The 142286-nt window shown below is 46.4% G+C and overlaps 1 protein-coding gene and 1 long non-coding RNA gene across 3 annotated transcripts; one reads left to right on the forward strand and one right to left on the reverse strand.

The window, feature by feature from the left end:
- Positions 1-32279: 32279 nt before the first annotated feature.
- On the reverse strand, positions 32280-102716 carry LOC146199947 (chitotriosidase-1-like). 2 transcript variants are annotated; one of them, XM_084595307.1, is made up of 8 exons: positions 102505-102716; positions 69232-69520; positions 68584-68695; positions 49944-50056; positions 47650-47779; positions 44503-44673; positions 34160-34279; positions 32280-32435 (listed from the first exon to the last, which is right to left on the reverse strand). In XM_084595307.1, exons 2-8 carry the CDS (start codon positions 69417-69419, stop codon positions 32307-32309), a joined length of 963 nt encoding a protein of 320 aa, XP_084451433.1. In that variant the 5' UTR covers positions 69420-69520; positions 102505-102716; the 3' UTR covers positions 32280-32306. The 2 variants fall into 2 exon arrangements, with proteins under 2 accessions (XP_084451433.1, XP_084451434.1); XM_084595308.1 differs by lacking the exon at positions 102505-102716 and having other exon boundaries at positions 69297-69430.
- Positions 52587-60250, forward strand: LOC146199948 (uncharacterized). The gene is made up of 3 exons (XR_014705146.1): positions 52587-53113; positions 54991-55140; positions 59965-60250. It is a non-coding gene; the product is annotated as an uncharacterized LOC146199948 (long non-coding RNA).
- Positions 102717-142286: the final 39570 nt, after the last annotated feature.

Here is a 142286-nt window from a genome sequence, read left to right on the forward strand (position 1 = left end):
TTGCCTCCCCACCCTAAACTCTCAGAAGCGTCGGTACTCCGCAGGGGTCCATCCTCTCTATTTCCTATTCAACACCACTCTCATTCCCCTCTCCCGGAAACTGTCCACGATGCCTCATCTATGACATACCCTTTATGCGGACGACATCACACTGTGGACCACACACGATAGCGATGGCGACAAGAGGGTACATTACAAAGCGCCCCATCACTCATACAAGAACACACCCGGAGCATTCGGACTCTCATGCTCCCCAGAGAAGTCTGAGCTACCTATACTTCGCCTCACGACCCGCGGATGCCCCACCGCACCCATTGCCATATGAAACTCGATGGCCGTTCCGTCCCAGAGGTGAATACGCTCCGGGTTCTGGGACTTCACATCTAGAACAATGGCAAGAGAACCTTAACTCTCAAGAAACTAAAGCAGGTGATAGGTGCGATATCGCACTTCATCCGTCGAGCTTCGGTCAGTCACAGAGGCATGAAGGAGAACGACATATGTCGTCTAATTCACGCCTTCGTCCTCAGCCGTTTCTTATACACAGTCCTCTATCTCCGACTCAACGGGCAGGAAACGGACGCCTTGGACGTCATGTTGCGCACGGCGTTCAAGACGGCCCTAAATCCTCCTATCAATACTTCCACAGAACGCCTTCTATAGCTTGGCCTCCACAACACAATTGGGGAGCTTGTGGAGGCCCATCGCCACGCCCAAGAATTGCATCTAACCAAGACCTCCACTGCTCGCCATATCCTGGAGATGTTAGGCATTCGCGTCTCAGCGAATGACTTTACCCTCTTTTCCGTACCTCACCTCCTCCACTGAGACCTTTTCATCAAGCCTCGCTCTCGCAACATGCACCCCCACTATCACGAGCAACGCCGCCGAGCCCAAGCAAAGGCGCTCCACGAATAATACTGCTCCGAAACGGACGTTGTATGGGTGCACGCCTTATGCACGAAGGAGGGAGCGGTATTGGCCATCACCAATTCTTTCCTGCAACCTCTTGCTACTGTCCCCCTCCCCTCGGTCACCTCCTCGGAGGGAGCCGAGGAAGCAGCCATCGCGCCATCTCCTATGCGCTTGCACACACGAAGCACACTACATAGTTTCTGACTCCGAAACTGCAATACTAAATTTTGCACGTGGTAGAGTTCACAGTTCTGCGTTCAGCATACTGAGCTCACCCGTCGCCAACCCGCCCTACTATGTGGAGCTGATATTGCTGCCTGCGCACTCCGGGTATCCCGGTAACGAGGGCGCCAATGCTTTTGCCCGAGGTTCTTTAAACCCGGTGCCAGCGGCCTCCGATTCGGGATTCACGCGTGATTGCATGCACTCCTTCAGGGAGCTAACGCAGGCCAATCGGGCCGAGCGACCTCTCAAACCCCCGCCTCACTCATGTCTAGATAACTACCACCAGACGCTCTGGCGATGACTCCAAGCGCGCGCCCTCCCGTCCCCTTATAGGTCGTCTCGCTACCACTACACTCTTATCGATTCCTCTTGCACCTTTGCAACAACCCCAACGCCACCCTCGCCCACATCCTGTTCCAATGCCTGGCGGATCCTCCCCTGCGGTGTTTATAGCACCTTACCACCTGGGAGGATTCGGAGACCCTGCTGCACTCTGAGGACCAGATTCGGCAGAAGATCGCCAGCCCCGCCGGGGTGGTGCAGTGGTAAGACGCCCGACTACTGTGCCGGAGTTCCCGGGATCGAATCCCGGCCTCGGCGGCTGCGTTTCGATGGAGGCGAAACGAAGTGGCGTCCGTGTGCTGTGCGATGTCAGCGCACGTTAAAGATCCCCAGGTGGTCGAAATTACTCCGTAGCCCTCCACTACGGCCCCCTTTCTCTCTATCCACTTTCACTCCCACCTTTATCCCTTCCCTTACGGCGCGGTTCAGGTGTCCACAGAGCAAGTGTGACAGATACTGCGCCTTTCCCTTCCCATGAACCAACCAACCAGAAGATCGCCACAGACTTGGCTGCATGCCGATGTCATGAACCATAGGAACATCAATGTTTGAGTGTAGTGGGGCCGTGCGGGTGCCCAGGGGCATGCATGCCCCAAACACCTCTGTTTTAATAAAGTTATTACTACTACTACTCGACAGAATAAATAAAGGTTCTGTATTTTTAAATATTTTCTCGCTCAGGCCTGTGTTTTCAACGAGAAATTGTGGAAGCTGCCCTAAACCGCCATACATCTGATGCTAGGTATGCTAGAAAAAATATTTTGCAAGGAATTATAAGCAATTCAATACATATCAGCAAAATCAAATTTTTTACCCTCCGCGCGGCCTCTTCAGTGTCATTTATTAGCATGGCCGCCAGTTACTTGTTTTTTTATACTTTCTATATTGTATATTGTTGCCTGAGATTTGGCCTACTTAACAGTGTGAAAACGGAGCAAAAATGGGGATTTGCGTAATTCAAACAATTGTTATCCATGTTCAAAACTTGCGTACGCTTTTATCATGGGCACGTGGGCTTAGTTATTTAAATAGTCTGAACGTCGACACAATATAGCGTGCAGAAAGAACGGCAAAATATATTAAATATATTTTCATCTCTTTAGAATGGTGAATATTTATCATATTCATGCTCATACTTCTTGCTAAAAATCCAACAATGTATTAAAGGTTTAAAATATTGTACAAAATACTGTTTTATTCACACGTTTCTCTTTTTATCTTCTGCGTGTTGGGTTATTTTTTTTTTCCATAGCGGTTACAAATTTATGTTACTCTAGTTACAGTGACATCACACCCGCCGCAAGATTTCAGGGACTACTAACGTATCTGCGGCTAGAAAACGCCGTTGCCGAAAACGTTTGCCATAACAGTGTTCCACATAGTACGAATGCAATATATGTGTCAGGATTCAACCTAAAACATGAAACATGTTGTCCCACGTATTTTAATATATGAGGATAACAGTTGAAAGTATACAGGAGGAACGTTTGCAATACTGCTTCTACTATTAAGTGCATTCGCAAGGTCAACCACACTAAGAATGTACGCCGCTTCAATCGCAGCTACGACAGGCATGCTTCGATACAAGTAAAAGGCAAGACATCCGTGTGCTGCATGATTCTATCTATGTACTCTAAAGGACCAGATGGTCTCATTTTATCTCAGGCACTCAACTAGCGCGCCTTTCAAAGCCCGCGTCGATTTCATGGTATCGTTTATAAATGATGAATTATCTGGCATTCTTTTCCTAAGTTTGTATACCCGAGAACCGTCCGGGTTCGTCCGAAAATACCTGCCTACTTTCGCTATCGCTTCTTCCAATTTGTACAACACTACTTAGTCACTATAGTACAAGTCGAAGCGCAGTAACAAACTTTGGTAGAGGGCATTACACCTGATGGCTTTAATGTTCTCATAAATTTTTGCTCTGCGTAACTGTATGCTGTGCGTCACTCTATTTAAAATAGGTCGGAACAGTGCATTCGCTCTTCTGGAGCTCATTACCCTGCGAGAAGTCCAGAAGGTACACTCAAAAGGCATAAGTATATAACGAAACTGTTGCGAAGCAATGCATATTTTAATAGGTTTTGCCGACAGATAAGACTACGGGCCTAAGCGTCGAACGCAGCTCACCTTCGTTTAAATTTTATAATATTTCACCGGTGTTCCTCCACTATTTTGCAAAAATACCAATACATTTCCACTTCTCTTCTAGGTTATCGACCAGCAGCCTTCTTTCATCGCAGACGAAGAGGCTTCAGGAAGAGGCATCTTTGTGCTGTGCGATGTCAGCTCACGTTAAAGATCCCCAAGTGGTGTTTGGCCAGAGGGGAGGATTTTTACTGCAACATTCTCCCAAGTGGGCCTATTTCCGGCCAGGTAACGTCATTGAAAAACCCTGTAACTAGCTTCCTGACCTTGAAAACGCAGCACACCTTCTTATCGGCGGAGATTTAAACGCACATCCCGCAGTCTGGAGCTCATCTCAGCCTGATCAACGTGGTAAACACCTATATGATGCCCTTGATCAAACTCTTCTTACCCTGTGCAACGAACCTAACACGCCAGCCCGTATCAGTCTCCATCCTCTCAAGCGGATACTACACTGGACCTTGCATTCTCATCACCACGTCTTCTTCGGCGCTGGGAAGCCCTTTCTAATTCTTGGGGTAGTGATCACTAGCCCATCTTGCTCACTCTCAATCGTAAATGTCTTCGCGTTCGGACAACACGTTCGTTTTTCAACTGGAGCAAGTTTCGTGCTAATACTACAATCCCCTTCTCGGACATTGACTCCCTGTCTGTAGTCCGAGAGGCCCGCACTCAAGCTCTCCAATATATCTTCTGTGACGATTCCACAGTTGGCATGGATGCTCACCTGGTTAACCTTTGGCGTCGCGCAGATCACTTCACGCAATGTTTTCGGACACGCGGAAAATTTTAAAAAGATCCCGTACTTCTTCGACGACAATTCAAGCATATCCGTGCATACTAGCTTCACCTGCAAAGTGAGGCTTGGCACTCTACATGCCACCGTCTTTGACAAGTACCGGGCCCACCGCAACTTGGGCGCATCTCTCGTGGCCTAAATGGCAAGGTACGCGGGCCCCACCTCTCGCCGCTCTCCTTCACAATGGCAATCCGGCTGATGCTGAAGATGAAGTTATGCGCACCTTTTTCCCATACGCCAGTATAACTCCTCCACCACCAGTTTCCATTGTCCCAGTCGGAAACCCTGATCCAGACCTGGACCGCCCATTCTCAAAGGGAGAACTGCAAGCAGCCCTCGGAAGAGGCCGAGCTCGGGCCACACCCGGGCATGACCGAGTCAGTTGGCAGGAGCTTCACAATCTCGACTCGGCAGCCCAGAATGCCCATCTCGACATCATTAATTCTTACTGGGAGACCGGAACGGTACCGGATGATCTCAAGCTTTCTCTTATTCTTCCTATTCCTAAATATGGCAAAAACCCTGGACTTCCTGGTAATTTGCGTCCAATCGCCCTGACTTCACATCTCTGTAAACTCATCGAGCGCCTGCTGCATACCCAAATTAGTTCCTACATTGAATACGTCAGTCCTGAATTTAATCCAGCTCAAGCCGACTTCCGCCCTAACCTCGGAGCGCATAACTACCTTTGGCTTTTGCGGAAAGTTCTGAATAGAGCTCATCGTAATGCGCTGCCTGACTATCTCCTGGCTGTCGATGTACACAAAGCCTTTGACAATGTTCGCATGAGGTTATCCTTGAGGAACTAGCCAAACGCTTTCCTAGTACTCGTGACCAAATCTCGATACGAAATGTTTTGGCATCTAGAACCATTCCGCTACATGGCAAAGCTCCGGGAAGGGTGCCCAAAACCTATTACTTGGATAGGGGTGTACTTCAGGGCGCCATTCTCGGACCCATATTGTTCAGCTTGGCCATGACACACGTCGCCGAGAATCTGGAACTCGGAACAAGCGCAAGATTCGCTATATATGCCGATCATATTACCATCTGGGTTACGTAGACAAATATTCTATGCAGACTGAACTTCAGGCGGCCCTTCTTTGCCTTGAAGATACACTAGCCAAAATTGGCCCCGAACTCGCACCACATAAAACAGAATTGATTAGTATCGACGAAAAACATAAAACCAAACCCAGTATGCAGATCTATCTACACATCGGAGGCAACGCCATCACCGCCTCAAATGGGCGAATCCGCATGCTTGGCTTCCCCATCTAAAGCTGCAACAGTCCCCAGAAATGGGTTCATCAGCTACAGCACCTTTGGCCAGCACTGCTACACACTATTCGTCGCCTGTCCAACCGGCACGGCGGTGCGCGGTAGCATGCCTGCCGTGCGATGTCTCGAGCAGCGGCGGTCGGAAAAATCCTCTATGGCACACCCGTCCTCCAACTGTCGAAGGCTGACTTCGCTAAGGTCGAACCCCTTCATCGCGCAAAACTACGCACTATTACCGGTCTACCGAAGCATACTCCTATAGCCGAACTTGAGCGTTTGGCCGCTCTTCCACCGCTCGCTACCATCTTTTCCGAGTCACAGACGCGCCATCGAATACGTCTAAAGAACACTGTTCAAGGGTGTCGCCTGCTGGTTTGGGATGAGCAGCGTAACGACAAACACCAGCCCTATTGCATCTCTTCCCCCTTGGGAGATGCCATTAGTCACAAACCTCCATCGCCGACCTATAAACCGTGATTTTGTCATTCCCCGGGAGCTCCTCGATGCCCATCACCGACAAGAGCGAATCCTTGATACGACTGACATATACACCGACGCATCGATTACAAGCGAATTTGCATCTATGGGCTGGGTATGCGATGACAACCCTTCCTTGCATGCTCTTATGCCTGCCAACTACCTCAAGGTACCCCTCTTCATGCTGAAACCTTCGGAATTTGGGCAGTCTTGACAGGAGTGCCTTGCACCGGAACTGGTTCAATAGGTATTTTTACTGATTCCTATGAAGCTTACAAGGAAATCGCTGCTCCGGGTTCACAAGATGCAAATACTACGGCCATACAGCGTCGCCTTAAATGCCACCAACTCGCAACCAGAACTGTCGTTATTCAGTGGACCCCGGGTCACTCGGGCGAATCAGGGGCAATGTGGCGGTACACGCCGCGGCTGCCTTGGCAGGTGGGAAGTCCACATTTACTTTCCCACCCCCCTTGCTTCATCCTTACTCGACTTTGGGCGGGCAACTCACCCCTTCTCTTGCCCTTATGCACCATACTCAGACCAGTCTTCGTAGCCTCAGTCAGCATCGCATGCAGGTCACCACACCAGACCCACCTTTTACGTGGAAAAACCCACCTCACCCGAAGTCAAGAAGTCTTTATGAATATGCTCATCGCCCATGTGGCTTACACACCACGTATTATGGCCTACTGGCGTCAGTATACAGAGGAAATGATTACGTGCCCCCACTGTACGACTCTAACTAGCGGCGGCATATCTCATCTACTCTGGGATTGTCCTGCTTTTTCTACTGGACGCTCCGAAATCAAACCCTACCGCCGGAACTACCGTTCCCTTCTAGCAACTGATGCTAACACACAGATGATAGTTCCCAAGTATGGCTCGCTTATTGGCCTGGTTAGAGCATTATGATCTGAGTGATGACCTAAACAATGATGATTCTGTCTACTCCCCTTTACCCCCCTCCATGGCCATGAGCCTTCCCATTCAATAAAGGGCATTCAATCAATCAATCCCCAGGTGGTCGAAATTACTCTGTAGCCCTCCACTACGGCTCCTCTTCCTCTCTTCCCACTTTAACTCTTACCTTGTTTCCTTCCCTCACGGCGCGGTTGAGGTGTCCACAGAAAAACAAATGAGACAGTTACCGCGCCTTTCCCTTCCTATAAATCAAACAGTTCATCGCAGACAGGACGTCCTTCCACCCCCAGCAAGAGTCGCTAAATCTATCAGTAATGACCGCTGGGTGGGCGGCCCCTGTCCGGCGCACATTAACAATGTCGCCGCCGGCGTGCTTTACCCTCCCGAAGATTTCGACAATAGCTAAGTCGTTTCCGTCGAGCCACCTGTGTGCGTTGACGACCATAAAATGAGTGCCATTGCTGACCACTAGCTGTTCGATTCAAGCGTGTGTTGTGTTTGGTTTATTGGCGCCTATGCAATTAAGGTTGTCATGTTCCAGACAAAAATTCGAAGGTGCGTTTGTTGTACTCAGTTGTTTCTGAAGAGAAAACTACACTACGCCAGGTTTTCGAGCCATCAGCATGGAATCAAAATTCACCTTAGGAAACGCCGTAAGCAAAGGGACAAATGTGGGATCCTTAACGTGCATTGGCATCACACAGTACACGGACGCCTCTTCGTTTCGCCTTCATCGAAGCTACGCCGAGTATATAATAATATTAGTAATAATAGCTCGTCACAAGAAAGGAAAGACGCAGTATGTCACACATCTGTGGACACCTGACCCAAGCTCTAAGAAAAGGGAAGAAGGTGACAATGAAAGCAGGGGCCGAATCCACGAAAGAGTTCGCTTTGGAACGCGTTCGCTTTGCCGTGACGTCACTTTGACGTAGGCATCGGGGGGAGAAGGGTGGGATGAACACTGGGGGCAGAGAACAGCCAATCGGCTTTGCTGGGCGGTCCCATCTCGGTTGCTCTGCCTTGGCGCGGGCCTTCTCCTCGGGCAGCATGATTCTCGCGCTGAAGCGAACGCCACTTACCGAGTTCCAAACACAGCGACCGAACGCGTTCGCTTTCATTTGATTGACATGTCTCGTGACGTCAACGAAATTCGTGGTCCCACCTTCGTGAAATGGCGTCACCGCCAGCGGTGGCGACACGCGACCAATGGAGCGAGGCGACGAGAGAGAAAGCGAACGCGTTCCAAAGCGAACTCTTTCGTGGATTCGAACCCAGAAGTAGAGGAAGGGCTGCCGTTGCGGAGGGCCCGAGCTAATTCTCCACCGGGTACTCAATGTGTATCCCATGGAACATCTGTGCTAGGCGCACCTTGTCTCCCAGCTAGGTTTGGTTCGTGGGGTTTAACGTCCCAAAGCGACTAAGGCTGTGAGAGGCGCCGCAGTGGAGGACTCCGGAAATTTCGACCACCTGGGGTTCTTTAACGTGCACTGACATCGTACAGCACACGGACGCCGCTCCGTTTTGCCTTCATTGGACCGCAGCCGCCGAAGCCGGGTTCGAACCCGGGTGCTCCGGCACAGTAGTTGGGCGTCTTACCACTAAACCACCCCGGCGGGGCTCTCCCAGCTAGGACGACTCACTCGCACGAACGCTGGAAGGGCCATCTTATACAGACTACACATGTACAAACAACGTCCTTACAGGAATTAGAAAACACAGTTACCTACACACATTAGGAACGCTCTATTCTTTACACCCTTAGCCAAAAATATGCACCCCGCTCACCACGAAGGTCGACGCATAGCGAAGGCTCGCGCACTACAAGCCATGTACGGCTGAAACGTCAATGCAGCATACGTGGACGCTGCGCAATATCAGCAAACCACGAGAGAAGCGTTGGCACTGGTCGCGGTGAATGAGAACGGTTCTCCGTTGACGGTAGCATCGATCGTAACCACCTATTCCGTGACGGCAGAGGAAGCGGCGATAGCCTTAGCTATGGCATACACGTTCGCTGATGTTATATTCAGTTTCTAAAACAGCACTTGCAATTTCGCATCACATTTACCTCCCTCCGCATTGTCCAAAAGAGCCCTGTTCCGAATAGAGAAAACGCACAAATCTGGGTCCCGGCAAACTCGTCTAATCCGGCGAACTAGGCAGCTCAGCGCAAGCCCGAGGTTTCGTCTACCGGGCCGTGAGCGCGCCCTCCGACCCGAATTTCACGAGGGACGGGTTCTTTTTTTTCATGATATCACCCACCCCTTCAGATTAGAAAGATGCGCGTATCACCCTCCCCACAAATCCTTACCGAAGGCGCAGGACGTTACCTGGCGCCGAATACAAACATGCTCCCTCCTAAATATGGTGGTGCTTGTCCTTATGTACCCATGGCAGTACAACCCAATCTGCAAAACATGCGGCGAAAGGGCGACTTACTACCACATTCTTTGGAACTGATAAAATGATCCGCCCGCGGCGAAATTAACAGAGCTCCCTTCTCCCAAGGAGTGGGAAGCCGTGCTGGGCATCTCGGACACGAAGAGCCAACTACGGGCCTTAGAGCTAGCTAATGAGGGCGCCGCCAGCCTTGGACTAGCGGCCATCTAGTACGTCTGCCTAGATCTGCTTGAGCGACAAAATAAAATTTTGCAATCCAATCAATTCTACCCCAATGCTAACATACACTGAAATACTTCAGCACGTAAGATTCTTTCCCCAGGTCTACCGTCCACCGGCTAAGAGCCTATAAAAAGGGTAGACGACTCGCAATTAACATTCTACGGGGAGGAGGAGGATCTGAACCATATGGTGCAATCCTGCCAACGAAATCAGATAATCGCTAATATATAACCAGCCAACGCAGGAGGGGTGGGAGGCAACTCTGACTTGCTCGGACGCAAGGAGTCAAAAAGAACTCGTCGAAAGAGCGCGAACAGAAGCCTACGCCAATAGGGTTCCGGACTGATGACTCCAACCACCGCTACAACCTACAAATATTTTCACCATCACCACCGGAGGAATATTGATCACCTGGAGATTTTTAAGTCCACTAACCGCACAGCATACAAACGCGTCTTCGTTTCGACGCAATTGAAAAGAGTATCGCGCATGGGTACTCCGGTACAGCAGTCTAGCATAACAGCCACTCCATCACCCCGGTGCGGCTCGGGTACTTAATTGGTTCAGAGGAAAGGGGAAGTTTTGTCACTATAGACACCTTATCGCGCGGTAAGGGAAAGAATAGAGAGGCGGGAGTGAAAGTGGAAAGAGAGAAGAGCCGTAGTGGAGGACAACACAGTAGTGTCGACCATCTGGGCATCTTTAACGTGTTCTGACATTGCGCAGTACCAGGACGCCTCTTCATTTTATCGCTATCAAAACGAAGCCGTCAGTTGTCGGGATTGAACTCGGGTACTCCGACACAGAAGCCAGAAATCTTAACTGCTCTACCCTGGCGAGCAACTACGTTTAATAAGTACGTAGCGAAAGCTAAGGCATAGCTTGGTTAGCCTTGGCTAACCTTTATATCGCGCCCAAGATAAATTGGTTGCATGGCTGTCTCTTCCGCTGGTTGCCTTCGAATGTTTTCATTCCAAAACCCAAGCCTGGCTTGTTTAAGCCTTTCTGACTCGCTCTGCATGGCTTCAAACCTTTCGGAACTGACGGACCAACAGCTTTAATACAGCGCCGCTACGCATGCCAGCTGCTATCTTCCCTCCAACCTCACTGGCTGAACGGCAAAGGCGCGGCGCACGGCTTCTCCTCTCGAGCATCTTCCCTGCACTCTTCGCCTCCTTACGCTCACCCCGCCGGGGTGGTGCAGTGGTAAGACGTCCGACTACTGGGCCGGAGTACCCGGGTTCGAACCCGACCTTGGCGGCTGCGTTTCGATGGAGGCGAAACGAAGAGGCGTCGTGTGCTGTGCGATGTCAGCGCACGTTAATCTCCAGGTGGTCGAAATTACTCCGCAGCCCTCCACTACAGCTCCTCTTTCTCTCGTTCCACTTTCACTCCCATCTTCCTCCCTTCCCTTACGGCGCGGTTGCGGTGTCCACAGAAAAACAAGTGAGACAGTTACCGCGCCTTTCTCTTCCTATAAATAAATCAGTTTAAAGCAATCTCCTTACGCTCATTCTTTCTTTGTTAGCTGCTTATATTCGCTCTGATGTCTTGTGCAGCGTACCTGTTGCTGCTCTTCGGTTTCCGCGTATGTGCACTAGTGCTATGATTTACATGCTGCGAATAATAACCGATTCACAGGAACACGCTGCGAAATCTGATTTATTTATATCTGATCTATTTATAGGAAGGGAAATGTGCGGTAACTGTCTCACTTGTTTTCCGTGGACACCTCAACCGCACCGTAAGGGAAGGAGAAAGGTGGGAGTGAAAGTAGAAAGAGGAGCCATAGTGGAGGGCTGCGGAGTAATTTCGGCCACCAGGGGATCTTTAACCTGCGCTGACATCGCACAGCACACGGACGCCTCTTCGTTTCGCCTCCATCGAAACGCAACCGCCGAGGTCGGGTTCGAACCCGGGTACTCCGGCACAGTAGTCGGGCATCTAACCACTACACCTCCCCGGCGGGGCACACGCTGCGAAATGATCTGGTTGTCTACACGGTAGAAAACGAGGAGGTGGTTGCTTGGCAACGGCAATGAGAGCGGTGCAGCCACGTTAAAAAATGGCGCCACGGCGAATTCTCTGCATCGCGGCCAAAGTAGCTCTCGCTTTAAAATTATTATACTGGGCTGCCATGCCATGGAGATGCAGTGGTTAAGGTGCCCGTCTACTGTGTCGTATTACGCAGGTCGGCATCTTAATCACTGATCCATTGCGGCGTAGCAGTCGAGTATAAAATAATTATTATTATGAAGCTCCGGTGCAACGCCGCGGTGACGCAGTGGTTCAGATACCCGAATACTGTATCGGAATACTGTGTTCGATACCCAGTAATAATAACAATAGCGTAAGGAAGAAGACGAGCTTGTGGTTTTCGCCTGTGTGCGTGCCTGGCTGGTCTAACTGATCTGTCACTGCTGCTTCAGTTCTTCCAGTTTGCCATAGTTCTATAAATCAGCCCCCACTTTACATTTGATGGAGCTTCCGGTTAAGTACCATCCTCTCGCCCTGGAACTCTGCAGCCTCAAGTCACCACCTCCTGTGATGCCTGATGACGCCAATTACCAAGCCATCGATGGGTCGGCCATGACTTGTCCTCACCTCATTATGCATCTCAAAGCCGTTTTCAGGCCATTTCGCTTTGCGTCGCGATGAATGCATCGGTATCGTGCAGCTCTTCACGTCTGTTTTCAACACTGACTGCGCCGAAGAATCACCTCCGTTCGACATGAACGCGCTCAGCCTACGTACACCTGCGCCGGCTACATTGTCGTTAGATCTCTTTCTTCGCTCTACCAGCCCCTCACTTCCTTCACCTCAGCGAAACCAGCTTCTTTCACTCCTTGCGGAAGACGAGGAGGATAAACATTTATTATTTGAGGAAGTCAGGCAGGCAGGAGCTTTCAATCTAGATGGCCAAGAGCCTTCGAGCTCTAGCGACCTGGGTTGCACGTTCTATGGATCGCAGTTGAATTAGCGGGTCCGAGCTGAGCATAGCGGTCCCCCATTTCTAGCAGGTGGAGAGCGGGTGATCCCGCGGAGAGGTATCTCGGGGGCATGCCCATAGTGTGTGGTGTAAGTTTTCCTTCTGGTGGCATATATTACATTGAGGGGTGTATAATGCAGGGTATGCATTGGCGTAGGTGACTGAATTTGGAAAGGTATGCGTCTGCAATTTTTGCCAGGTGCTCGCCTCTGCCTGTGTAAGAGATTTGTCTCCCGGAGGGTATATGGTACCTGTTTTATGCATGTGTAGCGTAATTTCTTGATATGAGGCCATACCGGTCCTCGCCGACCTCATGAGGGATTGTCTCGTCGCCCGGCGACGAGTCCTCGGCCGAAATTGTGGGCAGCCTCATTGCCAGGAAGGGAGGAATGTGTTGGTGTCCAAATTAGCTGTATTGAACAGTGAGTCGTTTCAGAGGCAAGCAGCAATTCGAGTGCTATAGGGGATATTCTACCTTTGCGGTAATTACTTATCGTGGTTTTTGAGTCTCTAACTATATGAAGGGCTTATGTTGTGCATATTGCGAGGGCGATGCATATTCTCCGCTTCCTCCGGGTCGTTGGAAATGCCCAAACAAGTCCTGAGGTGTTGACCAAGATAATTTACCGTCACAATTGTGAATGCATTACGGTCCGCGTATTCGGCTGCATCGACATAGACCACGTCTTGATTGGACTTGTATTGCTTGTGTAGGGCTTTGGGCTTACTGCTCGCCTCTCTAAATGAAAATCAGGGTGCATTTTTTACGGGAGAGGTGGGATTTTCAAGTAAATTCGCAGGCTCATTGGAATTACACTTTGTCCTGCTTTGTTGCGGGGTAACCGATTGAGAGAGCGTCAAGGATAAAGCGTGCGGTCGGTGTGTGGGTTAGCCGCTCGTATTGAGAGATGAGCTGGACCTCTGCCAGTTCGTTAAGAGTATTGTGAACTCCGAGGGCGCTGAAGCGCTCCGTGGAGGTATTTTTGGGGAGGCTAAGTGCGGTCTTAAAACTCCCGTCTGATCAGGCATTCAACACTTCGTGTTGCCGCTGCGTTATTTTGAGGTATGCAAGCGTGTAGGGAATTCTACAAATGACAAAAGCCTGGACCAGATGGACGAGATCAGGTTGCTTCATACCCGAATACCGGTTAGTGATTCGACGTTTGAGAAGCACTGTCTGAGAAACACTAGCCTCGATGCGATTGAGGGACTCTGTTTCGGAGGTTATTCTGGATGTCAATTCCAAGAACCCCTATGACGAACACCTCCGGTATAAGTTGTCCCTTAACGTGACCTGGATTTGGCCTGTGTCTAGTTTACCAGGCATGATCAGAAGTTCTGATTTTGTTAGGGAGGAAAAAAAACCAGTCCTCTCTATGTATTCGGTAACGGTGTCCACTCCTAGTTGTAGGGTTTTTTCTATTTCTGCATCATATCATGATGCAACCCACAGCATTATGTCATCGGCGTATAACGTATGGGACAGTTTTGGTATACAGTTGAGTTCTTCCGTGAGTGATAAGAGGGACAAGTTAAAGAGAAAGGGGGACATCATGAAACCCTGTAGGGTGCCGCGACTGCCCAGTGATATAGTGCAAGATTTGATGGTTCCAAAATTTTGTTTGGCTGTTTGGCCTGTGAGAAAGCTCTTACACGGTTTAGGGTCCTCGGACCGAAGTTTATTGCGTGGAGGATGTTACGTATATATGCATTTGTTACACTATTGCATGCCTTGGCTAAGTCTAGACCTTGTATATCTTTGGTGCCATAGCCAATGGGCGGTTGTGTTATGTGGCGATATATTTGCAGCATTCAATATTGTGCCGAAAGTAGTGAACAGAAGCCCATCATTGTAGGTTGTAGGAGATGGCGTTCCTCGACATAGGTGTGGAGGTAATTGAGGATAACATGCTCCATTAGTTTTCCTATACATGATGATAAAGTGATGGGCCTGTGGTTTTCAAGGGCTAGCTGCTTACCTGGCATAGGTATGAACATTACCTTCGCATGCTTCTATGCTGCAAGAATTTGGCCTTCCACCCAATATTCATTCGTGAAATTTGTAAGTGCTGTAATTGACACATCGTCCAAGTTTCGTAGAGATGTGTTGGTGACACCTTTGCACCGGGGGCAGGGTTTACGCGAAGCTGTGTTATGGAGAAGCATACTTCAAACATGGTGATGGTGGTGTCAAGTTCTGGATTAGCAGGCCCCGCATACGTTGGAAGGGTGGTCGAGGGATGGGAGCTTATTTTTCTAGGTCTCGGAGGATATCTCCGTCCGTTCCCGGCTGTTTGTGCATTAGCGTTGCCAGGCTGTCTAATCTGGTATATTTGGAGTTGGCTGCATCAATAAGTACCGCAGCGAGTTCCAAGGGCGGGTAAGACTGCACTGCCCTTGCATATTATCACATACCTGTCCCCATTGCTGGTGGGCTAGTTTTAGTGTGTACTCCTCAAAGCATTGATCAAGCTGTGCAATCAATTTCCCGGCTCGGTTGTTCTGCAACTTCCAACGTGCTTGCTTTCAACTTTGGTCCGGCCTAAGGTGCAGCAGGTGTTTGTCTGCTTCTGGTTTCTTAATTTCCTTTGGGGTCTCAGTGTGGCGGGTAATATCCTCTCCAATGGCGGCAACCCACTAGTTAAGATTCTCGATTGCGGATGGTGCTGTTTGGTCACTTAAGGTGCGGAATGTGTCCCAATCAGTGAGGAGAGTGTTATGCCATTTACTTCAGTATGATCCAGAGGTAAAGGTAGTAGATATAAGGTAATGATCTCTACCGAGATTTTCCCCTGTATTGTTCCACTGTTCTACATCTATATTTCGACAGAAAGTAAGGTCAGTGATTTTATCTACACAGGCACTATTATCCTGCCGGGTCAGGGTATGCTGGTCAAAAACGAGCGTGAAGCCAAGCTGTTGTAAACGTAACCATAAATTTGTTTCCTTGACGCTGTCCTTGCGATAGCCCTAGGCTGTGTTGGGTGCGTTAAAATCTCCTACTATAATCAACCCGTGGTGCTGTGCGAGCTTAAGAGTCTGTGAGAAGAGAGAGCCCAAATTGTGTCGTCGTTCTCGTGGAGAGCTATATATATTTAGGATGAGAATGCTTTGATGGCCCCGTTTTTGTGGTAAAAGCTCTATGAGAATATGGTCTATATCAACGGTCTCGGTTGTATGTTGGATCGCTGTATGGTTACGTTGGATTAGGAGGGTGGTGTTGAAAGTTGTGGCGCCCGGTGGTGCGTAAGCCTTGTATCCGGGAAGCTTCGTGGTACCATGCGTCTCCTGTAGGGCGAGTATATCTGGAGAAGCGGAAAATGTTTGAATGAGTTGTTGAAGATTCCCTCGTTTCCGACTGTATCCCCTGCCATTCCATTGCCTGATTTCATATGTTTTGCAGGTAGCCATAGTTTAATTTAGCAGGGTGGAGGAGGCGTTTCGCTGGAGCTGAGGCCGGCGGAGGTCATATATAGCTTCGTTCTATTCTCCATAGCGAGAGCGTATGCTGAACCTTGTTCGAGAGCAGTGATCTTATTTTCGAAATCACCTAGCAGCGATCATAGTTGCTGGATTTGCTGCGAAATCGGCTGTACTAGTTCATGCAAGTGCTGTGCTAGTTGTTGGGTTTGTAGCTGCGTTTCCTGGTGTATTTGCATCCGAAATTGCACTTGTTACCCGAGTTTCGCGTACGCGGTTTTTAGTGGTGCTATATTTGAGATTTAAGGCGTCATACTAGGGGTAATCCCTGCGATTTATTCCAGTTGTGGAGAGTCATTCAGTGATAGATCGTTTGGGGAGAAGAAGGAGGGTGTATTGGAGGTCATTGTCGAGGGAGTTTTGTTTTGGGACTTTAGGGTAGAAATTTTCTGTTGCTGTTGCTGTGTCAGTTGTTTAGGGCGGTTTATTTCTGACCGTAGGGCCTGCTGTTCTGCGCTGTGTGCCCTGTTATTGTCACTCTGCGTGTTGCGGGAAGCCGTGTAGGCCCAGCTCACCTGTTTTTCTGCTGGTGGAAGGCTGCGTGTCAAGTCTTGTCGGCTCCCCAGGGGTGGAAAAGACTGAGACCGGGAACAGTTGCGACACCCAGTTTTCTGGCATCCTCGGGAGACCAAGTGGCTTCCAGATCTGCTGCCAGAAGCGAGTCGCATCCAGGACAGCTCATGTGGTCGCCGGCACTGGCGTCTTGTGTAGCTTGTGCCTCCTGGCTTTGGCGCTGTTGGCGGGACGCAGGAGGCTTGAATCGATTCATGCATTTAGCAGATGCCATATTGTGCTTCTCGGAGCAAATGGCGCAGATGGGATCCCAATTGTGTTCTTGGGGCGGGTAGCCAAGACCACAAATCGAACCTTTGAGAACTTAGTAGTTGGGTTGACGTCAGCATGGTGGCCGCATTTACGGCAAATTGTGCATGCTTCTACTTTTCTCGTGAAAATTCGGCATTGGTGCATGGTGCCTCTGAAGCTAATCCAGTATGGGGATTTGATATATCAAAAGACAATACGTACAGTGTTGGTATGGTCCAGTCGGCGAGCTTCAACAATTCGTGGGGCGGTATTGTATTCCGTTAGGCTTCTGGAGATGCCTTCGGGGGTATTGTAATGTGGAATATTGTGGATTATCCCTTTAGTAGAATGGTCTGGTGCCGTGAGGTAGGCAGCAGCTAGATGTTGGATGTCTCCAAATTTGAGGGCTTGGATTGCTTCGTACTGTCAGCATGCTTCTCAGACGGGGTACTCACAATGATAGAGTTCTGGATGTAGTTTAACAATAACTGATCGGCCTCGGCAGCAGCAGGTGAAAGTCCAGCTTTCTTCTCCCGTGCGCCTGTGTTCTGTGCGGCACTCCAGGCGCGAAGGGTGTGTCCTCCACAAGGTCAGAACACAATTTTGTAGTCTTCGTCCGGCAGCGCTAGCTTTGGTGACGTCCGCCGACGTGGTTTCGGGAACGGGGTCGACTGCTAGCCTCCTGTTGGAATTCGCCTCGCCGCTTTCTGTTCAGCCGCTTGTAGTGGCTCGCAGGCATTATCAGCTGGTAGCCAACCGCCTTTGGTTAGTTCTTCCGAGGTACACTCCTCATATTCGACGGGAACTTCTATGAAGCCGACATGGCGCGCGACTGCCAAGCAACTAGCCGGTGCTGTTGGGCTTAGCGCGGTGGCTCAAAGGTTTGAGTGGAAAACTGCGTTTACAGGCAAGGGGGGACGCTCACCTGCTTTCTGCACAGCTCCAGATTATGCCTGGCTCCTTCAGGGGTGCGGGGAGACACAAATTCGGATGATCGGCAGTGAGAAAAAACTAACATCGAGGTAAGGGTCGGAGCGCATAGGAATGTGCGTACGCACCGTGCCTCCTTCGATTGCCACCGACCGGTTCTGGGACGCACGTAAACTGTCAAAGACCACACTGACACCGATGCTTACGCTCCTCTGCGTCAGCTTCCATACGCATTTCCGCCACCGAGCGCCACGGTATTGAGGAACAGGTGGACACAATGCTTCACAGTGAAGTTATTCAGCCCTCTAATAGCCCCTGGGAATCACCGGCAGTTCTTGTGAAGAAGGATGGCTCCGTCAGGTTTTTCCTTGTCAGATGGACGGAAGAATGCACTAGGTGCGTTTCTCCTGTGAGAGTAGAGACCGCAACCAGCGACCATCATCATCCTACCGCTGCGTCAGGCAAGGCCTCCCGCACCATAAGGTTTGGGCTTTTTGTTTTGGGGAGCGGGCTCTACTCAGCCAAAGGGTTCATGCAATCCGGCTTGTTCCCACTGGGGCGAGGTCGCAGTGCATATGAACCACGTCTGCACCACCCCGGTGGGTCGAAGCCTAACGCGAGCGAGTCTTCTAATATCTCACTTCTAGTTTTCCGTTTTCTTTCAAGATCACCATGGGGGTGTCCCCATTCTTCAAAAACTTCTTTCCCCCAAGTGGCGTCTCTCTCTCTCTCTCTAGGTGGAACCATAGTTCTTTTCTGATTTTGGCCTTCACTTCATGGAGGCTCGGAGTCTTGTTCGAGTAGGCCGTTTTGCAGCGGGCCAATGACACCTGGTAGTTGACCTCTGCCAGTGCCAAGACTAACTGCTTGCGCCCTTCCCTTGAAAGCGGGTTCAAGTAGCGCACGGAGGGGTATGCGATCCAGGGGAGGCCGAACATATCTCTCAGATGCTGTAAGAGTGCTGCCGGAATTGGCAGTCCAGAAAGATGTTCTCTGCGGTCTCCCGGGCCAAGCAGAAGGGACACGGGTCAATATTTCCCAGCGTCGCAAGGACGAAGGCGCACCGTCTGATCGGTAAGATGCCTCTTGCAAACCTCCACTTCTGGAAGGCTTGGCGTGCATTGAGGAAATGGGCGGTTATGTACTGCCAACTGGGTCTTTCTGCGCGTGGCATGTAGCTTGATAGGAGGGCAGGGAGCGGAGGGGTGATCACATTGATAATATATTTCAGGGACATGGTTCGTGGGTCAACGTCAGACGAGTTTTCCTTCAGGCACTCTAAGTCCGTGGCTGCGGTTTGGTAAAATGATAGGGGTGACCCTGCATGCGGGGTGTTGTAGTGTAGGGCATTCTCAGTGAATGTGCGCAGCCGTGTCGACATATAGTCCGAAGCCATCGTTTTTGTTAGCGGCATGTTGCATTCGACGGCTCTGAATGTCCATTTGATGTGCAGAGCCTTTGCGAGAATATCTAGATCGGGCAGTACCAGGCCACCTTTGAATCTGGACAGGCAGACAATGGCTCGCTTTACCTTATCGAGGGTTCCTTGGCACAAAAAGGGTATATATGTTTCCGGAGCCCTTTGTTTTGTCGGGGGGTATGTCAAGGATGCTGGCCACAAAGCTGAGGGTAGAAGTCAGCATTGTTTTGATGATGGTGGCCTGCGCAGTCAAGGGACATTTTAGAGCACCAAGATTGTGGATTTTGATGCTTAGTTGCTCATCAGCCCTATTCCAATTTCTGGGCGCTGGTCCTGCGGAATCAAAGAAATATCCGAGGATATTTGTGTCTCGCGAGTAACAGAGATCTATTGGATAGCGGTAGGGGAGGGGGTCGTGTTCAAGGACATAACAGTGGACTTCTTGTGATTGAGGTGAGCCCTACTCGCTTGGAAGTACTCCGTAGTTAGTTCAAGTATTCTCTCCAATGATGTGTCTGGCACCACCACAGAAGCTTCATCCGCATAGGGGAACACTGGAGTGCAGGGAGGGCCCACTGGCAATGGTGTTTTACGAATTCCGCCACCTGTAACAATCTTTTGCAGGAGGGGTTCAATCGCTATGACATAGAGCAATGGGGAGAGAGGGCAACCTTGTCGGACACCCCTTTGCACGGGGAAAGTCATTGAGATGCGCCCCTGTACAATGGCTGCTGCTTGTGGTGACGCATACTGAGCCTTGTGCATATTTATGTATTTTACGGGAATGCGCGCGAGCTTAAGTGTCCTAAACAGGTACTCGTGACTCAGGCGGTCGAATGCCTTCTCTCGGTCCAGGGAGAAAATAAAGCCATTGCGGCTGCGCGATTCCATCCATGTCAATAGGTCTCTCAAAGCCATGCCATGGAGGTCTACTGAGCGGCCTGGGACACAGCAAGCCTGGTGCTAGCCTACTGTTGACGACAGAGCAGGCGTCAGGCGCAAAGGGAGACATTTGGCAATTGCCTTGTAGGCCGTATTTAGAAGGGTTATTGAACTCCAAGCTTTAGGGTCGTTGCTCCTGGAGGTGTCCTTTGCACAGGAATGTGATGAGGCCTTCGTTCATACTTGGAGTTTGTTTCCCTCGCTCTAGGGTATCGTTCGCTAACTTGGTGAAAGTGGTCTTTAGCGACGGCCAAAACTTCACGTAAAAGGCTGGCGGGAGTCCGTCCATACCCGGGCTTCTGTTTGGCTTCATCTGTTTTAGGGCTGTGTGTAGCTCTTTAGACGACAGTCATGTGTCATCCAGGTTAGGTGCATCAATTGCTGCCTGCAGCTGGAACGATGTGGGGGTTGTTAGGTTTGGGTCGCGTGTGCCTGGGTATCGCACCGCTGCCAGCAGTTACTACGTGCGGCGCGCGGTCCCTCGGTAGCGCTGGCCTGGCGGCTCCGTGGACGGCGGACGGCATGAACGGTCCCAGCAAAGACGAGGCGTCTTCTAACGAAACAACCTTTACTGCAACATCATGAAGAAACGGGCAGTGAAGCTGACCCGGAGAGATTACAGACACTCTCACAAAGCTGGTGTCTAGCGTCGTGCCAACGGCGCGTCAAAGTAGTCTCTATCTCAGCGGAGTCTGCCGCTGCTTTTTATAGATTTTCCCGTTCACAGAGAAAGGGTAAACCCTCACAGGAAATGGAGCCCCCAACGTGTCTGGGCAAGATGGGATGACTCAATCGCAGGTGGTCCGAACGCATCTCCTCCACCTGCTGCAGACGGGCGAGGGCGGCGCACTCTCTCACGAGCTCCAGGCTTGGCCGGCGTTTGCACACACACGCACGTACACACATTTGGCGCGTGGTAGGATCACGTTGAGACAGGTCCGCGGGAGGAAGCGTTGCGCGGCCGATGAACGGCGCCGAAATGGCCGATCCGCTCGCGGTTCTGCCTGTTGCTATGCGGTGGCCGCGTCAGCTGTCCCACTTGTCGGTGGAGAAACGCAACAGACTGCCCCGCCGGGAAGGGAGATCCCAAAGGGCAGGGGACTGCATCCGCTGTCCGAAGGAATCGGGATGTTGCTGCTAGCCGGGGTCGTCCGACTCAGCTTCTCTTGAGCTCAAACAGCCTGAAGAAGTCCTTGGCAAGTCAGGTTTCCAAGGCACTCTGCAACTTGTCTTCAGGAGAGTTTGCTGACAACCTACAACGTCACAACCACGCTAAAAACTCAACCGGTCAGCCAGCAAGCACGGCACAATCTTCACTAAGTTATGCCAGACTATTTCCCTCTTATGCCCCCATCTATACTAAAGGGCAGCTCAGCAGCACTTTAGTATAGCTCAGCAACGCGTCCACAAATTTGAAAATTGCGCTTTCAAAAACATCACTTCAAACAAAAATAATGCAATACAATATGTTCAAAATCCTATGCCAGGGAGAAAAACACCAACTAGTGAATAAAGGCTTCTTCTCACGTTATAGGCTTCGACTTAAGCCATCGGCATTACTGTTGAGATCACCCTTTTCACTAAAGCTTCGGCTGTCCGTTTCCCGGAACAACCGTACCTTCCTGTTTCTGTACCAAGAAACAGACGAGCACTAGTCACTCGCTTTTCTAAACAACCTACCCCTCTCTTTACGCTTGGCGCACCAGTCACGCATTTTCTCGGCACGGACGCATTTGTGCCTTCGGGATAGTCGCTTTCTTTTTCGCGATAGCCTCAACTTCCTCCATTCTTTCTCGCGCCTGCCTTTCCGTTGTTTTTCTACGGCAGCACTGGAACACAGGCGTTTTGCTTTCTTTTCGCAATCGTTTGAGTGTCCTCTCCTTACGATGGCAGCATTCTTTATCGCGCCTGCCCTTTCGCGTTTTTCGTCGGCAGCACGGGAATACTAGCCTTCTGCTTTCTTTCTGCAATCGTTTGCTCTCCTTACGATGGCAGCATTCTTTCTCGCGCCTGCCTTTCCGGGTTTTTCGGTGGCAGCACTTGAATACTCTAGTCCTACTTTCTTTTGGCGCGAGCTCTGGCAAGCCAGCGGTCAACGTTCTAGCGGTAACCGGAGCTAGTAGGACACGGGTGTCGTCGAAGTGTGGCGCCGCGTCTGCATCGCGGCCAGCAGCGCAGGACTCACTTTCAGTCAAGTCCGAACGACAACAACGGCTGACTTCAGTCGTGCACTGGGGTTGCTTTCGCGAATACAACCTAGCGTGGTATCGGGGCACGAACTATTCTGACTCTGCTCTAGACGTTCGCTGTCGCCTTCGCAAGTCTTGCTCTCTACAGCATACGCGCACTCCTCATCGGTCTGCCCTGGCTGATCACAACTCGCGGGCTGCACAGTTTCCCTGATCGGCACTTCGTTTTTCTGCGTGCCCTGCTCTACGACACAGCTGATTTCGGAAACCGAAAGTTTCTCCTTTTCTAGCTGATTTCCATCTCCGCCACACTCTCCACAAGCTTCTGCTTCTGACTCGAGAGACGGTTCAGTTACTACCAGTTCCACCCTCTCATTTGATAGAACTGTATCTCCTACAACTACTTGGGTCGGCATGCAGTGCACCTCGCTTAACGGCGTCACTTCGGACTTCTCGCCGATTAAGCCTGTGCTAACCGTATCAGCTAGTGGCTCGACCAAGGTAACACGATGCTCTTCTGTTAGAGGCTCGGTCGGCTCGCTACTGCGGTCACGTTGCTCAGCCGTTTCCCCAAGCTGTGTCTCACACTCCGGTGCAAGTTCGATTTGCTCCGGAACTTCCGCACTGTCTAGCCATTCCTTTACAGCGGCTTTCAGCTGATAGGCCAAATCAAAGTATGCCGTGTTACAATGTTTCTCGCTCTCACATCTTTTCCGAAGATCCTGAGGCGTTATCTGATATCTTATCAGCAATTACTCTTTTAGTTCATCGTAATTTTTCAAGCGATCGTCAACCAATCGCTTGATTTCTTCCGACGCTTCAGCGGAGAGAAGAGCTACCAACTTCTGCGCCCAACTCTCTCGCTCGAAGCGTTTACTTCTACAGACCTTCTCAAAGTCTGCCAAATACTCGGCCACATCCTCGCCAATGAGGAACGGTGGCGGACCATCTCGCGGTATTGAACCGTTATACTGAATGGCCTTGCAAGCTTTAATCCTTTCCACGCTCATTCTATGTGCTGATATCTCCAGCTGCATCCGTTTCCTTACGCGGGCGACCTCTTTCTCGAAACGTTCCCTACGTTCACGCATCTCTTTCTCGTGACGTTCTCTACGTTCATGTTCACGTTCCTCTTTCTCGTGACGCTCTCTACGTTCACGTTCCTCTTCCTCGTGACGTTCGTCAATGATTTCAAGGCATTCCGAAAGCTCGTCATCTTCAGCTTCCAACGCAAGAATAGCCTTTAACACTTCTGGTTTTCTGAGTTTGTCTGACAAATCCAGACACAACTCCTTCGCAAGCGCCAGCAATTTCGGTTTGCGCAATGAATTCAAATCCAAATCCATGGCTGTTCCGAGTGCTGCCTTCTCTACTGCCCACTATTGCCTTGCTGCAATTAACCCAGCAACAACGACAACACAATTACCAGCTCTGTTCTCTACTTAACAAAAGCCTGGCAAAACTCAGTAGAAGAAAGTCCCGCACTCACCAAACCTCGCAGCCAAGAATCCAACGCAGTCGTTCCGCTGCAGGCAACCAGTCATCACACAGGGCTCGTTGCACTGCTCCCGACTTTCCGCTGAGCTGCTTTGATTCACGGGTCACGCCTGGGACATCTCCGTTCTTCCCACCAGATGTTGCACCTCGGTCAGGCCTGTCTCGTTTCACCGACCACGGTCACTGCTTGGTCGTCCTCGTCTCTCCGCTGTTCACCAGTTGATGGACGACGGTATCGCCTGGCTCGTCTGACTCGTCCCTCCGACCACGGTTACGGCTTAGTCGTCGTCGTCCCACCGCTGTTCACCAATTGTTAGGTTTGGGGCCGCGTGTGCCTGGGTATTGCACCGCTGCCAGCAGTTACTACGTGCGGCGCGCGGCCCCTCGGTAGCGTTGGCCTGGCGGCTCCGTGGACGGCGGACGGCATGAACGGTCCCAGCAAAGACGAGGCGTCTTCTAACGAAACAACCTTTACTGCAACATAATGAAGAAACGGGCAGTGAAGCTGACCCGGAGAGATTACAGACACTCTCACACAGCTGGTGTCTAGTGTCGTGCCAACGGCGCGTCAAAGTAGTCTCTATCTCAGCGGAGTCGGCCGCTGCTTTTTATAGGTTTTCCCGTTCACAGGGAAAGGGTAAACCCTAACAGGAAATGGAGCGCCCAACGTGTCTGTGCAAGATAGGATGACTCAATCGCAGGTGGTCCGAACGCATCTCCTCCACCTCCTGCAGACGGGCGAGGGCGGCGCACTCTCTCACGAGCTCCAGGCTTGGCCGGCGTTTACACACATTTGGCGCGTGGCAGGATCACGTTGAGACATGTCCGCGGGAGAAAGCGTTGCGCGGCCGATGAACGGCGCCGAAATGGCCGATCCGCTCGCGGTTCTGCCTGTTGCTATGCGGTGGCCGCGTCAGCTGTCCCAGTTGTCGGTGGAGAAACGTAACAGGGTGCAGGGCTCAGCAGCATAAAGTTCGATGTAGAAATCGCGTGCTAAACTCAATATCTGCTCAGGGTTGGTAACAATATGGCCGGTGAGTGGATCTTCGACTGCAGAGAGGATTTCGTTCTTTCTGGCATGGCGACGGCGTAGCAGATGACGGGAACACCATGCCTCGGTTTCCCATCGTTCAGCGCGTGCTGTTGCGCGAAGTCTGTCCCAGCGCCAATTTAGAAGAAGATGGATCTCCTTACGAAGGGTGGCCAACGCAGCAGAGATGTTCGGTCCCTGAGAAAATGGGCCGATAGCGCGATGATGGCATCTGAGACTATTCGGATTTCTTCTCTCTCTTCCCGTGCCATCTTCTTCCCCCACTCTTGGAGGCAAATCTTGATGGAGGTTTTCATATTATCCCAGCTTTCTGCATCCATGTTAGGGGAGACGTAACGCTTTATAACTCTGACGGCTTCCTGCTGGACACGCTCGTCATCCAGAAGTCTCGTGTTTAATTTCCAGCAAATCTTTTCTCGTGGAGTAATATTAGCCGCACACAAGCGCGTGATCAGCAGCCTGTGATCCCTTAGGGCATTAAGGAATACCCACACAGAGTGCAGGAACCGGCTATGCTAGCAGAGACATAGACGCGGTCAATACGGCTTTTGAGACCACGGCCAGACCAGGTCATGCCGGCGCGACAACGCATCGGTTAAGCCTAACTCCTCCACCAGATCACGCAAGGCCTGCGCGCCATCGTGGTCGCGTCCAAGCCGCCGCGGTGTACCCCTAAGAGAGCGGCGGTCTTCCTTTAAGAGGACACAGTTAAAATCGCCCAATAACACTGTTTTCGCTGGGCCAATAAATCGCTCTTCTAGCTCCTCAAAAAATTCTCGCTGTACAAAATGGCATGGGGCATATACATTAATGATGCGCATGCCACTTTTAAGGTCAATCGATAAAAAGCTTCCTTCGTTGTCCCGATCATGGCGTAGGACTGACAGGCCGGCGTCTTTTAGGAAGATGAGCACAACTCCCCCTGAACCCTTTTTTCCAAAACTTCAATAGGATTTTCTGCTGAGACGGAGGTCAAAATATTCAATTTGTTCTTGCCGATGAATATAAGTTTCTTGAAGTACGAGGATGTCTGTCAATCTTTTTGGCGCGAGCCATGTCTATTGTTTCAGCTTGTTTGGCGGCTTTAGTTAAGACGCGAATGTAACGGTTGTGAGAACGAAGGAAAAGGCCAGGATGTAGCTAAAGGAAGAAAGGGAGGGAATGCACGAACACCTCATGAGGAGGGAGCGGTGTCATGGGCAGTGGGAGAAGCGGAAGGTGACTCCGCTGTGGAATCGCCGTCGTAGATGTCCGAGATGTCCGAGTAGCAATCACAATTCGTTGTGTTGCAAATGCAACAGGGAGGTTGGCTCGGCATTTCTATTTAGGTGTCAGAGCTGCTCTCGCTTATTGGGGGAGGGTTTTCAGAAACAAACGCTTCGTCAACGGCGCGTCGGTGGAAAATTCCGATGATGCAGATGGCGCTGATTTCTTGTTTTTCTTCTTGGGACTGCGCTTGCGTTTGTGCCGCGCTGTGGTCGTATCCATGTCCCTCTCTTCATCTTCTTCAGTTTCAACCGAGCGGTCTTTTGTAACGGCAGCGACGCCGGCTGCACAATATTTTTCCTCTACCATGGCGGCCAAGAGGGCGCCTGGCATTGTCCAGTTTTAAGTTTTATTTTCGGGGTCTGTTCGAACGCTGTAGAGGGTGCGGCAATGTCCGCAACCGCCTTCCCGGCAGCCGACTTTGGGGGCACCTCGTGGTCTTCATTGACTACTTCTGCTCGCTTGTCCTCTAATTCTTCAGATGGCGCGGCCGCGGCAGTCGCCTCCTTGCTATCTTCCTCGGTGATGGCGTTTGTAGACGCGTCACCCTGCGTCTCGGTTTCTTTCGGGTTCTCAGTGGTTGCGAGCGCGAGTGCGGGTGCGGGCTGCTTCCAATAGTCAGCTGGCTGTTCATTCACATCTTGATTTCCTAACACAGACGCAAATGTCCTCTTCTCACATGCCTTTACAGTGTGGTCCTCACCACACCTAGGGAACACGACCTCACACATTTCATGCCCATACGCGCCGCAATGCTCGTACTGTGGCGTGTTGCAACTCGCGCCTATGTGGCCTTCGTATCTGCGCTTGCGACATACCCTCTTGACTCCTTCATACTCGCACTAAATGGTTGTATCAATCACATCCAGGAAGTTCGGAATCTCAGACTTCATCTCTATCTTGATCCGTCGGTTTCCTGTGGTGAGGAACGGGAAACCGGGGACGGTCTCGCGAGCTACGCTAACAATTTTTCCATAGGGCTGCAGTGCATTTGCCAACTCGATATCATGATGCTTCGATGAGTAGCCGAAGCCAGCGTCGTGCGCGTGCCCCGATACTCAAGCGTTACCGCAGTTACCTTAACATCTACGACGGGATCCTTCAGGAATCTTTCAACAGCAGCCCGAGTCTTCAGGAAAATCTCGAACTTCCCGCCTGTGAAATCTTGAACGCCACCAAGTTCCACTTTAGAAAAACGTTTCAATAGGATCTTCGTCAGTTCAAGTGTAGTGGTGCTATGCGGCACATGGTCAAAAAGCGTAAAAAGCTTCAGCCGCTTGGCTCCTGGAATTGCGAGAACGCGCCGGCGAGCGCCGGGCGCGCAAGTGTCCTCGCAGTGACGCAAGCCAAGAATGGCGGCGTGGACGCACAATAATCAAATCACAGGGCCAGCTGACCAACTCACCCCTTTAGGTAACGTTTTCGTGCTTGCGTAGCCTTCTTTATCACGGAACACGAGCGTTGCTGTCCTGGCACATCTGAGTCACAGAACTTCACAAAAAGGTCGCGAGGCCAGAGCCCATGCGGCGCACGTCCGCACAGCTCAGCATCTCAGAGAGCTCTACCGCCAAAAGAACCTCCAAGATGCTTGATTCAACCAGGGTTTGCGTTGATTACCGCTGTATTAACAAAATCACGAGAAAAGACTCCTACCATATGTCCCACATCTACGACAGTCTGGACTGCCTTCAAGGTGCAAAGCTATTTTCGTCACTTTAATTGCGCTCTGGTTATTGGCAGGTCCCGAAGACAGCTGAAGACCGAGCCAAAACCACATTTTATTACCCCAGATGGCCTATATGGTTTCACCGTCATGCCTTTTGGCCTATGCAACGTTCCGGCCACATTCGAGCGAATGATAGACACAGTTTTGCGTGGCCTAAGGTGGAGAAAGTTCCTGGGCTATTTGGACGATATCGTATTATTTTCGCCAGATTTCGAAACTCATATATGTCGCCAGAAGCACGAACGCAATTCAGCAGCTAAACTTTGAAAAATGCACATTTGCTGCCCGTGAACTCACGATTTTAGGTCATGTCGTTTCGACAGATGGTGTTCACCCTGATCCTGCCTAACTTCGTTCCGTGACAGCGATTACGACACCCACCAATGAGGAACTACGAAATTTCTTAAGGCTTTGCTCTTATTTTAGGTGCTTAATTCGCAATTGTGCATCAATTGCTGCCACCTTGACTGAGCTACTCGGCAGTGATACCACTTTGTCGACTTGCTCAGATGCGTGCGACAACGCTTACAGCGCCCTGCGTCGTCTTCTAACGCTGGGCCATTTCGACGCAGCGGCTCCGACGAAAGTCCACACTGACGTCAGTGGTACTGGTCTCTTTGCAGTGTTTCGTCAGTGCAAAGCTGGATTCGACGAATATGTCGCTGCGTATGCCAGCCGCACACTCAGAAAAGCCGAACTATTGTGTAAAAAAAAAGAATGACTCGCCGTTGTGTGGGCCGTTGGCAAATTTTGCCCTTGCGTGCATGGCCGTCCTTTCGAGGTCTTTGCGAACCATCATGCCCTCTGTTGGCTTTCTTCATTGAAAGATCCTTCTGGTCTCTTGGCCCGATGGGGACTTTGGCGCCAAGAATATGACATCCACGTCATCTATCGGTCGGGCCGTAAGCATCAAGACACCGATGCCTTGTCCCACTCCCCGCTACCAGCAGAAATTGCGAGACTCTGTCGAGACTTGCATATTCTCTCGTCATGAGGGACATGCCTTCAGAGCAGCTCAAGGATCCTTGCAGTAGGGCACTTCTGAACTTTCTCTCCGTCCCCTCGGTGGTATACCATCACGCACTCTGCGGCTACAAGCTTCAAATTTCGACACCCATGACAACCTGCTCTACCGTCGCAATTACCACTCTGATGGCCGCCAATGGCTCCTAGTCATTCCATGACAGCTACGGGCCTTTTACATTTGCTCAGCTTTTCAAACGGACATGCAATGCGATCACGGGGGCCTTTTTAGACGTACACGCATCTGCACCTCCGATGTTACTGCCGTGGCATGTATAACTTTGTTTTAAAGTACGTGCACTCGTGCCTCGACTGCCAACGCCGCAAAACGCCCACCCACCGTACTTCTGGAGATTTACAGTCACTTCCTTGTCCGCTTCACCCTTTCGACCATGTTGGAATTATTTATGTGGGCCCCGCCGTACACGGTATGTGGTAAACAATGGATTATTGTTGCCATAGATCACCTGACGCGGTATGCTAAAACCACCACTCCCCCTGTGGCGACAGCCTAGGATGTGGCATCCTTTCTTCTGCGGAGGTTTATCCTTAGACATGGTGGCCCTTGTGAACTGCTCAGCGACCGAGGACACATCTTCTTGTCCGACGTCATTCAACCTCTGCTCCTAGAGTGCAATGTAATTCACAGGACTTGCACTGCCTGCCACCCTCAAACAAATGGCCTCACTGAGCGTTTTAATTGTAATTTGAGTGACATGCTGTCTATGTACGCGACACGAACAGGCACGTCGTCCTTCCCTATATTACATTCGCGTACAATACTGCCCTACACCCTACTACAGGACTCTCTTCTCTCTTCCTTCTGTGTGGTCGTCATCCTTCCTTTCCCATCGATACTGTTACCGTACCACCCTGATACATCTCAGTGTACCACCGTTTCGCAAGTTGTCAAGCACACCGAAGATTGTCGCCAGATTGCACGGTCCCTCACGACGGCTACTCACTGCCTCCAATAAGCTTGCAACGCAGAAAATCCATCTGCCCCACATTTCCCGCCTGGCCCTCTCGTCTGGCTATGGATATCCCTCAGTACACCAGGCCTCTCCAGAAACCTTCGGGCAAAATATCACTGTCCCTATCGGGTCTATCGTAGCGGGAATATTCTTTCAATTACGTTATTGCGCCCCTCACGCTATCTCCTGATCTCCGTCGCCGCGGTCGTGAGACAGTCCACGTCCAATGCCTCAAGCCTTATTATGACCCCATGGTCTCCTCCACTCCTTAAGACGCCAGTTTGGCTCCTTTTGTGGTCGGGGTCATTGTAAAGAAAAAGACGAGCTTGTGCTCGAACCTCGTGGTCGTCGTCTTCGCTCGCGCCCGGCTGGTCTCGCTGCTCTGTCACTGCTGCTGCTGGTGGTGGTAAAACATTTATTTTTGGAACCAGGGTACATTACAAAGGTTAAGGTGGTTCCTGATCCTGGCTGGTGCCTGTCAGGCCGTACCTGGCAGCGACCGCTTCAGCCCAGTCAACCAGCATCTTTTGCACTGCTGGGTCCGAGCTGTCGACCGCGATCTCCCAACCATCTTGGTCCGTGAGGCCACATTGAGGCGGTGGCTTGAAATCTTCGCATAAAAGCATTATGTTATTAAAGGTGGCTCCAGGTTCGCAACATAGAGAGCATACACCTGCTTTAGATCTTCCAGTTTAATTCAGTGTTCTATAAGTAAGCCTCCACTCTCTTACGTCTTTCTGTGGACACCTGAAGGGAGGAAGTTGGGAGTGAAAGTGGATAGAGCGGAAGAGGAGCCGTAGTGGGTGCACGGCTACGGAGTAATTTCGATCGCTTTGGGATCATTAACGTGCACTGACATCGCACAGTCCATGGACGCCTCTTTAGGTTTTGGGAAAGGAGGGCACAGTATGCTCTGAACGGACACCACGGAATTTTGGACGCCCCCACTCTACTAGATCAAGGTCACGTGAAGGCCAAATTTAGTGCCACGTGAAGACCGACTCTACCTAGCGTAGTGCACATTTAGCTTCCATTGTAAATTCATTTATATGAAAGGAAAGCGGCGGCATATGCCAAGGTCACTTGAAGCTGAAGATTGGCCTCACGCTGACAGATAAAATGAGGTTTTGGGTTAATAATAAAACATAATTGTTTCACAGGAAAGTATAGGCGCAGTACTTGTCACACTAGTTCTGTGGACAAATATTATGGTGAGGCTACCAAAAAATATAAAATAATATGCCTCTGCCCGTGCCACTAGGTATAACGGGCTAAAGACAGCTTAACCACGCCCCAAGGGATGGGATAAAGGTGAGAATTAAAGTAAAAGCAAATACGAACCGTAATGGTTACACACGGAGTAATGCCGACAACTTAGGTATCTTTAACATGCAATGACATCGCACAGCACACGAATGCCTCTTTGTTTTACCTCCATCCAACTGCAGCCGCCGGCCATCGGGTTTGCTAAACCGAGCGACGCACGTCACCTCCTTCTCTTTCTCCACTTCACATTCGTGTAGAGAGAGAAACAGGCTTCGAACAGAAATGGATGAAATCTGTGATTGTGGCTAGTAGGGCTAAGCACTGCAAATTGTGTTCCCACAATGAATAGAAAGACTGTCCTTACTAGCTCTCCTCAGCGGAGAGCGCAGAATACTACTCCAGATTGAATGCGTGAAAACTATCATTCTCGTTGTGTAGCAAAAGGATGTCACAGGGCGCTGAGGGTAAGAACAATAGCTTCTGTTCGAGAAAGAACGAACAAAACTTGCAACCTTCTCCCAGAGTATAGTTATGGAAGGCAACGAAAACGGTTGAAACTCTGCGCACGCAAAATTCAAGCCGAGACCGAGACAATGAATCTAAAGTTGGAGATGTTGCGACTTCCTGTGATGTCGACATAACACAGCAAAGCGCAGCAGCATTCTGCAGCCTTGGCAGTGAAGAAAAAAATCTTTAAAGGAATACCAATAACGTCGGGAGACTCAATTTACCCTTGAATTATAGCGCAAGGCGCATGACGTAACCTGTGAAGCAGCAAAAGACTAACTTGCAGAATATAATTACCAAAACCACGCAAAAATTGTTTCGTATACTGTAAATAAGCAGACTTGATTGCTCTCCTGGAATGTTTCATTAGAGAGATTAGTCTTAATTGTTGGCTCCAAAGAAGTACTCATGACCAATTCAAAACTGACAAAACTTCGGATAAAGAACAGTACACAAATAAAACTGCAGATCCCTCACTGGCCGTCTGAACGTCCATAGTAGATTTATTTGGGATGTTTGATGATGCTCCTCTGAAGCGGGAAAGGCTTGTTTCCACAAATTCCAGCCCAGTCATCCGCGTTTAGGGTGAATGTCATGGTGCCTCCGTAGCCATTTCTGACAGCCCATTCGGCCTGGAAGCATCCAAAATAATTTTTATTCTCAAAGTATATAAAAAGCACAAAAACCAAATGAAGTGCTTAATACTGCTAATATTTAAGCGCAAAACGCCTCCCGTATAAGCTTGATTCTTACGCCATTAATTCAACGCGTTTTCTAGTTGTGTTCGTGGCTGTAACAACATTCATTCAAACTGGAAAAAGTAAAGCCGACTAAAAAAACTTAACGTGCAAAGATGAAAAGACAGAGAGGGGCAGGAATAGTCAATAGAGAGTGCTTGTATATACATAGATGAAATACAATACATATAGGTGCAATCAGGCGTACACTGGCTCTGTTCCTGACTAATAATGACCATTTTTGCCAAAGGACGACCTAAGATCGTCAATAACCCCGGAAGCATTTTCTAAGCAGCAACCTACCATTAAAGACAAGAAATACTGTTGCCTCTAAAACTGAGGAATGCTTTTTCTTAATGGCAGTAGATGAAATGCTGCCGTATATGTGAGGACCAAATTATTGTGGGCTGCTATCAACTTCAAACATCATCGATGTAATCGCTTTCTAAACTGGCATATGTGGCATATTCACGCTCATAGGAATATCTGGTACCTACGCACAAGGTTTCTAAAGTTGCGGCACAAGGGTAGCCGTTCTAGTAATAGCACACATTTTCTCCTTAATCTTTTCAGTTGTTTCAATTTTTTTCCTTTATATCCGCGTCCCGAGGGCTCATATTTATTTGTCCACCAAAGAAGAGACTTAAATTGACAAAAGAGGAGCGTGAAAATTTCGATACGCTATTGCGCATCGGAATCTACCCCATCTCACCGTTCACCACAACTTGGTAACCAGGGTGTCCGTGGGTATTGCGCACACTGCATTATTGCCCTGAGAAGCAGGCTTTCAATTCTTCCTTTTTCACATGGAAAGCGAGCAAAGTAATAGCAGAAATATTTGGTAGGACACCCGTTTCCTCTTCTTGACGTTCTCGGTTAGAATGCGCCTTCTTAATGTAACAATGTCGGCTATTTATTGTTCATTTTTGTACGCTCCTACATGTACTGACTTTTTTTTTACTCTCAAGGCTTATCCGGCGCTGCAGAGAGGTGCGTACAAGGGTTCAACAAAATCCGAGAATACAAACAAAATGAACAACTAAGCACTGGAGCAGATTGAAAACCCAAAAAGGTGACAAAAGCAAAGGGCCATAACAAGAATAAGTGGCAGAGGCTTTAAGACAGCAAATTTCTTAACACGTCTTTGAATGTTTCAATGCGGGAAATGAGTGGGACGGATGGTTTTACTGTTTTCCGCTTCAGGCCAGCATCGAATGGAATAAATGAAGATCTGTACGGTAAAATGGAGGCCGAACTTTCAGCAGGCTCAGAAAGAGTTTATATTTTCAATAACAAGCTGGCTAAAAAGGTTTGTGGGTTTGAAAGAAAATGGAGAGATTTTTCTCGACAAATACATTTTGTTGACTTATTTAATATTTCGTTACAAACAATTAGCGGTACGGGAACAATTAGAAGTAATTAAACGCGCTGTTATATCGTAAAAGTAGTAAAGAAGGATTACTACAACGAAAGTATAATTTATAAAACGGTCTCTTTGGTTAATAGCTTAGTTTTCGTGTCTCCATGAATCAATTTAAAGTCAATTTCCAGTCAAGAGTGATCTAAATCATTCCATGTCTATGTGCCACTGTTGCACACAGTAAAGAAACTGCCCCTACCTTAATTGCCACGCTATCCTGGTCGTCGTAACTAATCCACAGGGTGCCATTATGTAGGAATGGAACCTTCGCTTCTTCGTCATATTCACACGAAGCTCCATCTTCCAACAACCTGCACACCTGGCAAATAATATACCACATGATGTTGTAAATTTTTGAGTTCTCTGTGTTATTCAAAACAAATTGATTACACAAAATTGTGTCAACTAGTGTTTTCTTGCTAATGCTTAGGTGTCCAGGAATGAAAATGTCCACAGCACAAAAGATAATGGTTATAGACCATTTTCGCGGCGAGGTAGAAAAAGCCTCGAACAGGAGCGCGCAGCCTCACTCCTCCTTTCTGCTCTGTGGGGACGCGGTGATTGCAGCGAAGGCGCCAGGGCAATCAACGCAGAAGCCCACGCGCCACGCAGTCTTTTGCACACAAAACATCTTGAACAGATGAAAACCGTCTAAGGTTCTCAAGTGATACGAGCGATGCTCAATTTCTAGTTCGTTACATTTCGTACGCTTTAGACATATCCTATACCTTACCTCTCTACCGTCTTTTCCCCCGTTCCTTTCCTTCCGATCCACGATTGTTTCATTTCTGCCGGCCATACATAGCTACTAACAAGTGCCGCGGCTAGCAAAACCTTTTCCTTTTCGTTAGTGTTTTAATTAACAAAGAAATAACAGCTTAAAACAGATCGTTAATAAAAGATAGAGATGAAAAGCACTGTGAGTTCATATCGCTATTCCAGTTGCAGCTATTTCTATCGGGCTATGACGAGCGGCCGCTTAATTTCAAACACCAAGCAAAAATGTTTCGCTTGGCAGCCTTTCATGCGAGTTCCGAACAGTGTGTTTGTAGAGAAGAGACAGAAAAAGCTCAATACCCGTGTGAAAAGCGGATGATGTTCTTTACGGCAAAATTTTACGGTTGGCTGCCTGGAGAAGAAAAATTATTTCGACGTACCTGAAGGTTTTGCAAGTGTGAAAAAACATGATGGTCCCAACTGAAGACAACGATGCCAAATAAATTGGTCGTCACTTTCTTGTTTAACCAAATAGTGCCACAGTAAACATTTTTAGAAAACATGGCTCTCATAAGCTTTTGGTGCCGATAATAAATGTGAATGTGGTCATGGGAACGACAGCCATTTCCTTTTAATAATCAAATCTTGCGACAACAGATGTTTAATGTAATAGTTGTTCATAAAATTACCTTCATTTTGTCACTTTGAACGTCAAACTCTACATAACCAAACCAAATGAAACAAAGTTCGCTGTGGTCATTATGGGACATTATTCGTAAAGTCAAGATTTTATGAGATTCTACTATCCATTTCCTATTTCTTCTGCTGGACCTCAGCATTACAGCTGCATCAGACGATTCACAGCGAGGGACCAGTCACAGAAATTCCAGGATAGCAGCTCCCGTCTTCGACGACAGCCCTCGCTGCTAACCACAAGCAATTGGTAAACCGGTGGCAGAGTAATGCAGCGAATGCTGAAATACGATTGCCAGGTGGTCAGTGCCAAGGACGCTTCAACGCCACTTGTTACCCTCAAACAGTGATCGAGGGCACAGTAAATGGAAATGAAGTGGACAATGGATCATGAATATAACCTTAGTGGATGCGCAACAACTTCTCCCAGTATCCGCTGAAGTAGTAAACAGTCTATTAGCATGATCGGTTTGCCCAACAAATTTAGCACGATTATTGTGCTCCTACAATCACATGAAACGGCATTGGCTTGCTTTCATTGCTCTAAGCTGTTGCGGTCACCCATCCATAGAAATCTTTCAAGAATAAAAATTAGATCCAAAGATGTCCTGTATTGTTTTATTCACCACGCCAATAGTACGCCACCGCCCCTCTGTGCCATACAAAAGCTACACGCTGACTGTAATCAGGCTTGCGGTTCATGGCCGAGAAATGCCTTTTGCTTATATGAAATCGTATCTGTAGAACGTATTTATGAATTTCGCTTGCTACAAACACAAGATTTGCTCTCCTAATATTACAAACATGACATCACTACCAAGTTTACAACGCCGAAATACTGATATACCCACCATAAATCTGGATGTATGGGAAATTCTACGATTCCGTACAATTTTCAAGCTCAAATCTTTGGCTCACAATCTACCAGCAATACTGAATAAATTGATACACATAGTAAGCCCCAGTCGAGAAGAACACGAGGTCTTCGTTTTTAGAGCAATGAAATTGCTGTTTGCTGTTTTTTATTTTTAGATGGAACAACTCACTTTTTACGATGAAGCTACTGAATTTGTTTCACTACTTTCTTTTTTTTTTGCCGTTCAAAATGTGAATTTCATGTTTTGAACTGTTTGCGTTTACAATTTTAAGATGCAATTAGTAAATGGTTTGATTTGTGTCTTTCTTTTTGATGCCCAATGTAAATTTCATGTTTTGCACTGTTTATCAACAGACTATATAATGATTGTTAGTGCTAAATTCTACTGCTTTGTTTTCTTTTTGTGTGCTACTGCCCCGTAGTGGTCTCTTGTACCTTAGTCAAGCTCCATGGGGAGCTTTTAGCCCAGGAGGCCATTGATTCATATATTTCGCTCGTTTTTGAATGAATGGCTAGATGCTGCTGAAAAGATTTCTTTTTAAGTCAGAGCGAAAAAGTGTGCACATGCAAGCTCCGCAATACGGATCTGTGTTCCTTGTCTTCTCTCCCGCCGACGTGACCGCAAATACCAGCCACGGCCGGTCTCGAGGGAGAGCGCGTTTCTCTCTTCTCTTACGGCCTCTCCAATGGGGTCTGTTTCCACCGCCCGCCGCGCCTCAGTGAGGTCGCCACCGCCCCACTGCTGCTCCTCCGCTACAGCCGTTCACGCGCAAGGGAAACGCGCGCTCACTCTTCGCTCCGCCCGCATCGGTTGCAACCGGGAAGGTCCTGATATTTCACCCCTTATGGCTTATAGGAAAAAGCCGTAATCAGCGTCTGATTTATCGTGTATAAGCAATAAAATGGGCAATAAAGCGCACGAGACCGCGCGCGCATTCGTTAGAGCTGTCGCGCACGGTCGAATGAAGTTTCGGGTGAACTTACATCATCACTTTTTGCCCCGAAATTTTTCACAAACCTATATGTACCATTTTATGCAGTGTGCCTTTCAAAGCTGCAAGCAGGTATAGCGCGACCTACCGCTAGTGCATGGCAAACTGTTCGATGGATATTCTGTCAACTACTGCCATTTTCGTTTAGAGAAAAAGAGGCACTGAAGAGAATTCATAGCACGTCTCAGATTCAGAGTAAGGAACAAAAATTTACCCATACAGTTAAAATTTCAGTTGTCTAGTGAAGTGGGCTGTTCTAGCTTCGTTTAAAACAAATCAGTAAGTTGAAAGACAGCAGATGTATACGTAGTCTCGCGACTGACGCACACGTAGACAGTCGTAGTCAATTTAATACAGTGATAAAAACACAACATTTAATCAAGGAAATGGGCATAAACAGGTATGCATAATTGAAAAGAGCAGCAAGCAATAAACAAAATGTCCTTCAAAGTTAACACATTGCACTCATTCATGAAAACGGTACATGCGGCTAGAAAATTAAAGTCTCAAAATCTTTCTGGATGGTTTGTGCAGATAAGGAACTGGCCTTTCGTTCCTGTCTGTCACTTTCTTAGCATAATTGACAAGAAGGATTCTGAGAAATTTCTCACATAATAAAGAAGCGGACCTTATAGCATGGCTATTGTCAATGCCTTCCGGGCAACTCAGCAAAGGTGAGTTCTCAAGTGCTGGCTGGATTAAGATTTGAAGGACTTCAAGGACATTTGTGTGTGGTAGGTGCACGACAGCTTTTTGAAAAAAAAAAGACACAACCTTGTCCAAGAGGGCTACAAACTCTGATTTTTTGAAAATGCAGTCCGCTAGAATCTTGTCCTCGCAGAATAGTGTACATGGGGCTGCTTCTTTCGCTGGTTTCAAGAAGGATAGCACAAGCGTCACACTTGAATTCACTGATTAACTTCACAATGTATCCAGCGACGTAAGCTAAACCAGAATACGTGACAGTGGGTAATGGGATGACAGGAAATACCATCACTTCTTTCAGTCCCTTGGTTACTGATTGCGGCAGAGCTGAAATGATTTCGTCGGTGTCGACAGTAGGTGCCTAGGCGCGCAATACAGCGCGACATACAACTCCTATAGTCACCTCTGAATAAATAGCACAGGGAAAAGCTTTTATACCCATTATAGAGGAGTCTCCCTTGAGTAACAGTGGCGAATGTGTAATAAGCAAAGCATTCTACCATAATAATGGGGCAGCGATTGCTCTCTATAAGGCAGGCATTACTTCACAGATAGTTACAAGGAACTATTAGTTCAAAAACATACTAGAAAAAGAAAGAAAATATTGCTAGGAATTAGTGCTTGAAATAGATTTCCTGTTTTTTCATGAAATAATCATGATATCATGCAAACATTTCATTAAACCAACGTTTATTTGCAAAATTAAAATATGTTTTTAATACAACATAAAACATTTGCTGGTCTATAAATTATAGCAAAATTGACAACAAAACTTAAAAGAGTTCCTCTGACGTTATACTAATACTTTATGTCATGTAAGCATTGTGCAACTTATATTACATTTTTATAAAATTATTTTCGTCTTCAGTGTTACCTCGATGGTTTCTCATCTAGCGCTGAAAGACGGTTTTCCCATTGTTGCTGTTATGTTTGCCTTGAAGAAGCTTCGATGTGATCACTACTCATTCATATTTTTTTTTATTCATCTTCTTGTACAGGCTTGGGAAAAAATTCAGATTAAAATGAACACAAGTAGGTACCATGCCGCAATACATGTCATATGCTTGTTGAACGTTTGCTGAGCGACAGTGTTTTTTAATATAAAGACTCCATTCACGTGTGTAGCACGCTGACAGGATGCCGCTGCAGCATCTACCTTCTGTAATCTCTCATTTAGGGGCTGCACTCACCACGAAACCCGCGGGCGACAGCGCGAAGCCAGGCAAAAGCCACCCGCCGCCACTGAAGCAGATGCGGAGCGAACAGTGAGCAGGTCGCGCCCCTTGCGGCGGCGGAGAGCGTACCTCAAGGAGAAAAGTTCCCATCGGTCACGCGGCGATTGAGAAGACCGTATGAAAGAGCGCGGGCTCTCTCCCTCGAGACCGGCCGTGTACCAGCATGGCGGTTGTCCGCACCTTAGCCGCTAGATGGTGCCAACTACGCAAAATGGCAGCTCACAAGTAGAAGGGAATTGTGCAGTCTGTAAGCCGCGGATATTGTAAACATAGAACCTAATTACCATCCGACGCCGAAATGCGTTCAACTTAAACACGCAGAGATAACAGATAAAAATTCTCTCGTCTTATCTAGGCTAAGCCTGGTTATGCAAGAAAAAACCTGTTTTGCTTCGAAACACTGTGTTGTCAAGTCAGGATAGATTCATATATACAGAGCGGAAGTCAAACCATCGGTTCTTGCGCGCGGCTCTTCCATGGCTGTATTCGAATCTCAAGCACACCAAAGCCGGGTAAAGGCGTAATAAGATATCGGGGACATTTTGAAGAGGGAGATCGTTGGAGGGGAGCCAAATGGGCAGTGGTGACGGTGGAGAGAACAAGTAGGCAGGGGACTCGAAAGCTGTGCGGCATTGTGTCAAGCAATATTGCATATTTGTGGATATACGTACCGGTACGAATATAGTTTTAAGTGTGTGTGAACATTGAGAATTAGCAGCAGGGTTACGAAGTAAAAGAACCGAAGCAGCAGTAGAGGAAGAAGGGAGCGCCGCCGATCCCGTGCGCCGCACCTGATGTCAAATTGTGGCGCCCAAGACCGTTGCTCGAAGAGGGTTGTAAAACTGTCGCTTTAAAATGATTATATGCTGCAAAAGCTTTAAGGCTACGTGACACAGGAAAATAAGCCCTCATATTGCGCGCAACTCAAGAAACCTGCTTGCGACGTACCAACGCCTCAGGATGGTTGCTGTTTGAAACAGTGCTCTAAAGGTTTCATTGCACTTTACAAGTGTGAGCTACACTCTGAAGAGCTGCAGTCGCTGTTTCTAATCAAATGTTTTGAGCATTACTTAAGCCGTACGCATGTTACTTTGCAGACGTATAGCTCTGCTTTACATACATATAGGACATACATCATGCAGTTCAGGGCGTGCAGACCATAACAATACCCCCTTGTCTTCGAAGTACAGTCTTTGTCGAAAATATGTAGAGTGCTTCTTGGGATAGTTACGAGGCTCGTTGCGCATCCTAGCTTGCTTCTCCCTGTGTGAAGACGTCAGATGCATCACCGTATATTTATTAAGAACTACAATCGCTCTCCTGAGTTAAAGCGAGAATGTCTCCTTTATAGCCAGATTCTGCATTTCTCCATTGTTCACTCTTAGTACAAACTCAAGAAAGGAGTTGTTTCGTCCACGCTTTATACGCTTCCAATTAAAGCGTAACCCACTCGGGGATCCTGCCATCCTGCATAGCATGCCACATTCCTTAAAATTTCTGTATCATGAACTATGCCAGGGCACGCTCATGGCAAAAAATCATTTTAGCCTATCTGTTAGTGCTCTTTAATGACACTTGTGTTTGTCTTAAAGGTAGCTGTAGGTAGCTGTATTAATATTATAAACGTAAAATAAGAAGAATTTGTATGCACGGTTGCTAAAGATCTGCTAAAGACGTGTATAACCACTGCGGATCCCATTACAAAAATAATATGCGCTCAAATATGAGCCCTTCATCATATCTGCAGAGCAATTACGTGTAAAAACATAGCGAGCTGGGACACTTGCATTCGAACACACAAAAAAAAGTCTTGTTGGCTAGGTATACGTCTCTTGAGGCTTCTGTGCCCCTTCTCAAGAAACAGTGTCAAAGCATGCAAACACACTTGACGAGAAGAGTAACAAAGCGCTTACTAGGAACTGACAGTTTTCTGCCTCCTCATTAAGAACAATAATACTAATACATATGCGCTTAAAAAAGAAAATCAGAGGAAAAAGAACAAATTTAGAAAGTGCTTGCTATTGTACCATGAAACAAATGTAACCAGCGTGAAGAAGAACCGTTAAGGAGATAGCCGAGGCTAGGAAAATATCCATACAGGGAAGTACGCGTGTTAGCACCCTTACGGTATTATTGATGCAAACCCTGTCGCCCCTATTGGACTGTTAATCCTTGCTTATTGTACATAGTGTGATTGTTGTGTCGGAATATTCTTCCGTTTTTGTCTGTCTTTTTTCTTATTTTACCGTCCTTCCTTTTTGGTTCTTTCTATGCCTGTTTTTATTATTTGTTGTGTTACTTAGCTGGAAGAAAATTGTCAGTTTCTAGTCAGCGCTGTGTCTCTCTTCTCGTCGAATCTATCGTTTTGTGTTTGTGTTCTTCCTTTTGAAAGATCGGCCGACAAGCCCACCGATATGTCCTCGCCCATGTTTACTGCAGGCTTCCACAAAACTGCAGAAATCACTTTATGGCACCTGTACGAAAGCATCTAGATTTCAAGACACGCAAATCTTTTGTGATCCCCACTTAAACGTGCACAATAGCCTTCCGGTTTTTGCTGCATCCTCGTTGCTGTGACTGCGTAGACATTCCCGAAACTCGTACCTTTCAGACAATTCACTTGGAACTTTAACGACGGTAAATAAAAAAAAGTAATATTTTCACACTAGTGTCGAATCTTCGGTGAGGAATGACAACGACATTGAAATATCCCAAAATCTGAAAGGAAGTTTTGATCTCGCTTATACTTGAAGCCACGCCCTCGGTTTCAACACTGGACATACAAACGCCGTTTCAGAATGCTTTCTGGGCCGTCCTTCTAAGCATATTTAGGATCGTGGAAATATTTAGTATAGAGTTACGTGTTTCAGGGCTAGGTATGCAAAGAAGGCTGTGCAGAAGGCGAACGAAGAGGACGAAGTGCTTACTCTTTGGTACAAGCGCAGTCAATCTTCGAACTAGGCGCATCACTGCTTGAAAAGGAGCCAAGGTCGCAATGTTGCGCCATAAGCACAAAAGGAGCTGTACTGTCGCTCCGTGACTTGCTGGGTTGAGTCATGTAGGCTATCCCAGTCAGGCCACCACTGCGAAGCAGCCGCAACAGTGGTACGAAGATGGAACCCAGCACCTCCGCCAAAGATGTTACGTGTTTCGAGGCTAGTTCCAGAGTACAAGACAAGGTGTACATTGGACGACCACTGCCCAGGACAGCACAGCACAGAGCGAACAACACGCTCAGCCCTTCGACCTCGTCGATCGTCCTCTTCGCTCGCCTTGTTCGTAGCAATATCTTTCAGCAATTCTCCTTTTCAATAGGTGGTATACGATCGGCGCTGCGTTTATTCGACGCCACCCACCATTTTCGTGGTGCACGTAGCCATGCAGACGACCTAGAGCATTGCTGGTGCGGGTCTCGTGGTTGCACCGCTTTGTGACTCGCGGTGCGGACTACCGGCCATGGTCCCGCGGTGGTGTTTAGACCATAAAACGTTTGGACTACTGCGCGTTGCAGCTAGTTGAAAAACAGCGTTCAATAATGGCGTTCTGCACAGACAACCTAGTGCATTTTCCTGGTGCGGGTATCGTGTCTTGTAGTCGCAGTGCTTTCTTTGAGGATAATGTGCAGCGAACCATGTGCTGTCTTGTCAACTGCGCTGCGCCTCACCTGCGGAACTCATGAAACATGAGGCAGTACACGAAAGGTCTGTTAAAAGTTGAACGCCCAGATACGTCACAAACGTCAGGAAATGGTGGCGACGATCTTTTTGCTTTGCCAAAAACGAGTTGACCGACGATGTGAAAATTATCTACATATGGATAAAGCGGACATAAACTATACGTTCGTCCGCAGCACAAGCCTTTTGTCTAGAGAGCACTTAAAATGCAAACAAAAAGAAATATTTGCATTTGCACAATTATCTTGAGAATCGTCTAGATAAGTAGCCAAAGATTAAAATTCTGCATGATGATAACATCGTTGTGATCGGAGAGGTGTTTTCCGATCACATATTTCGATCCAGGCCGGAGCATACGCTAAATTTCGCCATTTTCTACTTTGTGTTTTCAGGTGCGCCATCGCAGTCATTTCGCGAAAAACTACTGATTCCATTCATGGCTCCATATGAAAGCTGATGGCGAGGTTGTCCACGCCACTGTGTGTGCATGAATTGTTTGGGGGAGACATATTTTCACACTGGAACGGTCCTTTTTTTTACGTACAGACGGTGGTAAACCGTCGTAGCAACCTTCCATGCTCGACAGTCCAGGGTCCGGAATCACGTACAACTTCAGACGTGCCCTTTTCCGACACTGTGTGTACCTAGAAAAAAAATCAACCCTCTATCGTTGGACTCCACAAATCAGCGGCTCCATTGCTAACTTTCCCTTCCCTCCTCAATTCTCCCATATCACTGTCCAAAACTCTCATTCGAACCTGTCATTTTCAGCCTCCCCAAAAAGCGTGGTCATCTTGTGGTCCAAGTTTAAACTCGGCGCCCAGCCAGGCTGCCCCTTTTTCATGTAGTACGCAGTTAGTCAATTCGAAGCACCTTGTGGGATCAAGTGCATTCTCAGAGCTCCAAATACGAAGGCTCTCTCCAGACACTTCGCTCACCTGTTATGAAGAGCGCAATGCACACGCGGTAGTGGGTCATCTAGTCGTTCGGGTCCTCTCTGCGAATTCATTCCCGCCGTATTGTCTCCCGCTTTAATAAAAGCGATGCCGTCTTCGAGCACTCTCCCTGCCTTGGTTTTGATGTCGAGAAGGACACCACATGCGGCATATTTTCATCGTTGCTTCCGTTTCGTGACCGGCTCGTGCAACCGTAAACTGCATAGAACACCATCATGAAGCGTTGTTTTCTAACTGGCTGCAACGCGTAGTAGTTCAAACGTTTTGCCATCCAAACGCTACCGCGATACCGTGGCCAGCAGTCCACATCACTAGTGACAAAGCGCGGCCACCAGGAACCCGGTTGCTACGCGCACCTCAAAAATGGCGGGCGGCATCGGTGCACCGCGGCGCGGCAGTGAGCCAGTGCATGCCACTCATAGGACCTAGAACCTGCTTTTGCTGCTTATTTTTGGTGAGCGTCCATATCTACCTTTTTTGCGCAATTTTAATGGCTACTTTAGGTTGGGGAAACCTATGCAATGGGATAAAGCCAGTTATAATCCCCATTGTTCCATACCACGTGGCTGAAGGGGGCCGGCTAAGGGGCAGTACTTCCCAGGCTTACTCAAAACAAACAAAAATGAGGAAGGCAAGAAAATTGAAATGATGTGCCATGTTTTTAACGAATAATCACAGCTATCGCGGACTTACTTCAGGATAGTAGACGAAGCCATCCCCTCTTTCTTGGCGTCCAGTGGCAAGTGCGCCGACTTCCCATGAGTCAGGATCTTTCAGCACCCACGCGAGCCCGTAAGTCGGAATACCGACCATGATTTTGGACTTTGGCATGCCCAAGTTCGCCCAGAGTTCAACGCTATTTTTCTGCACAGAATGCAAGGGCAAGGAACAAATAATCAGTTCACCTTTAACGCACCTCCTATGACATAAAATGTTTCAATAAATTTGCATGTTTCACGCACTGCTTTTTTTTAATTTTGTGTTGAGAGATCTAGCTGAAGCAGAGTTCTTGACACAGCGCAATCCTGTTGCTGCTGGAGAAGACCATTTACCCCTACGCCCATAGAGCACAACAAAATCTGTGCACTTTAGCTACTCTGCCTGAAAGGGTCTCTTAAAAATAAAGAGGAACAAATTTGCGGTATTGTCAGAATGTATTCTAAATGGTATTGCGCACAAGTGTGCTTGCTCAATATGTAATGATATTTTGATTGTTCTTTTTCACTTCGTAACAGTGATGCTCCTTTTTATGTCACGAGAACTTGGGCAAAAATACTTCCTAATAGTCACAGGCATTCGTTTTCACCGCAGCGTATACATAATTACCCGATAGACTGTTGGTCATTCTGCAGCATTTTGCTTCAATGTAACAATTCTGTTCAGCATTTTTACTAGAGGCACGTAATTTTGCATCTAGTACTGCAATTAAACAAAAATTACTACAGGCATTTCCTCAACTCATGCCTGCTGTTGGACAATTACATTGTAGCGATAATATTAAACAGATTCGCTGGCAGGTAGAAAAGCGATACCATTTCCGTAAACATAGGCGAATGTTTCCGACATGGCTTACTGCAAAAAGCACTGAACCTATGCTTCTTGACTTCTTGAACACGACGCTCTCGGTTCATTCTGCCTACCAAATAGCATTGCATGGAAAGTTAATAACACGTGTTTGGTTTAGTTTTGTTCATTAACATGTTAGATCAGCAACATCTCCCTTCCTTCCCTTATTCAGTTTAGGTCTCTCATAATACATATATACGATGACCGAAATGTGAAACCTAATGCACAACTCCGGGTGCCATTGTTGACTCCGCGATGGGGTAATGTATCCGTGTTTGTAATCTTGATTCGGTGCCTAACGTTCAACGTTGGAAGACGAACCTAAAGCATATCTTTTCATATTTGCGCGTGGTAGGGGGTTCTACTGCATATAAAATTTCCGCCAATCAGTGACGTCGATTCTTAAGAAGGTTACTTAAAATTAAAAGCGCTTTACAGTATCAATGGCAACACACAGGTGAAAATGAGGACAATTTGCTCCACTATGTAATGACAGTCCCCCTGCAGGACGTTCGCGGCAATCGAAATGTACACTATATAAGTACGGCGAATTGCCGCAGTGATATTCGCCTTGATGTTAGTAAAGAATCTAGTAAAGCGTTTCTATTCGATCTGATCGCTACGGCTAAAAACAACTGCAAAACAAGATGCAAATGTCCGCAATAGTAAGCCCCCTCTTCAGTACCATTGAGGTCCACCTGCTCCGCCATATAATTATATATAATTATATATAATTATATATATATATATATATATATATATATATATATATATATATATATATATATATATATATATATATATATATATATATATATGAAGGAAAGAAGCCAACAGTCGGCGAAGCCAAGGAAAGTGTTGGGGATGGTACTTTATGTCTTTTTTTAATGTTTACTTGGATAATCACAGAAATTAGTAATGTAATCTGTTAAGGGGAAAGATAATTAGATACAAAGTAGAAGAAAAAAACAACGTGCCGATGGTGGGATCCGAACCCACGACCTCCGAATAACGCGTCCGGTGCTCTTCCAACTGAGCTACATCGGCCGCTGTCCCCCCTGCTACTTTCTTGGGTACTTATGTTGTCTGTATACGAACCTTGAGAGTGTTCACCAGCGCCACCCTCAGCCATAGCGGCGGACGTGGGACGTCCTTTGTTACCGCCAGCGTCACGTAGAACGTGATCAAGAGCGATATATATATATATATATATATATATATATATATATATATATATATATATATATATATATATATATATATACGTGATCAAGAGCGATATATAGATATATATATATATATATATATATATATATATATATATATATATATATATATATATATATATATATTATATATATATATGTGTTATTCGCAAGTGCAATATTTTGAGTTCACTCATAGGTATATTTTAGTCCACATTCATAGGTTATATCACATGACTATTGCTTTGCCTTTTCTAGACACTATCTACTCAGAAAAGGAGAATGAACCTCTTAATGAGGAAAAATGAATGACATGTGAAACAAGCTTTTGAAGCCATGTTACTGCCATCTGAAGAGGTGTAAGCTTCCTCATCTTAGATAGAGTGTGAAAAGTATTTACTGATATTAAAGGTGTGGGCGTTCACTGCTGTCAAAGGGAGCCTTGTATGCTACTCCACTGTCCGGAAGTCAGAAAAGGCAAGTAAAAGAGAGTTAGGGTGCGAATAGAGGGTGACATCATTATGCAGGGAAATTGTTTGTGAGAAGCCAGGATAATACGGAAACCATACACACACTTCATAACTGTTCCATACGCACCAGTTGTAGCTGTATACACAGCGGCATAAGTGCAGAAAAGTTTCCGTTTTTTTTTTCAGGGGACGTTTTTATTGCCTATGAGTGTAAGAAACTCCGCCGAGCACTTTTGCTAAGCCAAGATTGTTGCTTTGCGTTTATCGTCTGGTAGGTGCAGAAAAAAACATGCTTATTACAATTCCACCAGTTGGCGCACATGGATGTTGCAAGCTTTATGCTTGCGGCCTGGGGTACACTCAGCAGCTAATTAGCCATCACGTTGACTGCATATGGATTCTGAATGAGAAATGACGCTATGACGCTGAATGAGTATATGACGCTACCTTGAATGCTGCCCAAGGAAATGTTGGTTCTAAAGTTTGATACGGAGTCTATGTTAGTATGTCTATGAGGTAACAGTATAGTCTCTCCAAGCTATAACCTGACCGGAGCTAGATCTAACAAAATCATTGTGTTAACCGAATGCTGCACTTACCACATTGAGCGTCTGTAGATACAAAGGTTCACTACATCTTGTGAACAGAGGACTGTTGTGATTCACCCAGGGCGTGTACCAGCTGTATAGGTGCAAGTCATACGTCATCAGGTTCACGAAGTCCACGAACCTATTGAGACCACCAAAATTGTTGATGAAAAATAAAACAATTCTACAATTTTCCTTACAATATTTAATTGCGAAAGGTAAAGGAAGGACGGGGGTTATCACTGCTACAAGTATTGGATTTTTCCCCCATTTTCTCCTAACTAGAGCCCAACATCAGGCAGTAGGAAGCGACTCAATCTCCGTCCTTTCTTTTATTTTGCTTTGTACAGTGCCCCGAACTATTATCATCACCACGAAACATCCACTTTTATCACGGCCATTTTCTACCAATGACACTTTTTTTAGAGTTTCCGAATTGGCTACAAAGATAACCCATTTGTGCCATTCGTAAGCGGGAACTGGTTAAATGTGCTAACAACGGGGCATGATATAGCATAAATCAGCAAATAATTGCAGAATAAAAAGATTTTGTATTGCCCTAGGTGTGATCACTGGATGGACGTAACTGTGACCTTCATAACGTCATAACGGCATCTTAACGGCAACGCGTCTGGTAGTTTTGAGCCTATCTCCTGTGAAGCGAACATTTGGTTAGCGTCCCGCTTGTTACGTCATTCACGTTGCAACTCAATATCTTAGCCGCTTGACAACTTATGACTTCCTTTCAGGAATCCTCTTTCTCTCATCTCTATTGTTTTCCGCGAATATTTACTTTACTTCTCGGCCACATATCACAGACGGAACAGTGTATTCCTCGGTGTAAATTAATAACTGCCACTTTCAAGCGCCGCATTATTTTTAACTGGCGGGAATAATGCAACTCCATCACGGTCCTTCACAAAACAACTACACGTGAGCAGTGCTCCTCGATTACACCTCATCTATTAAGGCTAAGAAGAAGTCTTAGGATGATAAACAGCAGGGTAGAGCAAAACAGAGTACTTGATACCAACAATAAACGGACTGCGAGAGTGCATATATGTCTGCTTGAAATCATCATATTTTGAAAAGGCAACGCCTCTGGTAAGCCGAGTGACCGAAGACGTGTAAGACAGGAGGATTGTTTAGAGACAGCCTCCGTATTGCGGCCTACAAACGAAGCTAAATGAACAAATAAAAAGTATTGGCAAATGCCGTCATCTTTTGAAACCCTCGCTGATGCTACGCATTGGCAAGCGTGGCAAAAAATCGGACATCTTGGCGCATGTTTCATAGTTAGTAGCTTTCTATTTGTTTTAGCTTTCATTTCCCTCAATACGAATGACTCCTACGTCGCATGAAGAATGTGCGGTCTTAGAGCCCTTAAAGCAATTCTTAGAGAGGTTTCGAATAACATAGGATATCGACAACTGGACACTCATAATTAACGCCCGTGTCAAAGCCACTCCAACGGCGAGAAATTTTGACGCTGCAGAACAAGAAATATTCTGTAAGTCAAGATGGCCGTTAAGCTCCGAAGCATGGGATTTGGAATAAGGCACAGTATGGCTACTCTCCAGTGACCCTTATATTATCCGTCATTACTAAAGGTATAAATAACCTGAAGTCTCGGCTTCTTACTCTTACACCGGTACATTTAAGAAAGCCTTCAAGCTGCATATATCTACAAGGTTAATTAGAGCAACTGCCTTCACCGTTTCAGACGTTTTAACCACTGGCGAGGCTTACGGGCTCCATAATACGAGCCAGCAGCAACATATGCAGGCAAGTCACATTTGGCAAGACGATAACCCTGCAGGATATATATTCCATGATGTTTTTGTATTCAGATTGAACTCCAACTAGACGTTGTTCGTAGTAGACTAATTTTTGGCTAAGCGTTTCGCTAACGAAACATGTTGCAATATTTTTTTAGATCAGCAACGGTTGTTGTAGAGGCATTTGATATCGACCACTGAGGCTCCTTTTTGATGATGGGAAAACGAAGGCGCCCGTGTATACTGTGCTATGACAGGGAACATTAAAAAGCTCCAGGTGCTAGAAATTTCCATGCCCCTCCAGTACGGCGCCCCTCATAGATTGTATCTCTTCGGGGTATGTAACCAACCCATCAGCAATTTTTATTCTCACATTCTTTTATTACTCTCCATTTTTCGCACCATTTCTTTAAAAACGACCCCTCGTCTGCCAAAAACTACATAGCTGATTAGGAAACGAACTGGATCCTGCTGATTAGGCTGAATCAAAGAAGGACATCATTTCTTTTTTTCTTCCGCACTGCTTACCGTGCCATGCGGCGGACGTAGTAGCGTCCTACCACGAGTAGACTCGGCGCGGGAACTGCTACCGACAACAGCAGCTGCCGTTCTCCTTTTTTCCTGAATTCCTTAGACATGTCCTGCGCGGAAACGAAGCATCCATCTTCACAATGTCTCTTAAACCTATATTCAGGTCCTACACATATCACACAATGTGAAGCTCCAACATGGCTACTTTGAGTCACGATTCTTTTAAAACAACGCGACGACACAACCTTTCTGCAGGCTTACTGAATTCACCTTTTTCAGCGATCATGTAGGTAACATTTGTGGCACATCCACTTGTCGTGCTTCTGATGTCAGCCCAGAGATCTCAATCCGCGGACCCAGAAATTGATACGACCCGTCGAAACAGAGACCGCATTCAAATTGCAAATATACGTTTGAATTCTGAATTGACCTGACACTGTCATTTGTCCTCTAGTCGTGATCGAAAATATTTCATTATTTATCGCGTGGTACTGTACATATAATTCGAGCGCAACACATATTTATTATTTATGTATAAGAAATGAATTCTACGGATTGCGCAGGAGCATTTAAGAAATCAATAAAAATCACTTTTTGCATCGTCATATACAACCCCGATCACGGTGGTCCTGGGGATGTGGCTCCGCAGCGACGAGGTGTGGCGGGCAGCATATTTCTTGACCACTGCTGTTATTAAGATGTACCCAAAGTACAATGGCATATGCGCCTCATAAAGAAATGCGAGATTGTCATCGCATAACCGTTTACCTTAAACGTGCTCTCGACTACCCGAATGCAGTTCTCCGTCAAAATTCACCGACCAGCCGCACCGGCAGCCAGTCACAGTTTAGTAGCAGCCCTGTGGGTCCAAACGCTGTTACGTGCTCGCACCCGGCTACGAATGTAACTTCTATGATATGCTCCCTCGACCAAGGTTCTTTTTCTTTAATTATATGAACATAAGCGAGTTGCGCTCTGCGCCATTTCCGCCTTTGGTGAAAACACAGGCATATGCCTGTCAGGCAGCAAGGCGTGCTTTCAAACTGTGACAAGAACCAAAGAATGACGCCCCATTACTCGACTTGAATCTCGCTGTGGTCGCCATCGTTACAGAGCGGTAATATTGGCGGCGACACTGCACACGTTGCGTTATTATTTTTTCAGCTTAAGACCAGATATTCGGTAAAGCCTAATCCTGGAGAGAGTGCTGCGCGGCGAGAACGGAGAGAAAATCGACATGCATCCAGCCGCGCTAGGCGGTGGCAAAGGAATAAAAAAACTGTACAGGAATGAAAATAATGTGCGCTGTCGAGTCATTCGAAACAACGAATGCAGCCCAGAAACATTGTTTTAATGAGGCAGTTTTCCATGCCCTTTCCAATTCTTTCATTCTACTAAAATGATTTGGAATACGTTGCTTGCTCATTGAGCGTTATCGTCTTTTTGTGCAATCCGCGTTAAGGTGAAAGTGATTGCGAAAAACGTCTGTGTGTTGCCTGATGCCACAGCGCATCAGAACCTCGACGCGCACAAAATTGATTCTGAATCATTCATTGCTGTGTCTGTCATCGTCGATTCGCGAAGTCGAGACAAAACATGACCGAAGAAATATTGTTATAGCTTCAGAATGATGAGGACGAAGTGGCGCGCTCGTTTGTGGAACATTAAGAAAAAGAAGTGCGTCGAACGGGGGCCCTCGTAGCCTGGCTCCTTGGCTGTTCCTCAATGTATATATATTTAATCCTCTTTTGTAAATATATTTCTCCCTGTTACAAAATTATATGCCAAAATTTAAAAACCTTGAACAATTCAAAAATTCCGTAGAATCTTCAGAACTGCGCGGTGCGCTATAAATGGACAAAGACTTTATCGAAGTGGCCATAATTACTTGCGCTACAAAATTATGCAAGGTGTTTTTTAATGGTTTTGAAAGCTGAGGTAGTGTAGAATGGGTGGAAAAGGTTTGAACAATCTTAAAACTGTTTTTTTTTTCTAAAAATTTTCAATATTCGCTGTTTTCTGGAAATTATCGCGATCGTATCTTTGTATTCAAATGTCATAAAAATATGAGTTTTAGCTGTTTGCGGATAATTATGCTGAGAACATATTGTGGAATTATTGCTGCTCTACCATGAACCTTGTCTGAAATAAAGGCCTGCAAATTAGGAAATTTTCATTTCCTGGGCCGATGTTGAGAATTTTTATAAAAACATCTACTCATACCTGAAAAGCGAACAACTGAATACAAATAAAAACGTATATATTTAGTCAGATAATTTTCAGCTAGATAACTTGAACATAATTTGATTAATCTATAACCAAAGTTGGCCAGAATAGAAGAGAAGCTCGGAACTCTGCCTCTTCGACATTATTAATCAGTCATCACGCAACAATATATAATATTTTGAAGTAAATATAAAAGGTCGAACGACCATTCTTTGTTCGATCATAGGTGGCGAACGGGAGGGGAAAGATGACGCGCGCGTTTGTCGATGCACCAACTGTATGGATTTACGCAAGAATGTGGATGGTAGATGGGGAGGCTTTCTATTTTTTTTAGAAAATGTTATGTACGTGGTTGGCTTGAAGAAACAATGCGTTTGCGAACACACAAAACAAAGCTATTTTTTAGAACTCGACTCGAGCGGTGCGCGCTGGCGGCCGCTCATCGGCACGGTCCGAAGTCACGGCTGGCCGGTGCAAGCAGAAGAGGGCTGGGAGGAACGGAATGTTGAGAGGGTCGTTGGTCCTTCGTTCCCACGCGCAGCCCATGCGAACACAACACCGCGGCGGGAATCGCGCACTGGTTGAGCGGTTCGCTGTTGCCCCTCGCCTACGCGTCTACGTGCAAGACACAACAGAAAGCACCCCCAGCTGCGCTGCTGTGCGGCCTCCTCCCGAAGCGTTCATTTCTGAGCTTGTTGAAGACGCTACAAGACTTGTGACAGCTTCTTAAACCTTTCTTTAATTTCTTCCCTCATTAATTTTTTTTTTCATTGCGCTGTGCATAATTTTCTCTTGCGCCTATACATGTCCATGTGCTCCGGTTTGTGCTTGCTACATATCAGTGAATAGCTGAGCTGTGATATGTCGCCGGAGTACGGATTACAGCAATGGCGGAATACCATCGGCATTATTGGACTCAGTGAACGCCGTCATCTTAGACCGTGAGTATATATATCTTTGCAGCATGCCATTGCTTCATAATTGGTTCTATATAATCTCCCGCCAGTCCCAAATGTTCTCTTTCCGTATTCTCCTCGAAACAACTGCGCGAAGCATGACTTCAAGAACTAAGCGAATTTTCGTCCGGGTTACATGCAACCCAGTGCGTGGACTTATTTGCTGGCTGCGATATGAATAGCATTTGCGCCGAAAATAGAGGAGCCGTGCGTAACAGGTGTGTATGCCACCAACACGTGACAGAACACTGCAGGCAGCCATTTGCGAAGTTTTTTGACTGTGCAGCGCGCCGCAATCAATTAGTAACCAGATACTATGCGCCGGACTTTGTACATATATTTTGGACAGCCTCTCTTCTGCGCGCAGGAAGACATGTTCACACAGTTTTTGGATTTTGTGAAGAGTTAAGGGCAGTTTTTTGTTTTCAGATGTACAGACGAAGTTTTGAAAACTGTCCGTGCCGTCTGTGCAAGCGAATTTTACAGTGGGGCGGACATTGTGTGCGTGATGCCGCTTGATGATTAGGCTATAATCAAGTCATAATGAACCTCCACTTTTATAATGGTTAATATCATATTGAGGAATTGAAAGCCGTGAACAGCGCAAGTGAGCCCCTTTTCAAAATTTTCTTAATCGACGCCCCCCTTCTGAGCACGCGCCTTCAGGTGAGGGCGTTATCAGAAAGCGGCGACAATAGGAGAGCGATTTCGCAGACGCGCTTCGAAGGCGGGGGAAAATAACAATACAAACAAAAAGGCACATAAGCCGTGTGTGCACTGCGTCCCTGTCACTGCAAAGTAAACAACGTGCACGCGGGACACATTGTACAAAACATTGACGGCCGGTATGAGGCAACCATATCGTCCGAAATATGTTGCTCGCGAAGCGCTCGATCACGGCGCGCACTTTCAGGCGAAATGGGACAGGCCGTCAGGTCCGCCTGTTCGGCAATTACAGCTCTTTGTACCTCACGTACCGTACCGTATGCATGAAGTGCACGCCATAGCCATCGTGCAAGAATGTTGAAACCGAAGCAGCGATCCACGTATTCTAATTCTATAGGAAATCATTTGGGAGTAGAAAAGAGCAACTTAATATGATGTGCATGGTTCTTTAATGAACGATATGTATAAATGGACTGTTGAATAGTTACAGTAATGGAGTGTAGCGCTAGAATTGTTTACGGCCGTGACCGCAATAAATATTACTCATATTGCTCTTAGGTTTAAGCTCTGGCATTGATAAGCCTATCTAAATAACCGACTGGCAGTGACAGGTTGTTTACAGCTGCTGATCAAAAGGTAGGCCATCATGCTATTATTGCAGGCATATTTGCTTCGTTTTGTACCTCTGTTTACTAAAACTTAATTTTGTTCCCCATTCCTAGGGACGCTGCACCTCTTGCAACACTCACTGTTCAGTCGCTTTTATTCAAGGTACAAAAAGGAGGAAATGCGCATGCACTCATAGGATAGCCTGTCTTTCCGTTAACAGCTGCAAATAACACGCCACTGCTCCTCGGTACCTTGGATGAAGTTTTCAATGGGGTTACCTGAGATGCCTAGCAATTGCTGTAATATTTATACCGATCATTGCAGTGAAAAAGAAAGGTAACATTGCATCGCTTTAACTGCTGCATGCACCTATAAACGTGCCTTAATTTATTGCCTATTCTTATAGACGCAGGACCTCTTGCTATAGGCTTTGTTCAGTAAGCAACCGTCTTTCATTGCTTCAATTTCTGCCTCTCCACCACTTTCTTGTTGCTCTGGGTGTGATCATTTGATTTCATTGTTCAAATCATATTGTTTTATCATGTGTGAATGATTTAGCCTGCACATACATGCTTTCATTTTTTTAGATGCGCATCGGGAGTGTTTTCTACGTAAAAATGGATCGATTGAGTTGTATCACTGGTGCGAAAACCGACAACCCCCAGAAGATGTGTGTCCTGTGGTTGGAAGGGCAATAAAGAAGAAGAAAATCAGCGGAAAAGCCTGCCTAAAAAAAGGTAGCACTGCGTCACTGTAACTGCTGCATGCACCTTTAAATATGCCTTATTTTTATTGCCTATTCTTATAGACGGTGGACCTCTTGCTATTGGCTTTTTGCAGAAAGCAACCGCCTTTCATTGCTTCAATTCCTATCTCTCCACCACTTTTTTGTTACTTCGAGTGTGGTCCTTTGATTTTATTGTTCAAATCATATTATTAAATCGCCGGTGAATGATTTCGCCTACACATACATGCTTTCATTTTTTTTAGGTGCGCATCGAGTGTTTTCTACGTATAAATGGATCGATTAAGTTGTATCACTGGTGCGAAAACCAACAGTTCGGTACCCCCAGAAGATTTGTGTCCTGTGGGTGGCAGGGGTATAAAGAAGAGGATAATCAGTGGAAAAGCCTGCCTAAAAACTTACAAAGATGGCGCAAAAGCGAAATGCTGATCAGGGTTAGAGTCTGATTACTTCTGTTATCCCATTTCACTTGCTAGGTGATGTGACATATATGAGGCACCTTAGTATAATTTGTGGTATACTCATTGAAAATTGTGTAGACATTAACTTTTTTCTCGCTCAATTATTTTGAGTGACGCACGAATTGGAATAAAACGAAGTCATCCACACATCTAATGCCCATAGACATTATATGCGTGGATGAACTCATTAATTGTGTTCCTATGTGAGCATCCAATAGTTTGCCGAATATATTAATATGTTAACAGTTGATTTTTTTACTGTTAATCGGAGTAATACATATGCTCCATATCATAGCATTATTCGCCTGTAGTTTGTACCTGCTCTTTCCTAAATTGTATTCTACAAAGTATACGTGTGTCATCTCGTACGTCTATTTAACTAGCGAACAATTTGCAATCGAATCCCTTTTGTGATGTTGTTTCAGCTACAAATAATGTATGACAGTTGTGACAATATAGGTAGCTTTAGCTATAACATATAGAGCGAAAATCTTTAATATATGCGATGATATTTTTATTCACCGCATTGGCTAAACCAGCCTGTTTGAAGAGACAAAATGAAAACAAATATGGATGTCTTCGGACAGGAACAGTAATCGTGGTGCCATGACCATTTTTTTTATTAAATTTTCATATGTAGTGGGCTAATGTCTTGACACAAAGGAATGACCCTTAGGTTTGCCAGATGCGGCGTAGTATTCTCGAAAAAAAAAACGCCTATCACTAAAGTTGGAAAACGCCGTTTTTGTCGTTTCAAAAAGTTGCAAGTTTGGAGGCCGGCTGGTTGCGTAAAATTTTGTCCTTCATTGCTTTTTACTCACCGCATTTGCGTAACATTTACTTGTATAAGAAGTATTAAAAGTGTGTTTCATTGATGCAGTTGATTTAGTAAAAAATCGCAAACTTTGCTTCAAGAACAACGCGCTACAAAAATGTTAATGTTCAACCTTACATACTGACGTGATGCGTTACGTCGTTTGCACTAAAACATTCTGTGTTTATTACGCAGGTCATATTGTTAATTTAAGGCAGAATTTGGAGACTCTAACCTGCTATGTGTGTTCTCTGTAACGCCACCAAAATTATTACGCTGGAAAGCGATTTGCTTATGATTGTAATTATAAAACTTACACATTGAAATATCATCTTCAAAAATATGGTATTGTTAGTGGTGGTCAAAGCTGAGAAATGGAATAATATATTAATAAACTAGATTGAATACTATTGCACCTAGCAATAAAAAAGAATGCAGGACAGAGAAAAAGCTGAGCCTTTACTTGCGTTCTGCCATGAAATTGACAGAAATAGTGAATCAATACCATTTTAAGCTATTTGCCCAGAAGCAGAAAAAAGGATGTATAAGCGCTGACAAGGTTTCAAATTTTACTTAAGGTAAAATATAACTAAATTCAGCAAATACTAACTTGAAGTTTTGATGCCTACTCCATAAGGGGGAGCCATATAAGCACATCTATAGAACAAAAACAGGCATTTTTATATTTCTAATATTACATTTTGCAGAATTCAATATATTTACTGACTCATATTAATAATATACTTTGCATTGTTTCCACAGATTTTGATAAAAAATTAATGTTGCGGCCTTTTCTTCAATTCTAATCAGTTTTGCTTATTTTAACATTTTCTTACTTTTGTCCAATTTCAAAATAATATACAGAAACACACACAAATTTAGTGCTTCAATTTTTTTTCATAAATAAAGAATGGAACCTAGATAATGTAGAGAAATAGTTTCCGTGCCAAGATATTATTGGATCTTGCAAGAATTTGGCCATTATCAGCACAAGCACTCGGTTTAATATTTAGTGTTATATTTTTAAACAGTATAACGCAACACTTTTCAGTCCGCGATATTTTTGAGGTACTGAAGATTTTTGAGAGGGATTTGAATGAAAATCGAAGATGATATTTTTTTTAATTGCAGCAAATTTGCCCTTTACTGCTGTTTTCGAATTCTGAGCAATTTTGATCCGTTGTGGAAACACACCTAGTGGTCTGGAGCTCCAGATACTGCCTGGAATTAAGAACATGCGTCAGGAAGTGAAAACATATTTAGTGCAACCAACCTAATGCATCATATGCCAGTACATAAGGTTAAAAATGAATAATATTTTTGCAGCATAACGCTCCTGAAGCAAAGTTTGCGATTTTTTAATAACTCAACTGCAAAAACAAAACAGGTTTCTAATAGTGTTTGTAAATGTAAAACCTGCATATATTTAGTGAGTGAAACATAGTAGATGACAAAATCATGGTATTCAAACTTGCAACATTTTGAAATGGAAAAAATAGCGTTTTCTACCTCTAGAGATATAACCACACAATTTTTTTTTCGAGGGAACTACGCGTATCTTGAAAAACTAAAGTTAATTCTTTTGTGTCGAGATATTCGCCCAGCACATATAAGAATTTCATTGGAAACGAAAGATGGCCATGGGACCTGGATTATGTTTCTAAACTAAGGCACCCATAATACGCTATGAGAAAGCCAATATCAAGGGCTTTTTTTAATATTCCATATTTCGAACGGTTGTGTCATCTAAGAAAATTTGAAAGCTAGGCACACCTTAGCTGTCGCCGGCCCTCACTTTCTGTTACAGCTGCAATTGCTAAGCTTAATTAATACGTTGAGTACTTTATTTTAACCACGAATATAGCGCTATTATGTGTCAAAGAAAGGCCGCAGTGACGCGATTCCCGTAGAATTTGTAAGTGAAATCTCTAAACCTTACAATTCTACCCATATATATAATCTCTTGCAGGTTTTATTCAAGCTACATCACACCTGCTGCGCCCCATATCTTGAGCCAAGGGTTATAAATAAACCATTAGAAACAGACGATGGAAACCGGTGGCGCATTGCTGGCAGCCACTTACGACAGCGCAGAAAATTTTTATTGTGTACGTAGCGAAGTGAGGTTATTCGCTTCAAGTACTAAATATTCACTTTAGACAATAAGTAGGACTTAGAGTCGGTGAGCACGTTCGGAAACCCCTGTTTCAATATTTGCGGTTAGAAACCTCATGTGTACCTTTTTTTCCAGCTGCAGATAAATTCCGGGTTATGTAGATACCGTTACCAGCCCATTCGCACACCTCGATTGTGCTGCTCACAACATGATTTTGAGCGGACAAAACAAGCTGCCGCTATGATGGCTAGCCCCATGCATGAGTAAGGGTGATATGCTGGCGATGGTTGCTTCGCGTCGACCCTTTGGCGCACATGAAGGCTCGAGTTACAATGAGCGCGCCGAACTTTGCAATGCGGATAATGACTACAAAGCGGTAAGGATACAAATGAGTGGAACAATATTTTTCAGCTGTAAAATACAAATACAGTCTTGCTGGACGAATGTGCTGGCGCGGACGAAGAAACCATAGGCAACTTGTAGGTCAAACGCTACACAGGGCTGTCGAGCCAAGCCAAGTCCTCAATTGTATTGTCCAGGAATCTGATTTTTGTATTTTCGTGGTTTCCTACTATATCTGGCGTTCAAAATGCAGACGTGAGGGTTCTTTGTCGCAAATAACAAAACGTGGTTTGTGCCGGTACTCTTCAAAGTAGCAACAAACACCATTTATTGTGTAAGTCAATAATCAGTAATTTAGGTATATAATGTCAATTAAGGATTCCAAACAAAACCTTTTCTGTGGCGCTCAAGGTAGCTTCCAGCAATATGTATCTGGTTTCCTTTGCCTGCCTCCGAAATGTTTTTTTTTTATCCCTTGGATCAAATTTGCTTGGACAAGCAGTATATGTGTAAAAATGATGCACCTGTGAGCTACCCGTTTAAGTGAGCTCCCGTTTAAGTGAACTACCCACAAAACCAGTCAAAAGCGTATATCAGCTAACCAGCGGCCAGTGCAGCAGTCGTGGGCTTAGATCGCTTGTGTATATTATATCTAGCCATTTAAAAAAAATGCAAATGGTCGCCGAACATTCTCTTGGTAACGATATTTAGAATAAACTGTTTGCACATCGCCGAAAGCGTAGGAGCGGCAAAAAACTAGCGCGCCAGCCATATGCGGAGACAGCCGACAATCAAGCACTAATTCCTAGTGTGGGATGAAACACTGACTGTCTCAGCCGTATTGCTGTGGAGGCGATCAAAATGCAACAGGGCACATGCTATGCAATGTATGTGCGTCTTTCATGCTAATAAACCCAAGGCAGCTGAAACTAATCTGGAACTCATCAGTATAGTGTTTCTCATTGACCATGAATTTCGGTACATGAATTCTGGAATTTTCTACATCTTCCTAAAATAATGCGCGCGATTTTATATGCCTCGTAATAGTGTTGTAAATTTTGTTTCCTCATTGTTTTTGTGCAGTTGCCTTTTGCGAAAAAGTTGGGGTGGACGATTTGGAGGCACACGCATTTATTCGCAGGTGGCTGCCTGGTTCCTGTGACAGGGGGGTGGAAGAAAAAGGCGTTTTGCTGAAACCTCCCCTGGCGAACCAGGCATGCCACCTGTGAATGCAATTGCAGGGTCAGCCCCCTCACTACGCCTATGAGTGTGCCCTCCAGCTCCCTGGCCCCTTCCACTTCCCGAGAGCCCGCCCTGCCCTGACCAACCCTGCCACTGCCCTGCTAACTGCGGCTGTGTGTGCCCTCAGCGCTGGCTAGTAATAACTGCCGTCCATAGTAACAATTGCAATAAATATTATCTCTTTGTGAACCATGCCCTTGTTTTGTGAATATCTACTGGTTGCTCATGAGCGACAATTTGAATTATTATGGCCATTCCTATTTGAAAGGCCATTATTGTCCCAGCAAGTTCGATGCGCTGTCACGAATATGGCTAGAATAAAAAAGGCTGCATTTTATGGCCTGCACAGGCAGTGCTACAAAATGTGTAATCTTGACATCATCAATGGTACATGAATGGAGTAGCCGGTGTACCCATAAACCATTCGATTAATATTGGTATCGACAATATGCGGCATGAATGGAGTAGCCAGTGCACCTGCAATGGCTAACCATTGGTATGATATTTGCATTGACAATGGGCCATCAATGAAATAGCTGGTATTAAACAAATATTGGTAATACAATGATGGTATAATGCTGGACAGTATTGGCAAGAATCATGGTGCATGAATGGAAAGTCTAATATTGTGCCTACATTGTAGCTCCAGCTTGGTTGAACACTGGACCAATCTTGGAACGAAAGATGGGCCAAGAATGGAGAATGTAGTAAAATGCCCAAATGCCAATATCAGTCCAATATTGATGCCATTCTTTTCCAGTGATGAACCATTGTTGGACCAATGCTGGTGTGCTGCTTGGGTGCTTAAGCGGGGCAAGCGGTAAGGCAACAGATAGAGCGATGAGAAAAAACACGAGACTATGTTATCTTAGCTGAAATAAAGGGAAAATGCACAATGGAAAGTGATTTAAGCGATGGGAAAATGACCGAGAGTCGAATAGCGAAAAGGAAAGCGTTAGGAGAATATGTGAACATAGTTAGAACATCTGTTATTGTTTGTTTTGTTTAACGTCCCAAAACAACTCAGGCTTTGAGAGGCGCCGTAGTGAAGGACTCCGGAAATTTCGACCAACTGGGGTTCTTTAACGTGCACTGACATGGCACAGCACACGGGCGCCTTTGCTTCTCGCCTCCATCGAAAAGCGGCTGCCGAGGCCGGGATTCGATTCCCACCCCTTGTGAATAGTAGCCGAGCGCCGTAACGACTGCGCCACCCCGGCGGGGGAGAACTTCTGTTATATATGATTTACTCACAGGAACATACGTTTAACTATTCCCACAATTTTTTTACACAAATCTATTCATTTCAGTGCCATCACGCTCGGTGCCATATGCGGGAAATTAGCTTGCAGATTGCTTGCAAGAATTTTATTGCGGTCATGAAATACCTTCCGCTCGTTTAGGTTCGTGAAATATAGATATAGTGATAATGAACATTAGCAAAGGGAATCGACGCCGTAATAGGGAGCTAGATGTTGGCTGTAGGCCGGTTGTTCCAGTACCGTACTAAAAGCATGCGGTAGACCCTATTTACTTTGTCCCCCTGTGGCCATAGAAATCAGAGAGCTTCCAATAATTTCTAAATGGTGCATTCTCCTACAATAGCTATCCTTATCGGAAGCCGAAAACAGCTCCCAACTACTGACTAATGAGAAACAATGCCTCGGCATCGCCTGAACCACACTTCCACACAGTAAATTACTTTTTAAGTTACATAAACCAGGAATTAGTGAAACTATTCTGAAGTGGTTTGAAGCTTATTTGAAAAATCGCTGGCAGGTTGTGCGTAGGGGTGACCATTTCTCTTCAAGATTAGAAGTGCTCTCTGGCGTTCCTCAAGGGTCGGTTCTAGCTCCATTATCGTTTTTAATTTATATTAAGGACATTAACGAAGTTACCGAGTCTCCTGTAGAGTTGAAGCCTTTTGCAGACGATTGTTTAATTACTCTCGAATAACACAAAGTGACGACCGGATCAGAATAAACCGAGTCCTTCATTCCTTGCATCTTTGGTGTGAAAAATGGGACATGGAAATTAACTACACCAAATCAACTGTCGCACATAAAACAAATAAAAAGAGTGTTAGGTTATATTCCTATAACGTTTGAAGCAATAAACTAAAAAATGTTGATTCCTTCAAATATTTAGGAGTCACAATTACACATAACCTTCAGTGGCATAAACACATTATTAATGTGTGCTCAACAGCTTCACAAAAACTACTTTTTGAGAAAGAAATTAGAATATGCAACAAAAGATGTGACGCTAACAGCCTACAATATGTTCATACGCCCATCCTTGGAGTACGGCTGTGCTGTCTGGAGCCCCCCAAGAAAACAAAAGTTTTAAAAGATAAACTGGAAGGTATTCAAAGAATGGCCGCTCGTTTTATTTTGTCAATGTACAGAAGAACGGACCCAGTGACGGAAATATTAAACACATGCGAACTCTATTTACTTGAAAATCGAAGGCAAAAATCCAGGTTAAAGCTTTTATTTCAGATACTTCAAGGACATTCAAAGATAGGAAAAGATATATATATATTTACTCCCCTGGAAAACGGAGCGCCAGAAGAAACCACGTGAAAGCAATCAAGCCTTATGTCACACGTGTTGATGTTTTCCGCAACTCCTTTTTTCCTGATGTGATTGAATCTTGGAATGCTTTGCCAGTTGAGGTTGCTGAGCAGACGGAAGTGCACAAATTCGAACGATCCATTGATGTTTTGTATATAGAGCGTACAACTTGACAACTTGACGTCAGTATAATATGTTATGAATTGTATTTTATTTTATGCCCTCCCTGTATCGACCCTCAAGCGAGGATTAGCAGTATCAATAAAAAAATTGCCATTCTTACAGGCATAGGATAAACATTCCAGGTAGTGAGCAATCACAATGCTCTGTGTTGGATCGTCATTCGCCATAGAAAGCAACTATGGCTAATATGTGTCAAACACAAGATTAGCTGGTCTGTTATGCCCTATTATGCCTATATTGGAATGAAAACATCCCATTCTTGAGAAACGTGAAAACAAGAGAAAAATCGTCGAGGGCTTGCTCGACAAAAAGAAATGCAGGATGAAAAGGAATATATTGTTGTACAATACAGTAAAACACGTTTGCTAAGCTTGTAGAGTTGTCAGCGTGAAATTAGAAAGTGAATAAGGGTAAGCTCATTGGCACAAATTTTGTGCACAAGTTTGTCTTTTTAGCGGGTAATTACGAATGACGTGCCTGTGTCCTATGTATGAGGGACATATATTTCCTCAATGAATTGTTTTTGGTGTTGACCTGATTGTCATTCTCCTAATGTGGACTTTACGGAGTAAAGCTTGTAGTTTGCTCATTTTCCTAAGCCGCCTGCTACTTAGCTCTTAATAAGGTGCCACTCACTTCCTGCAATCTCTGCGTAGCATGCTGATTTGTTTCATTACACATTTTGTGCCCGTGCAGCGCATACAGCTGCTCTTTCGTTACCCATAATAAAATAATGCTTCCTATCAACAGTTCAGCATTTTTTGGAGTTTATTGCAGCGATGACGTTTAAAGAATCTTATTTTCTTCACAACAAAAACAGCGCAGCATTCAGCTTAAAACAGATGTACACTGAGGTAATCGTATTGTTTTCTCTGTTGTGCCCTGTACTATAGAGCTACCAACGTATAGTTCAGTTTTTGAGCCATCTATTATAAAATGTGGTGTAATTTCTACATGTTTCATTTAGTGCCAGGTATTCTAGTAATATATGCTCACGAGGTGTTTTAGTTTTCTGAAATTCCATTAGTATAGCTTTGAATACTGCGGAGAGTGTGTGCAATGGTCGGAGTGGTTTATGCATTGTGTCAATACTTGGCATAGCGTTCATTTATTTAGGTCTTGGTAATTGTGCTCATGGCGCATGAGCAACGGCCTAATTAACAGGAGCTTATTGCGGAACACTTTTCTAGATGTACATTTCGTGACCAATGAATTACATATGTTTTGAGTGAGAACGGATTTTAAAATGTATATTATTGAGGTACTAATATCTTCTGAGGCAGGCTCATTTGTTTCTACATAAACACTGGCTATATAGGGGATGTTCTATTAGCACCCTGTGATAACCGCAAAGCAATAATATGTATTGGGTCGAGTCGTTCCAAGTAGTGTGCCCTTGGTGAGTCATATACTATGCATCCGTAGTCTAACCTGCTGCGCTCTATCGAGTGATATATTTGCAGAAGGCATGTTCAGTCGGACCCCTACCGGTTGCGTGAGAGCACGTTTAGGACGTGAATGGTTTGCTTAGCTTTCTTTTTATGGTTGTTTATATGGGGAAAAATGCAAACTTTAGTCGAATGTCATACCTAAACATTTATGCTTCTGTTTCAATGGTAGAATGGTTTTGTTGAGTTATAGCATGAGATCGATCTGTGAGCCTCTTCTGAGTGACAACACAATGGCTACTGTTTTTGAGGGGAAACTTAAAACCCAAATATGTCTACCCAGGTAGCTCGTTTATTTAGTGTCCTTTAAATTTTCGTGCACACGTGGATATGCTGGAGAAAGCATGCATGCTATTTGCTGGTCATATACATAGGCCAAAAACATTATGGACTTGCAGATTACTTCAGTTCACGAATTCATTTTTATTACAAAGTGTGTTGGGCTTACGTTTCATTACAGTGGCACGCCACTTTGGTGTGGGAAATTCATGGATAACACTGTGCATAAACACACTTGCAATGTACGATTAATCGGGAAGTCGTCCAGGCAGTTTAGGATCCTGCCACGAATACCTGTATCTGCTAAGTCGCTGAAAACACCGAACCTCACCGTGGTATCGCTGGCCTTCTCCATGTCGAAGACCCCGATACAGTGCCTCCTGTCGCTCAACGCCTTCCTGATTGTCTTTTTGAGGCGGATGAAATGATCGGTGGTTGTGCACAATTCCTTAAAGCCACGCCGGTACATCCATAATTAGCCTTTTTTTTAACAAATGTGAGTTTGATGTTTGCAATGTTTGGAAGGATTTCGCGATAAAGCTTGTAACGGCTATTCGACTGCAACTGCAAAGATTTGTGAGTGGTTTAGCTGGTGTTTAAAAGGGTACTATTATGACCTTTTTCAATGCTTCCGATATTTTGTAGTGTCCATATATCTTGCTAAAAAGTTGAACAATACGTGTATGTCAGCTTGCGACAGATCGGCAAATATTTGATTGTGCACATTGTTACCAGAAGATAAGACTATTAAGTTCATATAATAATATATGCTCAATTTAATTATCATGTATGCCTATCCCAAATGGGAGCTTTTTTTTGCTCTTTATTTATGGTTTTGAAATGAGTGAGTTTCGTCGTACTACTTTGAAACTTTGGCAAAAGGGTCCCCCGAAACTTCGCCATGTTCCAACATTTTTTTAAAGCAATGACCTGGCTATGGAAAACAAATATTTTGCAATGAGGTGTTCTCTGCATTTCTGCTCACGTATCGCGCTCTGGCTCTAGCCTTTTTGAAGTTTACCCGGGTTTCTGCTGTTGGATACCTATGAAGGGTACTCCACGCTTTGTTTTGCTACCTTTTTTGCTAATTTATATGCCTCCGTTTATGGTACCTTGTGTCCTGTCTTGCGTTTTATTACGCCTGTTGGATGGCTATTAAAGCTGCTGATATTATGATTGCGATAAAACTACATACAGTTCTTCTACAGTCAGTCCTTCACAGTACACTTCTACTGCGGCATATTCCTCTAAAAGTTAACAGTCGGCGAGGTCAGGTGCCCAGCGCTGTGGTCTCGTTGGGATGATGGGTGTAGAAGATGATATCTTTAATACGGCCGGTAAATGATCACTTTCCCTGGGTCGTCTAAAATATCACAATTAAAATCAGTAAATACTTATGGTGGTGGAAACGATAGATAAATGCAGATACAAGGGACGAAATTCTTCAGGCGTTCCCAATTGAGCTAAGGAGCAGGGCATCTGGGGTTTGTATGCACATTACCCCGCATCCAAACGCAGTATTGGCATGCTTAGCCACCGATGTTGGACATTATATTAAGACGTATCGTGAGCGTCCGCGACGTAAGACTCTCCCGATCTGAACTGCAGGGCTACTGCCACAAGTATTCTGCCGAGTAAGCACTTTCAGGATAGGAATGAATCTCCTCGGCTCTTTCCCGTCTAGACGACGTAACACGGGGATCATTGTGCCCACTGACTACCTTACCTACTAGGCTGAGCAAAAGCCCTGTCCACTGATGTCGCAATAGATGTCGCAGTTTTTCTTCGAAAGGTTTCTACAATGAGAAGGCGCCACTGAAGGACTCATTAGGGACAAGTAAACAACCTTTTGCGGCGGAGTGTGCGCAATTCAGCTTGAACTATAGAGAGACAAGTCACTGGAAGAAAACTGCGTACCTTGCGCTGATCAACGGACTTAGCGTAAGAACAACACTATCGCAGACTTTGCCTTGTACGTCAAAGCTGAACATAAGACATGGAACTCCGTCTTGCCCTTAGAGATCCTCACCTGTAAAACCTCCATTCAGGAGAAGATTAGGACGACTCTACTCAGCTCGTGAATGCGAAAAAGCTCGCCACCACGCTCGACGCAATACTTCCGCGAGTTAGTCAAGGAAAGCCTCGATGTTGCAACTACGTTCGCAGAGGCCCGACGACTAGCCCAGCTTTCAGTTTCATAAGTTTCAGTTTCTCCTTTATTTCAAATAAATAAGTGGTCAGTTTTCCCCTCCAACTTTTTTTTATTAGTATATCAAGCACTGACTTTTCGTTCTATGCAATTTAGCAACACTGAACCCCTTTTTTTCTTTTTTGTTATTTCAATTGTTTGATCAATTACACACTTTAAATAAATTTTCCTTACTACATCATCGAACGTTGGCTTTTCATTGTAGGTATTTTACACCTTTGAAAGCCTTTCCATATTCTTATTTTTTCAACTGGTTCAGTTAATTGTTCAATTACTTAATCTAAAAATTTTATTGGCATCATCATGCATCGACTTTTCATTCTAAGCATTTTGACACCGTTAAATTCTTTTATCCAATTCATTCATTTTTCTTTTCTGTAATTAACTAATTAATTACAATGATTTCTTTACTTTGCCATCTCCTGTCACACGCCACTCAGCCATCAATCGCCAGAACCCCAAATTACCATGATACGATTTTTCTATGTAGCCCTCGATTCTTTCCGACAAGCTCTTCGGAATTGCTACTGGTTAAAAAACAAAAAACAAATTTAAGGCCCTTAGAATGTTTACTTTGCATGTAAAAGTCACTGAATATTTTTAAAACCATTACAACATTTTTTCTCGGCAGTGAGGTGTAGAAAATATGCGTTGAGATCCTCTATAGCGGATATTGCAATAATGCAATCGCATGTGCGCGCGCTGACCAGCGCACAGCCGACTACAACAATCATGGCGGTGGTGCAACTTCCGGAAAACTGGCGGATGCGCACGACTGGTCGGTGGGATCGGTCTATTGCTTGCACTTTCTGAAATGCCTCAATAAGAGGCACCTTCTCACGAATTTCGGAGTCATTTTGGAACCTTGTCCGATTCTTTCGAATGTGGGGTGCTTTAAACTCCCGCACCAAGTCATGAGGTTGTGACGTCTTTACCCTGTCGACCAATCAGACGTTTACCAAAACACGTTGCTGGGCTAGTTGGCGAAGCATTTTATTAAAAAAATATTCAGCGCTACATAAAAGACACAGACATTGGAAGAAAACACAGGACTTCCTGTGTTTTCTGCAGTGTCCGTGTCCTTTATGTAGCGCTGAATACCTCTTTATGATTTAATAAACTGTTATAATTTATAATAAACTGTAATAATTTATGCTGCAAACGTCTGATGTAAGACGTTTACAGCATAAATATTTACAGTAAACGGTTCGCACGTCTTAGCGACAGAACGAGCTGTAGATGATTGGTGCAAAATGTTTATTTTGTGCACAGTAGATATTTACGTTCTATCATGTACTCAATTCCCGCATTGCTCTACAACTCACCTGCGCTAACCGCACTGACGTATCACTTAGTTATATGTTTTAAAAGTCGAATTCTGACGAAGAAAGGTACCACAGGTACGTATTTTCTGGAGCATTTTAAAAGCGGTATTAAGGGTCTGGCCATAATCTATACATTCTTTCAGATATTTACTGCTGGTTTATATATGGCTCGTTTTCGCCTACTGTTTTGAAAGTTGACCTCGTTCTTCTTATTTTTTAGAAGTCTATGGTTGATCTTCGTCGAGTTGCGATAATTTTTCTGCACTAAAATAAAAACACAATTTAAAAAAGTGCTATTTTCTTCTGTGATAAGCGGCATTTATTGCCAAAGTATAATGTGCCTAGTTTATCTTTAATCCTTGTTTCAATAGACACTCCGTGCAAATGCAGAAAGCAGTAATGAATGATCAAAGCGTACCTTTCAAGATTTCTTGCCTTACCTTTAGAAGTTGAAAGAAATGTTGAGCATCGCACATCGAAGGAAACTCCCAATCAAGATCAAGCCCGTCGAGGCTAGCTGCATCCAGTAATTTTCGTGCAGAGGCAATAAATCTGAACATACGTCAAGAAATTGAACATGCTGTTTCAGTATACCATTTGCGATCGAAACAACGGGGCTGTTCAAGAGAACGTATTTTCGAACTGAGTTTCTAAGCAGTGCAGTCGACTGAGTTTTGACAGGCGTGGGTCGTCAAAAGTGAAACCAAGAAATAGGAAAACTTATGAAACAAAAGTTCACAAAGGGAGGACATCTATGTGACCATGTCGTAAACTAGATACTAAAAGGTCTAATCCTAATAATGAGCAAAGAGGGCTACAAAGATTTAAATATCGAGTATCAAATAGCTTGTCGATATAAAGTGGGGGCTGTACGTTTGTATCGTTTATATTTCTGCACCCTAAAACGACGAAAGAAACCATATTTGCGTACTGTATGTAGATGATCCACCAATAAATCTTCCCATATGCACTACAAGACGACCTCTGAATCACTGATATAATATGGCCGTGTCTAGTGCCAATGGAGGGGAATAGAAGTTTCCATGACTTGTTTAGCCTTGTTCAAATTTTCAAATCCTTAAATCTACCTGCATCTCGTGGAAACACTGGACACCATGCTCTGGAAGTTTTCTCCGCCGCCACCTCCACCCACCGAGAACATTAGTTTGATGTCTGGTCGGCGCTGGCGAAGTGAAGTGAAAGCGGTGAGGCCCTCTGGGCCACCAACATCAGAAAGGTTAATGGTGGAGTCGGATGAAATCGTGGCGAATCCCATGATGATATGGCTGCAGAGCTCGACATCAACTCCTTCAAACTGTAACGACGCGGAATTATTTTCCGGAGTCCTTAAGTAGCACACGTGCTTGAATGAGGAACCTGCGTAAATAAAGAGACGGGCGTTGTGCTTTTGCTTCGGCTGTATGCTCCCTTTGTAGAAACACTCTCCCACTTTCTAATGGTGTACTTGAAATGATTATCAAGGTAACTGCTTTCAGGCCCTTTTATAAGTCATCTCCAATGTGGTGTTCACGAAAGTTGCCCTAAAACCTTCCCGCCATAGAAGAAAGGGGAAAATAACTTTTTTCGTACAAAAGAAGTCTAGCAGACTAGCATGCACAAAATATTATGCAGTTAGAGGTACAAATACCTGTCGGTAAGCCTACTCTAACCTTTTGCGAGCTGCGTTTTTAGCTGCTTTCCACTTCCTCTTCCTAAAACATGAAAGCGGGAAGCGTTATTGCGCCGGCCTGCAGTGAGTATAAATGTAAACGCTTCTGCATCATATAACCATAACTTCCACATTCGCAATATTATTTGCATTTTCTTCAGCAGCGGAAAAGACGGCGTGCACAGAAAAAGTGTGACCTATATGTTCTACCTCAGCGCTGCCTCTCGGGAGTTGAAGCTGTCAATAATTTGCAGTTACTGCACATATGTCTACCCCTCACGTCACAAGCAACATGCCCATCACACACCTCTCCATATTGAATCTTTTGACCGTGCCCACCGGCACTTTATCACTTGGTGTCGGACAGTTGAGCAACGTATTTGAGTGCTTTTCTACTAGGTACCTTATGAACGCGTTGTTGGGCAAGCTGCCTGCAGTTCATGTCGGACCAAAGGCACGAAACGCGCACACACACAAACGCGCAGACTCTTAGTGTTCCTTGTGTTAGGTTAACAACAATCTCGCATTCAAAGCTTGCCAGAGCAATGCCAGTGGTCTTTCAAGGTTGCAAGGCTTTAAACAATTGAAACCACCAAAGTCGTGCTCATGACTTTTTTTATTTCTCGGGGGTGTACTCGCCGTAACGTTAAAATAATTTCCATTTCATCAGCTCTTGTATGATAACCTACCTGGCATGTGCAAAATGGAGTCTAAAATTTTCTATTCACAACGGAAGTACTCGACACATACTTTACCCTCCTTGGAACCCCTTTTAGAAGCTCATTACTAACGTATTGCGTCAGCAGACAAACGTATAAAAGCAAGACGTTCGTATGCATCTCAAGGTGGTTCAATTCAATGTGTTCATACCAGTTTTTCTAGTTATCTCGCAGGGATCGACAAAACGCTACCCATTCCCTTAACATATCCTCTTAACTATTTAATGGAATAGGAAGAACAACTTTAACACCAAGGGTTTTATGCGTTATCATGGCATTTCCAATAATTATATTTATGGTATATTTTAGTTTCAGAGTGCTCTGTTACAGTTGAAAATAATGTAGAAGAAAACTGAAGTCTGCAAAAAATTGCCGACGAATAAGTTATTTCCTAATGCGAAATTTGAGCGCAGGACATCAGATGTTTCACCTTGTTGACAGATTGAAGCAAAGATGTCTGGCAACACATGTATGTTCATTTACAGACATTTGATTTTTTCACGCCTATTCCTTCAAGAAACAGTGCACTAGCAGTTCTTGATTGTCATGAAGGGAGTCTTGTGGTCGCAGGAATGAAGAGAGCAATTAGGTTATCGGAAGGTTGCGCGAGGCAGCGCGTGGGCCAATAGGACCATTGCGCGGCGAAGAGATAGCAGCTACTCATTGATGTCGCTGACGCCGCTAGTGAGTCATGTGGCTACGCATTTCGGCTTAGAAGGCACGCACCGTGATCGACTGATAGCAAGCCGGAGCTTCAGCAACCGGATATATTGATTGATTTATAGAAAGGGAAATGCGCGGTAACTGTCTCACTTGTTTTCAGTGGACACCTCAAGCGCGCCGTAAGAGAAGGGAGTAAGGTGGGAGTGAAAGTGAAAAGAGAGAAAGAGGAGCCGTAGTGGAGGGCTACGGAGTAATTTCGATCACCTGGGGATCTTTAACGTGCACTGACATCGCACAGCACACGGACGCATCTTCGTTTCGCCTCCATCGAAACGCAGCCGCCGACCTCGGGTTCGAACCTGGGTACTCCGACACAGTAGTCGGGCGTCTTACCACTGCACCAACCCGGCGGGGATCGGCAACCGAAGAATACCGGAGAATATTGTCGCCACCACGCAAGAGGACGGATGTCAGGAGCGCGCGCATCAATGGGAGGACACGCGCGGTCTCCGCCACAGAGGAAGAGGGAGGGCGGGGGCGAAGAAGCGCCTACTGCCCTGACTGCGGAGCTGGTTACGAGGGACAATGCCGACGACGACGTCGACAACGAAGCGAAACGCAGGAACGGGCGCCAAAGAGCCGCGCTCCAAAACGTTATGTCGAACACTTAAGCTCAGCGTTTAAGAGCATAGCGCGAGAGCATAGACTACCACCCCACAATTGTGTCCTGTCTGAAAACCTATCTTTCAGGTTCTATTTTACTAACGTGGAACGCAATGGGATTGTTCTATTCTCTAGAGGGTAGTGTTACGTAACGGTATTCGCTGTTCGTGCGCCGGAGGACGATGAAGTGGGACAGACTGACTGAGAACGGCGACGCTGAGGGTGGACAGATGTGTGCTGCCCTCAAACATACTTGAACTAAAATTATCGTTTTTGGATCCTTCCTGTAACATTATAAACATTGGCTTTAATCAAGTCGTGTTCCGTACCTGCGTTGCCTAACGGTAACGAGAACTTAAATGTCCTGGCCGGCTGACTCTGATATCGCCTACCCATATAAAAGAGAGCCCCGATTTTGTAGCTCCTGCTTAATGTATTACCAGGAACTCCACGCCCAGTTAGTTCGAAGCCACATTAGCTACCAGCTAGCTGTGCTAGCCCCCTGCTCGTCTTTTGTCGCCCACAACACCACATTTTCAGAGAGCGAGGCCTTTTGCGATATCACGTTTAGTGGTGTCATTCAGCAATTAAGTCCTTAGTTGCGTGCTTCTCGCTCGATTCGCTTCTACCTGAAGCAATTCATAGCGGCGCTCAGTTGCCAACCCCTCCCCATGTCGTGTGAGGAAATTTGCCTGAAGAACGACAGGTGCATTTCACGTGTAAAGAAAAGAAGATTCTATGCTATGAGCTTCCAGGTTCTCTATAATAATGTTAATGACTGCGAATTAGCGGCAATCGTCGTAACTCTTGCTACGATAAAAGGATATCAATTAGACTTATTAGTGTTCATTGTACCTCCTTGATCACATAACCATATGTTGCTGAATTACAATTTGAGCGCACTCGACCCAACACTATTAGCTCCTGTTTCTATGCTGAAGCCATCTACGATTGGATGTAGTAGAGTACCACTTACGTGCGGCATCTTCCTCTAATTGAGAGGAGGTCAAAGCAAAACACAACGTTTGCAGCAGTAGAAGCATGCTGTGCACCGAGGATGTGAGACGCATCTTGAATCTGTAATATAGCAGATGTTTTAAACATCGTCTATACAAACTATACAGGGTGTTATGGCTTATCCTAGCCAATCTTTACAAAAGATTATGCCATTGCCCAGTGAAAGCGTTTATCGGCTCTATGGAATCTGTGGCTCTATTATGTACTATTTTCGCGTGCTTCAAGCCTATTTCTATCTGCAATTTTCATTACGTAAATTTCACTTATTTGATTGAGGAACAAAGTGGCAGTTAAGAAGTGGTAAAACGTACTAGAAAACAGGCTAACCACGTACCTAGCTTTATATTATAGCTCTTCAAAAAAGCCTCTGGTTAGTACTGCATAGACGACGCGAAATGAGTATGCAAAGTCATAGTTTTCAATACAATCTTCATATTCAGCACTAATACCCTACTCTGAAGCGAATAATTGAAACATTATGTAAATATATATTACTAATTAGTGAACGATAGAGAATCAAAACCTTGACAGAGACATTCACGATTGTAAAGAGGCAATAATGCGACAGCACGAACACTACCGCTAAGGCAACAAAGCCTCTTCCCATTGCACTTTACAGTGCCGGCATGGCCGCCATTTTAGTGCTTATGAAATCCATTTCCCACTCGAACCCACTCACAAAGCTTTTTCGTGAGGATTTGATATAACCGAAAGCGGTTTGCGTACTATGTCGAGACCAACTCTAAGAACGCACCCGTTCCTTCAAAACATGAAAACATCACTAGTGACGACCTGGCGTGGCGGCTTTAGACAACTCTTTTCCATGGACTGGGGAAGCGCACCGGCCTACAGAAAGGCAAAGGGTGTACATCCGTTTCCAGGCCAAGACGATGTGGATGGCACTCTCACCCCCTGCGTACTGGCGCGTGAATGTGAGGGGGAATGCGCCAACACGTGCGTAGAAATTATTGCCGCGAGCGCCAGATGATGAACTTACACTCCCGCCGCTGATCCTGTCGAGGTCATTAATAATGCGAAGTAATTAGTATGGAAAGAAGGAACGTCTTGGTAGCCTCCCCCCCCCCCCCCCCCTTTCCTAGAAACATACAGCCAGAATTTAATCTCGAAAGAAGGGCCAAACGAGGTGAAGCTCTAGAGCGATGGTTCAAGAACATGGGAGCGAAAGAAGTACTCTATGTTGATGCGGCAAGTGGCAGAACAAGTGCGGCGGTAGCCTCGGTAGTCGCTGACCGAGAGGCGCCGGTATCAGCGGCAACCATCAGAGGCCGCCACATAGAGACTGCGAAGGAAGTTGCGATAGCGCTAGCTTGCGTAGGAACGGAAGCCAAGTTTTAATTAGCGACAACAAAACTACCAACCAAAATTTCAGAACAGGGAGTATATCGCCGGTGGCAGCCAAAATTTTCACCCAAAGATTGCTGAATAAGAAAATTAAGTTAATTTGGACACCCGCTCACGCTGCCGCCCCTGGTAACAAGGCGGCTCACGAGCTAGCCCGAGCTCTCTGCTTCCGGGTAGCCGTCGAGCCCCCCCTGAAAACTGGGCATACGACAAGCGTCTACAAAATTACAGGGAAATCATCGACCATTATAAATTGGGACGTACACTAGTAGCTGTCGCGTGGAGCCGCCTAAAAACTAATACGTTAATGAACCTGGTCTTGTCGTTTCACGCGCTACCAGACCCTAGATACAATGATCTATGCGAACACTGCGGGGCGAGAGGGACCCTCGATCACATAATTTTGGAGTGCTCACAATCTCCAGGGATAGGACAAAATATTACAAGTAGAGAAGCCTGGGATACCCTGCTGCGAAACGCGGACACTGCGATCCAGCACCGCACCGTCCATCTGGCGGAAGAGGCCTCAACACGCCCAGGGCTACCTGCCAGCCTCTAATCCGCGGGCGCACGACTCCCCGTCTTCCACACCACGCGTTCCGGGGGCGGGGAAGAGGACGCCTATTTATGGAAGTAAAAACTGTATAACTAACTAACCAAAGCACTACTTCACTATGTTCACAGATTTCTGTCTTTAGGCCGCGTCCGCAAAATTGTGTCCGCAGCAGTTGTAATTAAGAAGTTCTAAAGGTTAATGAATTATGTTAATCAATAGAGAGCGAAGTATTGTTGTGCCAGAAAAACAATTAGGCAAATAAGTTAAGTAGTTGTTTATTAGAAGTAAAACATCTAAAAGTAAAAGCGAAAATGTTCTTTTTAGCTAATGGCTTGTCCCCACATTTGCATGTATCAAATACTTAAATAGTTAATTAAATCGGCCAATTATCGTGACTTTAAGATGTATCAAATACTGAACAGTTAATTAAATCAGTCAATTAAGGTGATGTGAAATATGTGACCTCAAGCAACCTAAGTCGAGCCAAAATAAGGCATAGAAGGAATTGGCGCTCACTGTGAAAGTATCAAAGACTAAAATAGGTAATTATTTAAGTAAATTAGGATGACGTCCAGGGTGTGACATCATCCTAAACGACGTCACACCCTTGACGTCATCCGACGAAAGTAGAGCCGAAAAAGGGCATAGGAAGAGATTGGCGCGCAATTTCGAAGTACCAAACTAAAATGGGTAAACAAGAAGTGAATTAAGCAACTGCAAGCAACTGAATTAAACAACAGCTGCATCCGTGCTTTCGCATTATTCCAATGCCGGTTCTGCAGTGCTCTTTAGTTTTTCGAATGGCCGCATCGTTTCCCTCTCCACATGCGCCCGCTGTCTTGGTACTGCTGCCAGCAGACTGGGAAAGTGGCACGCATCGACATTTCTCTTTACAAATACTGCTGTCTATAGACCACGACGCTCCCATCAGCCAACCGTGGCTTTCAGTAACTGACAGATGGCAGCGTTAAGCTTCAATATATTTATTTGAAACGTTATGTAGATTCAGAGTTTGCTCCCCTTGCCACTCTGCAGCTATATGCTTGAGCAGGTACAGCAAATATCTAGCTGCCAAAATGTTTTTTTTTAATTATCGCCAGGTCTAATTATTCATAAGTTATTTCAAAATGTACCTGAACATCGAAGTCTATAGTGATATTTTTTTTATTTAATGCCATTTTTATTTTGTCTAGGAGCTTTATATACACGAATCACAACGATAGATGTGCCTCCGAGCGCTAAATAATTTTTAAGTGAATTTCTTATCTCACCTGTACTGGTTTAAACAGTCAGGCGATGGCTGTGACATCTATTTGAAGTGGAAGTCACGTGCAGGATGAAAAATTACGAAATAGCTAGTCATTTTCCCTTTTATTTCACCACGACGCAAAAATCCATTCTGCCGCGAGAGCACGAATCACAATGAAAGGCACACGAGTATATCGCAAATTTTTATCCCTCACTACACTAGACTACACTGATGTTGTAGCCATGCCTCGGCTGCTGAACTGGAAATTGAAACTGGGGAGAAAATCTAAGTTATAAATTATTGCATGCTTGTCAGGAAATCCTGCGTGGTGATCACCATTGTCGCCTGCATCATTATGAAGAGCTTTATGATATGATTTTGTCCGTGATATTTCTGAGTTGGCTTTGCGGGAAATTAAAGAAATTCCTGATCATCGAAAGATGTACGCGTATTTTTCAGCTGATCTGTTCCCCCAGAGCACGTGAACGACGCTAGTGATGTTTTTTTTCCGACATGAATCGTGAACAGTTGCTATAAGCTGCCTGCTGAATTTTGTTGACTCAAGTGCGTGCGATGACCGGCGTATTCCCGTTAACGAAATAGTGAAACAGGAAGATCCTTCAATACGTACTACTCATCACAAATATTGCCACGCGCTGGGTCCGCTGCTGCTTTTGCCAATGCAAACGAAAAACACGTGAAACATCTTAACCACCAGATAGGTAAACGTTGCGAGTTAGACAACGTTTTCGCTTCTTTACTAGCATTAAAGAGTATTGAGTGCACTAATATAAACTCACCGGAGCCAAAAATGTGCAGAGGCTGTGTCACCAACTAGGAAAACTGATGGTAGCGTGTTCGGAGCCGGCTTGGTATTGTTCTCACACATCATGTCTGCTCAGAGGAAGCATGTGGACGTCATAGTGCGAGGTTCTCGTCATGAAGCGTGGCATGATCAAAAGCGGCTAGGGAAAGCTAACGAAAGGGTTCCATTTGCTACAGCACCATGATAAAGCTATATCAGCACAGGTCATGAAAAGGAAGCCGGCGTTCTTGTGTTACGATATTTCTCATGTATCATAGTCACCATGCACGGCGTAATGTAACTTCTTCCTTTTTCTTCTTACGAAGGACAGGAAGCACTGCTTAGCAATAGCCATTTTGACATGCAAAAGTTTATCATGAAGAATGCGGCACTAATGAACGAGGAATGCCGGCAGAACCGATGTGGACAGGCGAAAAATCCCAACTGAGGTTTATGAACCAAGCAACAAGCACCATATACATGAAAATAAAACAAAATCCAAACATAACATTTCGATAACCCAGTACAAATGAGAAAGTTACATAGTAAAGAAGCACGTTTCACTTGTCGAAGAGGAAGAACGAAGGTATGTTTTACCAGCAAAGACTGAGTTGGCGGCAAAAAATTCAGTTCGAAATTTACCTCGCCACGGAGGGCTGGCTGACCACACCAGTTCTGGCACCGTATGATATGGAAGATCACATAATTTATCGGAAGAGCTAGTTAGTGTGTCTAAGCAAGATGGTGATTCTTGAAAAAAAAAAAACAGGCAGGCAAATGCTTGTTTTATTTTAGAAAGCATATTTCAGGCACCCGTTACTCAGCTGAGTGGCGTCGGCGTCGCCGTTGGGGCAACCGGTCGGGAGCTATCGAATAGACCACTCAGTAACATTTTTCACTAGTCAACCGGGACAAGGTTCTTCCCAGCCTCCTGTAAATTGCCATGCAGTCAGGAACACAGACGCCTGGTTTGTGCCAGCGTTGGCATCCTAGGCGACCCTAGAGGGAACTTGCGCTAGTCTTCAGTGTAGGACTATTGCGCGCCTACCTCGACTGGAGTTGCTAAAGGGCGAAAAAATTACGGCGAAACGGAAGGCACGCTGCTGCGGTCTAAAGTGCTTGGGTAAGACAAATAAGGTTTGCTCATTATTCTATACCGCAGTTACCGTGCGAAACGAGAGGCGGAGTAGTTACATTCGTGCATGCTGCACGTGTAAGGTAGATCGTTGGGACTTTCATTTCTGCGCTGCATCATGATGCTATATAATATTCGACTTCTCTTATCGTACTGAGCATAAAATAATCTGTTAAGGAGAAATCATTTCTTTGCTTATGAGTGGGGTAGATAGGAGGTGTCTACCGAAAGAATCAGCAATCGTTGTCAGCTAAAGGTGTGCGCGCCTCGCCAGACATCTGCGAACAACATGGTTGAATAATGTATAAATACTCGATTATGCTATGAACTTTATAAAACTCATAGTATGCGAGGAAAACAGTTACGGTTAGGTATAAGATTAGTGGCAGCAGCTGTAGCTATAAAAATATAGACAAAAAAATTACATGGCAGCTGCTGTGCGTGATTCCGTTTTCTCAACGGTAGGGTCCTCTGAGCAGCGTCACCTGGCGACAGATAGCGGAAATATTGTAAAAATAAAGAAGAGCGAATTTAAAGCATACCCCACTCGTTGCTTTAGTGGCGCATGGGATACACAACGAAGCGTATATGCTGTGTGCTTAAAAAAAACGGTAATAAAGAAAAAAAATTTAGTGGCGCAATGGATTGACACTACTTACCTGTCACTGAGCAAATAAAACATCGGTTCGAATCCTATAAGTGGAACTTTTTTCACCATTTTTTAAAGTCGTGCAACTTTTCTTCTAATTTATTTTTTAAATCGCACCTTTAAATTAAGGTGCTAAGATCTCTCCTGGGGTGTGTTCCCCTTTAGGTCGCTTTATGTGATGTTTTTATTAATAGCCGCAAAATCGGCCGTGGACAGAGCCATGAAGTGAGAGCATGACAACGCTGATACTATTCAATTACCTTCACCGCAACCATTTTCTGCATTCAGTGAGTGTACGTTTCCTTTAGGTTGAATTCAGCGACACCTTTCGGTAACAATCGCCGTTTAACCCACTGAGAAGCAACCAGTGAGGAGAAAGAAGTTGCGGCACCCTACCGTTGAGGAGACGGAATTACGCAGCTGCTGTACTTAGTCTGAGATAGTAGGTATAACGATAATGATGGCAGCGACTGATATTCGATACATCGATATATAGGGATGGTGATAGATAATCAGATATTTAGATATTGAGTTTGTAATGATAATAATTATTTGTGGAGAGAAGTGATGGTGGTGATGTAAATAATGGTAGGTATAGCGTTAGTGGTGAGATTGTGAAAGTGATCCTGATAGTTATTATAGCGATTAGCTTACGAGGGTAGCAATAGATGATGATTGGGATAGAAATGGCGGCGATAATGATAGCGATGATGATTATATAAGTGATTGTGGCGGTATTAAAAGGGATGATGAAGGTGATATTTGCGAAGAAAAAGAGGATGAAAGAAGGAATTTCGTTTTTTCAGCTCTTGGGCATGTCTTACGAGCAGTGTTTAATTTTAATTCATTCACTTTTCGTACTTGCGCTATTTGAGGTGAGGGCGCAGTGTGAAGAGCGGCTGTTGGAACTCCTCAGCGTTATCGTTGCTCTCGAGCATCATACTGTTGAACACCTCGTGCACTTGCTTCAGCCTTATGAGATGAGGGAAAACATTGCAGTAAACAAGACTGTGAAGGCTGATGCTCATGGCGTTCTAGAATGGATGTTAAGACCATTTTTATGGCACAGTCAGCCAGTTAATTACCTATGCGAATGCCCAGTTGGCTATCAGAAGTGCTAAGAATGAGGAAACGGGAAGCAACAATCAGCCTGCGTTTAAAATTCGGCGTTGAAATTTTTCAGAGTACTGCGGAATCTGCGCTGCAGGAATGCGATAGCCTGAAGGTTTCTGCTTCAGAGTGTGCATTGCGCGCCCCTTGTAAAGTTTTTGCTAGTATAAAAGGCTCGTACCGCGCACTGAAAATTTCCGCTTCCTCTCGCGCGTTCATAAGTACTCCTGCAAGTTATAGGATTGGACGGTATGCCATCGCTCCTATTGCGGAGCGTTCTAATGACCACTTGACACCAAGCTTGAGTGTCATGTGACCTTATGACATAGCATTTTCATTGTCGCGTGATGTTTACATACAATTTTACTGTGACATGATTTCGCCCCGCTATATTCTCATAGTCGCCTGGCATATTCGTGCAACTTGACTGCCACGTGAATGTGGTTGTGTAACCTGAATGTCGCACGATTGATGATCGAATCAAATAATGAATTATATTTAATAACTATTTTATCTACTCCAATTACATATTGCTACTTCTCGAAAGCAGAAGTTGTCTGTAGATAATCTTGACAGCTGTATGAATTAAGTAAATCCATCACAAATTTGGTTTTCAATCTCAGTACAGAATAACCTACGAACTTATAACACACTATTTTTCATCGACACCTTCACAAAACCCGTTACTTCGAACAAAACATTTCATTTAATAAGTTGATTTATTTAACTAAATACAAATGACAAATATGCCTACTACTTATTACACACTCATTGATTTACTGCCGAACATCATAAAACCTTTTCACAATAATACATATGGGACAATTTTTTGTGTAGACAAATATTGCGGAAACATTCAGCGGACAATTTTGGCCACCCGATATAGCAATGTACTGCTTTTTCATTCATAAACTCTAGCAAATCACCAGCATATAGTATCGAAGACGAACAATAAGTGAGCAGTGATCAAAACTAAACATCGATTAGAAAATTCGCTACCTTTTGCCTCCGAATAAAAAATATTTCCCTTCAGCAGAACCCAATGCGCTTTTTAGTTTTGAGTTACTTTCATGTATTTACTTATTAATTCATACATAATCCCACAATGCCATAGGCATTACACAAAGGCCGATATACACCCAAGCAAAGTACAATCATACAGGCAGTAAATTTCACAATTCCTCTTGACAATAGATGACATGACAATTCGTCACAATAGATGGTAGTATATGACAGTAGTGCACACCTAAACATCAAAATCGCTGCGCACAAAAAGCTATTCTTTAAAACACTGTTTTATTATAAATGACAAGAAAGGGGACTCCAAGAAAAATAAAATCTTAAGCGTTCAACGCTAAACAAAAGTCGTCATTACACAAAATAGAAGCCACAGAAGCTGACAACTTACTACACTTGTCCACAGTTTTTCATTGCAATGATCGGATCTTCGGATGGCCTTTGAAAGACATTGGACTCCTTGACAAACTCCAAATTTACCTCGCATGTTTCCCTCAGGCATTTTGCAAGCTGTGAACTCTATGAGCACATTTGTTGGATCATGCATTTAATTATGTCATTTTATATCGTTACTCTACGTAGCACCGTAACACATATTTAATGGCCGTGTTTTATCTCCCCCTTCAATTCTATTATTTCCCTCACCATTATTTTTTTTAATCTTTCCCTCCTGAATTCCCCTACCCACACAGAGTAGCATGCCAGCGATATCTAAACGCCGGCAAAATTCTCTGTTTGTCTATTAAAGAGTCTCTCTCTCTCTTCGCTTTGCAATACATTACTTGAGGGCTGAAGGTAACTTAATTTTCTCATACCAGTGCAATTGTAAATTATATTATGTAATAACTAAGGCGGAGTCATTTCTTCTATGACTCAGCGATTGCCATCTTAAGCTTGCTTGGCACTTATAATGTCCAGATTCCTGTTACAATTACCAGAACAAAACGTACAGCTCTGTTCTGAAACAGTTGAAGTTTCTTGATTTTGCAGTGTCCGGATCCCTCACAGTACATGCGTACTATGGAGCGAAGATTCGAGCAAAATGAAATTCGAGAAATGTTTGAATGATTGTTTACGGACCGGGTGTTATCATCTATAGCTGCAAGTTATTCAAACATGGGGAATGTTTTCGCGATTCCCTCGGTGTCGCCAGCAGATGGAAGCTTATCGGCATGGGCTGGCATGCCCACCAAGTAAATTCTTGTAACTGATACAGGCAACACATCATACTTGGGAAAACTGTGTGTGCTGCTTGTCTTCATCCGGAGACCAGTTTGCTACAAACCGTGATGTGGCCGCTGCGTCAGTACAAAGAAAGCCGTGCTCCACGGCATGGAAAGTTCGCCAGAGATGAGTGTGTTGAGAACTGCTCGCATCACCATAAACAACGTTCCCACTTAGAATTTTTTTGATTACCTCCTCTGCCGACTGTCCTCGTTATATCAGTTGGTACAGTGAGTGCCTCGGAAGGCTGCGGCCCTGGTCCCAATCCCCGAAGCAGGGCGACGGTTTCTTTACCCACAAAGTTTCTGAGAAAGCTTTATCCCCTGCCTTTGTGCGGCATGGCTACGCATGGGTGGATGACAATGAGCAATTCCTCCTTTTGAGAAAGCTACTCGAACTTGGCGGATCACCCTAAATATTCGACCGACACAAATCTCAATTCAGTTATTGATTTAACCTTCTCTCGTTCTACCATCTGCTCTGCAAACTATCTTGAGTAGAATAGTTAGTATAATGACTTCAACGGAAAAGCGTTTATCCCGAGTTCAATCCTAGCACCAAGACGAAATTTCCTTTAATTGAAAGTTCCGTCGAAAGGTGTATATCTGTCCTTTGTAGCCGTAAGGCTACGCTTGGGTGGATTTCAATAAGTAATTACTCCTTTATTAGGATGTAGGCGAAGGTCTGATGGCGGCTCTCCAATCAGGCTCCCTGGACGTGGTAACTAGAATTCGCGCGCCATGAGTGCTGAGCGAACAGCTACATCATCAAACACTAATGGGCCCATACCACACAAAGAAAACGTCAAAAGCGTTAGGTACGTCAGGCAAGTGCTGCTCAACGAAACAGTAATGAATCAAGACCTATAAATAGTTGTCTCAAATTTTCTGTAAGTATAGTTCTGGCTAGATTTTGTTTATAAGGTTTAACGTGCCAAAGCAACTACGGCTATTAGAGACCCCGTAGTGGAGGGCTCCGGAAATTGCGACCACCTGGGGTTATTTAACTTGCACTGGCATTCCACAACACATGGATGCCTTGCATTTCGCCTGCATCGAAAAGTGGTCGCGGCGGCAAGGTATCGATCCGGCATCCCTGGACAAAGCGATGGAGCATCCTAACTACTTCGTGAACCACTGCGGTAACAACAGTTGTTAGGTAGACAGGACGGTAGGACCAGCCCAAAAATAGTTCGCAATATCAATCTTAAAGAGTCCTAATTGCCTCCTAGACGTTCTGACACTAGATCACAGTGCCCACTGTTCTGCCTTACGATTTAGTCTACGCAATCAATTCTTCACTGACGGGAAGAACGGGAAGGGGCGAGTGTTAATGTAGCACGTGCTGAATACAAGGATACCCGGAGGTGAAAAAGAACAAGCACGTAAACTCCAAGACAGATCGCGAATATTTTCGTTCTTTTATTTAACATTCATTTAAACTTCAGTAGGCCGTAGCACTACTTCACTCAAGCATCACTGCCAGTGAACCTGATTTGCTCGAATCTCTAGTCACAGTTCTGCAGCATGGAATCTAGGAACATGTAATTACCGCCTGGTCGTGGCCAATCACCCCTGTTGGTATGGGTCAATTTGATGAGGGCAACAAGCAATTCTCACAGCACACTGCCGTCGCGGCTCTGTTCTCTGATTCGGGCGCAAGTGTGGGGATCCTCGTTTAGGCGACAATATGCGCACAAGGCTGTTCGAGGGAAACACCTACAATCCAGAAGATAAAGTGCAAGGAGCACACCCTGAGACAATTCAGTTTCAGTGTTTTAGATTAATATCTTGCAAACACGCCAATATGTGCATTCGTAGGTCTCATTCGTACGGCCTCTCTGTTTCCTCAATGGGCTATCTTTCAAGGGTAATGGTGGCTTATTTTTGCAAAAACTTCTATAAATCGCGTGAAAGGAGTACTCATACATTCTTCGACCTGCAAGGACGTTTAATTTTCAATTAGCTGTCTCGATCTGACACACGTACTCACCTTCTGTCATGAAATCGAGCCCCAAGTTCAAGACTTGCGAATCTTTCAAAAGAAATTGCATTAGCCTTTACGTGCTATTTAAAGTCGAGTGCAAGCACATATGGAAATGGCTCCATTCCGCTTACACGCTTCTCCAATTGACTCTACGAGTCAATGGTACAAGTCATTTGTATTCTTCTGCACCTGTAGGGTATAAACCAATTCAACTCATTCGTGTCCAGATGTGGGTTTCCGCCTTTCAATTTCCTTCTGCTCCTAACATCTGCAGTAAACCCGGGGCACACGCAGTGAAAAATGTTCTGAAAGTTAAAGCGAAAATAGCGATTTTATTGGTTAGTCTTCTGCAAGCACACTGTCATTGAGGTAGAACTTCAGCTTACATGAAATTCAACTTTTCAGAGTTTCGCTAATGTCTATCCGCCTATATTGACTTTTAAAATCTCTTGCCTGTCTTATATGCCAAAGATCCTTGTACCGGAAAAGGTAGCTGAAACAGAGATCAGCCACGTGTTAATGGCTTATGCACCAGATATGAAACGAGCCTAAGTATTCGCTGATTGATGCCAGTGCTGAACAGCGGCAGGCGAAAGGATGTTGCACGTGGGGGCACGAGAAATGGCTGGTTTTCTTCTTTGTGGTTCTTGGGGGCCTTTACGCTCGGGCAATTAGGTTAACTCGTTTTCTATTTTGTTGAGTGTTATCAATATCCGGCTGTTTGAATGGTGATGTATAAGGGGTTCCAAAGAGGCACACCACTAATTAAGGAAAGGACATTTTTTTTTAGGCGTCAAGGCTGCAAAGTAATGACAGTGTTAGCGGAGAGCAGAGAGCAGACAACTTGTGGCAAGTAGCAAGGTGGATGACAACGAGTGGTAAATAAAGTTCGTACTTTTTTCTTTTGTGCTTTGTTCCAATTTAAGGCTTGGGAAATGACTTTTGTACAAAACATTTTGACCGCCACGCAGTTTCCGGCTCACACTGCAGACTTTTGGTTGATCAAAAATTAAGACGGGATCATTTGAAATTTTTGAAATGCGCTGATGCGTGTCGTTTATAGTTTTTCATGTAAAGCGCAAGGGCGATATGCTATATGCGACGGCTATCAAGTGCAATCGTTGATAGGAGCAACGCGAAATCCTCAGGAGGAGCTGACTATGTTGCTCTGCTATTTGGTCCAATGAAAAGGGACACCACAAAAAGAAATTTAAGCAAAGCAAAAAGATGACGCATACGAGCAGCCTGTAGTAAATACTTTAAAACGATCGAACATCTTATGCTTGAATTTGATGGTATCCTTCCTCTAACCGATAGGCCCTAGGATATAGATACAAGCGATGGGGTGAATGAATCTGCAGTGGGAGCTAAAAAAAAAACGATTAGTATGTTGAGCGCTAAAAAGCGAACAAGGAACATTCAGAAGAGTACAAATAAACATTGAGGAAATGAAATAACGAATTAGTTGACCGATTTGCAACAACAGTCAAGGTATATAAGGAGGGGAGGGAATCCAACCATGGTGGCAGCTGCCAACACCTCGTTTAAAAGAGGGCGCACTTAAAATAAATCCAACCAGGATAGCTTAAAGGAGACATATAAATGCTACTTGGACCTGACGATGGTCATGTCGATATGTGCCTTCGTTTAGAGAAACAAGAAGGTAGGTTTCTCTCTCATGAGCAGGCAGGCGAACGTCAAGAGCTTAGAGGGGTTCCATATCTGGTGCGATGGAGCCGCCCCCTAGATGCGGACCGCCATAACGGAAGTGTTAAGTGAGTTTAGGTTGTGTTCTATTGCTCGCCGGCTTTTCTTATGGGCGACAGAAGTCTCGCCCACTTTTAAGCAACTGTCGGGCGAATATGCTTTTAGGACCTGAATGCACTCATCTGTCCGAAATGACTGCTCTCCTCAAACCATCCGAGAGATCGATCTGTAGCTCTTGTTGATCAACAGCCCATACAAAGAGTTTAGGACGCGAGAAACATCTGGATTAAAGAGCACCCTTCTGATACCAATTCACGTCGATAATAGTAAAATAATATGACTACAATTACAAAACACCTAAACACTTAGACTGAAAAGGGCAAGGTCATAATGCGCGTGAAGGAAAAACTACGTGCAGTCTTTATTCAATTCTTATTGGAAAATATAGTAGACAAACGATGACTTTCTAGTTAGGAGATTTTGACTGGTAAAACAAACAAGTGGCTGTGCCCAAATAATGTAACACAGGCTCATAATCAGCGCACCCTGCTTCAACTAACGCCACGCTGAAACTTGAATGTAAATTAAAATGGCAGTAGAGAAAAGAGCACCAAAAAATGCGATTTATGTTTTTTGCACAATATGTGTTACTCTAATATTAGATTATCTATGTCAACACATGAATCGCCAGCTTATGCAGAAGAATGATATGACCTATCTTTGAGAGCGCGTGAACATGGTTTTAGAAGTGCGTTCTTTCGTTATTCATTTTTGGACGTACAATAAGGAAATTCAATGCTTAGCAACCACATATTGATTACGTTTTAGAAATGATGCAGCAATCACACGTCCAGTGTGATTGCTGTTTTACAGTTGCTGAGATTCTATCCACCTTTCTAGGATGCCTGAGACAGTTTACGCAGGTAACAAATAAACAGCAAAGAAACACAATCTGCTACTAACACTCCTCCAAAGCGTTGGGCTGAAATTAGTAAAACGGCGATAAAGGATATACAAATTTTATAATAAAATTGGTTCACCATGTAATGCACTGACATGAAAAATCGCAATTCAAAACCAGGAGTATATAGAAATGTAACGGCAACATACGCTAATGCAGACGCGTTGCAGAGACCTCAGTCTCTCGCGCTCGAGAAAATATTCTGCTTTAAGATTATTTCAAGTACTACCGAATCAGTAGGTCCTAAAATAGGTTCACATTTGTTGTTTATAACATACATCTCCAGAACTTTGTTACGGTAAATCACTTATTAGCCTCTAGAACCGATGGTATGATTCCACTGGCGGAAGACTTTACGTGAGCGTGGAAATCGCATTTAATGCCGCACTATGGTCACCCGGAAGTGATATAACACGTCGAAGATACAACCATGGAAGCAACTGTGATAAGGAAGTTCCGAAAGCGGAAGATTAAAACAAAATAGCAAGGAACAAGTGCGAGGAAAAAAATCAACAAGAAGTTTCAATGAAACATCAGGTGCACCTATTTCGCACAGAGCAGGCACTGAAGTGCGATTATGGGAAAGCCTTTATTGCGCGCGAACCCGAGGCTCTCTATTACGCTACCTCTTTGTCATGATATGAAAGAGAGCGACGAAGGGCTGCAGCCAATGTCTCCCGCACTCTCAGTATTACCAGTTCTGGTGGAAAGAGGGACAAACATCTCTACCCGTGTGTTAAATCTAATGCAGGACCAGGTGGCTAACAGGCGATAGGTCCACGTCTGATTAGCGACCGACCGGAGACACGACACAGGAGTCGGAAATGAAAGGAAAAGGATTTAATTTATAACAAAAAATCAGCACATTTAAAACTGTTAAATCCTAATCCAAAAAAACAAGTAGCACAGAATAAACCGAACAGAATAACAGCATCCAATTATACAGATAGAACAATTTGGAAGGGAAGAATTAAAGAAGAGTTCCCAAGATGACAGTGTAGCGAGTGCTTAGCTGTTCGGGGTGGTAGTGTCCGATCCGAGGTGAGCGTCGTGCGGTCGTCGTCGGCTCGCCTGAGACATTTCTCGCTAGGCCGGACACCTTGCGACGAGCAGACGCTCCCTGGCTGACGCACCACACACACGCGCGGTTAGCGAGCACACCAGGACTACTTTCGGAGCCTCGATCCCGACTGAAGTCTGGCCAGACGCATTGTGCCGTACGCCCGTTAAGTCCCACTCCCCCGCCGCCGTCTGCAGACAGCCCGGGGCGTCGGACGGACGAATCAGCGGCTGTGGTAAAACGTAAACTCTCCGGCCGAAACGTCTCGCCCCGAGCCGCCGGCTGCACTCGCAGACGCTCGCATTCCGGGAAACACTGCTTTCCCGGAGTCGGGAGCCAGACAATGGGGGTTGGGGGACGGAACTTTCGAGACGGCGTCCCCGGCGCTGGGTTCAACGACCGCGTCTGGCGGTCGCAACACGGACGAATTCTGCTTCACCACCCCGGCGTTAAGAATGTTATTCACAATAACATTTCACACACAAAAAAAACAGTAGAATTTCCGCACGCTCGCAGAAAGCCACACAAGAATATTGCACTGAAATCATGTCACTTATAAAACAAGGCGCAATGCATACGCATAGAGCAATATAACACGGCATATCACATTGAATACTGAGAACAAAGAAAAAACACGCTGACCGCTAGTTGTCAGCAACGAATCGACCGGGTGCGGTGGACCCTGACGCCCGACTGAGGTAATCAGCCCCGACATTATCTTTCCCCCGTATATTCTGCACTGTGAAATCGTACTCTTGCAGTAAGAGTGCCCAACGGAGCAGTTGAGAGTTCATGAACTGCTCCTCGCGGATGTATTTTAGGGGTTGATGGTCTGTTTGGAGGGTGAATTTCTTCCCATACAAGAAAAAATTAAATTGCTTGGTGGCCCAAACGATTGCGAGGCCTTCTTTTTCGACTGCTGAGTAGGCTCGCTCCCGCTGCTATAGCTTCCTACTTGCGTAGGCCACGGGATGGAGCAATCCCTCTTTACTCTGGAGAAGTGCGGCTCCCAGCCCTCGTCAGAGGCATCCGTGCGAAGCACGAAAGGCTGATCAAAATCGGCCACTTTAAGCATGGGTGGCTCCGAGAGGAGTCTTTTCAATTTTTCGAAGGCGCGTTCCTCTCGGTCCCTCCACTTTACCCTGTTGGGCGCTAGCTTCTTAGTGGCGTAGTTTGGAATGAGGTTGGTTTGAGGGGTCCCAATATACCGACTGCGACCTTCCTGAATGGGGTGTCGACGAGAGGCACTCGTTCCAAGGAAACCTTCCGCACTGTGCCGCGCGGCGCAGTCTTCTGGCATATGTCACACGAGGCCACATATCTGTTCACGTCTTCATGCACTCCTTGCCAGAAGAAGTCTGCTAAATGCGATCAGTTGTTTTCTTTTTACCCAAGTGCCCTGCCATCAGCCCATAATGTGCAAGTTGAAGAACTTTACCATGGTATTACTGGGGCACTACCAGCTGGTTCGTCTTCGTTCCACGTTCGGGGACATACTGCCGGTATAGCAGGCCGTTGAGAAGAAGGAATGTGAACGAACCGCCTCCCTTGCACTTCGTCCTCTTCCCTTGCTTTTGGCTTCGAAATAAGCGAGGAGGCTGCTGTCTTCCTGCTGGTCCTGCCTCATTTGGTCGGGGCTCACATCAGGTAATTCCGTAGCAGTCCGTAACTTGTGGAATCCACCTTTGGATTTTCGGGCTGCTTGCTGGCGGGTTGTGACAGCTGTAGTGGGCATGACGCCCTGGTCTGGGCCCTTGTCGCGGGGAACTTCGTGCCGAATGGGAGTTTTCCTCATCTCTAAGTCCTCAGGCTTCCACGCAGCATCTGGTGCATTTGGAGGTCATACCCCTTTAATGTTTCCCAGGACAAGGTCAAATATTGGGTCCTCCATGCAGCCCGCTATAACTTCGCCTCGGTAGTATGGGGTGTCAGTTCTAACGCGGGCCTCCGTGACCAACTTAGCCGAACGGTCTACTAAGCAGACTGCCCGGTAGTCTCCAGTCATCTCCTCGTGTCTTATAAAGCTGCGCTTGACTATTACGATGTTGCAGCCTGTATCTCGCAGCACCTTCCCTTTCCTTCCGCCGATGACACCTTCTACAACGGGCAAGCTTGCTGTTTCTCCCGACGCGGTAGCCTTTACCATTGTGACGCGCTGCCCGTTTTTAAGTTCCAGATAACCATCCTGTATGCAGGCCGACACGTTTTTCGAGATGGACGAGTCATGGTTCCTTTGTAGAGGTGAGCCGCGGTTTGCCCTGCACTGCGCCGCAATGTGTCCTGGTCGTGAGCATATAAAGCACCGCGAGGACGACGCCGGCGCACGCGGATGTTCGGCTGCCTTCCCCGCAGCCATACCCTCTCTCTTTGACTCCCTTCGGCCGAAGTTGACGGCCGCTCATGCCATCACGTACTCGTCGGCTCGCTGCACCAATTTGTTCAGGTCCGTGGACTTATTCTCTCTTATGAATGTGACCATGGCTGGTGCACAGTTCTCTAACAGCTGCTCTGCAAGAAGGAGACCTTTAACCCCTTCATACGACTTTTCCGTCTTCGAAAGCTCTATCCACCTTCCCCAGTAATTCTCCAAACGAGAAACAAACTGCGAGGAGTTTCGTGATCATTCGGTGTTTCGTTTCGAAACTTCTGGCGGAATCCTTCCTCAGTTAACCGAAATCTGAGGAGCAGAGCATGCTTCACCTTGTCGTAGTCGAGTCGGACGCTGGCGTTCTGCTGAATACACTCAAGGCTTCGCCCGTGAGGCATGTACTCAGAGCAGTGGCCCACTGATCACGTAGCCACTGCTGCGCTTCAGCGACACGCTCGAACCGCGTCAAGTACGCATCAAGGTCATCCCCTTTTTCATTAGATGGGGCCATCAATTTTTGCGAGCGAACGACGAGGGGTTGGGATGCCATCCCCGACGGGCTGGGCTCACTGGCTGAAGTGACGCTAACGTCAGCATTCGCCCTTAGTTGAAGGAGAGCTATTTTCTTATCAATTTCCTTGAGCTTCAGCTCGGAACGCTCCTTATCCATTTCATAGCGCTCTTTTTCGCGTTGATGTTCCAGCTTACGCCGCTCGCGTTCCGCCGCCCGCTCTTCCCTCAGAAATTCGTGAAGTTCTGCTCCCTGGAGACACAGCTTCTCACCAAGCGCCACTAAGCGTTCTGCTTCAGACATCACACTTACACAAAACAAATCAGACGGAAAAAAAAATTACGTGCACGCTGCTGTGCCGTTGCCTCGCGGTCAGGGCTAATTGAGGTTAGCGCAAGGTCCTGTACGCGGACGCCAGTTTGTCACGATATGGGAGAGAGGGACGAAGGGCCACTGCCAACGTCTCCCGCACTCTCAGGATTATCAGTTCTGGTGGAAAGAGGGACAAACACCTCTACCCGTGTGTTGAATCTAATGCAGGACCAAGTGGCTAACAGGCGATAGGTCTACGCCTGATCAGCGACCGACCGGAGGCACGACACAGGAGTCGGAAATGAAAGGAAAATTATTTAATTTCTAACCAAAAATCACCACATTTAAAACTGTTAAATCCTAATAAAAAAAAAAAAACAGGTGGCACAGAATAAACCGAACAGAATAACAGCATCCAATTATACAGATGAAAGAATATACATCATAGAACAATTTGGAAGGGAAGAATTAAGGAAGAGTTCCCAAGATGAAAGTGTAGCGAGTGCTTAGCTGTTTGGGGTGGTAGGGTCTGATCCGAGGTGAGCGTCGTGCTGTCGTCGTCGGCTCGCCTGAGACATTCCTCGCTGGGCCGGACACCTTGCGACGAGCAGACGCTCCCTGGCTGACGCACCACACACACGCGCGGTTAGCGAGCACACCACCACCGCCCCGCCGGGGTGGTGCAGCGGTAAAGACGCCCGACTACTGTGCCGGAGTTCCCGGGTTCGAACCCGACCGCGGCGGCTGCGTTTCGATGGAGGCGAAACGAAGAGGCGTCGTGTGCTGTGCGATGTCAGCGCACGTTAAAGATCCCCAGGTGGTCGAAATTACTCCGTAGCCCTCCACTACGGCTCCTCTTTCTCTCTTTACACTTTCATTCCCACCCTCCTCCCTTCCCCTACGGCGCGGTTCGGGTGTCCACAGAGCAAGTGTGACAGTTACTGCGCCTTTCCCTTCCTGTGAACCAATTTATTTAATTTAGCACACCACCACCACATTCGGAGTCTCGATCCCGACTGAAGTCTGGCCAGACGCATTGCATCGTACGCCCGTAGCGTCCCCCTCCCCCGCCGCCGTCTGCAGACAGCCCGGGGCCCCGGACGGACGAATCAGCAGCTGTGGTAAAACGTAAAGTCTCCGGCCGAAACGTCTCGCCCCGAGCCGTCGGCTGCCCTCGCAGACGCTCGCATTCCGGGAAACACTGCTTTCCCGGAGTCGGGAGCCAGACAATGGGGGTTGGGGGACGGAACATTCGAGACGGCGTCCCCGGCGCTGGGTTCAACGACCGCGTCGGGCGGTCGCAACAGGGGCGAATTCTGCTTCGCTCTCTTAGAGCGCAGCTCTTTGGCGTCTATTCCTGGGACTGCGACACGAAACCCAGGAATGGTTGATTGATATTTCGAAAGGGAAAGGCGATTGACAGTTACCGCGCCTTTCCCTTCCTCTAAATCAATCAATCATTCCTGGGTTTCGCGTCGCCGTCCTAAGCGCCGTCGGCATTGTCCCTCGTAACCAGCTCTACTTTCACTCCCACCTTCCTTTCTTACCTTACTCCGCGATTCAGGTATTGGTGTGGCTGTAGGAAGAAGGAAAAGAAAATGCACGGGCCTGCTACTGGCTCTGTAGCTGGACCACCTTCGCTGCCTCGTGCGGACAGAATATAAAGTTGAGAAGAAAAAAAAAGAACACGGAGAGAAAGACGCGCGCCGCAATTGCCGTCGTCCACCACCGAAATGGAGGTGGGTGCAATGACAGCCTACAACAAATAATAATTCGGTGGCAGAGTAGCCCCCGCCACAAGCGGCGTTGACCTACCTGTGCCAGTCCCATCAGGGCCAGGAACTGCCACGCTTCACCACCTCCACACGTGATTCTGGTATCCACAGAAACAAGTGTGACAGATACTGTGCCTTTCAATTTCTGTGAACCAATTATGAAAGGCATGCTTCAAAGCACAAGTGGGCTTTCACTCCCACATTCCTTCCTTCCCTTACGGCGTGATCAGGTCTCCAGCCCCGCCGGTGGTAAGACGCCCGACTACTGTGCCGGAGTACCCGGGTTCGAACACGACCTCGGCGGCTGCGTTTTTATGGAGGCGAAACGAAGAGGCATCCGTGTGCTGTGCGATGTCAGCGCACGTTAAGATCCCCAGGTAGTCGAAATTACTCCGTAGCCCTCCACTACGGCTTCTCTTTCCACTTTCGCTCCCACCTTCCTCCCTTCCCTTACAGCGCAGTTGCGGTGTCCACAGAAAACAAGTGAGACAGTTACCGCGCCTTTCCCTTCCTATAAATAAATCAGTTGAAAAGGTAATCAGGTGACCACAGAAAAAAGTGTAACAGATTATACTGCGCCTTTCCATTCCTGTGAACCAAACATGACCACACTTAATACACATTGCAAAGATAATTCATGAATAATGCGAGCGTCCATATTGAACTGCTGGTTGGTTGGTTGGTTTGTGGGGTCCCAAAGCGACTCAGTCTATGAGAGACGCCGTAGTCGATGGCTCCGGAAATTTCGATCACCTGGAGTTTTTTAACGTGCACTGACATCGCACAGAACACGGGGCCTTGATTTTCGCCTGCAGCGAAAACCTGCCGCCATGTCCGGGATTCGATCCCGCGTCCTTGGGAGCAGTAGTCGATCACTGTAACCACTGCACCACCCCGGGGGGGGTCATAACGAACTGCAGGGTAACATATGCAGTAACAGTAAATTCACACACTGAGAGAGAAAAGCATATTTCGATGTAGATTTCGTATATATAGCTCAGTTCAGTTCAGTCGGTCAGTCGTGTCCGACTCTTCGTGACCCTATGGACCATGTCACGCCACGCTTTCCGGTCTCTCACTATCGTCCTAACATCACATACCTTAATCTGCAGCGCCTCGAGGATGCCATCTAACCATCGCGTTCGCTGCCTACCCCTTCGCCGGCGACCCTAAACCTTTCCCAACATCAAATCTTTCTCCAGCGACTCCTCTCTTCTCATCAGATGACCAAAGTAGCTGAGCTTTGACTTTAGAATTTGACCCTCCAATGAGCAGTCAGGGTTTATTCTCGACAATATGGACTGATTTCATCTTCTGGCAGTCCTAGGAACTTTCAAGAGTCTTCGCCAGCACCACAATTCAAACGCGTCAATTCTTCGGCGGTCAGCCTTTTTCACAGTCCAACGCTCGCATCCATACATCACAACTGGAAAGACCATAGCACGAGTTATACGAATCTAGGTTGACAGACTAATGTCTCTGCTCCTTACTAGGCGGTCAAGGCTAACCATTGCTCTCTTTCCCAGAAGCAGGCGTCTCCTAATTTCATGGCTGCAGTCTCCTTCCGAGGTAATCTTGGAGCCCAAGAAGAGAAAATCTGTCACAGCTTCCACTTCTTGTCCCTTGATGCTCCAGGACTTGATAGGGCAAGACGCCACGATCTTTGTCTTTTTAATGTTCAGTTTAAGCCCAAACTTCTCACTCTCTTCTTGTACGCGCATCAGAAGTCTCGAGTTGCACTTCACTTTCTGACATTAAAGTGGTATAATCTGCATATCTAAGGTTGTTGATACGTTTTCCAGCAATCGTCACTCCAGCTGAAGACTCGTCCAGACCGGCCTTCCTCATGATGCACTCTGCATATAGGTTAAATAGGCAGGGCGACAGTATGCAGCCTTGCCTCACTCCTTTCTCAATCGGAAACCAATCAGTAAGACCATGCCCAGTTCTGACTGTGGCCGCTTGTCCTTCATGCAGGTTCCTGAGGAGACAGATGAGGTGAACTGGAACTCTCATCTCTTGGAGAGCTTGCCACAATCTGCTGTGATATACGCAGTCAAACGCTTTCGCATAATCAATAAAGCAGAAGTAGATGGGTTTTTTGAACTCTCTTGCTTTTTCCATGATCTAGCGAAGGTTGGTAATTTGGTCTCTAGTTCGTCTGCCCTTGCGAAACCCAGCTTGCACGTCCGGAAGCTCCCAATCCACATACTGCTGCAGCCTACCTTGGAGGATTTTCAGCATCACCTTGCTAGCATGCGAAATAAGCGCGATCGTGTGGTAGTTGGAACAATCTTTGGCACTGCCTTTCTTTGGAATGGGGATGTAAACTGACCTCCCAATCCTGTGCCCACTGCAGGGTTGTTCAAATCTTCTGAGATAATGTATGCAGAATGTTAACAGCGTCATGGTTGAGGTTTTGAAGCAACTCAGCTGGAATGCCATCAATTCCGCTAGCTTTGTTCTTAGCAAGGCTGGCTAAGGCCCATTCAACTTCACTCTTCAGGATGCCCGGCTCGAGATCAGTAATCACAACCGTCTTATGTTGGGTTTGCACATTCGGGTCCTTCTTGTAAGTTTTTCTGTGTATTCCTGCCACCTCATCTTTATCTCTGAGGCTTCAGTGAGGTCCTTGCCTCGTTTGTCCTTTATCACGCCCAGCTTAGCACAGAAGCTTCCTTTGATTGTCTTATACAGAGCTCTTGTGTTCCTTAACTGGCTGTTATCCCCAACTGCTTGGCACTGTATGTTCAGGAAGGCATTCTTATCTCTCCTTGCTATTTTCTGAAAATCCACTTTGAGAACCTTGTATCTTTCTCTTTCCTCCATAACTTTTGTCATCCTCCTTTCCTCAGCTATTTGCAAAGCCTCTTCAGATAACCAGTTTGCTTTCTTGCATATCTTTTGCTTTGGAACTACCTTAGCAGCAACTTCTTGTATTATATCACGAACATCAGTCCACATCTCTTCGGGCTCTCTGTCTTCTAGATCTAATTCTTGAAATCGATTAACCACTTCCACAGCATATTCTAATGGAATTTGACAAGATCATACCTAAAAGGCCTTCTAGTTTTCTACGTTTTCCTCAATCAAAGCTTAATTTTGGCAACAAGAAGCTGATGATATATATAGCTAGTTCAAGGTAAAATAACCATCGTTTTTCAAAACGTCTCGAATGGCATCGTTTCAGCGTTAACTTGGCGCCCGGTCCTGGTTTTCGCGTTGTTGCCGTCGCCGTTGCCCCCCGTAACTAGCTCCGTAGCTTGGGCAGCCTCTCCCCCCCCACCCCCCTTCTTTTTCCTCCGTGGCGGCGACCATGTGTGTTCGATTGCTGCGCGCGATCTTGCCACACTATTCGCCGCGCATTTACCCTCTCCCCCCCCCCCGCCCCCGTCTTCCTGCGAGGCGGCGAGGGCGTTCGGTTGCCGAAGCGCCGGCCCGCTATCAGTGGTTCGCGGTGCGTGCACCTCAAGCCGAAACACAGAGCCACGTTGCGTCGACTCGCTAGCGACGTCAGCGGCATAAATCCATCGCTGCTATTTCTGGCCACACGATACTTATGTCGAAAACCACAGACGCATCTCTGTTGAAAACTTTTGTAGGTTGCCGTCTGATACGCTTATACAACGTGGGTTATGATATTTGCGAAGGTTCTTTCTTCTCGTCTTCAGCTGGTGGCATTGGCCTCTTCGCCGCGCAACGTTCCTATGGGCCTGCGCGCTGCCTCCATCAACTTCTCGATACCTTAATTGATCGCTTACTTCCTCCGACCACAAAGGTTCCTTCATGACAATCAAGAACTGTTAGTCGAGTGTTCCTTGAAGGAATATGTGCGAAAAATACGTACATTGTACATAGAAGTCTTGCTCAAATTTTTTTGCCTGAATAGATCGAAGAATGTGAAACAGCTGATGAGCTGCGCTCAAATTTCGCATTAGGAAGCAACGTAATCGTCCTCAAATTTTTTTTCTCTTTTGAAGAGGAAGCTTCACTACGCCGGCCAGCTCGAACCTTAAGCGTCAGTGTGGCTGGCATGCCTAAAAGAGCGTCCACTCGGGCCTTTGTGTGGGAGGGTGGCAGATACAGCCTGTCATGGCATTTCAATTCCCTATGTCACGAATTAGCGTGGTAGTGAGGGATTTATTAGGAAGAGGAAGTGTAAGAAGTGTTTCCCTTATGGTGTTATAGTGATATTTGATTTCTTTTTTGTATTGAAGAGTAGCGTCCCACGTGGGTGGATAAGGCAAAGAATCCCAGGCGCCCGGTGTTGCAGTTCGCAAATACGCATACTTATACGCATACAACAAAATACACTCCTTGCTCCTTTGCGATCAATTCCACACCGAATAAGACATTCCCTCGCACGCCTGAATTGTTCTGAACACTATGCAAACTTGGAACATCGCACGTTTTCATGCCCTGTCGCTTTTCAATCACCCCATTTTTCTCACCCTCCTCCCACAGAATGGCGGGCTTCGTTAGCCTCTGACAGGCTGAAAGACCAGTTGGCCTTGATGACTCTGTCCCAGGATACCATGCACTCGTGAGCATCCCCAGGCTGTGGCAGTCCCTGCTCGGCTGACGTATCCTCGAGGAAATAATTGGGCTGCTTCGTTGCCTGGGTTACCCGTATGAGCGGGTACCCATATTAATTGAATAGGGTGTTCAGGTGGAGGGAGAGAGGCAAGTAACCGGAAGGCTGGGCCAGAGATCCTACCGCGGGCAAAAGCAGCTGAGGACTGGGCTTTGGGAGTCGCTCGGAAGTACCAGCTTCCGACCACAACACGTAGCCAAGAGCCGACCCGTCACTAGGATGTAATCACATAAGGCTCCCAACATTGCGTAGTTTTTCACTACCACCACCTAGCCCAGGACATTCTTGAGGCTTAATAGTGCGTTGAATAAAGTTGTTTTCTCTTCCTCATCCTCCTCCTCCTCCTCCTCCAATGCTACGCCATAAGAAGCATGAAGATGGGTTGGGCATAAAATGTAGGTGAACTTTGATGCGTTTAACGAAACGCTGGTAGTTTTTTATGAAACACTCGGTCACCAGTGGTTAAAGCTTTAGATCCAAATTTGGTTCAGCAGTGTTGACCTCATGTAATTGTTGTTCATTTTCCTCCACCAAAACGCAGCCGAAATGAAGGAGCGTCCGTGCGGTGTTCAATGTCCGTGCACATTAAAGATCCCCAGATGGTCTAAATTACTCCGGAGACCTACACTACAGCACCACTTTTTCAATTTCCGCATTCACTCCCACCTTCCTCCCTTTCCGTACGGTGTGGGTCAGGTGTTCGCAAAGCATTTTCAGGATTTGGTGCATGGTTGAACAGATACACAGATGCCTCCCGAACTAACGTGGGAGCGGCTGCTCACTCAATTGAGAGCTGTAGCTATGTAGTGACGCATATCCTCGGTCCTCACATAGATCGTCCTCCTACAGCGGCTCTCGAGACCCTGCCAATAGTTGCTAGAATTCAAGACCTCGCACAAGCACCCCCTAACCCTTCAGGATATACCATATACAATGATTCAATACAAGCTATACGCGCCATTCATACGGGTCACATTCCTGAAGCACTGCAGGATAATCTGCGCAGAGCTCTCATCAAACTGCTACCCAAAACTGTCACACTGAGGTGGATTCGTGGCCACGCTGGAATCCCAGGCACTGAGGTAGTGCATCGTCTCGCCTGCGAACTTCAACACCGGGCGCCTGGGATTCGCTGTCCTTATCCACCCACGTGGGACACTACTCTTCACTACAAAAGGAAATCAACATTCACTATGACAGCATTAGAGAAACTCTTCCTACATTTCCTCTTCCTGATAAATCCCTAACTACCACGCAAATACGCATTCTTAGACACATACAAATAAATATACTGCTTACTCCTGTCATATCGTTTCTATACCAATTCAGACATTCACCCGCATGCCCAAATTGTTCCGAACACTATGCAAACTTTGAACATTGCACGTGTTCATGCCCTGTCGCAATTCAGTTATCCCACTTTTCTCACCCTTCTGCCCCAACGTGGCAGGCTTGGTTAGCTCTGACCAGCTAAATGATCAGTTGGCCTTGGTGACCCTGGTCCAGGACATTCTTGACGCTTAGTATTGCGTTGAATAAAGTTGTTTCCTCCTCCTCCTATCAGTGCCAGTATGAAGGAAAAACTTTGCCCGGAGTTGTTTTATTTTGAAGTCCCGCCCGGATAGCCAACGATGGGATGAAAACGCATTACATGCGCTATAGACTATAGTGTGCTAAAGAATACCTCCAAAAATATGTACCTATTAGAGGACGGTGCAGCTACACATCTTTTAACATTTATATGTACCTTGAAAAGGCACAAGGCAAACTGAGATAATGGCTTAACCGTGACAGGATGTAACACTGAAAACATGAGATGAGGAATCATGAAAATTAAGGACACGATGGGTACACTATGTAGTGGCTGGCTTGCTAACTCACGATACAGGAGTAGAGAGTGCAACAATAGTGAAGGAATAAAAAAGGATGCAAACACAGTGCCTGTGTGTGCATCCCCATTTCTTGCTCCTGTCACTAATTGCGATGTATGCTTCTGAGCCAGTAGGCAGAATCAATTTCTTAAAGTAGCTATTTTTGAAACAATTTGAGTAAGAATATAAAGGTGTGTGTGCCACACACGCTGTTCACAAGGTATTTTACAAGGACCAGGTGATTACTTGAGCATTTTTATAGATTTCTCATCACATGCGTTTATTCCCGCATTTCACATAGACATTAATGTTTCCACATTGCACATCAAAGACTGGTCTTGCAAACTAATCTGTAAACCAATTTGTTTATGTTAACAGAAAAAACAGGACTGCAGGAACTGCTAACATGGGTTTGCTGTTGGTGTCCATTTTGTGCCTCACAAAGCAATCAAATACCTTACAAACTGCGTTTAAAAGTTTGTGGACCTTGAATAAATAAAACAATTAACTTAGCGACAAAACTTTGTGACTAGCTCAGTGGTGCTTGAAGGTTTCATAATCGGCGCGTCCTTTGCACGTGGAGTAGTTCAAGCTTCAGCTTTAAAGTCATGAGACATACCTTATTTTACTGACTTTCAGGGAGTATGAATTTGCAGCAATTCTAAAGGCTGGCCAAACGAATTGAGGTATGTCAGGCCGAGGGTGAAGTACGTGGTCAAACACAAGAACAAAGCTTGTTCAATGCTAGTTCCATCTGCTAAGCGAGCAGTATGTTTCCCCGCATAACTGGGTTCTTCATCTATAACAAGAATTTCGCGGTCCAGTTGAGCAAGGAGCCATTTCTGGCGGTTTATTCACCAGAACCACGCAAGCTGAGACTGCCTGGGCGAAACACAAAGTGTTGATTACAAAAATTGCTATACGCGCTGCATGCGTGCAAACTTACGCGAGCCGCCCGACAGGACGAACCTGCCTCCCTCTAGCGATTCCCGAGACAATATAATTGCACCACTTGAGCCTGGGTAGCGTTTCACCGGCGGGCCTGAGCGGACTCGCTCGCCTGTACACGGACGTGTGTGCGCTTGTTTGCCACGACTGATCAGCAAAGTATCCAAGCAGCGTTGCTCGAACAGGACCTCATTGACGTGTACAGCGTGCAGAACGTCAGGAACTGGGAGACCTGCTTCGAAAGGGTTGCGCGCTGTGCAGTAACTGGACAGAATATACCTGCATGTGAATAATGTGTGACAAGAAGCATGACCTGCTGTTTGTATACTGCATGCCACGAAGTGTCCGTGAACAGAAACTGTGCATGTAGATTGCGCTCTAGTGGACGGTACGTCGCGGCCTTTTGTGTTTGTTCTGTTCGGCTGAGCAAAAAAGCCCAGCAGTCCTCTATGGTGGGGCGTGTCAGGCAGCGGTGGTCCGTTTGCTAATGTTTCGGTGCGCACGGAGGAAGCCAGACAGATGGAAAGATTTAGCGGCTTCTTGACCGAGGCGCGGCCGATTGCACAATCCCGACCATCGCGCTGCGTTTCCTCGCCCTTGTCGACATGGACGACGAGGCACACTGACTGACGCGTGCATCCCTCCGCACGGACCTGGCCCTCGTTCTCACTTCGCGTCATTCTGAGCCGCGCGTGCTGGCGATGGCTTCTCTTAGATCTCATGTCTCTTTAGCGAGCAGGGGGAGTGGATCATAGCTTTGGCAGCGATATATGCTGTTTGCGCTCCTAAATTGGGTCTGGAAGTTTCGGCGCTGGTTATTTGAGGACACGCCGCGCAGGTTCTGGCTCCATTCGTCGACGAAGCTAGCGGTAGCAGGCAGGTCCCGACATTGAAGTCATAAAAATAGTAATGCGTACTTGCTGCTGTTAGCTTCAGAGCTCGTGGAGCTGCGGTTCATTTTGTTCAGTCTCTTTTTTCAAGTACAGCCTCTCTTTCTTTTGTAAATAAGTTTGCTGTACCTTGTGTTTGTGTCATATAAAGTTAATTTTTGTTGTGTTACTTCAGGTTCATTGTCCTTGCCTCATTGTCTGTGTGTTTGAACTACACGTCGCCGGCCGAATCGACCAGCACATTGACGAGCTGCTGAAGAATAGAAGACAACAACGAACCTGAGATTTTACTCGTCTTTTTCAATTTTTCAATTATTTAACTTAATGTTTTGGTCAGTAAGACAGTCTAAACATTCTTGATTACCATCATCAATCATCGGCTTTTGATTTTGGGCATTTTGGCACATTTAAGCAACTCTTTTCAATTTGTTAACATTTTCATTTCCTTAAATAATCAACTAATTATAATGATTTCATTAAATCGTCATTGAATATACAATCACCCAATAATCAATACAAAGACAAACTATTACGATAGGATATTTTTTGTACTCAGCACCCTGATATTTCCGATAACCGTTGCCGACAGCAACACCTAAGGCTTTTCAGCCGAACAAGTTGTATAAGCCGTCGCTTAAAAATTACTTGTCATGCCTGTTGAAGTTCCTTGCGCCACAAGTGAGTGTCCTCATAAAATACAACCTCCTAATGGCAATGCTGCATTGGTCGCCAGTTTCACGGCGCATTTGAGCCACATTTATTTATATTCAGTGCAGTTGCCTCTTCGCTGCCCATTTATATACTTTTGCCACAGTTGAAGGATCCATTCTTGAAGAATGATGTTAGAAAGACGGAGTTTAACGAGAAATAAAACACAGCTGTGAGAAATATACACAACCACTACCACATGCACGCAAAATAAATCACTTATCGACTAGTATCGGGAGTTACCAAGGAGATACCTATATATAATATGGTGAGATGAGGAGATCTACTTGTGCAGTACATATCCAATTCAAAAAAATATTGAGATCCTAGTTAGGTACAACTTTAATACTACAGACCCAATAGTAAATTATTGGGAGCAAAACTGATCGAACAATACAGGTAAAATGCACGCACAATTCAATGTTCTTTTGTCTTATAGGGATTAACACAGCAACGCTACCGAGACTATAAGGGATGCCTTTGTGGTCATCTCGGGAAATTTGGACCTTGAGGGGCTCTTTAATTCACTTCGCGCAGCACATCAAAGACCAGTTTTGCATCCATTGGAAAGCAGCCGCAGCGACCAGAATAGAACCGGAGTACTTGCATACAGCAGTCTTCAGTTACAGCAGAGACTACGCTTCCAATAGGGCTGCTTTCCCGAAAAAGTTTATAACGGCGAGAAAAAAAGGGCACCTTGAAAACCGCAATATATAATGAATGAATGCGAGGCGGCTTGGTTTGCGCGAGTTAGGGAAACGATGCTAGCTGTTTGTGGAGAGCCGTCGCGATCGCAAACAAAGCGCAACGTTTTCATGCAGTCAGTACTTACATAGGCACTAGGCCGTCTGCAGGGCGTCGTGTCGCCCAAACCTTGCTTGTTCTTGATTCGCTTCTAACTCACATGAGGCGTCGCAGTCACCATAGTCCAATTTAACGGGGCTTCGAAAGCAGTGAGGTTTTCTCGTGTTAGGTGCGACAAGAAAGTAAGAGCACTCAGGACCGCAAAAAAACAAAAACTTATGGAAGATAAGGCGTCTCAGTTGTGGCCATCGAGAAACGTGTCCATGGCTTATCGTGATGAAACGCTTCGCTCCGCTTTAGTTGTCCCGCGCGTAAGCAGGTCGCCGTGCGTTCCTGCTGACGCCTACCGTGTGCGCACTTTCGAGTTTCCTTAGCTATCTTGCCATCTTCGGAAAGCTCGGGCGTCACGGAACAAAGCGCACGGTCATGTCTGCCTGATAGTGGCAGGTATACTGCATGTTTAGTGTGCTTAGGGAAAATGAACTTTCTGTGGTAAGCGTTGTGAAGAGCTTTTTCGAAGCGGACGCTCACTCACGTACGATGGGTAATGTGACTGGCACGTTGTTTTAGCGTGAACCACGTGGTTGCAGTGCCTTGTTTCTAAGCGTTCGTTCACGCAACGTTCTGGCTGGAACTTGTGGAATAGAGATCTTGCTTTTTGCTCCACCGTTTTTGACCCAATTAAGTTTATTTGGCTGGGTTTAGGAGGTTTAGCAACAAACGAACTTGGCCTGTAAAACGAAGGTCTCCCCTTCCCACCCACGCATATGGCGGCTTAATTTAGGCTTTCATCGGTGTATACAGTGGCCACCGCCGTTGTGAATGGGCTATCGAGGGCATCATACACAACTCTCGGGTTGCCTGAACTGGAGTAGTAATTATTGCTACAATCCAATCGTGCCAGCTGCGTTTGAATATAGAAGCGAAACGTAAAGGGCGCCGGTGTGCTGTGTCATTGCCTCCGCGGTTATATCCGGAAGCGCACTCGAAGTTTACCGCAGATGCACGGCTTTACTAGCCCGCGCGCATATATTCAGTCCCCAGGTGGTGAAATGAGGGGCTCCCTTACAATGCGGCGGGCCGTCATTACTTTAATTCGTGAGTATAAAATACCATATGTGCAGAATCTGTCCACGGAATGTATCATCAGAGAGTGTTTGCCCGCATCCTCAAAATTTGGCCGCCTGGACTCACAAAAGTTATCCTCGTTCACATTTAACCAAAAATGGCGTTCAACTAAATAGTGCCGTCCAAATGTGGGTGGGCCACACCTAAAGCTTGGCCACATTAAACCCCGAAATTTGTCTTCGCGCAAATTCGATGAGCGGAAGCTCAGGGAAAATTAATTTTCACTTAATGAACGAAAAGAGAGGAGATATTAAATCAAGAGCCCATAGCGCAATGATGGTAAACAAGCAAAAAGAGGTGCGGAAAATGCAGTTACGAGGTACATTTTTGTGTTTATGTCTTGAATAGTGCGGGCTTGAAGATGTAATAATATGTAAGGAAAATGAACAACCTGGGCCGGTTAGAAATACAGAGTGCGTTTTTAAGAGGTGTAAGATGTTCATAATTTAATACATTCGGTAAATAGTACCGTATCACCTGGCCACCGTATATTAGTTCGTGTGTATGGCACCTACCACTGTTTTGATTTAACTGCGCTGTCAGCGATGTGACGTAATTTCTCAGCTGCAATTTCCTTGAGTTAAATGCCGTTTTTTAGTGCGTAGCACTATTAGCCGCTATCACAAATTTCGCCGATGTCTGTCCGAAGCCGCTCACTATCTTTTCGTGAACTTGAGTGAAGAAAGAGAAGGTGGCGACGAGCACGTCGCGCGGCTAAGATGGAGCGGCCGCATAGCTGCCGCAGTAGCCGCTCTCTCCCTCTCTGTCCATCTATCTCTCCGTGAACTTAAAAAGGAGGAAGGGAAAGTGGGACGCCAGCATTACGCGACTTAACACTAAGGGGCAGAGCGGCCTCATAGATGCACCCAATGAGAGATATGACAGTAGAGAGCGGTGTGTCAGTTGTAGCCGTGGCGGCCGTCACTGGGAAGCGTTTCACAAGCGTGTGTTACTCCGGAGTGAGCAGTCGTGTGTCGCTCGGGCATTCTCAACTTCGGCATATCTCCCCTCGGGTCAGTCACTCCGCAGCCTTCACAGACAGCAGACGTGCACGCGCGATGCTCTCTGGACCTCGGCTCCGAGTTAACTGGCCGCGTCGTGAACCTGCTTGCGCTTACATACGCGGCCTTCATGCGCGTTTCCCTCTCTCTTTCTCTACCCCTCTAGTCTTACCCCAGCCTTTTCGGCCGCAGAGCAGTGCATTGTGAAGAGGTACATTGTGCCCATTTTTGTTCATTTCTGAAGGTGGAATAGGAGAGCTGAAGACGCGGCTGCAGCGCAGGTTCGCCGTGCTTGACGTGCTGAAGTACACCGGTTAAGCATTGCTACGCATCTACTTCGCATTTGATTAACTATGGAAATCGTCCATAATTTTTTTTCAGCGCTGTCTGATAGATTGATGCATGAACTGAGTTATATGGATTAGCAACTGGGTGCGAGGTCAGGTTCGCAAATACATCCTCCTGCGTTCGTCACAGTCAGCATGTATACAAGTACGCGCACAGCTGTTTTGTGCAATGCGTGTATTCGTCTTGCTGGCAGCGGTTGTTGTTCCCCAAAGTAGGAATAGTTTATTAGTGGGGAAAATCTGGAAACAATAATTTTATGCTTTGCGATGGGACAAAAAAGTCAAGTGCTAATACCTCTTTTCCAGCTATTCATCTCAACTCCACACTTCTAACACCATTTTGATAGTACATGCGATTATGTACACGAATATTTAGTCCCTCGATTCTCTGGATCATGAATATTCACTTGGCTTTCTTCGACATGGAATCACCACAGCATTTCGGGCCGTCTGGCAATATTATACGAACATGACAAATGTATTTAAATTCAGCTGTCGAAGCGGCTTCTCCAAAACCATATTCTCTCGGTTGCAGCTCTTGTTTTTGTCATTCTACATTACTTAATTCTGCTCATAGAAATTATCTTTGGAAGGAGTAGTCACAACTCGCTACAGGCTAAGTCTTCATACTTCATCTGCTGGTCCGTTCGGCACTCCATTTTCACGTCTAATATTATTTTTCAAAATGTCTAATTTTTTGGGCTATCCCGTTTTGAAGATATATGTATACACAAGATAGCAATAGCATAAGTTGCAAAGCAGAGCCCGATAACAAAAGAACAAGGATTGGTTCCTCTTTATACCAATTATGAGTGTCACCAATCTGGGCTATACTGAGGGCTCCATTTCAATGAGGTAATTTGTCCCAAATTCCATGCGTAACATTTACCCTTTATTAGTAACTGTGACAGCACCTCAAGTAATTGAGCTCTTCTCTTGACAAACATTATTGGGCATTATTTGTAGTAAGTAGACGTCAAAATGTTCAAAAATATCCTGGGAAGTAATGAGAGGCCAAACGTCCACTTGTATCAGTGTGGAAACTTCTACAATGCAACTTTTACAAAATGTATACTTTGCTTCTCCTGCTACTGTGATTACTGTTCCACATTTCGCAGCAACGGATAGAATGCTTGGCAGAGAACCACACTGCTCCATGGCTACATAGTCAATAATATAGCTGTAAAAGAATGCGGCCTTTTCGCTAATGGCTGTACAAGAAATTATTTTGAGGCTATGAAGCTTCTAGCATCTAAATAACAAACAAATGTAAAGACCACGAAACAATTCATCTACATTCATACCATAACATACATTTATAAAGTGCAGCCTTTGTCAAAGCTGTAGAGAATAGGGGATCTGCTTCTGAGCCATTTCGTGCGACTTGTTATGCATTTTCTGTATTCCGAAACTTTCGAACTTAATATTTTTTATCCTAGCCTCTAAAATGAAAAATACCTCCACATTTGCTAAATTATTGCCACTACACGGTTGCGAAGCAGGCCCTTGGGCTTACACGTTTGACAAAGCATGTGCATACATTACAGAAGCTCTCCTACCCACATGCCTAACATGCCGCTTTTGTTACCTTTTCTTTATGTTCTTGTATGTCGCCAAATTCGCTCCGCCCTACGCCACTCTAAAAGACCTTCTCGACAAGCTGCCTAAAAGCATTGAAGGCTACGATCTCCTTGGGAACGAAAACTGGTCCAATTACGCAGGTGAGTGATGAGGTGTACTTTATATCAAATAACTGTCAGTGGTCTTCATGCTTTGTTTCCTCAACAGACCTTTATGTCGAAAAACAGTGTGGTCATGCTGCCCCCAAAAAAGAGTGACATTGGACAAAGCACTGAGTAGGATCACTTCCTCAACAAACGATGGAAACGTGCAGTTATTCAGTGATCCAAGTCCGCAGGGAGAGTGGAATCTCCTTACTTTACCTATAACCACAACTCTTCATCAATGAGGCTCTTCTTAAGGACAAGCAGCCCATACTTGCGCCTGGTCAATCAGGCAAATTAACGCCACTGCGAATTGTCTCATCGAAGTTACCTATGCATACGCAGCAAGCCCGGATGCTACGTAGGGATCACTTCGCCTTCAATCGAACGACTTTATTCGCGCACAACGCAACACGGTAGTAGAGTAGCTACAGTGCTTACTGTGGAACCCAAGGATGCGGGATTGAATCGAGGCCCACGCCGGTTGCTTTTCGATTGAGGCAAAAACCAAGGCGCCCGTGCACACCTACAGCTGCTCCCAAGTCACTGGCATCTGCGAATGCTTCGCTTTTTGTTGGGTCGAGCAAACTGGCTATGTGTCTGCAGACGATGGCTTGCAGGGAATCCTTCTTAGCAAAGATGGCGCCGCTTGCGACTTGCACCCCGAAGTGCACTTTGTGCGCTTCCTCAACGGGGCCCGGATGGAAACAGAACTGCAAAAAAAAAAAAAGTTTTTTCGACGACGTTCACAGCTTGCTGCTGCTGCCGGCAAGAAATACCTAGCCTCTTCGCACAATATTCGTTCGATTAAGGAGTTATTGCCACTACTTTGAAATGACCTATATCAATGGCATAGCACTCTTGATCACTCGACACTTGGTACCACACTGGTAAGATATGGACAAAGAGTGGATTAGCGCAAAGGGCAGTCCAATTTCGGAATTCTCAAATTTAAAACTCATTAATGGTTCATTTGGGTATGTAAGCCGGATCTTCAAAGCAAATACCTTTCCTCTTTCTTCGAGTTTTGTAAAATGCTTGGAACAACAACTTCGAAAGAAGTTTTATTCCATGAAAGAATAATGCTTCCCATTTCAATTATCTTCCTAGTTTTAGCGCAGTTTTCGTGCTTATAGCGTCGCATCATATACGTCAGGTCTACTTTCAACATAATCGTTATAATATTACTGTTTTCGGACCATGCACTAACTATAAACCAGCATTTAAAATATATCGCAAGTATGCGCTCTATAGTCCAATACAATTTGCATTTGCAGTAATTGGCACAAATATTTTCAGCATGACAGAATGTGTGTGGTTCGTGGTTTGGATTTTATGGCTAGCGAAATAAAAAGCTAAACATCAAAGTAACTTAAAAGCGCGTCATTCGATGCTTCTGGAATTGTTTGCTGTCGTGGAATATTAAAATCAGATTATGTTACTGTTCAGCGAAGTAACATACAAGCCGCTTATTTCTACTAATAATTTGCAACGGCTGTTTCTTTGAGTCATATCCTACTGTAGATCGAACTTTTATAACTTTCATAAAGCAACACCATTTTAACGAACGTCCTTAATAGGTTGGTTGGTTTGGTTCGTGGGGTTTAACGTCCAAAAGTGACTCAGGCTATGAGAGACGCCGTAGTGGAGAACTCCGGAAATTTCGACCACCTGGGGTTCTTTAAAGTGCACTGACATCACAGAGCACACGGAGGCCACTCCGTTTCGCCTCCAACGAAACGCAGTCGCCGAGGCCGGGATTCGATCCCGCTACCTTGGGCCCAGTAGTCGAGCGCCGTAACCACTGCGCCACCCCAGGCGGGGCAAACGTTCTTAATAAGTGCACTGGTCCAATCTATAAAGGTATTTTGATCCCTCAGTTGTCTTAATTTGTCCCAGTCCGTAATTGCGCCTTTTGTGACCAAGCGTTTATGTTACGTGGTGTTGAATTTGATGATGATGTAGTGTTTACTGCCTATCGAGTGTTCCTCATGACCGTACCGAATGTTTTTGCTTTGTTTTAGATTAGGAGAGTTGTCTGTACATACGCTGTTGCCTATTCTGGTGACTTCCTGCGAATTGTTCAGAATAGAGAAGCCAGAATCCTTGGCTGGTTCCAAGATTCTGGTGCCTTTTGGTGTGGTTTTGTTGTAACCACATGCCGGGTGACGTGCGTAAAATCGCCTACCACCAGTAAATGTACTCTGGCTACGAGCTTTAGAATTTTCCTTATAGACGCGGTATTCCTGAGCCTGCGCCTTTGGGTGAGCCGTACAAGTTTAGGTTGAAAAGTTTTTTATGTCGTCTTTTCCTTGAGACAATTTCCAGCAAAGTGTAATGGACGTCTGTGTCAACTACCGTGAGTTGCATGACGATGATGCTTTGCTGAATGAAGTCACTCTGAGTTGGTCTTGCTTATTCGACACGATGTTTGTACAAAATCTTTGCAGACTTATAAATTGATTTGTTCTCTATTTTCTTAGAGCGCTATGACATCGGGGTTGTTAGCTGACTTCCCAATATGCAGCAGTTTCGAATATTCCGCGAAACGTTGTGCAGTTCCTCTTCCATACCTCAATTTCTTGTCGAAGGGCCATCTTTGTGCTGCAGATTTGGCAAGGTTGCCGGAGTTACCGACAGCTTGTCGATCATTATATCTTGTCTTGCGGATGGACTCGTTATTGCTCTCTTTATCGCTGCCACTTTGGTCTTCATGCGTGCCACTCTGTAGGTCACCTACGAATTTGTCCTTGGTGTCCATAAAGGCGTTTCTAATTGTTCACAACACAGAAAAAGAACACAGAAATACAGAATACAGAAACAACAAGACAGAAAAAGGGGCACACATTTTGGGAACAAATGAGGCCACCCGCTAATTGCAAGAACATTCCCCGTTTAAAAAAAATCATTAGTCGTCAATGCAGATACCATAGTTTCTTTGAAAGCTCAAACCTAGCAATTACTAAATAATATCCAACGTACCTAGACCTAATATTCATATTAACGTTATATGTGATCAAGCGTGCCAAGACACTTTCTATACCGAGGCAAATGGATGGTGCCTCTTTATGCTATTATGCTGTTATTTATCTCTATTTCAACGAGAAGGCGATAGAGAACAAAATGGCTATAAGTTAGCTCGGCTAAGCCTGGTTATACAAGCGAAAGTTTCGTTAGCTTGATATGTTGTGTTGCTAAAGCAGATTAAACTCATGTAGATACCCTAGTGGCCAGGTATGATTTGCCACGGTTTAACTCCTCCAGTGCGTCTGCGAACGTCACGGAAATGCAGCCGAAGCGTTACTTGTAGATCTGACTCCTTAGTGCCTGTTTGCGCATCTCAAGGGCTCCCCAAACAGGCCTAGATGACGCCAAGGTGTCGACGGTGTTTTTTGAGTCGGAGTACCAAGAGGCCAGCCAGATAGCCTACGGGGGCGGTGAAGAGAAAGGGCAAGCAGGGAACTTGAAGGCTTTCTAGCATTTTTCAGGCAATGTCGGTTATTTGTGGATGTATGGATGACAAAATCTATTTACCCCATATTGGCGGTATCGTCACCCTTGCTGGTCAATTGTGCACCGTGGTCGACTCTCAGATATGTACTGTTCCTAATAACGTTTGCCAGGTGTGAGAAGAAGGAGAAGAAGCAGAAGGTATGCGCAATAGAAAAAGTATCAAGCGCCGCAGGATCTGCTAGCAGTACGTGGAAGATAAAGGAGAGCGGAGCCATTTCCTCGCGCCGCGCCTGAGTTGGTTGGTTGCACAACTTTAATTTCCATCGGAAATGGGTGTTCCCCACCCCCGCCACGCGTGCCAGGGAATACGGGGAGTCGTACGCCCGCGGATCAGAGGCTGGCAGGTAGCCCTTGGAGTGTTGCGGCGTCTTTCGTCAGATGGACGGTGTGCTGCTGGATTGCAGGGTCCGCGATTCGCAGCAAGGTATCTTAGGCTACTCTATTTGTAATATTTTGTCCTGTCCCTGGATAATATGGGCACTCCCAAATTATGTGGTCAAGGGTCCCTCTCGCCCCGCAATGTTTGCATAGATCATGGTCTCTAGGGTCTGGTAGCGCGTGAAACGCCAAGACAGGGTTTATGAATGTATTTAGGGTGCCTCGATGTAGCGCGCCGCCGTACAGGGTGAAGACACCGCCTTCGACGGCGCCATGTTGGGGCAAGCTCAGATACGGCGGGCTATGGAGCGTCGGTCCGATTTCTTGTCCAGCACGCGCTTGCGCTAGCAGGCTCAATTGTGTACCGTTTTTACACACATACTCGCAATCCTGGGCGCTTTTTTGCTCGAAAAAAAAAATGTGAAAGCAACTCCTGCTTGCTAGCATGCGTAGTTCTAAGAGGAAATTATCAAATTGCAGATGGTAAGCATTTCCTCTTTCGCCGTCACGGATGTTCAAATGCGGTTATTTTGACGACTGGCTGTTTTATAAAGCAATGCATTTTGCACTGCCGGACATGAATGGGTTTATGAGGTGCATAACATTCAATTGCGTCTATTGCTATAGATCAACAACCATGTGTACGTTTCAGGGAGCCGTATATCGAAAATAATTTGTATCGTAATGGCCCATCGTAAACCGTAGAAAAGACATAGCAAAAAACGATGCGTAAATCAACCTTTGACACGTGTCGCATGCTGATGCACACGGCATTTTATTCCAAAAAAATTCTTATTAAGACTTTGAAGCTGATTTTAGATGCACGCCTAGGAGACATCTTTTAATGAAAGTTGGCGCCAGCTACAGTTTTGCTGCCGTACCCATCATCCGATTTCTCTGGCTGACTTAGCCAACTGAAGTAAATGCGCAAGCGCATCGTCCCAAACTGCTCTAACAGTCTGTTCATAAGCTTTGGGTATCCCGCGCAAGAATGTTTACACGCAATCAAACAATGTCGGGACAGCTGCTGAATTGAGGAGCCACCGTCCATACACTGTGTTTGCCCTCGAACTGGCGCTGAAATGAGATAGGCGACGAAACAGTCATTTTGCGTATTTTGTAGTGTGCACGCAAATGAATGAAATAATAAAAACATTATGGAAGCAATGCGATATTTACATGTACGATCACGAAATTTTTCCATGGATGCCAAACCAGCGACTGCACTAATTCGGGTGTCAGGCGGTCAAATTTAGCTTCACCTAAATTTGGCTTAACCGCCGACGGGTACTTGCGGTGACGACAGGGTGTGAATATCGCCTCGCGATGCGTAATTTTAATACAGGGAAGGAAAAGCTGCATTCGGGATGAACTGTTGTACTGCTCAAGAATCTTGCTTCCTCACGACCGCTTTCACAAGATGATGCCGCTACACCTTCCAGCTCACGAGAGCAGTTTCTTTGAGACTTGTCGAGCTGCCAATCATATGCTTAAAACGACCTAATTTTCGTGAGAACCCAACTTTTTATATTATTGCGAATATCAAAAACCTCGCGTAAAACTGCTCCTGTGTATAATTAAAAAACAACGGCTTCAGGGGACCTGTTATCTCGGTTTCGCGAAATATTGTACTAACGATAAGCCCACTTGCCAAATTCCAGCGCAGCCAACTCACGGGGTGTTTTTTTTTTTTCGACCAAAATAATTGTTACAAACTGCGTCTCACTTCCTACTCTGTCGCGAGATGACGTGCCATCCGTCGCTCTCCAATGTATTATCTCCCGAGAAGAACAGAGGAAATGTAATCTGTGTGAATCTGAAGCCTCGGCGGTTGCCACCAGCTTTCAAGATCGAGTCTAAAGGGGAGCGATCGAAAGGGCACAATGTGCATTCCTTTGACAAATACAAGGCTCGACCTTCTCCACATGTTCTTGGTGCGGCTATGAACACAGAAAGGCAGATCCTCAACAACAGATATTATTGTGTGTCACTACGCGTATGATACTAAAGTCGAGTGTCACTCACTGAAAGTTACACTAAATTTCCCCGAGTGACTACAACATAAGCAGACGCAATTGTCCATATATATATATATATAGTTTATAAGCCCTCACGTACGCGGAAAATTCAAAGTTTACACTTAAAAACACAGCGCGCTACTCGCGATGCCAGGCAATGCGATGCTTCGACCTGCTTCAACGTTGAAGAAGGCAGACCAAAATCTGTTGCGCACAATGCTAGATGGGGAAGCCAAAAACCACAAAAAGCTCGTGATTACAAGCAGATGGGTGAAGCGGCGTGAGATAATGTCATTCCAAACAACTGCGTAACTGCGTTGGGCGAGTACAAAAATATCGTTTAAAACGATTTCGTATAAACAGATACAGACCGCAAGAAAGACGACACGCGCACATACGCAAGCGTTTGTGTGTGTTTGTCATCTTTTTAGTGGTCTGTGTCTGCGCTAGACCTTTTTACACGATTGAAATGCACCTATTCGCTCAAAAAAATTATGAATGCATAAAAGAAGCACAGGTATTGTGGCTTACTTCGCAGTCTTCACGCTTCACTTTCGCGTCCCATACATTTCTCCGTCTCTTATCCCATGAAGAACGAAAACATCTGGCTCCTTTTTTTTTTTCTTTTTTGCTGAGCCAGCACACAATGGAACACAACGGCCTGGCATGCTAGTTTTCGCGACTGAACACAGTTCAATCGCCCAGCACCCAGCGCACAGCGCAACCGCTTCGGACACTCCGCAGCAACGGCCCGAAGCGACTTGCCCCAAGATGGCGAGCGCGGCGGCACGAGGCATGCCAAAGGGTGTCACCACCCTGTACGGCGGCGCTGGTATCGAGGCACCCTGGCGGCGCTGGTATCGAGGCACCCTAAATGTATTAGTTTGTAGGCGCCGCCACGCGACAGCTTCTCTACTATTTAGGCTAACATCTCGCGGGGGTACCAGTCTACGTCCCAACTTATAATGGTCGATGTTTTCCCCGTAATTTTTCAGACGCTCGTGGTATGCCCAGTGTTCGGGGGGCTCGACGGCTACCCGGAAGTAGAGAGCTCGGGATAGATCGTGAGCGGCCTCGTTTCCAGGGATGGCAGCGTGAGCGGGTGTCTAAATTAATTGAATTTTCCTATTCAGCGTTCTTTGGGTGAGGATGTTAACCGCCTCCCAGCGATATTCTCCCCTTTCCAAAATTTTGAATGTCAGTTTTGCTGTAGCTAAATATGAACATGGCTTCCGTTCCTACGCAAACTAGCGTTATCGCAACTTCCTCCGCAGTCTCTATGTTGCGGCTTCTGATGGCTTCCGCGCATACCAGCGCCCCTAGGCCATCGACTATCGAAGCTACCGCTGCCCCGGTTCTGCCACTTGCCACATCAACATAGACTACTTCCTTCGCTCCCATTTTCTTGAACCGTGGCTCTAGAGCTTCGGCTCGTTTGGCCCTTCTTTCGACATTAAATTCTGGATGCATGTCTCTAGGGAAGGTGGGGACTACCAAGGCGTTCCTGCTTTCCCTGCTAATTGTGACTTTTTTGTACCCTTCTATCTAGGGTGAGGCCTACTTTTGCTAGGATTACTCTACCCGTCTCGGTCGTGCTGAGTCTGTGTAATTGGGAGGCTCGCACTGCCTCTGCCAATTCTGCCCACGTGCTACGCACCCCGAGTTCGAGCAGTCGTTCGCTCGAGGTACCCATGGGCAGTCCTAGAGCCTTCTTAACGCATCTTCGCATCAGGGAATTTATTTTTTGTATTATTCGCCGGCCTTAATGTACAGGTAGGACATGGCGTAACTGATTCTGCTTATTACGTACGCCTGGATTACGTTTAGTAAATTTCTCTCCTTGAGCCCTCTTCCTTTCGTGGCGACCCTCCTCAAGTTCCCGAAGGTTTTAATAGCGTAACTTTATAATTTTTTCAGAATCTCTCCGTCATGGCTGTGAGATTGGATGACTATCTGCAGAATCCTGATCTAACCTACTTTTGGCACATGTTTGCCCTTTACCTAATTATGAATCTTCCCGCTATACTTGCCGCGCAGGTACTTTGGGTTATATACGAACAACTCAGATTTTTGCGGGAGCACGAAATTCCCCTATTAGCCGCGTAATCGAGAATGATGTCGGTCGCTGCCTGCAGGCCTTCCTCCGTGCTCACATCGCTCCCCTGGTTAATCCAGAGGTTGATATCGTCTGCTAATATTTGGCCCCTTGAATTGGTTAAGTTTACCCAGAAGGCCTCTCAGAGCCGCGTTGAATAGGAAAGGCGATAGCACTGAGCCCTGCGGCGTGCCTTTGCTTCCTAACTCTATCGTATGAGATTCTAAATTTTGAAATATCATGCAGGCTTTTCTGCCCGATGAGAAGTCTTTTATGTAGTTCTACGTTCTATCCCCTACTCCGATCATTTCGAGCCCTTCGAGGATAGCCTCGTGCCTGACATTGTCGAAGGCCTTGACGAAGTCAAGGCCGAGGATCACTTTGGCGTCTCTCGATCGCGAGTCTATGATATCATGCTTTAGTCGGAGCATTACGTCCAGCGTGCACAACTGTGGTCGGAAACTGACCATTTCGTGCGGCCACAGGTTATTCTGCTCCATGAGGCATGTTAATCTCGTCTGGATTACGTGCTCCAGCAACGTCCCTACGCATGAGGTAAAAGGAATTGGTCTCAAATGCTCCAATTCGGGGGTTTGCCCGGTTTGGGTATTAGTACTGTTTGTCGTTTTCCATTGATCTGGCAACTGGCTCGTTTCCCAAACGTTTTAATGATTCCCATTAGAAGACTAATAGAGTCATCGTCCAGATTCCTTAGCATTTTATTGGTGATCCCATCGGGGCCCGGGGCTGATTTAGTTTTGAGTCTTACAATTTCCGCCCTTGCCTCTGCCTCCGTGATGGGGGCGTCAAGCGCCTCGTCGGGCGTGCCACCATTACTCGGGAGGGGGAACGCTGGTTGTCTGCAACGTACGGTTTTACTAACTTATTCATAAGCGCCGCATTGTCTCCTTCAAAGGCGTGTCTGACTTTTGCCAATCTTATTCCTCATTGCGTTTTTGAATTTGTGGGGTCGAGCATATGCCGGAGCATGCCCCCCGTTTTAGAGAGATTCATGGCCCGCTCCTGACCTCTTCTCCTTTTAGGTTAGGGAATGACGTGCTTTAAAAATTCATTATTTCGTCGCACAACCACTTTCTCGCTGTAAATAAATGGGCGTGTTTGATTGTTTACCCTTTGTTGCCTGCGGGCAGGCAGATGGAGAGCATACCGAGGCGTTCCTTATACTCATGTTGCTGGTATCATTTCCGTAGGCTGTTCAGAGCGCGTTCGCTTTCTCTTGCTGGATGATTAGGCATAGGGCTTGCAGCAGGCATGTAGAGTCGATAGGACGAATTTATGCTCCCTCCGCCCGAGCAGCTAGATAAAGGGTTAATATGAATATGAAGAGACGCGAGAGACCATTATATCCCGACTACAAAAAGCGCTTCGCTTCATTCAAAGTTTGCTCGATATTTTGGGCGAAAGCAGGCGCTCGCTTCGGCTGGTCAACTGCGCTCCTCGTCTACGCATTACTTTGCTTATTTGGGGTGGCTTACAGCTTCTTGTTTGTGTGCATATAATGCTTCCAATTTCTCAGTTTTTACATGCCCGAAAGGCCTTCTTATGAATACAGTCGGTTAGATTGTATTTTTTTAAATGATTTCAGGGGTCATGTTCAGTTGCCTGAATTGTATCAGATGTCCCAGAACTTTCCTGAGAGCACCCTCTCATCCTTTATCCTAGCTTTCTAGTTCATACATGTGCAACCATGCACTTTGTCATCGTACTCAGGGCGTTACAAGACTGCGCTCCACTCCGCGTTTTCCGTTGGTCGAAAGGTGCATGTGATTTGGTAATTTATAAAAGCATCAATCTGTATGGCATGCATGCATGCGCACGTGCCACCCATTTGGTCTAGACACTTTATTCGGTGGTTGTCTGCTGACTGAGTTTATAGAGACGAACAGAAGAGAAGACAACTACAGACATGCATCTACAGATTTATTTTTGGAATATGGCACACACAAACGAAATAGGCATTAAGGACGGCTATATATTCTTGAAAAACATATAGAAAGCAGGCCTTCAGTCTTAAGCCAGCAAGGAGCACTGAACAAGGGTTGAGCAGGCTCCTGGGTTGCAAGCCGAGCTAAAGTTGCGACAAGGCAGACGTTCGTCACAGTGGTAGTCACTGCACATGCAATCACAGGGCGTAAGAATTAAGTTTGGAAGAACGTAAGGTAGTGCCTTTCTGTCCAGCAATTACTCCGTAATACAAAGTTGCAGTATATATGTTATACAGAGCTTAACAATTACTAGCGATAGACGCAAGTACATGAGAAAAGCGTTAAACCGGTGCAAAATCCATGGCCTGGTCAATCTGCGCTTACAACCCAGAGTAATTCATGAACTTAGCGATATACTTGGTCACACGGTCGATCAACTACGATTATACACTGCTGCGTAGTTATTTTTATTTTTATTTATTTATTACGGCATGCTTTTAAGCGCAACAAATATTTTTAGAGTGATGGTGACAGGGAATACTGATACTGGGTACAATTATGAAATGGTACGTAGTTACACAATAGAAAGGATGGGTCTAATTCAAACAAAGGCAAGAATAAGAACTTTTCAGGATATCTGTTCTACTTTTGAACGTATTCACAAAGGAAATGCGATAGTAAAAGAGCAAACACTTCTTGGTAAGTAGCAACGCCGTAGAATATTTCACTGAGATGCGGTGCCGATAAACTACGATAGAGAGCAGGCTCTATAAGTAAATAGGGAAGTCCACGCTGAAAATAGTATATTTATCGTAGGCTTATATTGCGCTGAGACTGCCGTAATTATTGCAGTGGAGGGCACACTATGAGGTTTCGGGCCGCTTAGCCTAAGTGAACGTAAAGCGCACATTTCCCCCTTGCGAGCTTTTGAAGTAAATCCCCTGTGACCGCTAACAGCCAGCGAGCTGGCTTTGTAGGTCGTTACCTCATGTAATCGTGCTGCGACAACCTGTAGGAGCGAACTTACTAGCAACAAGTGTGATTCCTTGCTTTGTCTGTGGGCAGGTTTGCTTATTTATGTAGCAATAAATAATATGCTTGCAAACCTTACTTACATAAATACCCTGGGTTGGTTTCTGCACAAAACCTACTATACCGTTACAGGTAGCTTGAGTTTGTTTTAAAATTGGCTGTAGTTTAGCTCTGGTTAAACCTGGAGGATTGCGACGCATCTGCATGTTACGCTTGCTGTTTGCTATGGCTAGGCCTAATTGTTCGCTTTGGTGAAAGCCTATGGTTTCACTGAAGAGACTAGATATGGTGATTATAGAACCACTTAATAATAATAATTTGTTCACAGGAAAGGAAAGGTGCAGTATCTGTCGCACCTTCTCTGTGGACGCCTGAACCGCGCAGTAAGGGAAGGGAGGAAGGTGGGAGTGCAAGTCGAAAGATAGAAAGAGGAGCCGTAGTGGAGGGCTACGGAGTAATTTCGACCACCTGGGGATCTTTAACGTGCGCTGACATCTCACAGCACACGGACGCCTCTTCGTTTCGCCTCCATCGAAACGCAGCCGCCGAGGTCGGGTTCGAACCCGGGAATTCCGGACAGTAGTCGGGCGTCTTACCACTGTGCCACCCCGGCGGGGCTCTTAGCGGACACATGTGCGTACACGTGTATTATGCCGTAAAGGAATGGAGGAAGGTGGGAGTCAAAGAAGAGGAGATAGAGATACCATTGTGGAGGGCTACAATCCACCACGCCTTCTGCCAAGCAACCACTTCAGGATCTGAAGAGTTAAGCTTTTCGGCTCTCCTACGCCGTTCAGCAGCCGCTAGGCTCCTTTCACTCCCACCTTCTTCCCTTCCCTAACGGCGCGGTTGAGTTTTCCACAGAAACCAAGTGAGACAGTTACCACATCTTTCCCTTCCTATAAATCAATCAGGTACTACACTACTCGATGGCGGACTGCTTACTGGCTGCTGCGCGCCGCTAGTCACACACACACACACACACACACACACACACACACACACACACACACACACACACACACACACACACACACACACACACACACACACACACACACACACACACACACACACACACACACACACACACACACACACACACACACACACACACACACACACACACACACACACACACACACACACACACACACACACACACACACATATATATATATATATATATATATATATATATATATATACGGCATCTTTCATAGCCTGAGTCGCTTGGCACGTTAAACCGCACAAACCACACATATATATATATATTACAAACCACGCGGATAGCGACGCGCAATTGCTACTGCCTATCAGAGAGAGCGAAACGGGAAGCTTGTCGGCGAGGCGATGGAGAGCGCGCGGCGGCCCCGGCGCACCAGCTGTGTGCCGTGCGACATCAACCGGTCCTCGCATATGCGCAGCTTGGCCTTTTCAGAGCTTCGCGAAATGGCTCAGCGACAAGCGTAGGGTTGCTTTTGCAACAAAGGTAGATGCACCTGAAAATAAAATTCTACCCTTACAAGCACAATAATTCGTACCTTGCATATTCAGGTGTCGCCTCACTGCACGATCCCCCATTGTCGAGACATTGCAGGTGCCGAGTTTGGCGCCCAATATTCACGCGAACTGTTTGAAAACGTTACAGTCGAATTGTAGACACCTTAGTCGGTCCTTATTAGCTTGTTTTGACTGAAATTTACAAATTAGCAGGGTGTATGGCCGCTTATCACAACACAAAAAAAATTGAAAGTAGAGGTGATAGGACACAGGACAAGATAGGCATTCTTGATAGCATGCTAATAGGGGGCTTTTAAATTATATGCTCGCTCTATTCTGACGTTGTGTGTTATCTCAAGCATAAAAGCAGTAAGATACAAATAGATAATCATCATCGTCATCATCATCATCATCATCATCAGCCTGACTATACCCACTGCAGGGCGAAGGCCTCTCGCATATTTCTCCACTTAAGCCGGTTCTGTGCTAGCTGCATCCACTTGACCCCTGCCAACTTCTTTACCTCATACGCCCACCTAACTTTCTGCCGCCCCCTGCTACGCTTTCCTTCCCTTGGAATCCAGTTTGTTACCCTAAGCGACCATCGGTTATTCTCTCTTAGCACTACATGTCCTGCCCATGCCCATTTCCTCTTCTTAATTTCCACTAGAATATCGGTAACCTGAGTTATTTCTCTGACCAACCCTGCACGCTTCCTATCTCTTAATGTTACCCCTACCATTTTTCGTTCCATAGCCCTCTGGGTTGTCCTCAACTTAAGTAGAACTCTCTTGGTTAGCCTCCACGTTTCAGCCCCATAGGTGAGTACAGGTAAGATGCAACTTCAAATAGATAATAGGAACCTTCAAATCATGTCTTGATATACCGATAACCTTAAGGTTAGAGCTCATTACTGTGCCTGTATATTTGCTTCATACCTCTTCTCCCCACATCGTCACTCACGCATCATACTCCTCTTTCTTCTCTTCCTCTCTCCTAGTGCAGAGAAGCAGCACAGATAGTCAACTTTCCACAGACCTCTCTGCGTTTTGTTTCAATAAACATATCTACTTGCCCACTGCCCTTCCTCCTCAGTTCCTCATGTTGCCTTTTTGGTGTAGAATTTGCGCTGCCTTGCATGCAGTATATTTTTGCGGAAAGTAATTAGTTACGATGTCACACTACCATCTTTGCATGTGATGTAGTGGAGAGCCTTTTGAACTGTTTCATTCAGGCGGTTCAAACCTCGAAGGGTAAACAAAACATAAAGTCTGCATAAAACGATTATAGCTACATTCCGTTTTACAGTTCGATATTGGATGTGACAAAAGGCTGATAATACGATCGATGAGTAAAGGTGAAGTATGAGCCCGAAAGTCCTTCTATGATTCCGGAAATCAATGCAGAAGGCAAAAATCTTCAACTGAAAAAGCATTTTCGCACACCATGAATCGAAGATAGACTGGCCTATAAATCTGAGCCGTCACAACCAAGAACTTGGCAAGGCCAGCACGCTACAATTAATTAGCCTATGCAATGACTGTTGGTTTCTGTGGTTTAACTTGGAGCTGGGCACAAGTTCCGGCCCGCCCCACGGGCCAGAGTTCGGGCCGCTTGGCAGCACTTTTGCTCGGGCTCAGGCTTGGGCCGGGCCCAGGCCAAGTTATATTTTTCTCGGGCGGGCCAGGCCGCTACGGACACCCCAATCAACATACATCATATGCGAAAGCGGAATTACGGCCATAGTGCAAGCTAGACTTGGTTGTTCTTGTTGCAGTGTGTACATGGGCCACGGGCCGCAAACTTAACTGCGCGATAAACGTCTAGAATACACAGCATATTCCTTCGTCCTCCCTAAGCAAGAGCTTCCGAATTCTTTCCCGGCGTCGAACTGCTTTTCCTCACCGCCTCTTCGCCGCGACCGGATCTTAGGTAGCTGTCAGTGAGCAAGCAAAGCGCCCGGTTCAGGGCGATTTAGTTCCGAGTTTCGCATCTCCGCTTTGGTAACACCGGCGCTGATGTTACGTATTCGTTTCAAGATTCGCGCGAAGCTGTCGCCTATAAAACATCTCTATTATGACTTACTCCTGTCTCGACATAGCCTTGTCTAAAGCTAGACATAGCTGAAAGCATCTTTGGTGCAAGAGCTTCTTGCTGTTTCTCTTGCTGCGAAAGAATCATGTGAAAGGCACACGTTGAGCCAGGCGAGTACTTAGACAAAAAATCGACTCTTTGATTAGGTTTTGAGCTAGCGCACATTTGGGGAAGCAAACAAGCTGTTTACCAAAAACTTGGTTTCCTATCGAAGAATGTGTTAATTACAGCAGCCACAAGTTTGGTTTGGTTTCTGAGGTTTAACGCCGCAAAGCGACTCAGGCTGTGAGAGACGCCATAGTGGAGGACTCTGGAAATTTCGACCATGCTGGGGTTTTCTAACGTGCACTGACAACGCACAGCACGCGGGCGCCTTGCTTTTCGCCTCCACCGAAAAGCGACCGCCGAGGCCTGGATTCGATCCGGCGTCCTTAGGAACAGTAGTCGAGCCCCGTAACCACTGCGCCACACTGGCGGGGTGCAGCCACAAGTAGTAGCACCAAAAGAAACTTCAACGCTGCCAGGTTCATTATCCAAGAGCGGCGTAAATTCTTCAATTCGATTATTAATTCATTTTTACACATTACGTTAATTCAACGTACTTCCTATGGCATTAAATATTCAGCAAATTTTTCATTCAAAACGTTAGTACTCAAGATTTTAATATCTTGATAAACTTATCACCCGAAAACTATTTTATTCTTTATTATCGCTTAAACTGCGATCATATAGCATGTAGGGCCGGGTCGGGCTCGGGCTATAAATTTAAGTGCCGGGTAGGGCCGGGCGCAGCCCTTATTCGAGTCGGACCGGACCGGGCATGGGCCTGTAGAGTCGGGCCCGGGCCGGGCTTGGGATAAAAATTTCGGCCCGCGAAATCTCTACTTTAACATCCCAAAGCAGTTCAGGCTATGAGACGCCGTAGTGGAAGACTCCGGAAATTTCGACAATATGTTTTTTTTTTTCTTCTGCAATGACATCGCACAGCACGCGGGCGCCTTCATTTTGGCTCCATCAAAAAATGGCTGCCGAGGCCGGGTTTCGATCCCACATTCTTTCCAGTGGCCGAGCGCCCTGACCACTGTGCCACCCCTCGCTTTCTTTTTCTTGATTGCCAAGTTTATAACCACGTTTTACAAATAAAGAACATTACCTTTGCCTCGCGCACCCTCGTTTTACCTGGTTGTACTGATCTTTAATCAGTAAATAACGCTTAATTAGGTCAGTTGTCATTTCTTTTTTGTATTGTCACGTAGTGGTGACGAGGTCGACGACACAAATGAAGGGGTCGATGATTGCACTAAAGAAATCTTTATTCGGGCTGACTTGAGGCCGCAAAAGAACTGAGCAACTCGGCGGCGGCGATAGCAACAAACGCGCTCGTCGGTCGTCGAACAAAGAATGCTCGTAACACTCGGCAACGCTCAATTTAAAGGCTACACAGGACAATCTAGATAACGTCGCAAACAGCTACCAGCACGGGCTGGAACATTGTGGAAAGACACCCGAGTGGCCGGAACCTTCGAGACAGATTCGGCGCATCTTGTGCTGCAACAAAACTGATAAAGGTGTCACTCGTGACATCGAGCATTAACAAACAAAGATTACGGAACTGATACGCGGTCCAGAATCAGAGTGATAAGCCCGTATGCCGGCGGCTGTTAAAAAACAACAAATACTGTTTTGAAGGTTTCGCAGCATTACTCCCCCCTTAAAAAAACATCGCTTCGATGTTCCAAAACAAAGAAACGTAAACATAAACACTGCAAAGTTTAAACACCACAGATTATTTAACGCGCGTAATATGGCTTCAGTCGTACAACATGTATGTACAATTTCTGGGCGTGCGCGTCGCCGTTGTGATGCTGGCGTTCCATCGGGATTGACTTCATAGTCCAGTGGTCCGACGTGGCGAATGATTTTGTACGGCCCAAAGTATCGACGCAACAACTTTTCACTTAATCAGCGCCGGCGAACCGGTGTCCAAACCCACACTTGGTCTCCTGGATTGTACTCTGCGTGGCGCCGTCGTAAGTTGTATCGTCGGCTGTCGGTGCGCTGTTGGTCTTTAATACGCAGCCGTGCGAGTCGTCGGGCTTCCTCTGCACGCTGCAGGTAGGCGGCGACGTCGGGGGTGTCCTCGTTGGTTACGTGTGGTAGCATTGCGTCGAGCATCGTTGTGGGATCCCTACCGTACACAAGCTTGAACGGGGTCGCTCTGGTCGTCTCCTGGACTGCCGTGTTATACGCGATCACGCGAAGATGGCGTCCCAGGTCTTGTGTTCAGCGTCGACGTCCATAGCGATCATGTTCGCGATCGTTTTGTTCAGGCGCTCCGTAAGGCCATTGGTGTGGGGATGGTACGCGGTTGTTCGTCAATGGCTTGTGTGACTGTATTCCAGGATGGCTTGCGTCAACTCTGCCGTAAACGCCGTTCCCCTGTCCGTGGTGAGCACTGCTGGGGTGCCGTGTCGCAAGAGAATTTGTTCGACAAAAAATTTGTCGACTTCTGCCGCGGTACCATTGAGTAGTGCTTTTGCTTCGGCGTAACGGGTAAGGTATTCAGTGGCCACGATGATCCAATTGTTAACCATAGACGAAGATGGAAAGGGGCCAAGGAGATCCATCCCAATTTGTTGAAAGGGCATGATTGGGGGTGGAATCGGGTTTAGTAGTCCTGCTGGTCTGATCGGCGGCGTCTTGCGTCGTTGGCACTCACGACACGTCTTCACGTAGTGGGCAACTTCGGCAGGCAGTCGCGACCAGTAGTACTTCTCCTGGATTCGATGCAACGTGCGCGCAAATCCGAGGTGGCCTGCTGTGGGCTCATCGTGCAACGCCTGCAGAATTTCTTGCCGGAGGGTTTTAGGCACTACGAGAAGCTGCGCGGTCTTGTTGGGTGCGAAGTTCTTCACGAGCAGGCCATTGCTTAACGTGAAGGATGATAAATGTCGCCTGAGCACACCAGGAGGGGAAGCGGTCTTTCCTTCCAAGTAATCGGCTAGCGCTTTCAGCTCAGGGTCTGATCGCTGTTGTTCTGCGAAACTGCTGGCGTTTACCGGTCCCAAAAAGGCGTCGTCGTCATCGCCCTTCGGGGGAGCATCGACGGGAGCGCGGGATAAGCAGTCTGCGTCGGAATGCGTCCAGCCCACCTTCTTGAAGTCGTAGGCTCCATCTGGCAAGGCGGCCGGAAAGATCTTTCAAATTAGCCAGCCAGCAGAGCGCGTGGTGGTCGCTTACGACCTTGAATGGTCAGCCGTATAGGTATGGACAAAACTTAGAAGTGGCCCAGATGATTGCAAGGCACTCCTTCTCGGTCGTCGTGTAAATGACTTCGGCTTTTGTGAGGGACCTGCTAGCGTAGGCGATTACTTTATCCTGTCCAGCACTCTTCTGGACGAGAACGGCTCCTAGGCCCACACTGCTCGCGTCGGTGTGAATTTCGGTCTCGGCGTTTTCATCAAGGTGGCCAAGTACAGGAGGGCATTGCAGGCGGAGCTTAAGTTCGTCGAAGGCTTCTCCTTGCTGCGCGAATTCCCATTTAAAAGGTACGTCAGCCTTTGTAAGCTGCGTCAACGGTTCGGCGATCCGCGAAAAGTTTCTGACAAATCGTCGATAATAAGCGCACAGCCCAAGGAAACGGCACACAGCTTTCTTGTCGGCAGGCAGTGGGAATTGTGCGATTGCGCTGTTTTCTCCGGGTCTGGGCGAATACCGTCCTTGCTAACGATGTGACCTAGGAACCGGAGTTCTTCGTAGGCGAAGTGACGCTTCTCTGCTTTTAATGTTAGTCCGATGATTTGACGGCTTCCAGCACTGTCTGTAGTCGTTTTAGGTGGTCTTCAAAGTTTGACGAGAAAACAACAACGTGGTCCAAATATACCAAACAAATTTGCTACATCAAGCATGCCTCGTTGAAACGTGGCTGGTGCGGAGCAAAGGCCACATGGCATCACCTTGAACTCATAAAGGCCGACCGGTGTGATGAATGCGGTCTTCTCTCGATTTTTTTCGTCGACCTCAATTTGCCAATATCCGCTCCTGGATATTAAACTGAACATTAAAAAGACGAAGATCATGGCGTCTTGCCCTATCAAGTCCTGGAGCATCAATGGACAAGAAGTGGAAGCTGTGACAGATTTTCTGTTCTTGGGCGCCAAGATTACCTCGGAAGGAGACTGCAGCCATGAAATTAGGAGACGCCTGCTTCTGGGAAAGAGAGCAATGGTTAGCCTTGACCGCCTAGTAAAGAGCAGAGACATTAGTCTGCCAACCAAGATCCGTATAACCCGTGCTATGGTCTTTCCAGTTGTGATGTATGGATGCGAGAGTTGGACTGTGAAAAAGGCTGACCGCCGAAGAATTGACGCGTTTGAATTGTGGTGCTGGCGAAGACTCTTAAGAGTTCCTTGGACTGCCAGAAGATCAAATCAGTCGATATTGTCGACCATAAACCCTGACTGCTCATTGGAGGGTCAAATTCTAAAGTTAAAGCTCAGCTACTTTGGTCATCTGATGAGAAGAGAGGAGTCGCTGGAGAAAGATTTGATGTTGGGAAAGGTTGAGGGTCGCCGGAGAAGGGGTAGGCAGCGAACGCGATGGTTAGATGGCATTCTCGAGGCATTGCAGATGAAGCTATGTGATGTTAAGAAGATAGTGAGAGACCGCAAAGCGTGGCGTGACATGGTCCATAGGGTCACGAAGAGTCGGACACGACTGAACGCCTGAACTGAACTGAACTGAACTGCTCTTCAAGTCCATCGATGAGAAGTACCTTGCATTGCAGAGCCGGTCGAAAGTGTCGTCGATGCGGGGAAGCGGGTAGGCATCCTTCTTTGTTATGCTATTCAAGCGGCGGTAATCAACGCAGAAGCGAAGTGTGCCGTCTTTCTCCTTGACTAAAACGACTGGTGCCGCCCAGGGGCTGTTCGATGGCTGGATTACGTCATCACGCAGCATTTCCTCAACTTGATCGCGAATGGCCTGCCGTTCTCGCGGCGATACACGGTAAGGGCTTTGGCGCAGAGGTCGGTCGTGTTCGTCCGTTATAATGCAGTGCTTGGCCAGTGGTGTTTGTCGTACCTTCGATGATGACGAGAAGCACTCTATGTAGCTTCGAAGACTGCGAATCTGGTTTTTCCTGTTTTGGGTCAATACTGGGTTGATGTCAAATTTGGGCTGACGGAATTGGTCCAGTGCGTCTTCCAGTGGGTGGTCGTGGAGGGCAAATACGTCTTTGAGGTCCGTTAATTCGTCGAGAAAAGCGATGGTCGTGCCCTTGTTTAGATGCCAGTATTCTTCAGTGAAGTTTGTTACCAGCACCTGAGCTTTTCCTCTCCGGAATTTCGCGATGCCTCATGCGATGCCGATACCTTGTTCCAAGAGCAATTGGATATTTCCTTCAACGATGCCTTCAGCGGTTTCGATGTCTGTGCTACCTACGCTGACGGCGACGCTTTATCGGGGAGGCAGTGTCAATTCTCCGTCGAGGACGTTTAGAGCGACGTGTTGCGTCGAAGTCGTCGTAGCAGGTATGGCTTTGTCTGCAGAGATCTTGATGAGCTTGAATCGGAGGTCGATAATCGCCCTATTTTCATTTAGGAAGTTTATGCCTAAAATCACGTCGCGGGAACACGGCTGCAAGACCACAAAGCTGGCGGGGTAGGTAATTACGCCCATTTACGGTTATTCTCGCAGTACATCGTCCCGATGGAGTAATCAGGTTGCCACCTGCGGTGCGAATCAGCGTGCCATCCCAAGCGGTTGTAACTTTCCTGAGATGGGAGGCTAGCGGTCCACTGATGACTGAATAGTGCAAGACGACATAATGCAGCTGCATAGTCCATCGCTGCTGATTCATGCACTGGAGCCGTCGGAGTCGTCGCTTGAGGAACGCCCAGCACCTGCTGAACTTCTTCACGGACGACGTCCGCGAGCGTCGCCACCTGGGGTTGTTGCGATGATGGCAGCATTCGGCGGAGCACCTCTCGCACGATCTCCCGGATGAGGTCCCGAAGGTTCTCTCCGCTTGCAGATGCGCTGGGGTAGTGGCATCAGTAGTCTGGTTGAAGTGGTCGCTCGTAGTACCGCATCCGGGTGTCCAAAGTCTTCTCGATGGTCAATGCTTCACTTTCAAACTCTTCTACAGTTTTCGGCGGGTTCCGGAAAAGCCCCGCAAAAAGCGACTCTTTATCTCCTCGCATTAGGAATTTCACTCTCTCACCTTCGGTCATGTTAGGGTCGGCGCGGCGAAACAGGCGTTTCATCGCCTCTATGTAGACCAGGACGGGCTCGTTTGGTTGTTGAATTCTTGATTGGAGGAGGGCCTGAGCTCTTTCTTTTCGGACAGAACTTGAAAAGGCCATCACGAACTGTGCTTTGAATATCTCCCAATCCTTGAAAGAAGTATCGTGATTTTCAAACCAAATTCGGGCATGTCCTTGAAGAACAATGTAGACCTGCCTGAGTTTCGCATCGTCGTTCCAGCCATTGAAATCTGCCACACGGTCAAAAAGGTCCATCCAATCTCCCGCATCTTCGTCCGGTAGTCCATAGAAGCAGGGGGGCTCACGTGGGTGGACGAAAACAACCGGTGCTGTAGGCTGGGCCATTGTCAGCGTCGATGCCTTCCGAGATCGAATGGGGTCAGGCAGCAGACCGTGTTCGGGTTGTAGGCCTTGAAGTCGGCGGCTGGCTCGGTGACCTGTAGGCTGGTCTTCCAGGGCGGCAGGAACACGGCTTGGGTCTTCGCTCAAAGGCTCAAAGGCAGCACCTCCACCAGATGTCACGTAGTGGTGACGAGGTCGACGACACAAATGCAGAGATCAATGATTGCACTACAGAAACCTTTATTTGGGCTGACTTGCGCCTGCAAAAGAACTGAGCAACTCGGCGGCGGCGATAGCAACAGACGCGCTCGTCGGTCTTCTAACAAAGAATGCTCGTCACACTCGGCAACGCTGAATTTAAAGGCTGCACAGAACAATCTAGATAACGTCGCAAACAGCTACCAGCACGGGCTGGAACATTGTGGAAAGACACCCGAGTGGCCGGAACCTTGGAGACGGATCTCGGCGCATCTTGCGCTACAACAAAAATGATAAAGGTGTCACTCGCGACATCGAGCATTAATAAACAAAGTTTACGGAACTGATACGCGGTCCAGAATCAGAGTGATAAGCCCGTATGCCGGCAGCTGTTAAAAAACAACAAATACTGTTTTGAAGGTTTCGCGGCAATATGGAGGTAGTCTTTTGTAACATAATCTCATGCTGCATATAACTAAACGATTTCATAAAATAAAAAAAAAATTCCTGCTGCATTGGTTAACTGCTAGACATTTGGAACGTAAATCATTTCCTTTGCTTTTACAGCGCCATTTCAGCACTTAAGTTCGGGAACCATATTGTTAGCCCTTGCCAGTGCAGCTTTGCTAAGAGAAGTCCATTATCCACGCTTAGCTCTCTCTCTTCCTTTACACAGGGCAGGAGGTCTGCCCTGATGGGTCTCCCCTTCAACGCCGTGGAATCCTTCGAAGACTCCGGTCTTCGACAAAGTCGTCCCTGCGGGGACCAGTCTCGAGACCGTCGTCGACGCAGCGGCCTCGATGGTGGGTTTACCCGAAGTTTACTGCGTCAAGCATATGGGCGCCCAGTCTTTTCAAGTTACAGTGAGGAGCATGGCATCCATGTCTCTAATCGTTGACGCCGGCTGCCTCGTCATCGGCAGCGAGCGTGTACCAATCGTCCCTGTTGGGCCTCAAGTTACCACCGTGGCCCGCCTTTTCCTGCCGTCTTATGTTTCAAATGAAGCACTCGTCCAGGTCCTGAGCCAGCATGGTAAAGTCCTATCCGTCAGTGTGGGCCAGATGAGCTCCCGTAAGGGTGTTCTCACTGGGACACGGTATGTGCAGATGGAGATGTCTGCATCGTCACCAGTACCCAACTATCTACGCGGCGCCGGGCATCGCGTAACCTTTGACTATAAAGGTATGCAGCGTGCTTGCCGGCGATGTGGCTCCTCGGATCACTTTCGGGCGCATTGTTCAGCGCCTTTTTGTGGACGCTGTGGTATCCACGGTCATCAAGGCAAAGGCTGCACTTTGCCCTGCGGACGCTGCAGTGATGCCCACCCGACAGTGACGTTCCCGGTACGCCGTTCCTACCCGGACGCAGCGGCAAGTGCGTTTTCTCCGCTTACACCCATGAAGCCTACAGTACCGGCCCCATCTGCCAAGCCAGCTGAGTCGGATAATGCAAAGAGGAAGTGCAAATGGACTCAGTAGAGGGCACGACATCAAAAACGTTGACGAATTTGTCTACTGGTACAATGCCGGAAGGAACGGCCTGCAGTGATGACGTGCCGTTTGACAAGCATACGACTGGTCCATCCCAGCCTGAGATTGCTTGCGCGACGGCGGCTGACGTCGTGGTGGCCCCCGGCCGGATCGTCGTGTGAGCCTACTGCTACCGAGGCAGCTCCTGCCACATCGTCACCGAAGCCTCCGTGCACGGCTAAAGTTCGCGGAGTTCAAGACAAGCATGGAGTTCGCAGAAAGAAGGTGGAGTCGTCATCTAAGCCTTTGACTCCACCAAAAACCCGCGCTGCGCTCGGAACGCAGGCTGGTCGTATTATGAAGCTGGCGGCGACGCCGGCCACTGCTGGCGTTTCTAGTATTCGTGGAGCCTTGTGAAAGCAAACCGAGCGCGGGAAGAAGCTTCCGGCATTACGAAAGAATTTAAAGGAGACATCTGAGGTTGTGAGCCAAAAACAGGATGTGGACGATTCCAGCAGCTCTTTCAGCCTTGGTGTCGGAGACACTCCGTCGCTTTCACCGCTCAGTGAATGTGATATGGACATCGAGCTCTAGCGAGAAAGGAATAAGCGCTGTGTTTCATCACCGACCTCAGGATCGGATGCGGCACAAGAAGGTCGCCCGGAGGAACTCCCAAGAAGTGCCGTCCTTCTTCAGGAGGGCCGGGAAACTCCGCCTCATGTGAGCGCAAGTACTTTCGTTGGCCGCCTCAGGGCGCGCATCTGCCTTAGTGGCGTTCCACATTCAACATCCGATAAGGCATTAGGACTGAAAATTCTTTCTTTAAACGCTCAGGGGTTTCGCAATATGCGAAAACAAACAGAAATAGTAGATTTGGCTTTCAGAACAAACTGGGATATGTTGTGTCTTCAGGAAACAAATTTTACTAATCTTACTGATGTGTTGGCCTTTAAGCGCGATTTTCATTTGGAGTGCTTTTCTTTCGCCACTCCGCGCTCGAGTGGCTTAGGAGTTATGGTGCTAAATAGATCCGTTTTGCGCGATCATCACTTCACTTATGACGGGTTTGGGCGTGTGCTAGCGTTCGATTGCTTATTTTCGGCTGTGAGGTTACGCATCTTGTGCATTTATGTTTCGGCGGGCCCAGCCTTAGTAATAACTTCTTTAAAGTGTTGGATGTTTACTTTTTAGACGGCCGCCAAGTAATAACAGTGGGCGATTTTAATTGTGTCATAGACTCACATGTTGATGTTCAAGGCCCTGGTCGAGGGCGACCGACTGGGAACATACGTAAGCTGCTGCGCCTGGTTCAGCATTTTACGCTTCTTGATGCGCACGAACTCATGCATGTGTCGCATTTCTGCTGGACATTGCGTCGTGGTTCATCTGCGAGCAGGCTAGACCGCGAATATGTGCCGCAGTCCCTTTCAAACGTATGTGCCGGCTATGGATGTTGTGACCTTGCCTCAGACGCCCATTCATATTTCTGACCACCGGCCAGTCATGCTCAGCCTTTCCTTTCCTAGCGCTGGCGCATTTCGCCCGTGGTGTTTTGATGTGCGCGTACAACACGATTCGCGTTCGCGTTAGAGCTTGTCGCGAGCTTTACGCGTTTCGCTTTCTGACAGTATACTGGAAATGAATGGCACACGCTCAAATCAATTTGGCGCATGCACACTTCAGTAGACGGTCGTGCACTACGTCATCGAGTGTCTCAGGAGCTGGTAGACACGGCTGTAAAGATCCGCATCGCACACAGAGCGGGTTGGCATACCCCTCTGATGCGCGCCTGGTGCGAGTAGTTACATAGCTGATATCAGTGCCTTATTGGAGCCTCGTCCCTTTCGGCGGCGGCCTGGCGTGGAAGGCGTAGTCCATCTGCACATCCTGAGGTGCTTCGATTTGCGCGGAAAACTTGCATCCATGACTCAGCATTGAGCGGAGCGCCCGATTGTATGCGTTTCTTGACGCACTTCAAACTAATGGCGTGTTCAGATGCTACGATTGATGTAGGAGCTGTAGAGATGCATCAAATGTTAGCTGGGTTGCCGCTGGTCAGGCCGGAGATGCATGACGTGCTTTGTGCACTTACCTCTTTAGAAGAGGTAAAGACAGCTTTAGAGTCAATGAAACGCGGGTCAGCGCTTGGGCCTGATGGGCTCCCTGTGGAACTTTGGGTTTCTGGGACGTGGTCGGTACAGCACTGACCAATGTCCTTCGACAGTGCTTTGAGCATTTAGATTTTCCGCCCAGTTTTCGAAAAGGGAGCGTAATTTTGATCCCAAAACATGATCCTGGATCATCTCGACCAGACGTGTGGAGGCCGAACACCCTTCTAAACGTAGACTACAAAGCTCTCGCAGCCATCGTGGTTCGGCGCTTGAGGGGTGTGATGGCCTCCCTTATTGGTTGTCATCAGGTGTGCTCAGTTCCTGGCAGGGAAATACATAGGCTATCATATGCCACTCGAGACAACAGAGACGCTCAGCTAGTGGTGTCCTTGTTTCTTTAGATCAAGAAAAAGCTTTTGACCGGCTAGAGCATGCCTACGTATGCGTTCTGAATGCTTTTCAGTTTCCGCAAAATTTGATTGATTGATTGAATGTCCTTTATTGAATGGGAAGGCTCATGGCCATGGATGAGGATAAGGGGGAGTAGGCATAATCTTCATTGTTTAGGTCGTCACTCGAATCACATTGCTCTAACCAGGCCACTAAGCGAGCCATACTTGGCAAATATCATCTCTGTGTTAGCATCAGTTTCTAGAAGGGAACGGTAGTTCAGGCGGTAGGGTTCGATCTCGGGGCGTCCAGTAGAAAAAGCAGGGCATTCCCAAAGTAAATGAGATATGCCGCCTCAGGTTAGAGTCGTACAGTGGGGGCACGTAATCATTTTCTCCGTATACTGACGCCAGCGGGCCATAATACGTGGCGTGTAAGCCGCATGGGCGATGAGCTTATTCAAAAATACTTCTTGACTTCGGGTGAGGTGGGTTCTTCTCGTAAAAGGTGGGTCTGGTGTGGCCACCTGCATGCGATGCTGACTGAGGCTACGAAGACTGGTCCGAGTATAGTGCATAAGGGCAAGAGAAGCGGTGAGTTGCCCGCCCAAGGTCGAATAAGGATGAAGCAAGGGGGGTGGGGAAGTAAATGTTGACATCCCACTTGCCAAGGCAGCCGCGGCGTGTACCGCCGCATTGCCCCCTGATTCGTCCGAGTGACCTGGGGTCCAGTGAATAGCGACAGTTCTGGTCGCGAGTTGGTGGCGTTTCATGTTTAATTAAAAGCATGTATAATGGCATTCAAAGCCCACTGGCGGTGGATAGGTGGGAAAGTGCCCCTTTCCCTGTGACCCGCGGTGTCAGGCAAGGTTGTCCCCTCTCGCCTCTTTGTTTGCTCTCAGCTTAGAGCCTTATTTGAAGGCCCCGCCGGGGTGGTGCAGTGGTAAGACGCCCGACTACTGTGCCGGAGCACCCGGGCTCGAACCCGACCTCGGCGGCTGCGTTTCGATGGAGGCGAAACGAAGAGGCGTCGTGTGCTGTGTGTTGTCAGCGCACGTTAAAGATCCCCAGGTGGTCGAAATTACTCCGTAGCCCTCCACTACGGCTCCTCTTTCTCTCTTTCCACTTTCACTCCCATCTTCCTCCCTTCCCTTACGGCGCGGTTGCGGTGTCTACAGAAAAACAAGTGAGACAGTTACCGCGCCTTTCCCTTCCTATAAATAAATAAATCAGTTATTTCAAGGCTATAATTACAGACCAAAGTATCCGTGGCCTCCCTCTGTGCCGGAGTTCCCGGGTTCGAACCCGACCACGGCGGCTGCGTTTCGATGGAGGCGAAACGAAGTGGCGTCCGTGTGCTGTGCGATGTCAGCGCACGTTAAAGATCCCCAGGTGGTCGAAATTACTCCGTAGCCCTCCACTACGGCTGCTCTTTCTCTCTTTCCACTTTCATTCCCACCTTCCTCTCTTCCCATACGGCGCGGTTCGGGTGCTTCCTTTTTGCCCCGCCGGGGTGGTGCAGTGGTAAGACGCCCGACTACTGTGCCGGAGTACCCGGGTTCGAACCCGACCTCGGCGGCTGCGTTTCGATGGAGGCGAAACGAAGAGGCGTCCGTGTGCTGTGCGATGTCAGCGCACGTTAAAGATCCCCAGGTGGTCGAAATTACTCCGTAGCCCTCCACTACGGCTCCTCTTTCTCTCTTTCCACTTTCACTCCCACCTTTCTCCCTTCCCTTACGGCGCGGTTGCGGTGTCCACAGAAAACAAGTGAGACAGTTACCGCGTCTTTCCCTTCCTATAAATAAATCAGTTACGTTGGCTGCGTTTCGATGGAGGCGAAACGAAGAGGCGTCCGTGTGCTGTGCGATGTCAGCGCACGTTAAAGATCCCCAGGTGGTCGAAATTACCCGTAGCCCTCCACTACGGCTCCTCTTTCTCTCTTTCCACTTTCACTCCCACCTTCCTCCCTTCCCTTACGGCGTGGTTGCGGTGTCCACAGAAAACAAGTGAGACAGTTACCGCGCCTTTCCCTTCCTATAAATAAATCAGTCCACAGAGCAAGTGTTACAGTTACTGCGCCTTTCCCTTCCTGTGAACCAATTTAACTTTTTAACTCCCTCTCCCAGGCTGTCAGACGCTGCGTGCGACTGCTTACGCGGATGATATTACGTTGTATCTACGTGATGAAGCGAGCCTGCTGCGCTGCCTTAATCGTTTTGACAGATACGGCAAGGTGTCTGGGGCTGCTCTCAATTTTGAAAAAGTATATATTGTTACGGACGACAAGGAAGAAGTAGCGGGCAGTGGCGCGGGCAGGAGAACTCGCGCTAGGCCCGCGAACATTCATTAAACGTCATCTACCATCGTTATCGGTCATGTTCTGTCTCCTCTCTTCATCGGCTTGCCGCTTCGTAACATTTGGTTGGAGGTGAGGGGTACGGCATCCCCATTCTCGCCTTGGAGCATCGACGCTATCTTCAAACCGGGACCATCACCGATGGCTCAGGGACATCGCCGAGCAGCTTCGCTCCAGCCATTCAAGCCCAGACCTAACAACTACCACCGCCCACCCAGGCAGCACAAGACCCCGGGCCAATATTGTCAGTGAGTTGGTAGAGATAGCCCTATGTAGGCCCAGCGCTGCCATCTTATGGCTGGTATTGGTTGTGCCATTTTATAACACGTCCAACACTGGCCCTGAGGATTACATGGGTAACCAATATTGTTCGTACCTATTTATAATGATGACAACATTGGCCCGTCGATGCCCTCACAATATCGGTGGTACCATTATTCGAGGATGGCAATGATGGGCCTGGATATCCGGCGTATCACCGGTGTTGGCGCTGCCAAGAGGTAAGGATGGCTATAACGGACAGCATTAGCCGTCAGTCCACTGATGTTGGCCAGTATTCGACATATGCTGGACAATAATGTGAGCTCTGTTACAATGGCCCGCCAGCGTATTTGGGTTTGCTCGGTACGGTGGCTCCGCAAGGGACAAAACGACAGAAGAGACGAAGAAAGCGGGCTGTTCCGACTAGCATCTACCGCCCCCAGGAGCCGAGCAGCCTAGCGATTAGCGGCGCATGCTTTTTCAATGGGCGTCATGCTGGATGCGGCACTAGCTTGAGAAAGCCTATACTACTACTACTACTACTACTACTACTACTACTACTACTACTACTATTATTATTATTATTATTATTATTATTATTATTATTATTATTATTATTATTATTATTATTAGTAGTAGTAGTAGTAGTAGCAGTAGTAGTAGTAGTAGTAGCAGTAGTATAGAGGAAGACTGGTTTCACTAAGTTGGCACTGAATTGTCTGTAGGTAACGGCCAAATTAACTGGCTAAATATTATCTAAAATGGGCAGGACATGTAGTGCGAAGAGAGGATAACCGATGGTCGCTGAGGGTAACAAACTGGATTCCAAGGGAAGGAAAGCGTAGCAGGGGGCGGCAGAAAGTTAGGTGGGCGGATGAGATTAAGAAGTTCGCAGGGGTCAAGTGGATGCAGCTAGCACAAAACCGGGTTAAGTGGAGAGATATGGGAGAGGCCTTCGCCCTGCAGTGGGTATAATCAGGCTGATGATGATGATGATGATATTATCTTCACAGTTCTAATTATTAATGATAATAATATTAATTGGTACACAGGAAGGGAACGGCGAAGTATCTGTCACAATTGTGTCTGTGGACACCAAGGGATGAAGGTGTCCACAGACTCAAGGGGAGGAGAGAGAAAAAGGAGCCGTAGAGGTGGGCTATGGAGTAGTTCAGGTGTCCACAGACACAAGTGTGACAGATACTGCGCCTTTCCCTTTCTGTGAACCAATAATTATTATTATTATGATTAATTAAACTGTGAAGATAATATTTAGCCAGTTAATTCGGCCGTTAACTAGACAATTCAGTGCCAACTTCGTGAAACGCGTCTTCTATACTACTACTACTACTACTACTATTACTACTACTACTACTACTACTACTACTACTACTACTACTACTTATACTACTACTACTAATAATAATAATAATAATAATCACATAAATATTACTGTGTATGATTATCACTATTATTTAGTAGTAGTAGTAGTAGTAGTAGTAGTAGTAGTAGTAGTAGTATAGGCTCTCTCAAGCTAGTGCCGCGTCCAACGTGACGCCCTTTGAAAAAGCATGCGCCGCTAATCGCTAGGCTGCTAGACTCCTGGGGGCGGTAGATGCTAGTCGGAACAGCCCGCTTTCTTCGTCTCTTCTGTTGCTTTGTCCCTTGCGGAGCCACCGTACCGAGCAAATCCAAATACGCGGCCCGCCAATGTCAGATATACACTGGGATACCTTACATATCAACAGTATTGGCATTGCCCTTTCATAAGGATGGCTATATCGAACAGCGTTAGCCATTACTCCACTGACGTTGGCTAATATATGGCATATGCTGGACAATACTGTCAGTTCTGTTACCATGTCCCGCCAGATGCATTGGCATACACTTTAGTCAACATGTCTTGTCTATTTCACCTACTGGTCAATATTAGATGCAAATTAGCATGTCCCTATTGCAAAACCCAGCATCTCCAGTGCGAAACCAGTAAGATTTTCGCGCTGGTTTTGCACTGGATCTGCTGGGCACGCTGGAGGTCTGCGATATTCACTGGAGCAGTAACGGGAAGAGACTGGTTGCACTGGTGCGATGGAAGAAAAACGCTGGGATTAGCCTTTTGACGCTGTGTGTGTCGCTGGCATCCGCAATGCACTGGGAGAAGCGCAGTATGTGCGCTGGGGCCGCACTGGTCCCAGTGCCCCAGTATAGCCGGTGCGGCCTGCGGCGTCAGCCGGAGTAGCATCCCTCAGGGGCCGACAGGGCAACAGCGTACTTTCAATCGACCATCGGGGGGCATATGAAAAATATGGTTCAAGCAAGCGCTTTTTGCTGCGAAGTCGTTGCGCATTTGTAAGAAAACAAAGGCAGTATCTTTTTCTAGTTTCCATTTTTCGATAGGTCGTTTCGAGAGAGACAACGACCGCCGCACCTCGATCTCATGACACACTGGCGATTAACGCACAACTAAAGCTGGAATTGAATAATGTGGGTTACCATGCATAACTAACTTCACAGCTGATCTTAAGGGCACTCTAACACAATGATTACTGCCGAAATGTTCAATGCGGGCTCAATGGCAGGCGAGCTTAGCCTGCACCACGCCCCAGTATAAACAGCAAAAAGAAAAACTAAAACCAGGAAGAGAGTTTACCGAGCGATGGGCCCATGAGAGAAAAAGCAACAACATACAGCGCTTGTTATACATTATATTTGGCCTGTTCCTCAAGCTTTTGCGCTCCTTCTAACTCTGCGCATAAAGCAGCCGAGCCCTCGGTCCTCGCAACGCTTCCCGCAATGTTTACATACAAATAAGGTTTAGTTACACGCAATTAGGGTCATCGCTGCGGCTCTTGCCGGTATTGAAGCTTGGTCGCACTTTTTTTCTTGAAGGCCTCTACTAAAGCTCCGTGTTCAGAGAAAATTACGCCCATGGTAGCAGAGCACCACTCAAGAGCCGGCGTTGGTAAATTTGCCAGCGATGTCAAACTCCACATGTTAAAATGATTCCAGTGCACAAAATAGCGCGCATAAGCACCCAGAACATTAGTTGCAAGTCGTGAGAGCAGACAGCAAGCTAAAATGGTCAAGAAGTTGCAATTTTTAGAGCGGTAGCAATGGCATGTAGACTGCAAAACATGAAGTCCCAACCTTATAAATGCGGGTCATGATATAAAATGCAGGAATGTTTCAAGAAGGTGGCCGAGTTTCATGCATTATGAATAATGTCAACATTAGTGCGTTTAGGTTACAAGCAGCCGAAGTGAAGGTGCTCGCGTATGCAGACGACATCGTTATTTTTACGGTTGACCAGGAGAGTATCACCGAGGCTGTCAAATGTATCCGTGAGTTCTCTCAAGTTACCGGTAGCAGGGTGAACTGGGCCAAGTGCCTTGGGCTCTGGCATGGACAGTGGCCGTCGAAACCAGATCGCTTTGCCAATGTTACGTGGACAGACACACCGACCAAGTACTTGGGCGTCGAGCTGGATGCCTACCGCGAAAGCGAGCATTATTGGAAAGGGCAAATGACCGAACTACGGGAGAGAGCCGAGAAGTGGAAAGGCGCCAACAGGTCGATTTTTGCCAGAGCTACTGTATGCAATCTTTTTTTTTATCAGCAAACTTTGGTTCGCAATGCAAGTTTTGAGTTGTTCGCGCGTAAACGTACAGAAGTTACACAGGATTTTCGCCGTTTTTGTTTGGGCAGGTAAATGGGAACGCTGCAGCAGGACGAATTTGTTCCGTCGGGTAAAAGACGGCGGTTTGGGACTCGGCCATCTGTTTTTACGAAAGGTGGTCAACCGGTTTTTGTTTTTTCGGGATGCTTCGAACCCTTTCTTACGCACCGTCTGCCAAGTTAGGCTACGGCGTCTACTGCCGGAGTTTGTCTCCACCGAAGAAGCTACGGGTGGGATTCTGGTTATTACAGGGAGGTCGTCGCTAGTGTAAGATTTCTTTCAGTGCGTTTTTCTAATGAATATTTGTCCACTGTAAAACGAAAAAAGCTGTATCGCGATTTATGTGACATTGTTTTGCCACAACCCTTGTACAGAACCTTATACAGTGGAGGTCCGGGCAGAGATGTGTCGAAGAGAGTAAAGAAAATGCAGGTGTCGCCAGGAGCTAAGACATTTTTCTTTAAATTACACACCGGAACATTATCAGTAAAGAAGTTTTTGGAGGAAAGGGATTTTTTTTTACCGTGGGGGGCGCACTGTTTAATCTGCAAGCAGCCGGAAACAATAGACCATGTTTTTTTGCATTGTTGGGAAGGGGTTTATTTCTGGGATGTTTTGCAACGTACGATAAAGAAAGAATTTCCACTAGACTCCCACGGCATCCGGTATTTAAGCATTAATGAAGATGGCGTTCCGTATGATTTAATCATGCTCATGGGCCTCCACTCTATATGACGCTCCAGAATGGCGGGCTATCACTGCGACAGGGACGCTCGACCCGCTAGAATATACTTTCGAGAAAGTGTGAATTGGTTTATTGCCATACAGAAAGTGGCTGCTGACCCTCCCGAATGGCTCTCAAGGGTAGAGCCTTTGCTGTCGTTGCGGGAGTTTTAATGTACTGAGACGAAGCCAGCCTGACATTGGCTGATGATGACCTTCCAATATGTACTTTGTTTTGTGTTATTCGTGTTGTGTTCTTGTGAAATGGTATGAACCAAAGCCAGGAAATAAAGAAAAAAAAAAAGAAGGTGGCCGAGTGGTTAGCGTGCTGAGCTAATGATTGATATGTGCCTAGGGACTGAGTTCGAGGCGCGCATGGTGCACTAACTTTTTTCTTTATTTACGTTTTTTTATGTACCTAACTTGTTTCGTTGCTTTTTAATTTTATCCCACGCCTTTTTTTCTCCGGGCGAACAGTGCCGCCAGTGCGGAGCGTCCCAGTATGCCGCGTCCCAGTGCGCCCAGTTTCCAGCGTCATACTGGGACCATAATCAGGTATGGCGCTGGGACGCTGGCACCCAGTGGCACTGGTTTTTGCAATAGGGGTGGCTGGAAATATTCCGTGGGAAACCGCATTAGCGTGCTTTTGCGGTTGGCAGGCTCATTTAATACTTGGAGTCGTTACCTGTGCTGTTATAATCGATGTTTTCAAGTTACCTTTGCAATTTTAAATACTTCGGAAATCTTGTGTCTAAATAGTTATAGTTCCGCGGTGCTGGTTTCCGTCGTATTTGCTTTAATAACACCTAGCTGTTGTTGATGTTGCTTGGGATTACACCATGTTCTTTTACACTAGATCTTCATTGATTTAATCTGGCACTGTAATCAATCCACATGTATACTGTGACGAATTTGGATGAGAGCGACGATCGGTCAACGGCGTCAAATTTCAATAAGTTCACCACCGTTTGCTGGTCCGTCAGGGCGGCGGCGGCGATAAATAGCTCCACGCCGACCGGGAGAATAGAAAGAATCAAAACGACATGTCATATATTGTGCATAGGCAATGGTTGCTACTTTTTGTATTCTATTCGGCAATGGTCTAGGTTCTGCAGCTCTGGGCGAAGAGAATTCCTAACGTTTTAGCAAATTTCTTTGCCCCCGAGTGTATTAGTTTTAACAACAAACAGATGATTACCGCCGGACACGCATGCAGTGCGATGCAAAAAAATGAGCGATAAGCGTCGGCCTATTAAGGCTCGTACGTGACTCAGATCGACTATGGCGAGCGCGCTTCCATCGAACTACACTTTAAAAATACACTAGGCCCTTTAAACTATACGAATACGAACCATCGCAGCACGTACTTTAGCTTAAACGATTTAACAATGGTGATCAAAATTAAAGCTGGGTTATTGAGCGGTAAATTAAACGTCGGTCCGCACATGCATGGACGTTCCCACATATAGCAAATCGTATCGACGCTTCCTGCTTCGTTGTCGCTCTAAGAAAAAAAATGGAGAGAAAACACTGCACGTACAATCTCAGTATGAATAATATTAAGGTTATGCTGAAACAAATAACTGGGTTACAGTTTCACTTTTATTCATCGCACTCATTCGCACATTTGTTTTTTCTCAAGCGTCCGCCCTTGTTGACGACACACCGCGCACTTCTCTTCCAGTCCACTGATGGCACTCACTCGCGCCGAAATATGGACGCTCTGTTCGCTGCTTGCTAGGTGCATTGAAAACATCACAAACAAAGGAAGAAAAACATGGAGGCACCGTTAGCGGCGCCGACTTGCCCAAGTGGATGCGCTCTGCAGGTGGGGTTGTCGGGTTACTCGCTGCGCGATGCAATCCAAGACGCAGACCCTGACGCTCCACGTGTGGTTCAAGGTGCACACGGCCGCCGCCCGGGCGGGAATTTACGACGCAATGCGTCAGCTCAGCCGCTATACTTTAAGGCTCTATTGCTTTCATATACCTCTTTGACAAACGTAGAGCTAGTGTAACTTACGTCCTAGGCTTTTCAAGAGTAGACCATTCCATACGTGTATAATCAAAAGTACGACTGCAATGACCATGGCGCATTAATCACTGATGAAATATCGCACACATACGGTACTGGCAAATGCTCTATGATTATCTTGAAACACTCATTCGGCAAACGAGTACGCCAGTTATTTGCTAAACAAACCCAGAATATTCAAATCACTGCAGTGGCAAAAATGATCGCAGAGCCAGCTAGAGTCGCCCGCGGCACGGCGGCGGACCGGCTTTCATATTTTACAAGGACTTGAAACGCGAAATATATCCGCATGCGGCTTTGTCACACTGAATTTCATAGGAAATCAAAATAGCTTCGTGTAGCAGCCAGTATACAAGAACGGCAGCTCAGCAGAACAACATTTGATTCGACGCCATGCAAGTGCATTGATAGCATAATTTGTGAATTTCTGGATTATTTTTTTTTTTGCACAAGTGCTAAAAAAAGAAGTCTGTAACGTTTCTCCGCTTTTATTCACACCTCCAAATTCGCGATTCCGTCGTCTTTCACTGCAATACAATGCTTGCGCTACATATGGCAAGAAGGAATAACTGTGGAGTTCAAAAACTAAATAAAGGAGTCGTTGTTTTACAATTAAGCTTAATTCGGTATCAAAGCTTATTTATTCTCTAACTACCTCCGTGGTGGAACAGTTACAGGCGTGCGCGGGGAAGGTAGTTTTTTTTTTTTTTTTTTTACAAATATTGTGTATGGAGAGAAGATACCCACATGTAAACTGACTTGTTCGCATTATAACGAAAAAAAAATGTGAAAGAAAAGACTGGAAACACAAATAAAATACGAAAAGGTACAGTGGGTATATCAACAACTGGATTAAAATGACATCTTTGTTTCGCACGCTCGTTCGCACAGATTTCCAGCGCCGCATTTCCGGGCTTTCATAACAGGTTTCATAGAGAAATGTGCTTTTACCGCATTTTCTTGGCCAATAAAATATACGCGAGAAACTAAACTGTGAGAAAGAAACAAGCGCCTAATGAATCGGGCCAACAAACGACTAATCTAGCAGATAGAATGATGCTGACGGTGCGGATAGACGAGAAAAAATGTAAGCATCGTATGCAACTAGCTTACAAAGAGGTGGAAAGTCGTGGTACTGAGATGCTTAGCTCAATAATTTTCAACAAACTTCAACAAGCTTTAAATCCTCATTTAAGGGTGATTGAA

The sequence above is a fragment of the Amblyomma maculatum genome, chromosome 2, assembly GCF_055883805.1.
Source record: "Amblyomma maculatum isolate TAMU_Amacu chromosome 2, ASM5588380v1, whole genome shotgun sequence".
Lineage (NCBI taxonomy): Eukaryota > Metazoa > Arthropoda > Arachnida > Ixodida > Ixodidae > Amblyomma > Amblyomma maculatum.

What these genes read in the sequence shown, in the direction of transcription:
- LOC146199947 (XM_084595307.1), bottom strand. Translation starts at nt 69,419, where the DNA reads ATGGGATTCGCCACGATTTCATCCGACTCCACCATTAACCTTTCTGAT. An exon ending in TACGTCCGCCGCATGGCACG is followed by an intron (nt 47,780 to 49,943) that starts GTAAGCAGTGCG and finishes TGGTCTCAATAG; the next exon opens with GTTCGTGGACTTCGTGAACC. An exon ending in AGGATAGCGTGGCAATTAAG is followed by an intron (nt 32,436 to 34,159) that starts GTAGGGGCAGTT and finishes GGATGCTTCCAG; the next exon opens with GCCGAATGGGCTGTCAGAAA.